Source organism: Dryobates pubescens, chromosome 8 (assembly GCF_014839835.1).
Source record: "Dryobates pubescens isolate bDryPub1 chromosome 8, bDryPub1.pri, whole genome shotgun sequence".
NCBI lineage: Eukaryota > Metazoa > Chordata > Aves > Piciformes > Picidae > Dryobates > Dryobates pubescens.
In genome coordinates, this window is record NC_071619.1 from 17,747,184 (window position 1) to 17,891,063 (window position 143,880).

The 143,880-nt window shown below is 41.8% G+C and overlaps 2 protein-coding genes across 8 annotated transcripts; both read left to right on the forward strand.

The window, feature by feature from the left end:
- The first annotated feature begins 2,613 nt into the window (after positions 1–2,613).
- MARCHF8 (membrane associated ring-CH-type finger 8) lies at positions 2,614–87,410 on the forward strand. 5 transcript variants are annotated; one of them, XM_054163433.1, is made up of 8 exons: positions 2,614–2,806; positions 24,459–24,637; positions 66,757–66,807; positions 76,586–76,665; positions 76,945–77,790; positions 79,785–79,965; positions 83,687–83,834; positions 86,063–87,410. In XM_054163433.1, the coding sequence occupies exons 2-8, from the start codon at positions 24,542–24,544 to the stop codon at positions 86,365–86,367; spliced, it is 1,707 nt and encodes a 568-aa protein (XP_054019408.1). In that variant the 5' UTR covers positions 2,614–2,806; positions 24,459–24,541; the 3' UTR covers positions 86,368–87,410. The 5 variants fall into 5 exon arrangements, with proteins under 5 accessions (XP_054019408.1, XP_054019413.1, XP_054019410.1 ...); XM_054163434.1 differs by lacking the exon at positions 2,614–2,806 and adding an exon at positions 20,962–20,982; XM_054163438.1 differs by lacking the exon at positions 76,945–77,790.
- Positions 87,411–96,978: 9,568 nt separating this feature from the next.
- Positions 96,979–127,269, forward strand: ALOX5 (arachidonate 5-lipoxygenase). 3 transcript variants are annotated; one of them, XM_054163432.1, is made up of 15 exons: positions 97,155–97,168; positions 103,895–104,046; positions 104,585–104,783; positions 107,555–107,636; positions 109,134–109,256; positions 111,681–111,787; positions 114,768–114,940; positions 115,624–115,770; positions 115,869–116,072; positions 116,294–116,380; positions 118,299–118,477; positions 121,075–121,196; positions 123,105–123,205; positions 125,245–125,415; positions 126,619–127,269. In XM_054163432.1, the coding sequence occupies exons 3-15, from the start codon at positions 104,708–104,710 to the stop codon at positions 126,796–126,798; spliced, it is 1,752 nt and encodes a 583-aa protein (XP_054019407.1). In that variant the 5' UTR covers positions 97,155–97,168; positions 103,895–104,046; positions 104,585–104,707; the 3' UTR covers positions 126,799–127,269. The 3 variants fall into 3 exon arrangements, with proteins under 3 accessions (XP_009895991.2, XP_054019407.1, XP_054019406.1); XM_009897689.2 differs by lacking the exon at positions 103,895–104,046 and having other exon boundaries at positions 96,979–97,168; XM_054163431.1 differs by lacking the exon at positions 97,155–97,168 and having other exon boundaries at positions 103,689–104,046.
- The last annotated feature ends 16,611 nt before the right edge of the window (positions 127,270–143,880 follow it).

Consider the following 143,880-nt stretch of genomic DNA (forward strand, 5'->3'; position numbering starts at 1 on the left):
TACATGGTTTTGTACAAAAAGCTGCAAGGAAGTGTTGCATTTTCTTAGGTCAGTAACATGGCAAACTGGTGGAATTCTAAAGTAATCCCCTGAAGTACTGTGGAGTTGCTATGAAAATAGGCAGGGGCTCAGACTTACATTGTAGAATAAAATGATGATTTATAATTATCTGAGGGGAAAAAAAGTCTGCTTTTCCACATTCCTACTGTATGTGTTGCCATAACTAAAAAAAACCACCAAAAACAACAACAAAAAACCCCACAAAACCCAAAAAACAGTTTTACAGGAGATTTTACTATTCAGGGTTTCTGCCTCACAACACTTTTCAGGTCTTCCTGCAAAAAGGAGTAAAAGTATTCCTGAAAAACAGAAATGAGTTTTTTGTAAGAAATAATCTTGGAGTTATTTAAGACTGTGCTAAATCCCTGCTGCCTTTAGAGAGAACCAGAATCTCCTGAGCACAGAGGTACTTGATACTGTGATACTTCTATTGTGACTTTAAACAAATCAAATTTATTGTTGATGGCAAGTATTTAAGATGACCACGTGTATGCCCACAGTCTAGATCCTGTGTGGAGACTGTCAATATCTTCACCTGTGAAGCTAGTTTTCCCTCAACTTTGAGCCAGAGGTATCCAGCTAGCAAATTGGAGATGTTCTGTTCCCATAATTTAAAAAAAACTTTTGTATTTCCTACTCAGATTATGAACAGCAATGCTAGTTAGAATTTAAGGTTTCCATTTGATTAAAGGCCCTTAGCTTAAGTTTGTTCTTCCCTATTTTATAAATTAGCTGCAAATTTGAGGGAGGAGGATTTGCAAAGACTTAGGTTTGCATTTCTTACTGAGGGTTGTAAGAAGGCATGCAAGGAGGATGTTCCATAGTAGTGCTTGCTCTTTAGCATTGAGGCTTTAGTCTAGCTCTGCGGTTCTGTGTTTGGGAGGTTGCTGCTGAGACTTCTAACTCCAGAACAGCAATGTGTGTTACATTACTAGATGGGCTTTCTGGGGAAACAGAGACTTTGGAGTAATAACTATGAAACACATGGAAGGCAAAGGCATTTTTTGCTCCCCCTGAGAATTAAAGGTGTTGTAGTGGTGGCCTACTGTAGCTTCTTTCATTTGAAGCCTAATCATTAGTTATTCTAGTCTGCCAGGAAGATCTGCGCAGCTGTTTTTCTATATAGTTTAACTTATATACCAGTTTTGTCTACAGGCCCTGTTCCTGCTCTGGCACACAGTACTGGGTGGCGAGTTACACTGTTGCCACAGTGGAATACAATCCTAGCCTGAAAAGTAATTTTTAAAAACCCAAACACAATAAAACAGAGTATGAAGGAAGAAAATAGCCTCTGAGCTATCCCTGTGGCCTCAAGGTAAGCTATCAATACAGTTTAGGATGGAAACTGATTCTCTTTACACACCAGCATTATGATGCACTGCCTATCAAGATTATCATCACACTACCTCTCATGATTATCATCACATATTTATTTACCATGCCCTATCTTCATAAGGAGATACAATCTAAGCATCTGTGTTCTAACTTCAGTCTACATATGACTCAATAGGAGTTGTAGACACACCTTCCTCTTTCCTGGAAGACACACTGGGTGCTCTCTGTGTGGTGATTCTCCCACTTTCACTGCATGAGTGTGCTGGGCCCAAACTCTGAAAGGTGACGACCAAATTTCAGCACAGCTTCTCTGTGCTCTGAGAGCCTATTGTAACATCATTTTTCTGTAGGAGGTGGTTGTACTCTGCATCAAAAGGAGTTACCTTACTCATGTTATACTCTTCTCACTGTTCTTTACAGGACTCCAGGGAGATTACATTTACCCTTAAATTATTGATGTGAAAAGGTGCAGACTCAGGAGACAAAAAACTATGAGTAGGCTTAGTGAATGAACTTGGATGTCAAGGCAGGAGCTTTCCTTGTTTTCTGTCTTTTTCTCTTAATAGTATCTGTTTTCTTGTCTGTGCTGCACTGACAAGAGTTCAGTGAGGCTGCCTCTCTTCCTGTTCTTTTTCACTTATTCCCTAGGGGGATAGATACTACATCTGGACAGAGGAAATCTCTCCCTTTGGATTTTTCCTGTATAATTCACCTCAGCTTATCTCAGAGGATTCCTGAGGAGATTCCTCTTTGGGAAGAAATTACTAAACTATGCTACTTGCAAAAGGGTAGCGTGAAATAGCAACAGACTGTGTGGCACCCAAACATAGCTACGGGGCCAACGTATTAGCATCCTTTTGGTACTCGAACTTTTTTGTTTACGTGGTCTTCCACTGATAAATCAATACATGCAGGTGAACAACTTCTACAAAACACCTTCTGACGATGGCTACGGACCCTCATCAGGCTAAAAAGCAAGCCCTCGGCTGTGACATTAGGATCACTCTTTGTACTGCCGATTTTCATCTCACGTTTCCCGGTAAACCCGCGTCTGGCGTCGGCCCCAGCAGCTCCCCTACCCTGGGCAGCCCGCAGGGCCACCCTCTCCGCCGGAGGGCGCTGCGTGCGCGGCGCACTGCTGCCGCCTCGCTTCCCCGTCCTCCTCCGGGCCAAAGCGACGGGGGCGGGCCGGGGCGGGGCGGCGCGTTGACAGGCAGCCCAGCCGGCGGCCGGTCCGCGGTAAACAGGAGACGGGCGAGAGACCCGGGGGGTGCCCCGGCCCGCAGGAGCCTCGCAGGCCCTGGCTCCGTCGGCGTTCCGGCCCGCCACGTTCCGGCCTCGGGTATGGGCAGCAGCAGCCGCCGCAGCCGGAGGAGGAGCCGCCGGCCCGGGCCCTGTGCGGGGCACCAAGGTAGGCTTGGCCGCCGCCCTGGCTGTGGTGAGCTGCCGCCGCGGGGCCGAGCCGAGTCCGGCGCGGGGGAGGCCAGGGCCGCGGGGGAGCGAGGCTGGGCCGCGGGAGTGGCCCGGGGCGGGTTTCCTGCGGTGCCGCTCGGCCGGCACAGGGACCGCCTGCCCGGGGGGGTGCTGTTATCCCGCAGCAGCTGCTCCGCTCGTCCTGCTCCCACGAACACCGTCTCGCCTCTCCGGTGGGACCGATCGCCACCAGGTGAGGCGGCTGCGGGAAGTCGGTTGGTGCCGGTGGCAAGCAACAGGCAGCTGTGCGGGGGCGGTGTGGCTCAGCCCGAGGCTGCCCCCCGTGGGACCGGCCGCTGTGTCGTGTCGGCCGGGACAGACGGGAGCGTGGCATGGCCGCGAAGGTCGCCTCCGCCGGCCTGTGTGGCGGGAGCTGCGGCGGACCCTACCGTCATTGGCCGATGCGGAGACTCCGCTCGGAGAGTTGAGGGCTGCTTCTCTGTCGGAGCTGAGGAAGCGGCACCGAAATCGCTGGTAAGAGGCTTTTCCACCTCCGTCGTCTTTGTCTGCCCAGCCTCAGCGCGTCTGTGTGCGCATTGGCGCCGGCAGGAGTAGTGCCGCTCGGGAGAGACCGAGGTGGGATCAGCCGGGTGGGAAGGAAGCTGTGTTTACAGTGGGGCTCCGATTTGGAGGAGGACCCGAATTTGCATTTGGTTAGTGATGTGCAACGAAGATACACCAAAGAGAAAGCTTTACGCAAGATATACTGGTCACAGCGTGTTTGTAATGAAGTGTGAAGTTTCATGGCAGACTGAGAAATAGTCAGAATTCCTTCATGCCTCCTAGAACTAGTTTGAAGATAGAGCAATGCTCGGATTGCTCTAAACTGTAACACTTTAACTTTTCCTCGTTTCGGTGGCTGGTAGCGCAAGCAAAACTGTTACGATAAGATGCCAATGCAAAATCGTTTTGAAACAAACTGCAGGGCAAGAGGGCACACAGCTCAGGCTCTGCAGTTGGCAAAGGACTTGTACAATTCTGAGCATGGCAAATTTATGAAATAACCCAGCAGTGTGAACAGAGAAGGGACAGTTTAGGTAGATCTTGAGCAGGGATGGAAAGAGATCTTGGAAGGAAAATGAAGGTGGAAAAGTCTGACACGAACAGTTCAGCTGAAACAGGAGCACCCTTTGTACACTTGTGAAATTAGTTCTGGAGTAGTGTCAGATGAGGCTGAGGTTGATCCTGCAGTCACCCTGGTCAAAATTTTTATACATAACACTGATCATTTTTCATTGAGGGAGACTGCCTCTGGACCATGATTACTAGAAACATCTGGGGTCCTGGCCAAAGGGTACACCCCGGCACCCAGCACCCCGGCACCTGCTAAGTGGAGTTTGCAGCTTCTCAGCTGTGTCCCAAACCCTTTGGTGCCAGACTTCCCTGAGCATCCTGGTAGCTGCCTGGGAAAAGTGAGAAATTCCCAGAATTTTATTCTGCTACAGTTGCTGAAAGTCTGAACAGCTGCCACTTTGCTGGGAACTTTGTGTGACTTAGTGGACTTAAAAATTTCACAATCCACTGACTATTTCTTGTTATGGCGTTGGAGTTTTTTGTTATCATTTTGGGTTTTCCACTTGGTTTTCAGCTAGACTTAGCCACCAGCTTTGCTTATAGAGGTAAATTAATTGAAAAGAACCAATTTTTCTTGTTTGGGTTTCCCATTGGAAGAAAGGCTGCAACCCTTTTCATGCTTCAGTGTATGGATATGTGGCCAGAATTGGTGGAGGTGTCCAGATGAGAGTGAAAATCCACCTGTTGCCTGGATGCATTTGCCCAGTTTTGAGGTCTAACTTTCTGGACAAGCAACTGTCCCAGGCTCAGGGGTGAAAGGGCTCAGTCTTCCCAGATGCTGAGGCTGTCACATGTGCTTTGGGCAATGTACCAATGTCTTTTCTCTGCCAGTCTGATCTCCTTATTGCCCTTCTAAACACTCATATTAGTGGGAGAGGCAAATCACTGCAGGAACGTGGCACCTCCCAGTAGTAATGCTGCTCAAGGAGAGAGTTCTTACAAGTCCTGTATTCATTCTGCTGCCAAGAAAAAGCAGTCTCCTACTATGGGTCTTTCCTGCCATATACCTCAGAAGCAGTTAGTCCTAATGTGACTGAAAGCCAGCTCCAGAAGGAATGAAGAATTGAGCAAGGATGATCATTTTTAAGGAAAAATTAAACAGGTATGAAGTGTCCTCTTATATTTATTCATTTACTTTGTTTTATTTTGCTCTAGTCCTGCCCTTCCTCCCTCCCCAGAAAAACCAAGGAACTCTTGGTCTTGTAGAAATGGCTAACTTGTATTCCATAAGAGGATGTATTTGGGCTACTTTAAAAAACTAAAAGGCTTTGAAGGAAGGAGCTTGCAAAAAGTGGATCTCATTGTCCTTCAACCAGTTCTGTGTGTAGCAGGAAAACAGTGAATGGCAAAGCTGTAGAAGGCTGTAAAGAACAAGCAACTTAAAGTCTGGGGAAAACTGCACTTCCAAGGTGTAAGGTGTTAAGTGAGAAATCTTCCTGGGGAACAAACTATCCAGCTACTGTCTGCTCCTCTTCTTTTTCTGGAGCATCTAGTGCTAGCTGCTGCAGGAACTGAGTGAACCATGTAAACCACACATCTAATTCGCTGTGTTAATTTCCACAGTGAAAATTCATGTAGCGTTTACTATGAGTTTCTGTTTTGCTGATTTGTATGTTGACTGCAAAAATTTGGTGGCAGCTTGCTTTTGGCATAGCAGAATGGGCCTTAAACTTGCTGTGTGGGCTTTGTTCATTGTGAAATTACTCAGCTCCAAGTGCTTGAAACTGCTTCACTAAGTTAGGGCCATCTATACTAGCTCTGTGGCCTGACTTTTGTTGGCAATTGTCCAAAGGACTCACCATTTCCAGAACTGATTCTTTTTCACTGTTTCCCACAATGTTTTTGAGGTATCTAATGATATTCATGTGAAGCATGAAAAGACCACAAATAACAGATTACATTATTCTTATTGATTCTGGGGCAGGTAAATGGACAAGAGCCTTGAAAGTACAGTCTTTTTTGAAATTAAATGTACACTTTAAGTGCTGTGTTATTCTTAAATGTAACATCAGTACACAGGCAAGACAGTTCACAAACAGCAAGAGATATCTCAGGCATCAGCAGTTTCTAATGCTTGCGGTTTCTTTCCTCAGGGACTAGGGGCAAGGTTGGCCTTTATAATGTACTTAGCTGGTTATCAGGTTTGCTACCTCACTGGAGCTCAGTTTTGATACCTGCAGGCAAGGAGGGGAGCTCGGTGTTACATGTTGAATTTAACCAGAGGTCTTCAGAATGTCGTGGTTAATTGAATTCAACTGAAAACAGTGTTGGCAATTTTGATGCCCAGTGTATATCTAATTAGTGGGAAATACTTAAAGATTCTAGAAATGGTGGCTGAGATTTTTCCATAGTTGTTTGATACAGAGTCAACTAATAGACGAGCACTTTATCCTTGGAGACTCATTTAAGGATTCCAGTTGTAAACCTTGCAGAATATGTATCTATAATCAATATAGAATATATTTGTCATATATTTTGGGGTAGGCAAATCCTGTGTGTCAGTTAAGTATGCTTCGATATGTGCCCCTTGAGTTTCTATGTGTCCTTCAAAAAGCATCGGAAGTGCACAATGCATGTCACCAGTCCAATCTGCAGATGAGACTGGTTGTGAACAACTGTGCCAGAGTTTTTATTTGGAAAACAGCTACTGGATTTAGGAATGTCATTTAAGAGGCGGCTGAAAACCACCAGTCCCCCAGTTTGGCCATGACTTTGGTAAGATCATGTGTTTGTAGACCATCAAGGGTAAGAGGTTCATTACAAGGAATAAAAAAAGGTTCCCAACTGTTCTTGCCTGAGTGGGTAGCTTGACTGCTGTCATGTCCTGGACATAGGTCAAGAAACACTTTTCTTTTGAATTAAAGGGTCAGTTGAATTATACAGAAGGAAGGAAAGATGGAAGTATCTAGGGTGACAGGCAAACAAACAAACCAAAACAAAACGGTGCAAGGTTACAAAGTTGCTGGTTGGTTTTTTTTCAAAGCATGCAAATCCTTGGTGCCTCCCTTCCTTCCAAATACTTTGTTTTCTTAAAAGCCTGTTTGTTCCTCTTTATTGTGTGTCCTGAGCATGTAAGGAAAGGTATCTATAGGGAAAAAAATCCACAATCTTTCTTAATAAACAGATAGGCTTTGTCTGGGTCTGATCTGCTGGTTCTAATGACCAGAATAATTTGTCACTCAGACTTGCTTCTAATAACTCTGTGCCATCAGTGCAGCTTGAGGAGGGGGGAATGCACTTATGTGCTTGTCACCAGAGTTGTGTTTCAAGTTCTGCTTTCTAGACACGGGTGAATTTTGGCTTTGGAGGATCATTTGAGTAATATTAACTGAACTGGAAGCAACAGACTCACTGTATACAAACTGTCCTATAGCACCAATTAAATATTGATGAAGTATTCAGTCAGATCTTGCTACTTTAAGAGCTCCTTATGGCAGCAGGGCTGAACCTGGCCTTTACCTTCCTAGGAGAGGGAAGGTGATGTCACAGGGATTATTGGTGGGAGCTCCTCCTCACCCAGTTACTGCAGGCTTTACAAAAAATAATAACTTTTGTTTAATTTTATTTGAAATAACCTTTAAGGCATTTCTTGGTGGAAGAGTCTCCTTCAGAACCAAAGGGGGCTGTAGTAAGACAAAGTGCCTTTTCTGCATATTTATACTTGCTTTCACTGTCACTGGTTCTTCGTGTCATCCAGGACAGAGGATTAATCTCTCTGATCCCTCTATTTCTAGTTGTAAAAGCACAGTGTGCTATTGAGGGTGATTCACTACTAGGCCAATCCCCGTTATAATCTCTTGTAACTACAAATTCATCAGAAGAGGAAGGCTAATGGAAAAATGTGGCCTATTTCTGTATGTATGTGTATATTTATGTATTTATTTTCTGTGCATATATATTTTTATGGGAATGTGAAATTGAGTTTATGGGAATGTGAATTGAAATGCAGAGAGTGGTGCAATACAGGACTCTGCCATGCTTTCATAACATGGGCCACATTATAGCCAGAAATTCTTCCAAATGCCTCCTATTGCCCTATCTTGAGTGTGGTTTTGTCCCGTTCTTTCCTGTTTCCCATGACCTCCTTCAGCAAACAGCTCTTAAGGGGCTTGTAGCAGAGTTCTTCGTACTGTTAAGTGCAATAGATGAAAGTGAAAGTTGGAGGTGGATTTTCTGTTCATAATAAGTCTGGTGAAGTCTGACATACAAGAGCAATGAGAAGAGCACTAGGTAATAGTTTGCTATAGGTAATGACAGAGAGGAAAATACACACAGGAGCAGTCTGGCTCTCTCTGAAGTTAACAGTAGGCTTTGCTTTTCCTTCCTTTCTGGTAAACGAAGTGAGTTTCCCCTGTAGTTCAAAATGTAGTTCCCCTGCATCCAAAACGGTTTCTGTTTAAATGTGATTATTGTCATCACAGCTTTCAGAGTCATTTTCATCTAGTGTTTTTTTCTCTAGTGCTGTCTGTGACCAGTCTGTGACATTGAAGCTACTCCTATAAAATGTGTGTATAAGTGCATGCATGTAATATATGTATAAAAAACCCCAAGTAGATGGAAGACTTATAAAGGAGTTGCTACTCTTTGACAAGGCAAATGATCTCTAGGTGAGAGGATTTTCTTATACCAAACAACATAAATACATACTAAACTAAATTGTGACCTGTGGCAAAGAAGGGAAAAAAAAAATCTTCTTAGCTCTGAAAAGAAGAGGAAGTTCATTTGCAGCTAAAGACTTCTTGTAAGAGACAGGAAATCTGAATCTTGTTCCTGCTTCTGGCCTTTATTTCCCGGCTTCAGTTACTTCACCTATGTGTACTTTAGTTTCCTGCAACCTAGTTGTTACCTCTGTCCTGGTTTTATTAAGGTTCTTAGAGTGTGGAGGATTTAATTTTTTTATTATTATTGCTTAGCCTGCTGTGCACAGGGAAGTGGGCTTATCCAGTCACACTTCAAGTAACTCCTGAACCTGTTGGCTAAATGCCAGTTATTTGCTGGAACTTTAGATGTTGCAGGAAGGGAATCTAAATTGCAGTGTCACAACCTAGAGCTGCAGCCTCACCTTGCACCTGTGGAGATAGCACTTTTTTAGCCTCAAGATGGTTCATGTGGTTGAGTGGCCTATATGGAGCATGCAGCTACAGAATACCAAACTCTAGGATGTCAGACTGTGCTAATCCTTCTGCCCATGGGATGGCCTTCTTCCATTGCAAGATCTTCTGGGAGCCTAAGAAAAATGGTTAAGTATTGTTATTACATTAGAGCTGGCACGGTGCAGCAACCTTCACAGAACTGATGCTTGATAACATAAGGGGGTGGAGGGAGGAGAAATTCTATTATAAAATTACAGGAGTCATGTCAGGCTGACTTGCTCTTGGGAGTTAACAAAAAAAGAAGTAGTATGTTTGATTAAAAGATGGATGGAGATTTTTAGCTTTGCTCTTGGCATAACAAAGCAGAAGCAAATAAAAATGAGATCAATATTTTAGCCTTCTAAATGCATTAGTGTTCTTAGGAAGCATTTTAACACTGTAGCTTTGAAATATCTCATTGCTTATGGGCATGGAAACTCTATGTTGCCTTTTAGCAGTTGCTTTTCATGAGATGTGTATTTTTGGTTCTGTGATTTTCCTGACAGTGATGTTCAGCTCTTTGGTATCGTTCATGCTAGAATCAGGCCTGACAGGGGAGGAAAACCTCTGACTGAGACACTAGAGTTAAGTCTTTCAAATGCTGCAGAAATATTCACCAAGTTACTTTCATTACAAAATTGCAAGGCTTCAAAGGACTCCATGTTTTTCTGTACAAGCTGCTACATGCTTTGGCAGGTGTGTGAGAGAGTTCTGCTCTAGTACACCTGCAGAGCTCTGCAGCTCCCAAGGTCTTTTAGAGATGAGATTATGTGCCCTCCTGGGAGTGTCGGAAAACTGCACAATTATGTTTTCCAGGCAAATCACTGAGGTGTGGTTTGCAACTCTGTTGTATTTTCCAAATAGGAAGAGGTTCAAAATTATTCCTTTTTGACCTTTCCTGATGTATCTGATTACATTCTTAAATGAAATGTTTGGCTTGTTCCTAGAGAGGCCATATGAAAGTGATAATTAGAACTACAGCCTCAAAGCTGTTTGTTCAAAGCAGCAGGAGATGGCCCTGCCAAAACGCTGTGCCTTGCACCAGGGCTGCCTTGCTTTTTACCCTTGCTCAGTAAGGCTGCATCTGAGGTGCACGTAATTAAGTATGGTAGCATCTCCTGTACATATGTAGGTGCCAGAGGCAGTGGTGGGGTAAGTCTGATGTATGCTTTGTAGTCTTTTGGTGGTTTTCTTATTTTCAAGATTGGTCTTCCAGAGTCAGCATTTGGTGTTTTGGAGACCCTGAGGCATCAGGTCTAGGCTTTTACTCACTAATGGTGTTGATATCAACTTCTCTAACCACATTGCAAGTATCCCAGCTCAGTTGCTGTTGAACATGTTTGATTCAAGATAGGATTTCTCACTCACTTTCCTTTGTTAGTGATACCCTGGCAAGAAGTAAGTGTAGCATTTTGTGGTCCAGCTGCCTGAGAGCGAGGAAGCTGGGTCAGGATCAGTTCCTTAAAGAGAAAGGGAATTAAGTACATCATGCATTTTATTCTTGGCTGTGATCTTCCATTGTGTCTGTTAGGCATTTGTTATGTTTGTTTGCTTTTGCTGTATATTTGAGTACTTCTTGTCAGCTGGGGTGTGTGTTCAGTCTCTCTTATCTGTCTTTGAATGCCTATTGGGAAGTTTTTTCAGTCAACATGTTCTCACTGTGCAGTACTACAGGTGCTTTACACAGACTTGGTAGGGTTGTGATGTCCTCAGGGATCCTGCTGTTTAGACTGTTGGCTGGCTGCTTGTCAGCTGCCTTTTCAGGTCCTTCATTGCCGCTGTGTTTAGGCTTTCCGGTTTGTAAAACCTGTGTGAGTTTGGCTTAGCCTGGCTTAACTGGCTGTGCCTGCTGCTGAGGTTGTGTAAGGAAGCTGCAGGGATGGTTCTGCTCCAGGGTGGATACTTTGCTCAGGGAAGGTGTGTTTGCCAGTTGTACCTTAGTGCTTTAGTGTTAACACCCTTTCCACATGACCCCACAAAGCATATACTTATCCCTTGTCACACAATTTGCATTGCAGCTTCTGTGAATAAGGGAAGAGAGACAGACAGCTGATGAGCCAACCTCTAACTGACCTCCTTTGGGCTGTATCATGTGTGGGTCATGGATAGATCTTCACGGTTAGTGTAATACAACTAATGCATATGAGAGACATCTGAGCTAAGAACACAGAATTTAACAAGATGATGAAACTGTTTGGTTTCAAGTCTGAAAGTTATTCTTGTCAGCAGGGAATGGGAATGGAAGCATCTTGACTGTACACAGGGCATCCTACTGAGGCCAGTAACATGGACATACGGCAGCACAGACCTGCTTTTCTGAGATGCTCTTTGTCATCAGTTTCCAGCAACCTCTGCATCAAGCAGAGTGGCAAGTTTCTGTGCCAGGCATTTTTTTTTCCATGGGCTATTTCTTCTTCCTTTATTGGAATGTGTCAAAATAAAAAAGAAAATCACTGTCAGGCTAAGTCATGCTTTAACCTCGTGATCAATAAAACAGTACGGTACACTGTCACTGGGCCTTCTGTGCCCCCTTCTATTAAAAAATGCCATTCCAACATGACAGCTGTCACAGAGGGATGGGTTATTTGAGCTTGTAAATGTCTTCACCACTGGTGTGTGAAGGCAGCTGTGCCTTTTCATACCTTTTCATTTGCCCTTGCCACTTTTTCTAGACTTTGAGTAAGAAACCTGAAGAACCTAAGAAGTCTCTTCTGGGCTGTATGTTATCTGCTTCCTCTTTCCTCTCCTCCTTGCAAAGATGACTGATGGATTATGTTTTTTGAAGAGATACCAAGTGTTGCATTGGAAGTTGATGTGTAAAATGTAGCCTTAGAAAAAGCAGTGACTAATTTACAAGTTACTGCAGGTCCAATTTGGTCAGATGATAGCTAAAAATAATCCAGCCTACATCATCTAATTCTACAGCTGATCTCTAAAGAGAGAAGTATTCTAATTCATAACCTGCTATAGGACAGTATCAGCGACTGAAGCAATACCTCTGGTTTGCCAGTCAGGAAAGTCTGTGCAGAATCAGTGTTTGGGAAGGAAATTTTGGGTTGAGACCAGATGCTTTAAGGTTGATGACACTGACTTTGCACTGGATTCATAGTGAGTCTTTGTCCTGCCCCGGGGTGCAGTTTTGCCAGCAGTGTCTTGTGGTTTGTTTTTTTTGCAGGCAGAGAAGGTGCCTTCCTCGGTTGACATCTTCTTCCTAGAGTGTTGTGGGTTTTTTTTCTTTAAAGGACCATCCTCAAAAAACCCAACCAAACAAAACCCACAAAGCACACAGACAAAAATCCACAAGCACACAAACCGACATGTGGATGTGTGTTATGTTTTTGTTTCCTGCTTGAAGCTGTTAGGTAGCATTGGTTGAGCATTGTAAGACAGCTGCCTGGCTTTGCTGCAAAAGCAGTGCAAGGATGAAGGGTCCTCCTTCAGCTGAGATATTTAATGTTTCCTGAAATTGGAGAATGAATACCTTTTAGTCTCCTTTTTGGTTTTGTTTCTAATTTAGATGGTTAATGCCCTCTGTAATGGAGCAGTGAGAGATCAGCTGGCCTTGCTGAGCTGTGAATCTTACGTTACCTCTGCAGGAAAAGTGCATGGTGTGAGACTGTACCAAATAGCTTCTTCAACAGAGAATGGTAGTGGGAGCTTTTGCCATCACCAGGCAATACCATTCACTAAATAGCACATGTCCATGCAAAACAAGAAGTGTAACTTGCGCTAGGACCAAGGCTTTATTCAGAGAGAGCGTGGCTCTTGAGGACTGTCAGGCATGAGATCACTTGTCACACAGAGTGGACCATGCCTGTTCCTAAGTACAATACTGCTTCTTTTAGCACCCAGAGACTGAAAGGAATGGTTGGTTTCTCCAAGGAGAAAGCAGCAGTGTTTGGTCACTGATGGATTCCTGTTCACTTCAAAAACAGCAGAATTCATATCCTTTGTTTTTAAATACTTTGACCATCTTGAAGTTGCTGTACAGCCCTTGTGTGGGAACCTGTGCCAAAGATGGGACTGTCTCTGGAGTGGAACATGCCAACTGTTTTAGGTGAACAGAAAACTGGAGATTTTTGTCTTGACTGTCTAACATCTGTTCATTTGGAATAGTGAGTAGTCTTTTCAATTAAAAAAAAGAATTGCCATTTTAAAAAGTTAATAAATAAATATGTCCTTATCTCTCCATTAGCCTCATTCAGTAGGCATTCAAATTATTTGCCTGTAATATTTTTACTTTATCTACCCCTTGGTAGAGCATTAAATCTCTTGAATATTATTGTAACTACTTAGAGAAGAAAACCACATGGTCAGCAGGTATGGGTCCTGGAAAACATGAAGGATAGTAGGGTAGGGTCAGGTGGATTTATCTCACTGCACCTTTGAATACAGTTGATGTAAAAATTCTGATGTGGCCTCAAGGGATTCAATGCTCCCCTGATTTCAGCAGTGTTTTCCTCCAGGACTGATGAGATTTTGGCTTACAAATAAAAAGTTGTTTAAGCAGCAGATCCTCAGAGCACTGCTAGTCAGCCTCTTCTACAACTACCTGAAGGGTGGTTGTAGCCAGGAGGGGGTTGGTCTCTTCTCCCAGGCAACCCGCACCAGAACAAGAGGACACAGTCTCAAGCTGCACCAGGGGAAGTTTAGGTTTGAGGTGAAGAGAAAGTTCTTCACAGATAGAGTTGTTAGCCATTGGAATGAGCTGCCCAGGGAGGTGGTGGAGTCACCATCCCTGGAGGTGTTCAAGAGGGGATTGGATGTGACACTAGGTGCCATGGTCTAGTAGTCGTGAGGTCTTGGGTGACAGGTTGGACTTGATGATCTTTGAGGTGTTTTCCAACACTGTTGATTCTATGTTTCTAGGAAGAAACAGACCTGTGCAGTTCTCGGGGTTTCTCATGAATAGGCACAATTTCTCTGTATTTCACTTTCTTTGAGCAGCCTTTCGCAGCTGGCTGGGGTTGACTGGCAGTGAGCAGCTAGCGGATGACAGACTGCAGAAATACTGCTATAGTGAAAGCTGTGATGGATTTGATTTTATACAGATCTTGCAAGTGCATGGGAATGGATTGGTGAGGGTTTGTGCTGTTTCTCTAAACTTCTCATATAATCCCTAAACTTCTAAATATTTTTAGAAATTAACTGATACTGGAGGGGACAGAAAGAGTCAACACTTGATTATTGAACTGAGAATGAGCACAATGGGTGAGGATACAACTGCTGGGCTCTGGTTTCTTTTCTGTGTAGGAAGGCACTGGTTTAAATGAATCCACAGTTGTGTATTCATCTCATGATTGCATCCAGTGGCTATTTTAGGTACGGTGGAGATGAATGGCCCTTTATAGACAGTGGTAAGGAGTGCCTTGTCTGTGGGGTTCAGTAATGCCAGTGCCTTCTTTTTGGGTGGCACAGAGTACTGTTGTGGGGGAGGATGGGCAGAACCAACATACACGTGCCAGCACACTCGCATGAAATAACACCCTAATGAAGGGAAACTATGCTGATGCTTCTCTACTGCCAGTGTATCTGTGCTGGTGTGGGTAGCCAGGATGAAGGAAGCCAGGCTGTTTTTCAGGCTTCTGAAATCAGTTGCTTGGCCTTAAAACTACGGACACTTTTGATAAGAGCATGTGCAGCCTTTTTAAACACACAACATATCCCATGATAAGATTGCAGCTGGAAGAGGCTGTTCTGGCACTGGAGGGGAATTAATTTTGTTCACAGACCTGGATTCTGTCTGTAGGCTTTACATAGCTTTACTTTTTAATGATAATGCTGTGACACAGAGGTTCTTAAACGCTTCATAGGATAGTATTCACGTTGAAACTGATGAGAAATAATATCATGTTCACCTGTCTGGCAACCATCTAAAATCAAGATCTGGCAATTTTTGGTGAGGATGCAGATGTGTAACTGAAGGATTGGCTCAGATGTGTACCACTCCTATTGCTTATCTTACTGTAGCACTTCAGTCTGTACTTTTGGTTGTGCTAGGTACTGTACACTGCCATGTTAAGGAACAATACCACCCCCACAGAAGCTATCTGTACAGCTGAGACAGACTGGAGAGCAAAAATGCTGTTATCTTTCCATAGCACAGAAGTGACTGAACTGAAGAACTTAAATGATTTGCCTTCCTGAACCACAACCAGCAGGCATGCCTTTGTATTGGTAATATTTGAAGTAAAGTTAAAGACAGACATTTATGTCTATAGGACTGTGGGCCCCCCTAAGCTGAGCACAAGTTCTCAGAAGCTCAAAGAGCTGGTCCTTCCTGTGTTGCCCTCTGGAGAGGGGGTTCTTGTTGGATGTTGTCAAAGGTATCAACATAGAAAAAGATGGAAACAAAAAACCATAAAGTAGGCATGCTGTGCCTGAATGTACTTCCCAATAAAACCACGCTCCAAAATCTGTTATATTTTATTGACTTGTAGTACTTTGCTGTATTTAAAATTGATTTAAAATTTAATACTTCTTACTTCAGGGGAATAGCAAATGATTTCTGGTAGCTAGTTTTGCACCAGCAGTTCAGATTGCTTTAAAATGTGGGAAATTTTGGTTGAAGACAGAACTTCTTGATGCGATGCATGTTAATGGAAGAATTGGGTACAGGGTACTTGGTACATTGCCCTTTTTACTGTACACTTGACATTTTGAAGACACTGGAGCTGGGATTGTTTAGCCTGGAGAAGAGGAGGCTCAGGGGAGACCTCATTGCTCTCTACAACTACCTGAAGGGTGGTTGAAGCCAGAAAGGGGTTGGTCTCTTCTCTCTAGCAACTAGCATGAGAACAAGAGGACACAGTCTCAAGTTGCACCAGGGGAAGTTTAGGCTCGAGGTGAGGAGAAAGTTCTTCACTGAGAGAGTTGTTATCCATTGGAATGGGCTGCCCAGGGAGGTGGTGGAGTTACCATCCCTGGAGGTGTTCAAGAGGGAGCTGGACATGGCACTTGGTGCCATGGTTTAGTCATGAGGTCTGTGGTGACAAGTTGGACTGGATGATCTTTGAGATCTCTTCCAGCCTTGTGATATTGGATTTGGGCTCTCCAGTTTCGTTGTGCAAGTCCTAAAGAATGTGCTTTACAGCTGTTTCCCCAGAGTTTAAAGGTTCATCATAATGATTCAGAAATCTGGACTTCTAGAGAAAAGTTATGTTGTAACTTAAAACTTTAAGTAAAGAGTTAACTGGCATTTAACTCATCACTCCAGAAATACATTCTTACATGCACCACTTCAGAAATTTATTTACCCAGAGACAAAGAAGGAACAATTTCATACTTCTTCAGAACACAGAATCATGTAGTCAATAGTATTCTTTTTACTCTGTCTTAAGAGGAATGTTTTGCCTGGTAGTAGTTAAACAATAATAAAGAAATGCTGCTTAGGCACTTGTTCAACTGTTAGCCTCTGATGTAATGGAAAATAAGTGATGTAGCACAGGGCTTTCCTAAAAATGCATGATTGTTATCTGTGTACAATACAGACTGTGAGCAATGTCCTCACTGAACATTGATGAGATTGTTTTGTTTCAGTGCTATCTTGCATTGTAAATATTTACACTATTTGAGCAGCACAGGCTTTCATTGTTTTCAGTGTAAATTTATGCAGTTGTGTTTAGTAATGGTTATTAATTTTGAAGATAAAAATACAGAGTGATTTCCCCCACCCACTTGCTGGATTTCAGAACTGATTTAGTGTGTCATGAACCCCAAAAGGAATTTGGTAGAGAATGGAAATGATCATGAATTATGCATTTTAACATGTGGACTTGTGTACTAGGGTAGAAATTTGCTTGCAAATATATGTTGGTGCAGATCTCTCTCAGTGGTCTGTGTGTGGTTTAGTATGTCCCTCTTTCCGTTTCTTTTAAAAATCATTGATCATACGTAGTGCTTTGACAAACCATAGTGATCATGTGGGCATTTTTCCCAATAGATTTGCTATTATTCTGGAGGTCTAGGGTGTTGCCTTGTCTTTGACATCAGCTATGGTCATTCCTGGCATATGCTAGTTTCGTGGAGTTTGGATGTTTCCCGTGGAGTTGGGTGTGTTTTGTATCTGGTGGATGTACTGTGGACTCTCCTGTGCTGATTGCAAGGTGATCTGCAATTGCAGGGGACTAACACTAGCAATCTTAGTGGACCATTCCTAAACCTGTGTTCATATTAACCTGACATGTTTTGTATTCCTTTAACTTAAGAATTTCAAATTGTATGAAACCTTACCTCTGGTCTCTCTAGCTATTTCTGTGGGTTAGTAAGGAATCAGTGCATCAGTGTGCACACTGTGATGGAATCCAGGTAGGTTACTGCTGTGCTATGCTTTTGGATGTGTAGTATCAAAAGGAAAATAGCTTTTGATAAAACCTGTAGCACTAGGCATGGTACTGCAGCGTGTTGTTATCTGATAATGAATGTTATGAAGAAGCCAGTCATCATCCATACTGTTAAGAAAAATTTCATTTAACCCTTGTGATTAAGACAATCTAATTTTTGCTCTGGAGGGTGGCTTCAGTGCCAAGTTGGAGGGAAGTCTGCCTCTTCTGAAGAGGGGCATTAATGTCTCAGGAAGCCATTCTCTACTCATTGTGGGAGTTGATGGGATCATGGCTAAGATGATCACAAGGCAAGTCCTGTACATGCTGTGGTATTGCATCCTGCTTGCAGCAAAGCTGTAAAGACTCACAGGTTGAGGTGTGATTCACGTGGTAGACTTACTCTGTTTGGAAGCACCTCAGGGCAGGAAGATGTGTTTAATGTGAAGGAGTGAGGTGAAATGGTGATTATGTAGGCGAAAATATGAGTAGCACTCCCTTATGCAAATGGACTTGGAATTTCAGTGGAGCAAGTAGAGCAACTTCTGGCTGAGAAAACAGCAGCCCTGGCTGTTGACCTCTGCCGGGCCCCCACTGTTAGGGCTTCCCATGAAACTTCTGCTTTACATCTGTGCCTTGTTGCTTATTTTAGAGACTGTCATAGGGATTATTGCTGACATTATTATGGACTGTTTCATCAACAAATATACAAGGAGAGTACTTTAAAATGTATATTACCTAGCAGAGCAGTGATGCAGTTAAAGAAGTTTCGCCACTGTAGCAGGACCTGACTGCCCACGTGTCTGAAGAGTGCCTGGCACTTTCTTCTTTCCACTGGACATCAGGAATGATCACTGATGCTTCTGATGCAGTTAAATTGCTATTAGTAGCATAAGCAGACATCATTTTCCTCAAGGGACTGCAGTGACTAGTATTTTGTTATCAGAGCAGGGGGAAGTGAGATTTGTTTCCTTCTGAATGCTAGCAAGCTAATTCATAATTGCACTTAGTAGGTGATTTGATTTCAAGGGGACATTACAAAGAATCTGTTTTTCAGAGGTGCAGATCCTGCTCATCTTCCATTGAAATCAAGGGAGGGGATTGCTAAGAGCTCTAGGACTATTATTTATTGATGCTGTAGTTTAACAGCTTGTCTAGTTGTATAATGTTTGTAAATGCAGTTATTATTTTGAGAGGAGTCAGCCAGAGCTGGCAGATACTTCTATTTGTGTGTAGCGTACAGTTATATATAACTGTACATTAAGAAACTTTCAAAGGCAACACAGGTAACATGCAGAAAGACCCCTTGTGTTCTTTCCAAGCCTGTCTTTTAATTTTAGTTATGTAATATGGGTGATGGTGGTGTTTCAATTATTATAAGAAAAATGTTTTTAAGTCTTGAAGCAGATTATTTTTAGGGCACTAGCAGGTGGAGAAAAGGAAGAACTGAGACAATAAAGGGAGAAGTTGCAGCTGAGCTGGTAAACAATGCAAGATATATGGACAGAGGCACAGCTGTAAATAGCAGTAATCCAGAGCTGTATCTGCCTGGTCTGAGCACAAGTGTTCTTTTCACTTACAACGTTGTATTAGCTCTAAAATGTGAGACACTGAAGGAAAGGTGCTAGTTTCTCTCTCTCAGGCTGCCTTGATTAGATTTGTTTGTCAAGTTAACAAATGCATATGAAGTGCATGAGGCTCAATAACATCTCCTAAATAATGCTGTTAACACAGTACTGATTAAGCTACAGCAAAACAAAATGAAATGAGGAGGCAAGATCCTCTTTTTTGAAAATGCACATCTGTCATCTCTAGAATGGGATTATGTAAGCTACATTAGTAGGGGAGGAGTCCAGACAAGCTCAAAATAAAATAAATAAAAGCTTCAAACTAGAGCCAGCACAAGCTAATAGGATTGAAAATATTTGCAGGTATGGAAAATGTAGTGAACAGAAAGTAGGCATTAGATATATCTAGCTGAAATGCAAGGGGAGGTAAGGAAAGTTAAGATGCATACGTGGATTTGCTAGTCACTGGATGAGGGCTTCTGTGACCTTCAGAGCAGTAATAACAAATCAAAGCACAAAATCACAAAGACTTCTTTTTATCCTTTTTTTTTTTTTTAGTGGGGATTTCAGATTTCATATCAAAACCTCTAGCAGAAAAACAGATTCCAAATCTGCATTAACAGATTATTGCAAGACTCACTAGGAGAAAGTAGCTGATGAAGATGTTACACCACCTCGCCACAGACAGAGGTTTCTTCAGAGGGTTTCCATTCCTGTTTAGGTTGGTCAAGTTTCATGTTGCATACAAGGGAAGTTTCAGAAGAAGTGCATAGTGGTGATCCCCAAAGCTTCAGGGTAGCACTTTCCAGTGTGCATCTGACAGGTCCTCTCAAGTCCACAGACTGCATCCATGCCATGGCAGGATTTCCATGGCAATACACAGGACTGCAGCGTCTGGATTATCTGGACAGCAGCAGTCTTGCTTTATTTTTAATCCACCTACCCTGCAACAAATTATCAGACAATTGACCTATGTGATACAACTCACTGTCATTAACACCAGCTAGGGGAGTTGAAGAACAGTATAAGAAGCCTTGGGGCAAACCAAAATGAGTCATAGGTGAAATTCCTTCCAATTCCCTTCCTTTAGGGACTATCCTCTCGCTACTACCGCAGGTTCCAGGGTTTATTCCCGCACATAACGACAGGTTCTTTTATAGTCTGAAATAACTATTGTACTTTAAATAGGAAAACAAGTGACATACTTGAGTGCTGTTTTTTTCCCCCTCCCATGAGTAATGCAAAGCATGTGTACACACCTACACACATCCTCAGAATGCTTTTCTTTTTGTAAAGCCTGTGTACATCTGCAGCCAGTGTCACTACAGCTCCAGAGCTTCTGCTGAATTTCGCCAGCATATGCTGTATACAACAGATGCATGGTGGACTTTGAAGTGTAAGTGTCCTAATAAAATCAACAGTTCTTTCTGCATGGTTTTAGCTTCTGGTAGATACCAAACAACAGACAGGAAACTATAATTTGTGCTTCCTTGCCCCGGTCCATCTGGGAATCTTTGACAAAGAGCAGTTTAGCCTTTGATTTGGAATGTGTAATGGGCAGTGAAACTGGAGTGGGTGGCAGGTGACGGACATGGAATAGCTTCTTTCACTTGAGTTCTTCCAGTGGCTCTTCTCACTTACCAATCCAGCAGTTTACAGACTGTTAGGTTCATCTTATGACTGATCTATGTTCTTATTTTGATAGAAGTGTGGGTTTCAAGTGTCCTCCCACTTGGCTTCTGCTATAGTGAGGTTACCTGTTGGTTTTGGTTGACCTCTTTCCTGTACTTAATGCTGATAACCCATGAGAACCTAATTTTGTGTTTCTGTTGTCAGATGTACTGCTGAGAGGAATGGCCCAGCCACCAGGCTCAAGTCATGTGCATGATTTTCCTTCCTTTTCCCCCCACCCCAGCTGTCTTCTGAGTCTCTTTGTCTCATTTCCTCTGAATCTGACTGTTCTTGCTGAAGCTTCATGGCTTTAGGAACATACTGAGGACGCAGCTGCTGTGGTTCCAGGTATCTGCTGGCATTTGTAGTTACTGTTTTGCTTGCTCTTCAGAAAGAAAAACTCTACTACCTGGCTGGGTGAAATCTTAGATCCACTGAACTAAGATCTCCTGTGGGCTCTGAGGTCAGGATTTTGACCTCTTTTGGCTTTTGAAATTATATCATTTTCTGAAGGCTCTCTACAATGGCAATGTGGCTGAAATCCATTCTGCAGGAGCTGGTGTGGCTATAGATAAGGGGAATGAACAGTAGAGCTTCAGGCTGTCTTGTGTCCTGGCATTCCCATGTGCCCCAGGCAAGTTTGCAGGAAACCTCCCTGGACAGGAGCAATAGTCTGTATTTGTGGTTTATTGGCTGTTGGCAGCAGCAGTAAAGAAATCTCTAAAGGGCCCAACTGTGCAAACAGGTTTCATTTCCATTATATTTTACTGAATGCCCAAACTCCTTAGAGAGGTTTTCTCTAAGTATTTTACTCCAGTCAATGATATGTGAACAGCTGTGGGAGCAAGAGGAGAATAGGATTCTGCTTCCTTCACAGGCAGATGGCCTCCCAGCCTTTGGGACCTGACTAGTGCGTGTATTCCTTCTCTCTCTCTGTCCCACCATATCATGATTACTTCAGCTTTCCAGACAAGAGGATCTGCAAATTCCTTCCTCTGTGAGCAGAACAGCATCTGCTCTGGTGCTTGTGGGGCTTCCTTTGCATGTGTCATTTATGAACCAAATACCACACAAGGGAGGAGGAAGTTGAGTCCTTATCTGCCACCTCCTGGGTGAGTGTACTCAACTGTTGGGTGGATGTCCTGCAGTAATGAGGAATCCTCCCTTTGTGTGAGGGATGGCCTGAACATCTAACTGGAGTCTTGAAGAGAGGGGAGTATAGAGTAGTCCCCTTGCCTTAATATTTTTAACTTGTGGGCCTTTTTGGTGGGCTCCCAGTCTGATGTGCTTGAAGGTTGTATCCCTCATTGCAGGTGCCCAACTCCTAACCCTTGGATCGGGGAACGTGTGATAATTTACCTGTGGAAAATATCCTGAGAAGACCTTGTCATCATTTGCTTTGTGTTGAATGTTACTGCTTTCCTGGTATCTTTTTCTGTACTTAGCACTGCAGATGGTCTGTTGATTCATGTGACTTCATCTTTCAGTTAGCACTATGGAGTTAACGTGCTTCAAGTTGATATGGACAAGCTTTGAGTGTATGTGTCTTTGGGGACCTTCCAGATTGGGAATGCTACACAGTGGAATCTGGATTAAGTTTAGTGCTTTTCCTAAGCCACCCCTGAACAGAGGCTGTCTTTATTAGAGCATCTGCCAGGCTTCTTTATCAGAGGAGGACTGTTTCACATCATCTTTGAATATCTAATTGGATTCTACTTGAGCTCTTTCAAAGAATTCTAAACACATGCTATCCTCTAAGTACCTACAGAAAAACTGGTTTGACATGTTTGTAATCATCAGAGGGGTTTAAGTGTGTTTTCTAATAATTTTCCTTGTTCTCTTTATGGTAATAACATGTCCTTGCCTGTCAGCCCGGAACCGTTTTTGAGTGGGATACAGAGCAGGGTCCATCTCCTTCCTCTTGGCTCATCTGCCACTGGCAGTAGCACAGAACATATTACCTGGCATAGTTTCATTGGAGCTTAGCATTCTCTGGATTTAATTTCCTTATGTTTTCTTGGGAAAATAACTTCCCTTCCTGCTTTGTTTATTGCAGTTTGATATTCCTGTCTCAGACCCCATTTATCTCTTTTCTGTCTCAGTTTCATTAGAAGATGCAGCTAAACAGCTGTGTGGAGGACCAGGGGAGTTTCAAGTGTTTTCTCTTTATGCTGAGATTCAGTAGTGCTGCTAAATCCTATGTTTCCCTCTGTCCTCCTGTAAGCAAGTGTCCTTATTGCTTGTATTTTTTAAATCAGTGATGCCTAGAAGTCACAGAGACATTGCCTTCAAAGCTTTCATGCACACTTTTTGATACACTACCTTAGCATCTAAAGAAGTAATACAAATCCTGACCATGTGACAGTAAGGCTTCTGGATTTGGCTGAACAATCTAATGGCAGATAGCATCAACCAGCAAATGGAGTGTGTGATTGGAAAGCAGCAGGCACTGTCTGCATTTTTGGTTTTGCTTGTGACTTGTTCTGTGACCTTCGGTTAAGTCTTTCCCCCTCAGTGCAAACGGGATACTGAACCACCATTCCCTGTACAAAGTGGCTTGGGATATGTAAATAAATTTCTTTTCCATTTATTCAAAATCAGTTGACAGATTTGGTCCTCTTTTCATTTTACACAACTGCAGTACTTCTGTATAGTCTAATAGGAACTGAACCAGACCAGCGTCTTTTGCAGAATCAAAAACCTAGGAAGCTTGACCTATCTTTAAAAATTCCAAGTAATTAAATATTCAATTTAAAATGTATGCAATATAAGTTAAGGGTATGCACAAAGTATTAGGCTATACTGCTCCCAAATTGTTAGGCAGTGTAGTACGTAGGCCATTTACCTATTCTTTGTTTTCTGGTTTCACAGATTCAAATACAAACAAAGTTGATATTTTATGGAAATAAGAAGAGTGCATCATCTAGTTCCCCTATTTAGTATAGTCCCTGCTGTGTTAATGCCTCTCTAATAGTTTCTTTAAGCACAATTGCTTATCTCTCATTTTGGAATGTAACCTACTGCAATAAACACTCCATGATCCTACATGCTTTTTATTGACTGTAATTTTGCTATTATAATTAAAGGTATGGCTAATTACACCTGCCTTCTGAATTAGTGTTGCAAATTTTGGCTGATTTACATCTATCACTGTCTTACTTATGTGTAATGTCACTGTCTCTCTTATCTGTAATGCTTCCCTGTTGTATTAGTAAAAGGAGGATAAAGTGTGTATAGTCCAGGAGATTCCTAACAAGGGATTTTTATTATAGTATTTTCCAATAACATCAAGCAAGGAGCAGCTCAGGTGATGCATGCTCTTATTGCTAGCTGGTACTTGTTTATGTTAATGGCAGGAGCCAAATGCAGGCCACTGACTTCTTTTTAACTAATGCTACAGCATTTAGCCTGATTCAGGATGATGTCTGAGGCGGTTTGATCTAGTGTGGTGAGGCCAGCAGTTTAGGAAGCTACCTGCATGAGCTCTGCTCTTTGCACCTCCAAGTTGCACGCTCCCACTGCTCAGCTTGGAGAGCTGTTCTTCATCCTCACTGTCTATGCAGACTTGAGTGGGATCCCTGCCTTCTGGCTCTGCTCTCAGACCACTTTCAGAACTGGTTGGTAATTTATTTGTGTGTTTGCATAAATTATGCTCTGTCTAGTTCTAGCTCTTTGAAATTCTTGTGTCTTTTCTCACCCAAACACTCTCCTGTTAAGAATCCAGAGAGAAACTAAGAGGTACATCTTGGTCCAATTGATGGTCTGTCTTTGATTTAGAAATAGTTGCCTTCACCTAATCATCATCTAATGCTTTTATTTTTCAGGTGCAAGGCCTGACAATGGCACCGAATGAGCACTGCTTTCAAGCCCCCTTCCTGTAAACAATAGGACCAAACAAGGCGGTGTGATGAACATGCCACTGCATCAAATCTCTGTCATTCCAGCTCAGGATGTTACCTCTTCTAGAGTCTCCAGGAGCAAGACCAAAGAAAAAGAGGAACAGGTACTGTCAGATATACTTCAGTACTTCACAGGAACTTATCTAAGTATAAAATGACAGAGCTTATCAAATCAGACCTGGTTCTGTTAGAGCCCAAACTCCTTGCAGGACTGCTGGTTTTAGTCAAGATGAATTACTTCTTCCATCTTGTGTTTGCTAGCTGGCTGCAAAGTCACAGAAATTGTTGTTGAGTCACTTCTGCAAAATGCAACCTATGACCATCTATTTTGCATCAGAATTCAAGGCAGATTTGGGGTGATGGCTCTGGTACCATTGTCACAGAAGCTCTTACAGGTGTGTTTTACCTTTCTAAAGGAAATACAATATGCGATGTGTCATGCATCATATTTTCCTATGCAGTATCTAGCAGCTGTGTTGTGCTTTCTGTTGAATGGAATACCTGGAAAAACACAATTGTACACCCATCTGTATACTTACTGTGTTCTTCCCTGGAGATATGTTTTGGTATTCTTAACTTGGGAGCATGTGTGTGAATGGAATTGTCTTGTGGTACTAATGAGACCTGGAATGCAAAAATACCTAACAGTCATAGGTCTAATGGAATCCAATTTATAACCTATTTAACAATTTTAAATAGCCTACTGTGTCTAGTATTCATGTGTCAACCCTGTTTGCCCTGGACAGTGTTTTCAATTCATCCCAAAGACCTTAGTGTGCATCATACTTTAGTGTACACTGCAATGCATTGAATTTTACATTATCTACACAGAAATCTCTTTGTGGTTCTTTATTCTTGCTTAACATAAAGTTGGGTCAAGAGAACTTTTTTTTCCCCCGAAAAAAACTGCTCAGCAGTGGTTAATTCTGAGGAGATCTAGGGTGATAGTGATTACAGGGTGGGTAAGAAGTGTATGGGACTACAAGGACACCTTCATGCTTCAGAAAGAGATTCACTAAGACTAACTTTGGGTAGGATTAAAGCAGTTGCTTTTGATGTGCTTGGATCATCTGTGCTGAATATGCTTCTTACCTGTCAGCTGTCCAGATTGCACCTACCAAAGTCACTGCTGAGTCAGTAAAAATAAATTGTCCCATTGTTGTGGGGTGTTTTTTGAGTCTTCTCCTTAGTAACATTCTTAAATGAATTCTAGCCCTTCACATTTTAAACCAGTAATTAATTAGGCTGGAACACTGGTGGTTTTGGTTCCTAGGACTTGGCAAGAAGTTATTTTCACAGGTGAGATGCTCTAAATCTATAAAGAACCTTGTCTCAGGTATCTGCTGGAATCTCTCACTTCCCAACTGTTACATATAGCCACTGTCTCGAGAGTGGTCTAGGTAAGAGGGCTCAGCTGTTTCTTCCCTTTCCATGTGAAACTGTATATGTTGGAAGAGAGTGAAACAGCCCTTCTGCCAAGTGCAGGGCAGTGCTGTGAATTAACTCTGCATCCCTGGGATGATGGGGATTAGGGGCCTGATAAGATCAGCAGTAACTCAGACTACGAAATTAGCTCAGAAGTGGGAGTCTTATGTCTCTTAAACCTGTTCTTCACTTCTGACGTAGCAACTTCAGTGTTAACAAAGCTCACCTATGTTTACTTAAGGGTAACTAGCTGAAATTTTGATTTGTTTCCCCTGCCAGGCTGCTGTTGTAGTTTCATGTCTTGGGCATTTAAAACAGAACAGAATATTCAAATGAATATGTGCAGTACTGCAGAGGAAATAATGGGTACTCAGACTACACAAGCAATAGATTAAGCTAACCTGGAAACACGTCATGTTTCCCAAGTTTTGTTCTTCCTGTTTCTGTCATCATATTTACTTATCCCCCAGGTGTCATGTATTCTGCCACAGCTGGAATAGCTGGAGTGCTGGGTGAACTGCCTCCTGTCCTTGATGCACAGCTGTACTGATACTGCAGCTGCTCCTGTGCATGCAAGCCCTTCTATACTCTTCCTCACTCTCGCAAACTCATTGCTTCTAGTGTTAACCTTTAATGCTGGATCTAAGAAACAAGCTGGAGGGCAGTCAAGCTGTTAATGTTTTGACTTTGACCAATCCAGTAAAATTTTTGTACTGAATCACTGAAGGACATTGAGGGCTACTTGGTAGTCAGTCCCTGTCAACTCTTGGGTCCAGTCAGGACCCACTAACCATGACTGTGAGTTTTGCTCATACTTGAAGTATGCAAGCAACAGAAATTGTAGATTATCAGTGACATATTAAAATCACTTCAAATTGCCTGTGTTATGTTTGAGATAGAAACCACTGCTAGGTAAAGAGAAGCATGTGGAGCAAACATGATCATTATCCTGTGTTGTGCAAGTCTGTTGAGCAGTTCAAGAAGATTTTGTGCCTTAGGTAACATCCGTTGTACAAGAGGACGCTAGGTAAAGCTGAGAAGGCATTTGCACTTCAGTTTTGTAACTTCAGCACAAAGTCAATGTAACTTCTGTACTTTCATGCTTCAGTTGTGTAACTTTCCTTTGTGTAACACAGCTCAGTTACTTCTTCATATTGTGGATGGCCCTGGACAAAGTTCTCATGGATTTCTGCAAAAACATGCAGTAGTTTTTCAGAAGCAAGTGCAACATTTTGCAGTTGGATTCAAGTGCTGTGATTCATAGATTCATAGCATGGTTTGGGTTGGAAGTGACCTTAAAGATCATCTAGTTCCAGCCCCTGTGCCATGGGCAGGGACAACTTCCACTGAACCAGATTGTTCAAGGCCTCATCCAACCTGCCTTACCTGTACTATGTAATAGAAACACTCCTCACCTTTTCTGTGTTGGAACAACAGTACACACCTCAAATGTGTGCACTGCAGTGTTAAATTGGTTTCAGTTATGAAAAGCCGCTTGCCAGTCTGAACAAAATCAAACAGACCCCAAACCACAATCAAAACCAATATCACTACTTCAAAGATATTTATCTTAGTGAAAAAACTATATAGGTTTACTTTATAATACCAGACTATTTTCTTTGCCCAAGCACACTGCCTGGTGTGTGCTTTGTAGTATGAGACAACTTCTACCTATCTCCCCTGGTCATTACCAGGCTCTGGCTAAAGTCAAGGTACATAAGTGAAGATTTACCTTGTTTTTTATTCTTTCTTTCTTTCTCAAACTAGAGCTTTGGCTTGTACCTGCACCATAAGAAGTACTTCACAGGTAAAGCTCAAGAAGCATAGTAACAGAAAATGAAATACCAATGTGTCTGGAGAGAGAACTTCACTAGTCTGTGAAAAATTGGTGTTTGTCCTATCCACCAGAAGGAAGATGCTTTTTACCATCTTCTGTCATCTGCTGTGATTTTGTGTGTGTTTAATTATGCACATTTCTAGTAGGGGTACAGAGGAAAAATATGTAAGTTGTACCGGTCAGATCTCTTAGTATGTCTTCTTTTTCATGCTTCTGCTCAGGATGCAGCTCTTGACTGGCTTGACTGGTTTTAGTAATAGTTTTCTTTGCTATAAGAGCAAGATTTCTGGGCTAATGATTTGTGACTAACAGTGAAGAACAGCAAAAAAATTCCTACCACCTTTATCACTACAATCCGGTTTCTCAAACTAGGTGATCTGTAGTCCCTGGGCATGCCTCATAGCAGATTAACATACAGATTCAATACTTGCAGAAGTCAGGGGCAAGAATTCTACTGAATCTGAAGAGGTGATAAAACACAAAACTCTTGCCTACCATTTCTGTTTTAATTCCTCAGTGATATAGATTCTGATTCAGGTTAGTGTAATGTTCAAGGTTTAAAATAGTTGAAACCTGGTTAAAGCAGTCTTTCATGAAACTTTGTCCATTTGCCCAGTAAAAAGAGGAAAGGTCATAAAGGGATTATTACTCTTGCAATTAATTCAGATGGACTGTTAGCTTTAAGTGCTATTAATAACCATCATTAGCTTCTTACGTATCCTTCACTAGGAATAGCTTCATACTTACCTGATTTAAGGTAGAGTCTATTGTTTGAGAGATGCTGCAACCCACCTCTGTCCCTTTCTGGTGGGTAACATGCTGGCACTGATGTTTCCTAACATATCCAGAAGCTATCAGCTCTCAGGATTTGGATTGGAAATCCAAAGTGATGCCAGCATGTGGCTGAGGTGTTGCTCTTGTTTTGTTCTGTTACACCATTGCCTCTTTGAGGACTTTGTGCCTCACTTACTGAAGCAGACTGCTGTCTACCACGTTCTAAGTAAACATTGCTGTGAGTAAAGCTCCCTGAGCTTTTATGTTGCTCTTCTAAAAATTTGTGACTTCCTAACTATAGCTTCCTGTGCTATGATCTCTGAAGATCTCATAAGCAGATCAGGGATGGACAGAATCAGTGTCTGAGTGAGAGGTCATGAGATGTTGGTGCAAGTCCTTTTGGGTGTGCAGTACTCTTTCTTCTTAGTGGCCTGGACCTGGGAAGCAATACTGAAGTGTCGACAAAGATCACATAGCATTTATCACAGAAGCAGATTCATATTCTAGTCAAATTTAAACTTGCTAGTTCCACTTAATCAACCAAAACTTTCTTCCATCCTCTGTTCTAGAGGAAGACAAAAAGGTAGTTCCAAGTGCTGTGTAGTATTACTGGCTGCTATGTGCTCAGCATAGATGATCACAAACATCTTCAGGCTTTTCTCAAAGCTGTCATCTTGGAGATACTATGACTGTCTAATTTACCTGGATGAAATTACAGCAAGAGAAGTATGTTGTGCTGCATCTTGCTAAATTTCTTATGACTTCTTAATTGTTATGTCCCACATCTTTTAGCAGGAAAAACACTATGGCCTGTTGATTCAAATAAGCCATGGCTTACTGGAAAAGCAGGGCTCACTTGTAGAAGAAAAAAAAACCCAACAGATGCATTTGCAAGAATTTTTTAATCCTAGATCAGTAGAGCAGTATAAGAGTGCATGCTTTGTGTCGTTGAAGACATTGTGACACGTTAGAAGCTATTTTCAGGTACATCAGCACTCTGTGACCTTTTCCATTCACTTTTTGGACTTTGAGCTGTGAATGTGGGCTCTGACTGGCTGAATTTGATCCAAATACTCAAGCATTTGTAAGGCTCTGTGTGTGTATTTGTGTTTGGTTTTGTTTGCCATTCAACCAAATCATTCATTAAGCAGCCATGCTGCAAATCCGTTGAGAATTTCACCCCTTAGTACTTTTATACTGATTTGTTTGTGTGTAGCTGTGTCATATATTAACACTGGACCTGACATCTTCTTTTTTAAAATCTGCTTTGTATAGAAACTGGTTAACTATGGAAGAATTTTTGTCTGAGTATCCTCAAACTTTTACATGGTAAACAGAATGTGTCTCTTGTTGTACTGCTTATGGGCTTAGCCTCAGAGTGGGAGTTGCAGGGTCCCTTCCTCACAATTCAAACCTGTTTTTCAATGGATAATAAAGCATTTCTCAGAAGAAGCTGATCTCCCCTTTCCCACTTTTTAAAACAGCTAGTTTTTTGACACAGCATGCAAGCTGTGACAGGGCACTCTGTAAGAGCTGCCGTTAAAATGCTCTTATTTCTGAAGTCTAGAAGCCAGTAAAAATATTTCCTAGACCTTGCCATTTGAGAATACATCAGGTGACTGAGGCAATTGCAACATCCTTTCAAGCTGTATCCCTGCAGAAATGATGTCATGCTGGGAGCGTGGTATTTCCATGGGTGATTTCTGTGCTAAAAGATGTTCTGGTACATGTCCGTGTAGGAGCAGGTGCCTGAATGTACTCACACTCAGATTTACCTTTAGCAAGTAAACAGTCTAGTCAGAAGCACTAAGCAAATAGGGAAATTGTTTCACACCAAATGCCTCTCTTTTCCCCACAAGTGCACTTGTCATGCTTGAACACCACCCCGCTTGTCAAGGCAACTTAGTTGCATCAAACCCATTCTGGGCATAATACTTTGCAGTTGCTGTAAGGTGTCCCTGCAAACCTGCTCTCAAAGAGCATTGCCTGTTTCTTTATGCCAGTGAACCTTTTGGGGTCTGGCAGTGGTATGAGTGTCTGAGGTGGGAGGGAGCTGCTCCCGCTTGAACAGTCCTAACAACAAAAAAGTCAAACCATGCCATTTGATTTTTCATTGTGTTTGTCTTGGAGTGCGTACAGCATGTGTGAGGAAAGGCGCAGATGGCTTCTGAGTGGAGATGAATTACAAAAGGCAAACTGAGAAGTGGTTTCTGAAAGGGATTTGAAGGAAAAGAGGAAAAAAACCTTTCTTTTTAAAAGTCAGCAAACATTTTTAAAACTAACAGAAATTAATACATTGCCACAGTTTTATTTTATATACTGATGCTTCAGGAAAGGAACTTTGGAAGTTTCAGGTTTTGTTGTTTGCTTATAATTAGACTCATTTACATACAATCTCTGCTTTGAATTTTTCTCCTTATTGTATGTGAACTCCTTGTTTTGGTGTCTCTAGACCAGAAAGTTAATTATTATGATCTGTAGCTCTTGTATTAACCTAAATTTTTAAACCACCACTCTGATATTAGCACAATCTCTATCTAGTTTACACTAGCAGCTCACTTGAACCAGCTGAGACTCATTCTTTGAAAAATGTGATTTTCTAGAACAAGTGCCAGTGCTGTTGAAGATAGCCAAGCATGCTTTGGTGGTGACGTTTTGGAGTTCTGTTTCTGGTGTACGTTAATGTGCAACAGCTTGCCATAAAGGGACCCCTGGGTCTGAGACTGTCATTTTAGAGTTTATCTGTTTTTTCCTTCCCTGACAGAGGCACGCTTGCTTGTTTGCCTACTAATGAGCTGCGTGTGTCAAACATGATCCTACGCTGAGCTATGTGTGCATATAAATATCCATTAGCGCAGCTCTCTTCAGGCAAGATCGCCTGTGCAAGATATCCACAACTTTGACAGACATTTTGATCTTTTCACAAAGGAAACGGATTTATGTGGCACCTTAGCGAATTTTTATCATCATTGCTATATTTATGTAGGGCTGTTCATAACAGTACTGTGTTTACCCTTTGTCCCAACCTTTTCAGACAAGCTTTGGTATGCCCAGTAAGTGAGGCAGCAGTGTATAACTACATTAATTAAGTGCTGTCACCTACATGGACACATTCAACTTATCCGAGAGGTTGTCTACCACTCCAGGATGTAGCAAATTTTTTTGCTAACCTAGAGGTTAAGACTTCTGGTATGATGTTAGAGTGTACATGATGCCTACCTGCAAGCTGAGACTACCTGTGTAAGGTATTTCCCAGCACCCTTGATCATGACACTGAGGGAGAGTCCCTGTCTTCCTCCAAGACCATCATCCAGCTGTGTGAGAGCTGCTCAACATTCTCCAGCTTTGGTTCTCCAGCTCATGTGCTAGCAGTCACTGCTTTACTTCATGCTTCAGTTCCTTAGTCTACACAGTTGTAGTTGATCTTTCTTCTGCGACAGAGCCATTTAATTGCTTGGTTTTCTGAGAGCTGTCAAAAATGGATGTTAAAATGTGCCCATGTTATGCTGCAAATCCGTGCGGAGGCAGGTTATTCTCTGACCAAAGATTTTCTGAGTCAGTATTCTATCCTTTCTTCTGTACTTTGTCACTAGGAAAACAATAAATGAGTTAGAAGAGTGGCATCCCATGCTGTTCCTTCTTATTTTTATGCTATTTCAGGACAGCTTTTCAGCCAGTACCAGGACTCATTTCAGAGGTGGCCAAAGTCTGAGCTATTGTGAAGCATCTCTCATGCTGGATTTTTTGCGAGGAAATGTTACCCTTTCTTAGAGAAAATATTGCTTACTAGGATCAAGAGGCAGATCTCTCTGAATCCACTGGAGTTTTGGGGAGTGGTTGTATATAATAGAAAGTTGTAGTTCCATAGTTCAGTGCTGGTTTTTCAGGGCAGATAAAATTAGGCACATCTGTAAGTCATCAGAGGCACTACAGGGATAGATGGCACACAAGAGAATTGTGTCCTATCACCTCTGCAGTGCATGTTGATGCCAGACTGTACCATACAGCCTGTGGAAGGGACTAGTCTGCAATACTTTTTTTTTTTTCTCCTTTTCCCCCTTTGTTTTCTTTCTTCTTTAGCTTTTATTTTCTGCTCATATACTGTATTTTAAATCTCACAACCACATATTGATCAGAATGTTGATTGGCATCAATTTCTTAAAATAAGTATGAGATTACACTTTTTGTAGGATGTAGAGAAAGAAGGCTAAAGAAGTTGTTGGAGTTGCATCTACCTTTTTTGAATACCAGCTAAGACACTGGTTTCTACTTTGCCTTTAAAGTAGTCAAGCAACAGCCTCGTAATACATATCAGTAGCTTTTCCTGAATGGAAAGTTTCAGAAGAGGAAATGTTTTAGTCAGCTCTGACTGGATGCACAAACTCCAGGTCAGTTGTAAAGTGTTTGGTTTGGGTTTTTTTGGGGGGGATTTTTTGGTTTGTTTGTTTCTTTCTTTCTTTGTTTTCTCTTGCAATCAGCTGCCTGCCCAGTACCTATTCCCAAGCAGCAGATGACAGAAGAGGTGGTTTCTGGATTGTTCAGTTTGAAGCATTCACTACATTTCCCTTAGGAAGTGGCTTACATGATGTTTTTTAGCTTCAGTTTCTATGCGTAACAAGGCTGAAAACATTTGATTGATCCCAGAGAACAGGAAAGAGTTTGGTTTGGATTTTTTCCCCCTTTCAGTCTCTAGTTATGTTTACTGTAATGCAGATGGCTGAAAGCACATTATTTGGGTAGGGGACACAGTCTCAAGCTGCGCCAGGGGAGGTTTAGACTCGAAGCGAGGAGAAAGTTCTTCACTGAGCGAGTCATTCGTCATTGGAATGGGCTGCCCAGGGAGGTGGTGGAGTCACTGTCCTTGGAGGTGTTCAAGAGGAGATTGGATGTGGCACTTGGTGCCATGGTCTAGTCGTGAGGTCTGTCAAGACAGGTTGGACTTGATGATCCTTGGAGTCTCTTCCAACCTTAGCGATACAGTGATACTGTAAAGATTGGAAAGCAGGCTCGTTCAACCCAGTGAAATTTTACATCTTAATTTCTCTGAGTTGGTTAATGTAACAGCAGTTAACATCTTCATTTCACATGAAATGCTGCAGTGTGACTTCCCCTTTGGCTGCTGACAAGCATCAGGTATTGGAGAGATGGTGGAGTTACTGGAACACCCACAGGCAGAAATGTGGAAATGACCCTTAAATAGGACGGTTCTGTTTTCAGAGAGCAAGGTTGGGACATTTGGGGAAAGGGAAGAACAGCTGCTCTGTACCTGCAAACTTCAAACTATAACTGTTTCAAGTTGAACTCTTACAAGGGAAACACTAGCATAGTTAATAGAGACATTTGCAAATTAGGGCCAGTAGGTACTGCCAGTGCTAATTTGTGCTTAAATTAATGTAAGATGTCTTCTCCTGTTACAGCCTGGAATAGAACCGAACTGATTCTCTTCTGTGATTAGTACAAAAGCCTTGACTATTTGACTTACTGCTCTAAACTGCCAAGTAAAAAAATCTGTATCATCATACAATGATGAAGTTCATAAGGAAGAGAGAAAGACATGTTGGATTACAGATTAATTTTTATTTTTTTTAAAGCATCTGTTTTCTCTGTAACCTTAAAAAAACCCACCAGGCATCCATTTTAGATGTAACTTTTTAATATACAAATCAGAACCCAGGTATTGAAAATAAATATATATTAATATTTTTCTAGGCACTGGGCCTGATTGTGCTGGTTCCTAAATGAAGTCAGCAGCGTAAAAGCAGCACCTCCCACCCCCAAACCCTTTCCCACCAGTCTGGCTGAGAATGGCTTGTTTTATTTTAATGACTCTTTTGAAGCTTGTGATGTTGAAGGCCAGCAAGGAAGACCACATCTGACTTGTAACGACCTGTGTTAGAGGGGTGAGTAAATCCAATGTACATTGAACCCTTAACTCATGGTATTTAGAGGTAGCATTTTAGCTTCCAGCCGCGACTTGAAGATGAAGGGTAAATCTTCTGTTTTATTTGGTAGTAAGATGTTCGCCAGCATCACACTTCAAAGAAATCACACCCAACTCTTTTTTTTTTAATTCTGATTTTTTCTGGCTTCAGGTCCCAGCTGCTGGTCATTGGTGACTCTCCATCGGTTGAAACAAGCTCTCACGTTGTGCTTTTGGACCTATCAGTGCATTACAAACAAGTTAGGTCATCCAGTTTTTAGATAAACTTGCAGATAAAATTATTGAATCTCTTCCAGTGGGGTGTTTCCTACAGCACTGAAATGGTTTGCAGGGAGGGAGGGTTGGAATGAAATGCAAGTGTCTTAATTGCAAGGCAAGTTGTGCTGCTCTTGCTATTAGGCATTTGGTGTTGTTCCAGTTGTCATCCTTCAGTTCTCCACCACCTACCTTGGCAGGGCTAGACTTCAGAAGGAAAACTGTTCTCTACTTGCTGTAGGGGTGAATGGCACTGATCCTGTCCTCAAACCCCGTTGAGGTTTTCATCTCACTTCACTGCTACTTTCTGAATCTATTTACTATACTCCTGTTTTATAGGCTGAAGCCTATGTAACTTGCAGGTACAGCCCATGTTACTTTGATTTGGTGAAAATAAAATGTAGTTTGAGTGCAGGTGGGTTTCCTCCAAAGCAGTTTCAGATGCTCAGTGTCTGAAATGGCTATGCAACTCATCATTTTTACCACCCTGCTAAGTTTGCACCCTGTCACCTGTAAATGTAACTAGCAGCAACTTCCCTATGCTGTTTGATCTTTATTTTTTGTTTTTAATACTTTCCAGATGGTTAGTGAAAATATTGACTAATGCCTGGCTAAGCAACAATCACCAGGAACATCTTCATTCGATTCCTTGTTGACAAGGCAAGCTTCAGGTCTATTAGGAGTCGGGTCTTCACCATTTAATGTGTTTTCTATAGGTAAATTTTTGTTCCTTTCTAAGGTGGAAACATTTGGGCAAAGAAATAGATAGAAGGGAGTGCTCCACAATATCAGACATAGGAAAGATGGGAATTTTGGTGAGCTAAACCAGACTACTAGGGAAATGCTAGTAGGTGACAATAGGCTGGGTTGGAGGGGAAAACCAAAGCCCACACCCTCCCACAAAAAGCCTGAAACAAATGGGAAGAGCATTTCTGTAGCAAGACGACACCTTCTCTCAGTGACATCCTGAGCTCAGCTGGTGAGAGAGATGTTTCTTCTGCAAGAGTTAGCAGGGAGGGTTGCAGAAACAGGTACCATGCCCAGGTATTACAGCCTTCTCTTACACTGTTGATTCTGTGTGTTTTGGAGCCTAAGTAAATAATTCTGTTTTGAATGCTTTCTAATGGTTGCTAGAATGAATAAAGTATAAAAGCCTGCAGTTTCCGTGGGAAGCTAGACCTTTCCTGTGAATGAAGCTAGGGAGGAAGAGAGACAACCTTCATGTCTGTGCTGTATTGTTCTTCCACTCAGTTTTGGTTCCTGCTGTATCATGTCCATGCCACTCTGTTTTGCTCTTTGTTCCCTCCCCCCTCTCCCCTTATCTATAAACCTCTGTTTCCTTTTGAATGTAGATACAGTGGAGAACATTGCTGTTGCTCCCAAGTTTATGGACATTTTGAACTCCCCTTAGTACAGCCAGTCTTACACTGGGTAGGACTGTAGGCAGCTACTTGCCTCCTGAAAGTGTTTTCAGTTTCAGTCTCTGCCCAGCCGCACTGCTCTGCCTCCAAACTTTTCTTTTCATTTGTTTTGTTTGTTTGAGGAACTTCTGAGGAAGCTCTTAAGAGTTCCTCTTTATAACAAAGTTCCATTTTTAATCTTTTTTTTTTTTTTCCCTTAGATTTCTCAAATGTTAGAGAAATGTTGTCACTAGTTCCTGCATATGCAGTTTTGGTGGGGGCAACTTCCGTGCAATCCACTATTCTGAACTCAGCAATATCTTTCTGAGTGAAAATGAACAAACAGAACAGAGGGCCAAGATGTGATGGGAAATCAAACCATTTGGGAAGCTGAGTGTGTTCCTTAGTTGCTTGGCCTTTTCATGTCATAGACTCTTAGAATCACAGAATGGTTTAGGTTGGAAAAGACCTTTAGGATCATCAGGTTCAGCCATTCGATCACTCAGTTTTCTCTATTCTGAAGTGCTTTTTGAGGGTTTGGCTTGATTCCACCCCCCCCTGCAATCAATCTTTTAATGCTTTTTGAAAAATACTCTTCAAGCCATATTGTTATTCCTCGCTCTAGCTTTCTCAGTACGGTAGTGACACCCACAGTACTTGGGTAAGCACCACGATATCGCTTTGCAGCATTGTGAATATACTGTTGCAGTGACAAGTGTTTGAATTGGGCACATGCAGCGACCGAAAGTCAGCTCCTATCCACAAGTACTGCTGTCTGTCTGCCTATCCCATGGAAGCGTGGGATGTTATGTGCTATTTGTTACTGCTTGTTGCAGAGTTTCAGTGCTGATGCTAATTTCATTAAAAGAAGGTATGAAATCTTCATTGTGAAATTTGCATAGGCTTAGAGAAACATCTGCTGGCTCAAAGTCTGTTAGCTCCTTCAGTATATTCCTGATTGCTGAAATGTCCTCCAGCCTTGTTTATTTGGAAAATGTCTGGTGTGACATTGGTCTGTGCAGCCTGCAGTGTTTCACAAGCCAGAAAGCAGCAGTGCAGTGCTTGCACAAGCATGGTTATGTGCATACACAGACAGGAAACACTCCTTGGTATTCAGCATCTCATTCAGTCTTTCCTGGTTTTGCTTTTGTCATCCAAATTGGTTCTTTTCTTTCCCCCACCCTTCTTTGGGGTTAAACCTGGGAAATGTCCATTAGTTGTTCTCGGGCAGTACCAAATTAGTCAAAAAAAGGTGTTTTGGTGCACAGAAACTTGGGAGAGAATACAATAAGCTTAAAATGTGACATGAACTCTCCCTGGACTGTGACCACCCTTTTCTAACTTGTGGTCAGGAAGGACCGTAAGTGTTCGTCCCACTAGGGGTGTATCTGCTGCTTGAGCTGCGCTGCAGAGAAATTGTCTCCTTTGCTACTGTCATTTTGCCAGTCTGGGGATAACTAATCTTTTGTACTGCAGTTTTCAGTTCAGAACAGTTGTGGGGTTTTTTTCACCCAGACATCAAAGAAGTTCTGATTGGCAGCTTGGAAATTTGCGTAAGGTCTGAAAGGAGGATTTATAGGAAATGAGCAGATGGTCTACTAGAGAATTTCCCCAGGAGGCTGCAGTTATTTAAAAATGGGAGAAACTAAATAGACTGTACAAAATTTGACTGTAAAATCAACTGCCCAGCCAGTAGCTAAATACTTAACCAAAATGATTCAGCTTGGCCCCTAGCATAGGTTCCACCTAATAAATGTGCATGAATGAAGGGATTTTGCCATGCACAGTTCTTGCTGTGGTGAGGCCGCTCCTGCATCTCTTCCTTTCACAGTGCAAATGTGATTGTTCAGGCATGCAGGAGAATGCTATAAAATGCTGCTCATTTTAAATGAAACATAAAGCTGTTCAGTGGAATGCCTTTGATTTTTAAACTGCTCTTTTTAGCCTCATAAAATTAAGAAACAATATTTTGGTTACATTCTAATATTTAATCAAACAATCAAATATTCAGTATTTTGGAGGGGGGGGGGGAGGCAGAAGGGAAAGCTTTATTTTGGGAATCCAAGAGTCTAGTGTATGTTAACCTTAAGTGGTCAAATATCATGTCCCTTAAAAAAAAAATTCCATGAAGTCATATCTCTTTGAAGTTGTTTGCTAAGTGGCTTTGGACTTGGAATATCTCTGTTTCTAGTGTTGTGGGTTTTTTTTCTTGAAGCTATGATACATAGAAATTGGGAGATTTGTGTACAGGTGGATGTTCTTAAACGGACAAACTGGGTTTTAGTGTAAATCCCATCATTTAAAATGCTAAGATTTTAAAAAACACAAAAAGTTAGGAAAAACTTTTTTATTATTATTTATTTAAATCCCTGTCCTTCATTTTCTCACATTATGTTTTAAAATGCATACCCAACAGAGAGAATTGTCTGAAATAATGAAAAGCATTTAATTACTGTCATGTTCATCTGCTTGTGTTTTGGTTTACATCTCCCAGAAACATACTCATAACACCTGGGAGTAGTCCCGTGGGCCATTTGTAGACATCGTTCTCCTGAGAGTCCATTAACATAACATGGGTGCAGAATGTAATTAAACTGAATTTGTCTTCCAGCATTCTTCCTACTGATACTAAACCACTTATTGAATTTAGAAAATAGCTTTCATAACCTTTGACCTAACCTCCTGAAGTACTAAGAGGACAAGGGTAAATATCCAAAGGGCTATATGAAATTCTTAACTGAGCTTCAATATGCAGTTCCCTCTGTATAAAGCCTTACAAATAAGTGCTTGTTCTCCCTCCTCTCCAGTGATTCATTTCCATTAGTCTCAGAGTAAGAATCTTTGGTGAAAAATATTCTCAGAATTCAGCATTGTATTGCAGATATTTAAGGTACTAAAGAAAATATCTGGAGAGTGAATTCATAGCAGTGCAGTTGCTCAGGTGAAGCTAAGGCAGAAACTTTGATTGCAAAGTGCTTATTAACACAAGTCCCATGTGAACCCAAGCCAGCCACTGCTCTGAGGTTGTGTAAGAATCTGTAAGGCTGACACAGAGAGGGAAGAGTATTCTGTTGTTCAACCAAAGTTTATATGGTATGGAAATGCCAAGATGAGTTTTGAACCCTGACATTGATAAAGCTAATCTTGCAGTTCAGTGTTTGCTGTGATTTCTGAGATTGTCAGTTGCATAAAAATGAATATAACATATCCTGTTTCAAAACTCTTAAATGGTTTATTCCAGATGTTTAATCTGTTACTATTTGTTTATAATGTTGAATTTGACTATGCCATATGATTGTGTTTCTTCTAACACAGTGTAGTCCTTTTGGCTCTCTGTGCAGAAACATATCTCTCTATGAATCATAGAACTGTTGAGGCTGGAAGCAACTTTTGAGATCATCATGTCCAAGTGCTCCCCCAGAGCACATAATCCCACAACTACTGATAAATCACTGCCTCTAATCTATGTCCCTAAGTACCACATCCACATATCTTTATATACCTCCAGGGGTGATGACTCCACCACCTCCCTGGACAGCCTGTTCCAATGCCTGATAACACTTTCTGTGAAGAAATTTTGTCTAATATACAGCCTTCTTGCACAAGTTGAGGCCATTTCCTCTTGTCCTGTCACTTGTACATGACAAGAGACAGACCTGCCCACTTTACTTCCAACTTCCTTTGAGATAGTTTTAGAGGGCAATGAGGTCTTGTCTCAGCCTTCTCTTCTGAAGACTAAACAACCCCAGCTCCCTTAGCCATTCCTCATAATGAAGTACTCCTCCTGGCATCTGTTAGGTTCAGCCTGACTGCTTTCCTGGTAGTTCATGATTCAGGGGTGCCCTGCTCTGGAAGCTTCTTGGTTCCCATTTTTAAAATCATGATGGACCTGCTGAAGGAAGACATTAAGGCCTTTTTTTAAAAATATGGATAGTTTCATAGCCTTTGTAATGAATCTGATAATGTTTGTGTGGATTTGATTTTGTTGTAGTTTTCCTTTTTTAAAAGGACATTCAGTCCGAGGGAGGAATAGACAGCAAGTTAGGCTGAGTGCTCAAGGATATGGCACTAACTGTGGTGGATGAGACAAATGGTCCATCTAGCTCAGGTTGTTGTCCTCAACTGTGAGAGAGAGAATATGAGAAAGAAAGTATGTACAGAGTGGTTCTGACTGCAATTCTGTGTAAGGGAATTTTGAATGGGGTACAGCCATCTGAAAATCTCAGTTTAAAAGTGGTTGTGGCAGGGAATCAATGAGGGTGAGACAATGGAGTTTGTCTGGAAAGAAGTTCAGTTGAAGCCAAAGGAAATCCTCTCCTCTGTCTTGTCATGTGTACAGCATTCCCAGAGTCAGAAGATAACCCAAAGAGAGCGTGACAATAACTGCAACTGTGTAGGTAATATCATCTGGTGAGTCCTAAGGTTAGCTTTGATCCTTGCAGAAGGATCATCTTTAGCAGAGGTGAAAGAGGAGTCCCTAGAAAGCAACAACCAGTCATGACTGAGATAGGTGCCTGTAATGTACTAAATGTCCCTTTCTTTTTGGCGTCTCACCATCGTCTTCACCTTTTCTTTCTAATTTTCTGTTGGTCACCTGAGGCAGGCGTAGAAAGCAGGGACTGTCTCTGAAATTTGATGTCATCTGAGAAGTGTGGCCTCAGATATCCAGAGAGGTTATGTGCCCAAACTGAAGAGCTACAGCTCCGATTTTAGGAGGCTGTACACATTCTTTCACTGGAAATGACACATTAAAGCCCCATTTCCTTTACAGGAAACTTAATGGATTGTGAGAGCCTCATCAGCTGTGTTTGGACAGCTATGTCACTTGGATTGCAGCACGCAACTGATAAAGAGATGCCAAATAATTTGTTGTGTATCTAACAACAAAATCAAAGCGAAACAATTCTGAGAAAGAGAACTGAATCCACAAGTGGCATGTATTGACATTTGCCTATGGCAGTAATTGCACCTGCAAATGAAGTACTTGCAAATGGGTCCTGTGTTCATTCTTTGGAAGAATATCTGAAAATGAGTTATGTAGTTAGCTTACAAAATTGTGCTGACATAGTGCAATTTGCTGCTTCAAGAGAAGAAGCATGTGCATTTATCCCCCATATTCTTCCACCCACTAAGTTCTCCTAAGCAATCTCTTTTCTCTGTAAACAGTCGTCTGAACTTGCCAGCTACAGCAAGCATTTTATTCTCTACTTTTTTTGCGCTGTAGTATTTTCAGGTCTGTCACATTTTTTTCTCTGTCCTCAGAGTGCATCTTTATGCAGCTTGTCTTGCATCACAGCCATTAAGAATAATTTAAAAAATTAATTACTAAGCAACTGAATTTACTAGTATTGTATAGTCCAGAGATGTGGTTCTGCTCTTACCATGCTTTCTTTGAGTTCTAGCTGCATTGGGTTTTATCTTATAAGTAAATAAATAAATAACTTGCCAGATCCGTTGATTTGCTAATGAGTAGAGGAAAGAAAATGGATTTGGGAGGGGCATCCGTCTTATTCTTTGAATATTGGGAGAATTTTGTGCTTCATAGCACAAAATTACTAGGGATTGCTTTTCAGAAACGGGGAGAGATGGACATCAGCTGCTGCAAAGAAGGGAGCTTTCATGCATTATTCATCACAAGCTCTTTTCACTGGGATCAGCTGGAGGAAGTAGTTAGTCTAGTTTGCGCTGCACTAGTATTATATTTAGGGGGCTTAAACAAGCCCAGGCAAGTACAGCACCAACTCTTCCTCGTCATCTGCAGGCAAATGTAGGGCAGTCAGCAGCTCTGCTTACACAGCTCCCTCCCTCTAGTCTGGATAACAGGAGTCATGCAACCAGGGAAGGCTACACTGAGGATACACACATGCATTCATGCTGGAAAATGAAGCTTCAGGTAGGAGAATGCCTTGTCAGCAGAGTATCTTGGCTTCACAGTTTGTTATAGAGATGCTATTAAGCCCTGCAAAATAAATACGTTCGTCAGGACAGCCTGTCAAGAGAGGCTGCTGTAGAGGCTCCTCATTACAGTGCTACATGAACAAACCCTTTTGCTGTGATTACTTTGTTCAGTTCTAATTGTGAAGCTACTGAGATTTTTTTAAAGAACCTTTACTTCATTCATGCAAACATTCTTCTGAAGGTGCTGGGAATTAAAAACAGAGAGATAACTTGCTGGTTTTAGGCATTTTTGGGAGTTGTTTTTATTTAATCTGGCTTTTTAATTATATTGGTACTAGCACTTTTATTTGGGGTGAGGTAACCATAAGAGATTCTTTTAAAACACAGCTGGGTGTGATAAGCCTTGAACTCGAATTGTGTCCTTTTAGAGTGTCTGCCTTTGAATGGCTGCAGTATTTACTACTTTTTTGCATTTTCTGAATAAAGATGCTTGTAAATTGGGGCATCAGTTCACGAAAGCTTGTCTGTATTTTCCAATGTTATCAATTGTTCTAAAAGAAATCTGTTATTTTTTTTCTCTGTACAAGCTTTGCGCATTTAGATCATCAGGGCTTGAGCAACACTATTAGTTCTGTTTTAGACAAAGAAGGGGATTTTGCAAAACCTTATGGAACAATAACAAAGGGTCTTTGTTCTGGTCTGTGAGCATTATTTGCTGTGTAATGTGTGGGTTTATGCATGTGTGAGAGAGGGAGGTATACAAACATATAATCTCATTTGGCAAGAATGTTCAAATGTTATTTGCTTTGTGTGTCTGAAGTATGTATGCTGCTTCTGGCTGCTAACTGCACTGGCGTGTGTGTGTCCTGCCTGCCTTCCCTGGTTGGGGGTTTGTATAGATTTGGGAAACTATTTATTTATTTATTTGGGTGGGCTGCTAAAACCTCCAAACTTGAAAGTGCACAAATCAAAAATCTGTTTCTGCCAGACAACTGGGATGAAATAGTGCCTTTCAATGTGGACAAGTTGTTTTCTTTTCTAAACCATAGCTTGAAGTCCAATCCAGGGTTTAGTAAATAAGCATTACTGGTGGAAGCAGAAATTGTCAGCTTTATGTGAAATCCCCCAGGAGGAGATTAACTATCACATGTTTTTGGTGAAGCTTAAATGTACACTGCCTGACAGTATGTTGTCTTCCAAGATGACTTGATCACCAAGATAGAGTTTGCTTGTACACAAGAATATGATATTTAGTGACATTTCTTTTTTCCTTTTGTTAACAATTAGGAGTGACAATATTCTGTCATATCAGCCTGTGGCTTTGAGAGTGGGAGGGTATATCAGTATTTTAGGAGTCCTAAATAACTGGAAATGTTGAGTTAAATTAAAAAGCTCCTTTTGACTTCACATGATAAAGTTCTTGAAATTTATATGCACTACACGCAGCGAGAATTGATTTGCTACTTGAATTTTGCAGATATTAGTCATGAGATAGGTGACAGTCTAATACTCTTTTGCAACAGATTGTATGACCTCTCAATGCATAAAATCCTTGTGCATTAAAGCTTGCTAGCAGGATTCTTTATGTGATTTTATTAGACTTGTGAGGGTCCCATTCATTCAGTTATTTGATTGAAGTCATTGGAATTAAGAGATGGATTGGGCATTATGTGATTTAAAGTTTAAGATTGTTTATATATTTCTTTCATTTTTCTACGTTGCTTTTGTAATATTAAAGTGTGTTTTATGGCTTTACTAATTAGTTACACCTGAAGCAGATTGTTGTGTTGTTTAGTCACTGTATAGGGAAAGGTATAAGGAAGGAAGAGCTATTTCTGCACTTACATGTTTAGTATATTGGGTTGATGTGGTGTTAGTTTAGAATGAAGGTTTCTGAAAGCATCTCTGTATTGCTTTTTTTCAGCTACCCACACTGAGATTTTGCCTGTACTCAGCTCCCCTATCACCAGCCCATTTTTCAATAGTCAATTCAGTTTTGTGCTATCACTGTAGCACCAAAAGGCAATTACAGCCTTATTGGCACAGACAGGACTCAAGCATACTCACCTCTGACTTAAACCTGTTTGGGCCCAGATTACAAGTCCTTATTTGATGTGCAAGCTGAAAGTGTTTGGTTTTATGTCCGTGCTTCAGAAATTCTTCACAATCATCATGCAGATGAAATATGAAGTACCTGGATGTACTGTGACACCATACATCATATAATCTCACATTTGGGGAGAGGAGCTTTATTTTGCTGTTTACAATTTTTAATATTTTTTTTTACTCAGAGAGTACTGCTTTTTTTTTTAAGGCAACTTTCATATGTTCTGGGTCAAAGTATCTACAAAATTTACTAAAGATTTGTTCTATCATCTAAGAGTGAGGAAAATATTTTACTGAACAAAACACTTCATTACTTAGAGCACTACATACAGATTCAGGAAGGTGGTGAGAGTTTGCACTGAACAAAAAAAAAAGGGGGGGGAGAGCAGGCACAAGTCTAATTTTTGGTTATTTTTCTGTAGATAACTGTGAAGAGCTGGTGTTAAACAAGGACAGGAAACATGATACTCTGTATTCAGTCTGTGACAGACTGTGGCAGGGAGCAGAACTGAGACTTGATAAAACTCCTTACTAGTATTATCTCTTATTTGGTGTCTCTTTGTAAAAGAAAATAAAGGTTCCTAATGATAGAGTCAGAAATAGGATTAAAATTTTCAGTGTTTGGCAGCAGTAATGAATGACACAAACCGAAGAGTATACTTTTGTTGTTATTAAAGAAGTGAATGAAAGAGCAGTTACTGGCTAGTTCCAGGATACAAAGGCAGCACCGTATTGTAACAACATTTAAATGAAATGCTTGCACCTGTGATGTCTGAAAAAAAGTCATAAAAGATAGGAAAGGCTATGCATGGTCACTTCTATAGGATCTATCAATCAGTGGAGAATCTTTGGAGTGCAGTCCTCTCCGTGTGCTCAACACCATAATGGATTTGGCCATTTTATCATGGGCATGTCTTGGCCAATGGTGACAAGAGAGGGTCAGTAAGAGGAAAGATACAACTGCAGGACAGGCAGATACACAAAACTTCCAGTAGGGATATGACCCTGTGTAAGATTTGGTGGAGGCAAAGGACTGTCAGGCAACCATATGCATCTCCATGGGCTGACTGAAAATCATGTAACTCAGGGCTTGGCTGTCAATACCAACAAGCCCAATGCAAAATCTGTGTGAATTCATGAGCACAGAGATGTGCCATACTGCCTCTGAGCCAGTCTCAGCCGTAGGGCTCATCTTGGCTATACAGCTCTGGTTTGACCTGATTTATCTATGTATTTGTATTGAAGTAAGTGCAAATGAACGAGCTGGAGGTAAAGTAGCATTTTGATGTTTTGCAAGGTTTTGTGTATAATAAATGGTAGTGTGGACTACAATGGTGCTTTGGAGCTCTCCAGTCGTATTTGCCTTTCAGCAATGTTTAGAGAACAATCTTGAAGTGAGATGACTGTGGACAAACACAGCATCCGAGCTTAAAGCTAATAGGACATTTCAACACCGTTTGGAAATTCTGGCAGACAGATGCTTATGACCTTGGGCTTAGATACAAAATCATGAATACTGATAGGCCAGTTGGAGAGATCTAAGTCAGACCACCTATGTGTTGGAGTCTACAGAGACTGTTAGCCATTGTGCCTTTCCTGTGCTTCTGGAGGAGTTTGTGTGAAGCTAGTGAAGGCTGGCAGCTTGAAAGCAGTGAGCAAATTGAGGTCAGGAGGGAACTGACAGCAACTGTTGCAGTCTGGGATTGGGGAAATAAGTTTTTGTTTTGTCGTCTTGTAGAGGAGACCATAGCCCTCTTAATCAGGTCATCTTAGGGCAGTTCCATCTGACTGCATACCTGCACTATGGGTATTTGAGATGCTGGTGGCATCTTTTTTTTTTTTTTTTTTTCCCCTCCTGACTATTCCCTTCCTTTCCTGTCATGCATCACTGCTTTTCTAGTCTATTTTATTTTATTTTTATTATTAAGGTTTAAATTCAATTTCTGGAAAGAATCATCTCATAAGGGAGTATGAAATAGTGTTTCCTTGAAGCCTTCAGCACTAAATGCATATCTCATGAACTAACTAACTAACTCAAAGACTCATACAGTCCCTCATGCTCATAGTAACAGATCATAGCTAGAATTGAGAACGTAAGATTTGCTGTACCAGGTTGGACCAAAGCACTTTGTGGAAGTGAGCAACAGGCGATGCTTAGGGAGTGATGTAAAAAGAGGCATGTAATTATGTAATATGTCTAAAAGCAGGCATATCAGCAACCATTCAGTAATGCTTCTCCAGAAGCATAAATCAGCCTTCACTGATTTATAGCTCAAGGACTCTTCCGCTAATCTCTCTTTTCTGAACCCAAATGAGCATCCAGAACCACCTGAGGCAGAGTCCCACCATTAACTACATATTGTGCAAAAAATAGTGTATTTTTCTTCTGTATTGCTCATTTCACTGGATGTTCCATGTTTCTTTTACTGGAGAGGCTGAAGATTCTTTGTTAGTTATTTCTCTGTCACTATTGGGATTCTGTTTTCTTTGTTTCATAATTTCTTGCATGGAAACCAATAATACATTCAGTCACCCTGTTAGCCTTTTCATATCCTTTTCAGTTTTACTCACTCTTGTTTGATTTCTATGGGATGAACACTGTGCATAGTATTAAAAATCACATTTCTTTGTTTATAGAAGATGATGGTTTCCTGATTTGTTTTCTGTCCTTTCCTTAATTGCAGACTCTTAGGGGGTTTAATTCCACAATCAACCTCTGAGCTGATGTTTCTGTAAAATTACTTTTATAACCTGAAGACTGTATTCCTATGTACATGGACTGCAGCCTTGACTATGTACAATTCAGATTGCCATTTGACATTTGTCCAGCCTGCTTGCCATCTGCTAGTTTACTGATCAATAAAATTAGGTGTTTCTGCACCTTGCCTTGACTAATGACAGGAAGCCGTACAAGAGGAAAATTTTGACACCTCATTATTAATCTTGCTTCTCAGGCTGTTTTGTATTAATTCTTTCCCTGTGACACTTCACTAGTGGCTTTATTCTGCTGTGAAAACTGCTCTTAATGTAATAACAAACAAACAACAACAAAAATATTCAAAACAAAATCCCAACCCCAAATCCCCACTCCTAATCCTTTAGTCAGGTATTTACCATATGATAGCCTTTCCTTCTGCCTGTAGTAGTTTAGAAAACACAGAACTAATCAGCCTATGTTACCAAGTTTACAAAAGAAATTAGATAAAATCCAATCCCAAAGTATCTTAGAGTCTATGTACTTATTGATGCTTCTAGGGGAAGAGGGGGAAAATCCCAAACGGTTTAATTTGTGAAGTACCTTTCCTTTACAAAAGCTGCAATGTGAAAGATTCATTGGACTGATAGTGAATGATGCACTAAACTTGTCCAGCATAGAGGTTGGCCTTCTTGCTCTGTAGTTCCCTGAATATTTCCTGGCACTTTTACTCCACAGTGATTAGTTGCCTGGGACCAGGCTGCTTTTAGAGTGATCTTGATACTAGAAATGTTTTGCTTGCTCTGTTTTGCCCTTGAAGAACTGAAGTATAAATTGAAGTGGCTTGTCCAAGGAGTGTGCAAAAACAACAATCAAGGCATAAGCGCACAGCTCCGTGATGCAAAGATCAGTGGTGTATCTTTGACCCCTTTCTTCTCTAGAACTGCTGTTGAGCTATTCTCTTCTGAGGCCTAAATTGTCTTTCAGCAGAGGTACTAGGAGTAGCTGGAAATACAGAGAAAAAGCTTGCCTCCAAGTTTGCCCATGTTCCTCTTGTTTAAGCTTCCTGTTAAATAATCATATGTGATTGCTGTAGTTCTCAAAGCTTTGATGTGTTGATTTCCAAGTCGTATCCCTGGATTTTAACTGCACTGTTAAAGGCAGCCTGGCACTAACTAGCAACAGTGATTCTGATTAGCACAATTCATCATCTCTTTGATGAAAATAACTCAACTCTGCTGTTGTCTAGCCACACTTTTCTTCTTTCAAGAGATAAATGTGCCCCCATGGCTTTCAGTAAGGGTGTCTAGTAGTAGCTGATGTAAATTGCTAAAGCTTTTGCAGTAAGGGTGGTGTAACAGAATTGTCTCTCTGTCACATGCTGCACAGCAACAAGTGATACAGCTATCAAGCCATACCTTCTCTATTTGTTAATAATGTTTCACATGCCACATAGTCTCCTTCAAGCTGAACCATGTCAAAGCACTACAAAAGTTTTGGAAGAGCAAGAATCCTCTCAGCAGCAATAGAAATAAGTCAACATTAGTGGGGAAACCCTACCACTGCATTACTATGGTAGAAAAGGGTTTGGTAAAGGGCAAAAATAGGCAATTATCATTTGACAATTCAGTCACAGCTACAGAACAGAGATGAACTTTGCTAATTTACTATTACAATAACTTGCTGAGGAACACAAGGGAAAAAAAAAAGAAACCTTTTCTGTCTGGATCTCTAATAGTCATAAATCTGTAAAGAACAGAGAGAATTTCAGATTATGCTGTTCTTCCCACCTCGTCTCCTTTTTGATGTCTCTTTGTGGCTGGCTTTTCTTTCCTTTCATGTCTTTCCTTTATGTGTTTTTGACATAAGGATTTAATTTTTGTTAAATGTTTCTTCTGGGTATGTTGTTTTTGCTTACAGATTCTTTGCACTTGCTGCAAAAGCCATGCTCTTCTTTCTTATGGTCACATTTGCTAAAAGTACTCTTTTGTAGAAAGTCTTGGAATCCATACATTAGCAACATCATGCTATATTCTATCCATGCTATACAGAGATGAAAGGCAAAGATCATGACTAAAGGCTTTTTTGGCATTACTTTATTACCTTCACTTCAAGCTCTCTAAATAAACAGTGCTGTTAAATGTATTTCCTTGCTGGCTGTTATAGGTGTGTGGGAATCTTCTGTGGCTTAAACTGAGATGATAAAGAACATCCAGGTAATCAATACCTTTGCCTAGCATCTCAGAAACAAGACTCCAGAGGGTCAGATTGGCTGAAGAAAAGTAGGTCTTTGAAGAACTGCATTGTACGATTCCTCTGCCTCTCTTAGAAGCAAAATCTGTGAGCTCCATGTCTCCTTTTACCCTCACTGATGTGATTTACCTGGGTCCTGCACTTGGGTCACACAAACCCCAAGCAATGCTGCAGGCTTGGGGCATCTGAACATAAGCCAGCAATGTGCTCACAGTTGGTCAAGTTGGCCAACAGCATCCTGGCCTGTATCAGAATAGTGTGGACGTGATGATGCCCATATACTCAGCACTAGTGAGGCCACACCTCAGATATGGTGTTCAGTTTTGGGTGCCTCATTATAAAAAAGATACTGAATTACTGGAGCATGTCCATAGTCACAAAACTGGGGAAGGGTCTACAGAATAAGTTTTACAAGGAACAGCTAAGGGAACTGGGATTGCTTAGTATGGAGAAGCAGAGGCTGAGGGGAGATCTCATTGCTCTCTACTACCTGAAAGGAGGCTTTAGTGAGGTAGGGGCTGGTTTCTTCTCTCTAGTATCAGGTGATAGGACAAGAGGAAATGGCCTGAAAATGTGCTGAGAGAGGTTGAGATTGGATAGTAAGAAAAATTTCTTTACTGAAAGAGTAGTTAAGCATTAGAATAGGTTACCCAGGGAGATGGTAGAGTCACTGTCCCTGGAGGTGTTCAAGAAACATGTGGACATGGCACTTTGGGGTGTAGTTTAATGGCCATGGTGGTGTTAGGTCATTGGTTACACTCAAGGATCTTAGAGGTCTTTTCCAACCAAAACAGCTCTATGACTCTATCTCAAGCCTTTCATCATACAGCTGGACAGAGCATATCCACAGATGCTGTTTCTTCCAAGTTCTTACTTTCTTGTTCTCTGCAGACACCAGAAGGGTACTATAAAGCTGTCCAGAAGTGCCTAAAGACATAGGATGTGCTCCAAAGAGCTTATTGTCTCAAGAAGGTGAGGTAATATTGAAGAGCACTGTGAGAGAGTGATTTGTTGGATGGTTTGGCTTGGTTTTTTTTTTTCCTTTTTTCATTGCTTTGGTTAAGCAGCTCAGGGCTAAAAGACTAGATTATCCCCAGTCCCCTTCCCTCCCTTCCCCCCCATTCCACACACCCTGTCTCACCCCTTGTTTCTCCATTTTGCCTTGTGGCAAAAGACAAAAGTGCTTCTACAATCTGTGATATTGGCTAAGTGATAACCTCTGACAGTCTTGCTGTGAATGGCAGTCTCATTTGGTGAAAAAACCCAGAACAAAACAACCCTGAATTTCAGTCCTAGTAAAGAAAACAAAACAAAACCAACCAACAAAAAAAATTCTACATCACCATCCTCACTCCTCAGCCAGTGAAAACAACAATAACTAATAAACCCACCCAAAAGGCATACTGTTGGGGGCTTATTTGTATTTTTTTTCCCCTGAGATACAACAGTTTCAAAAGCAAAATCTAAGTACTAGTATTGAAATAATGATCTTGTTATTTTGAAAGAAATGGTAATGATGTGATCTCTGGGTGAAGGTAGAGATTAGTAATTTTTTGGTTTTTTTCAATCTTGATTGGTTTTAATACTTGAAATGTGTATTTTTACAATTTTATTTCTGCCTCTTGCATTTACTAGGCAGAGTTGCTGACTTATTTTTATCATGTGAGTTTCAGTACTCTTGGCCTCTGGGACCGGGGACATCTGCACTTGTTTTATGAATTTTAAGCTAATTTCATGATTTTTGAAACTTGAGTCTTTTCTCTTTTGGTATACTGGAGGTTAACAAGACTGAACTGTACTTAAACTGTACTTACTTAAAAAGTGGAAAGCCGTTTGGATTCTGAGTACTAGAGCCAGTAGTTCTTCAGTGGCAGTCTGGTGACTTGAATTGTCGTATTTCCAGACAAACCTTATACCAAGTCCTAGTGTAGAGAGTCCTGGCTTCACTCTTTCACTCTCTTCTCTCTCTAGCACTCCAGTGATAGAAACTGGCAATTCAGAAGAAAAGGAAGCATTGAGATTGCAGAAGAGTGTTGAGAAGAGGAATGAATGTCTAATATGTTCCTCCAGGGCCTGGTTTCTGCACCTTCTGTTGGGCAGAAGGTCTGTTGTCCACATGGGGTTTTGTGTTTCTCTAGTTCAGGGATCATTTTTCTCTTTCTTCCTAATTTAACATCAAGTTCTCAGCTTAGCTTCATGTAATATGAAGCAGTCTTGAACCTAAGCAATTTAAGATCCCTTATGTTGACCTTGATGGTTGGTTGGTCTCCATATTGAGATTTTTTGTGGTTGCTATACAGTGTTAGTTCTTGCTCTTAATATTAAGCTAATAGTTTTCTTTGAATAGTTCTTGCCATTCCATCTGGTTTCTGTTAACAGCTAATTTTGTTGTTATTTCTTGTAATCAGTTTCTCTCTTGCTGTCTAATGGAAAATCAGTGCTTTATGACTCATTGGGGTGCTTGTTTTATCTTGATTGACAGTCAGTGGTTAACTTTAGGACTTTGAAATGTAACAACGCTCTTCCCCAAGGAAGTATTTGTCTATCTCAAAGGGGTCAAATTAGTTTGAAGAACCAGATGTAATACCTTAGGCTATTTGAAGCACCAGCTTTGCTTTCAAATCCAGACTAGGCCATGGTGTTTAGAGTAATAATCCCTGTGTTTTCTCTGCTTTCTTCAGGAACTATGCATTTGCTAAATTTTTATTTTATTTTATCTTTTAACACTCTCCTCTCCAATAATTGTGACCCCACACCCACTTTGGTCTTCATGACCATGCACCGTTCTCTCTAAAAATATCTCTCGTTTCAAGTAAAATCAGTCTCCTGACTTCTGTTGGCTTCCCATTTCTCAGGTTACAACCAAGGACCAGGGTGGGAGCTGCCTTTGTGATTGTGTGCCGTGTAGTCTGTTGCAGTTATTACAGTTGGGCAAAAGCTCTTAAATTGAGAAATTATGATCTTAGCTGTAATCATCATCCCCAAAATGGCTTTTTGTGGGGGAAAACTTGGGAGCCACTGCTTTCAAAGGGCCAGTGGTTTATAACTGTCCCTGTTGTTCTTCATCAACTTTAAAGTAATTAATTTTGTTTACAAGGTATTGTTACTATATTCCATCATTGCCACACCAGCATTTCAACTGAATGGCATACTCCTGCTTGACCAATGTTTCAAACTGCCTGTGCATTTCAAATGAAAGTATTTTCACAATGAAAAGAGTTTTCATCACTTTTTTTTCCTATGGCTATAAATGTAAGAGAGAGAAAAACCCGAGTGGTACTTTGAAGGCTCATGATTTACCACAATACCTGTACTCAAATGGCAAACACAGTGTAGACAGGCAGAATTAAAACTACAAGAAATAGCTGTCCATAAAGCTTTCCTCGGAATCCTGGCTGTGCAAGGCACAAAGTTTTGTGTGGCTATAGATTGATTTTTGCACCATGGTTTTTCATGGTATGCCTGTGACATTTAAGCAAATTACATCCCTGTCCAAGATCTTAATTATTCATTGTGCATTTTCTCTTCCACCAACAAATGCTGTGTTAATGTAGAGGGGAATTGAAAAGTAATGCCAGGACCAAGACAATCCCTAACTAAGGGTAACCTTAACCTCACTATGTGAGGTTTAAAAATAAAAGGACATCAGTCCTCCTAATAAACTGTAAGTACCAGTGTTACAGATAATGAGATTTCTGGCTCATTATAAGCTGAATACACCAATTTTATACACCATAATTTTCCTTCTGTGCTGCTATAATGGAGCATAACCCTTGGAGAAGTCAGAGTGAGATTACATCCCATTTACCTAGCATACAAGGTTGCAAGCTGCCCTGGGTGGAGAGGAACAGATGTAAAGCAATGTATGTGATAATTCAAGAAATAGAACAAAGGTAGTCTTTTCAAAAAAAGAACAGAACAGAGGCCAAATTCATATATATGGCCACAGAAAAAATTAAGATTGGTAAATGCAGTGATAATCTCACATCAAGGCAGATTTTTGTCTCTTTTTTTGGAATAAATGACATTTTAATATATTTTAAGAACCTCTGCATAGTCTATAAACTCACTATAATATTATGGCAGATGACAACTGAAGGTGGAAGGAGCTGAGGTTCTTTTGTCAAAGCATTTATGAGAGGCAAAAGCTACAGGATCTATGTCAACAGTCTCATTTCTGAACCCCATGGTCTTCAAAGTGGGCAAGGTAGAACAAGGACATTTCATGGGTGGGTATGGTTGGAAAGGGAGTTTCTCATTCTTTGATGCTAGATATTCTCCCCCAGCCCATGAAGCCACATGTGGAGCAGGCCCTTCAACCCACTTTTTCATGATGATTCACACTACTAAAGGTTTCTGCAAATTGTCTCTCATCAGAAGACATACATTTCTCAACCCAAATTCAACAAAGAAATTTAAGAGTTGTCTTGATGTTTTAAACAATAAAATAAATAAGTTAGGAGAGGAGGATTGGTTGCAGGTTGTGTTGCTTTTTACTTGTTCAGTCCTCTTTTCCTCTTTTACCTCTTCTGCTTTTTATTTAAAAGAATTTTCACTTCTGCCATGCCATGTAGCAGCTGCTTTTGATTAGTGGAAGCATAAGCAGAAGCTTTCTCACATGTCTGACTCTGGGCAAGATGTTAACATGCTTTCCACTGGAAGGAAAAAGAGGTATCTATATATATTTGAAATTAAAACAAAGCATCTGCAATATCAAGAAGTGTGAATTTAACAAGGAGGAAACATGAGCTGAACAGCAGTGTATGAGCATTTTTACAAGTTGTCCTCTTCTTTACCACTTGCAGAGATGAACCATTTTTACCTGTTAGCGCTTTTCAGAGGTGAGCTCTGACTTTCTGTCCCCCGTGTTTTTGTTGGGTTTTGGGATTTTTTTAGCTGAGCTTTGGGAAGGTTTAGTATTCAAGACCATAAAGGTCTGACTGCAGAAAGTGTATCTCCTGGTTCCCCAGGCCTGGCTCAGCGGTCATCCTAAGCTTTTCTTTTCTTCTTTGATGCTGTCTGTGATACAAACAAAATCAACTATCTCATCATTCAAATTCAGATTGTGTGCAGGACTTCTCTTTTGAAAGAGTTTCTTTGTCTTGGTTTACTGTAGCCCTTAGTTTACTGGCCATGATTAGTGCAGATTATTTCCATTAAATGAAACAAAAATGTAGTTGGTCGGGTTTCTTAAAGAATATGTATGTATGTGTGTGTATTGTAATGCATTTGACATATATATGCCTGGAAGCTTTTTTACTCCAGACACCGGTATTCATCCCTCTTAGTATCTGTTGTCAGGTTGCTGTAGACATTCTTAATTATTTTTTTTTTTCATATTGGATTTTAAGCATTCTGAAGCGATTCCAGCCTTTTGCCACATGTTATACTGCCTAGCACCACACAGTGCTCCTGAATGCTCTTCTTTCTTGAAAGCATCAGCTGAATTTGGCATCGTTTTCTTATTTCTAAATGGCATCCAGATAGGATGTTCCACTTGTGTTAGGCCCTCTGGCATTTGCAACTTGTGTTAGTAAGTTTGATTCCATATCTTTCAGGAAGTAAACCCACTGCTTCTGTAAGCGTTTGTTAGAAGGGCATATTGAACTGGAAGCTAAAACTAATTCTCCACCTTTGAGGAGTGTTAGCTAGCAGAAAAATAAAATCCTCCTGGATTTAAAAAGTTGTTGCAGTCCTTTTTGCTAAAGCTTTACTAAAGTACCCAGGATTAGATCTTTGGAAAATGGCTATATTCCTAGCCATTCTAGTTTTTTGATACAGAAACTACCCTCCTTTATTTAGTATCCCAACATTCTTTCCTTGCATTGATTTTAAAAAGTATATCCAAATTGTCTTCCACTGATGTGGATTGATACTGAGAAAGACAACATAGATAATAATAGAAAGACATGAGAAAAGGGCTGGTTTCTGTGGGAAGAGCAGCAGCTAAGAAGAAACAAGGCTAATAAAAGGGACAAGGAAACAGAAAATGCAGGTATGACGTGAGTTAAGATGGTGCTGGGGACAGCAGAAGTGGCTGAAGATGCAGTTGATTTGTTCACTTGCTGTTGCTTGTTCACAGGCAATATTTACATGTGGGCTTTGCTGGTTTTCATCCTGTCAACTCTGGGAAGCAGCTCCTATCTTTTAATCCCCTTAAGCCTCTAGTCTCACACCAAAACATGTCCCTCCTGAAATGTAATCCTCTTACTTCAGTTCCACTGCTATGCTCCAGTCATGCCCATGCTTGGGAGCACAGACAGCAGGGTTTCAGCACATGCCAGAAGTTGAAAAAAATGTAAGTATCAAAGTACCTAAATAAGGAGTCTCCACACAACTACTGTCCAAAATAGTGTTTCTTGATCTGAAATCCCAACAATTCCCAAAGTCCTGGGTCAATTTTTTTTTTTTCAAAACGTCTGTAGATCCCTTAGGCTGTGGTGCCTCACCACACACACACAAGTAGCCAAAAAAGTCAAGCATCTTTGAGCATTAATTTGTTCTTTGTATTAGCTTCAATTTGCTTGCTTACATGCATGGAAATGAGGGTGTTGTGGAACGCCTTCTGCATTATCATGGACCATGATGCTTAGAGATCTGAAGGCCATTGTACAGCCAGGGAAATGCAAGGAAAATCTAGGATCACATTTACAAGAAACATTGCAGGGGGAAGGCTGTTTGGGTGAATGAAGCTGTTCTTCTGATGTGGAGAAAGCACTTAAAGTGTAGTTACTGCTTTGCCAGGCATCAGGTTCGGATCCCAAAGTCTGATACTCCATGTGAAAAACAATGCCCTGACAGGATCCAGTTTGGAGGCTTACATTCTATGGCCAAGAAGAATGGAAGGCAGTGATCTCAATCACGTTCTCCTTGCTTTGACATGGCTTCACTGTACATAAATTCATTCTGTGCAAACAATACACAGGACACAGCTGCTAACTGTGACACTGAGCAACATTGCATATAAGCATAGAACAAATAGGGCCACGTTTCGCTCAGGGCAGGATAATTTCACTGTGCCTCAGGTTTCTCCTCTGCCAAGTGACCAACACATTTGCCTGCTTCAGGATTCTGATGTCAGACTCTAGGAGTGTATTGTGCTAGAGGTTGTAAAAGGCAAAGTGGCCTCATCACCTGCCTCTTACAGTTTCCCTGTTATGTTCAGCTCTTACTTTGAGCTGCTCCCTAGTGCTGTTTAGTACTTAACAGCTGCATTATTTCCTTTTGTAGAGGGAATACTGTTTTGGAGGAGAAGTGTTATACAAGAAGCACATTCAAGATTTGTCACCATGGTACAGACTTCTATTCCATTATGATTAGGGTGTTACCTCAATGCGTGTTTATATTCAAAGAGGTTCTTCCAGTTCTACATCCTCTTTTTGATGTTATGCATTCTGTCCTCCAGGATACTAGGAGCAGATGGTATTAAGGAATCTGGGTTTCTGAGTATGTTCATAGAGAGCTGGTCCCTTGTCCCTTTGAACCCTTACTGTTGTAATTTACGTTTCAGCTGTGCAACTTTGCTGCAGGATAAGACTGCCTGTTTTACTGCTTTGAGTTTTTAGAGCTTTGAGGTTTAAGTGACTTGAAGAAATTTGTCCAGCTGCTTTTCACTAGAGGGGAGATGTTTTCTTCCATTCCACATGTTGAACAAAAGGTTGCAAGGGAAGCTTGCTTACAGCCTACATGGAGCACATCCAAGGAATCACAGGCTTTTTCCAGACCTGATATTTAATTATCCCCATCTCCCTGTTTTGAGTATTATTAAAAATTAATCTGTAAGATTAATAGGTAGCTGTCATAACTCTGGGATTAACCTTACCTTTTGATCAGTTTTTAAGTGCTTAAGCTTTCCAAGAGCCAGTCCTTCCTTCACTTTCCTTTGGGTTGGTTCCCGTAGTTTATGATGCGTGTTTTATTGCAGGTCTTGCCTGACCTAACAAATTATTTAATCCCATTGATTAATTTCTTCCTGAATGCCTGTGAAACCACAGAAACATTTGAAATTTCCACAAAACACTGCTGTGTAGAATGGTGACAGGATAGCAAGGAGTTAAAATGCAAAAGATGTGATGTAAGCCCTATCAAGCCCTTAGCTTATCCTTGCAAATTTACATTGGTCTTGCTCACCTGTAGGTAAATGTCTTTATTGAAACTCAAATTTTTGAATCTCTGGTATGAGAGGGTGTGAATGTGGACCAGAGTGTTTTGGTTTGAGTCTTCATGTTTTAAGTCTCTTTATTTCAGAGCACAATCTAGTTAACCTTTCAGGTTGCATCCTTATCCTGTTCTACTGTTTTGTCAGTCTTACTGCCTCTACTGCAATTTACAGCTCAGCAGCATCTAATCCTTCCCCCTACACTTTTGCCTTGCCCCAGAATGTTTATCTGGCCAAATAGTGTATTTCACCTTTTAGAGAATGCCTCTGTTTCTTTCTTCTTTTTTTTTTTTTTCAAATTCTTTTTGTAATTTGTTATTTTACTTTTTCGAGATGCCTTCTGAAAGACCTTTTAAAAACTAAAATCTCAGGGAGAATTTTGCCATTTTTACTGTCCAGCCAGGCAATATTGCTTGCCTGGGGTTTGGCCTTTAAGAAAAATAGATTTCCAAAGTAGCAGTTACTTATTCTTCAATCTCTTGGAACATGCTTCAGTGATCCTTTCAAACTGAGATGATAATACATGCTTTTCTTTTTTTTTTTTTTTTTTTTTTAATTAAAAGGAATCAGAAAATAGGTTTGAGGGAGAGGGTGCATAGACTGGGAAGTTCCTAGAACCCTTTGTAATGGGATCAGCAAATGTTGTCAGCGTTATGCATCCGACATAAAAGCTTGCACACTGAGGATCCTGCCCTGTAGGTGAATCCTCTCTGCTGGATTCTGCATCCCATGGTGAACCCTTTTTTTACAGTTTCAGCTTCTCACTCAATTATAAGCATAGAGCCTAGGAAGAAAATGGCACTTCTGGTAGTCTGTATTTTCAGAAGGTGTGCAGAAATGTCTTTGATCACAGGATGTTAGGGGTTGGAAGGGACCTCGTTTAATGGTTCTTTGTGCCTTTAAAAAAGTTAGTTTAAATATAATTCTTTTTTTAAATGCATTTAAGTAAAATGTCTTATCTCCTAAAAGATTTCATAGGTGTCCAGTCTGATTTCTGCAGATAATGAATCTGTAGAGCAATGAGGGTAGAGTAGATTGAAACTGAGCTTTTAAAATCTTGTTTGGTGGGGGTCAGTTTAAAGGAGGTTTTTATGAAAGCAAATCATAGAAGCTAATACATTTTTTCTGAAAACTTTGATGCAATTTCCTGTGACAAAAAAAAAAAAAAAAAGTGCCTTCACTCAAAGCTTTAGGGAGTGAAAGACAGGAGATTTACTGTAAATATGAGACTTATTTATAGCCCTTTCCCCTTGGGAAATAAACTTTAGAAAATGCTATGTCAGCATGTGTGCAGGAATGCAGTACAGTCCCCTGTAGGTCTCTGCCAAGCACTCTGACAGCTGCAGTTCATTTTCTGTTTCATAGAAATAAATGCAAGAGGAAGAGGAACTAAGTGAATTGTTTAGTAGTACTCACATAATATTGGTGCTTTTGAGCTGATGGGTGTGTTTTTCCTTAAAAAAACTTCTGAAACTCAAGCAGGAGTTTGGTGGAACTGGAGCATGAGAGCTGTGGAAAGAGAATGAGTAAATGTCTTCAGTTAAGTGGAAAAGCTTCTATTCCAATAGGGTAATGGCCCAGAGATTTTATTTAAGCAGACAATGCAAGTGTTCCTGGGACTGTGGTGGTAAATTAAGTTATTACGCAGCTGCTGGCATTCAGCTCATTCAGACACACAAAAACCTCAATGTTCCTTATTGGACAGTGACTGCACTGAAGTTTCCCAAGTAGGTGAAGAGCAGTGCTCTTCTCGGTAGCTTCTTCTCTTCAGCTGATGGGTTCAGTTAGTTACCTATCTGATAGCCTTCTATCTGATTTCCTTCTTTTTTTTCCTTCTTCTTTTTTTCCTCCTTCTTCTTTTTTGTCCCCTTCTTTTTTGTCCCCTTCTTTTTTGTCCCCTTCTTTTTTGTCCCCTTCTTTTTTGTCCCCTTCTTTTTTGTCCCCTTCTTTTTTGTCCCCTTCTTTTTTGTCCTTTTTTTCTTCTTTCTTCTGTTTTCTTCTTTTTCCCCTTCTTCTTTTTCCCCTTCTTCTTTTTCCCCTTCTTCTTTTTCCCCTTCTTCTTTTTCCCCTTCTTCTTTTTCCCCTTCTTCTTTTTCCCCTTCTTCTTTTTCCCCTTCTTCTTTTTCCCCTTCTTCTTTTTCCCCTTCTTCTTTTTCCCCTTCTTCTTTTTCCCCTTCTTCTTTTTCCCCTTCATCTTTTTCCCCTTCATCTTTTTCCCCTTCATCTTTTTCCCCTTCATCTTTTTCCCCTTCATCTTTTTCCCCTTCATCTTTTTCCCCTTCATCTTTTTCCCCTTCATCTTTTTCCCCTTCTTCTTTTTCCCCTTCTTCTTTTTCCCCTTCTTCTTTTTCCCCTTCTTCTTTTTCCCCTTCTTCTTTTTCCCCTTCTTCTTTTTCCCCTTCTTCTTTTTCCCCTTCTTCTTTTTCCCCTTCTTCTTTTTCCCCTTCTTCTTTTTCCCCTTCTTCTTTTTCCCCTTCTTCTTTTTCCCCTTCTTCTTTTTCCCCTTCTTCTTTTTCCCCTTCTTCTTTTTCCCCTTCTTCTTTTTCCCCTTCTTCTTTTTCCCCTTCTTCTTTTTCCCCTTCTTCTTTTTCCCCTTCTTCTTTTTCCCCTTCTTCTTTTTCCCCTTCTTCTTTTTCCCCTTCTTCTTTTTCCCCTTCTTCTTTTTCCCCTTCTTCTTTTTCCCCTTCTTCTTTTTCCCCTTCTTCTTTTTCCCCTTCTTCTTTTTCCCCTTCTTCTTTTTCCCCTTCTTCTTTTTCCCCTTCTTCTTTTTCCCCTTCTTCTTTTTCCCCTTCTTCTTTTTCCCCTTCTTCTTCTCTCTTTTTTAACTTTAATTTTTGTTGGTCTTCTGGTTGACCACCCAACAGTGCTGGATCACTGGGCTCATCCCTGATTTCTTTAGCTCGCTCAGCTCTATTGCCTTTGGTGTTGTTCAATGTTAGCACTTCACCACCCTCTTTTCCTGCAGAGGAGTTGTTTTAGAAGTGCTTCTGCTTCTCCCTGCTGAACATGAAGTAAAAGTAGATTTCCATGTGTGAAGGCAAACACATGTTTTTGTAGCTGACGCTTATTGCAATTTCTTCCCCTCTGCTTCTCATGCTTTAAGGCAAAGTATTTTTAAATCTACTTTATGTTCCAATCTGCTAAAGTGTGCCTACTACCAGTTGCAGTTACTGAAATACATGGATTAATTTTTTTTTATCAGGATGTTGATAGTGGCTCAGTCTGAGTCTTCCTGAGACCACAGGCATTTCTTGTTGGTTTTGGTGGGACCACTATGTCCACATGAAGTGCTAGTTTATTGCTTCCTTCAGGAAATAATTCATCCAAGTGTATGTGTCTTAGCCTGCAATAGCTGCTTCCTGGTGTTCTTCTGAAGATTCAGGACACAACTGTGAAGTTTTGTTACTTAGCTATATGTCTTTTCCTCACTGCACCTTCTTTATTTACTTTTAATAATCTATTGCTTCACCCCTCTTCATATAAAGACTTGTCTTATTCTTGACCACCACCTATATCAGGGGCTCATTTAGCAAATGGTATACAGTATCACAGAGTGGTAGGGGTTGGAAAGGACCTCCAAAGATCATCTAGTCCAACCCTTCTGCTAAAGCAGACTCACCTAGATCAGGTTGCACAGGAACACATCCTGCTGGGTTTTGAAAGTCTTCAGAGGAGGCTCCCCATCCTCTCTCGACAGCCTGTTCCAGTGCTCCGTTACCCTCAGAAAGACTAATGGAGCACATTACAATTCTATTTCTGTCCTTTATTTTCCCTTTTCTTTTCCTCTTGATGTCTGTGATGTATGGTGTATTTCCCCTGTTCCAGCTGTATGATTGGCAGGAGTAACCAGAATCAGCAATACTTTCTTCTGTGAGTAACAGGTCCTAAGTATCCAGTGAATGAGGAAGTGACAGAGTACTGCTTGTGACAGTTGACACCTAAATTTTCTGAATAATTATCCAGGAACTCAGAACAGTCACTTACTATAATATTTTTTTAGCAGATTTATGCTTGAAGAAATTTTTGTTCCACATTTTAGATGCACTACCCTTTAAATGAAAACTCCCTTTTAATTTAGCAGTGAATAATCTTTGTTCTCTCAGAGCAGTGTTTTCATTAAGCAGTTTTTGATTTATTTCTGTAAGGGTAGTGTTGTTCTGAATGTGTGGTTCTTCTCAGATACTATTCTTTGTGTATTCTCTGACTTAACATCTCTTACCACAATTTTTTGCAGTGTGCTTAGAGGTCTCCAGAACTGCACAGGTTAGAGTTTTACAAGGATTTCCCTGTAAGTAACAAAGTAACTTGAATGGGATCTGGACAGCCTAGTTCATAACTTACCTAAATTTGTGAGCCTTCTTAACTGGGCAAAGGCAGTGATCCAGCTGTATGCATTGGTTCTAAGCTGCACATGATGTGCAAACCACACAGCCACCTGCCTCCCTGCCTGAGGAGCACGTGCTAGCACACAGCCTGGTCCTGCAGCAAGCAACTGAACCTGTGAAATTGTGTGTAAAGAAGGCCAGCTTTTGGAATAGTTTCATGTAGGCTGCAGGCTTCCTATTTTTCTTGGCAGATTGAGAAATTCCAAATAGCCAGTCATTTAGAGTGTTTTTTTTAACCTGTGAATGTTTAAAATAGTCAATTGCTTTGGCATGCTGACACATGCAGTGTATCATGAGAATCCCAGCAGTTGCATTAAATGCAATTACTTCACAAATGATAGAAAGTTATTCCTTTTAATTTATTTAGAATTGCTGGCTTCCTCAGTGTTTGCATCTCTCTCTCTCTCTCACTCTCTGCCGTTAAATGCATTAAATTGTTTGACAGCATTTTCACTCTCACATAGATAAGCTTAGTGCGTACTGCTTCTATTATCAAGAAAGGTGTATATTTTTGGATAATGTCTTTTGTAGTTCACAAATGTATTCCCTGAGGGAAAGATTCATTTTTGTGTGTTGCATCACATAAAGGCATGCATCCATTTTAGGCAGAGTGTCTGGCGCAGCAAGGTAAGAACATCCATAAAACATGCTGGATGTCATACGTTGCAGTCTACTTTCTTTGATAGAAATTGGGCATGTGGCATATGAATATAGTATGTGTGCAAATGAAGGTAATTTTAGTGAAGTGCACCAGACTGGTCTTGTGCAAAAATTTTCAAATGCTCTTCTAGGTGAAGCAGCCTCAGCTCAGCAAGCGGAAGGCTTTTTCTGTCTTCTTCTAGCTTAAACACTTAAAGAGGGGAAATGGAGATCAGACGTCTATTTTGAAATGGCAGCTGGAGATGCAGGTTAACTGTAACCAGATGCACTTTGTGGAGCCTTCAGGCTCCTGAAGGGTGGCTGTAGCCAGGAGGGGGCTGGTCTCTTCTCCCAGGCAATCAGCACCAGAACGAGAGGACCAGTCTCAATCTGTGCCAGGGGAAGTTTAGGCTAGAGGTGAGGAGAAAGTTCTTCACTGAGAGTGTTGTTAGCCATTGGAATGTGCTGCCCAGGGAGGTGGTGAAGTCACCATCCCTGGAGGTGTTCAAGAGGGGATTGGATGGTACCATAGTGTAATGGGTTGGGGCAGACCCCTTCCCCACCACACGCAGAAATAACGACGCAGACAAACTGATTGCAAAAGTAGTGGAGAGTTTAAATAGAGAACAGTGAATGTGTACAAAAAAGGAAGCATAGTGACAAGAAAGAAACCAAAATAAACCCGGAAAGACCCCAACCCCACCTGAGGGTGCACCCAAAACCCCCTAGGGCTCCTCCTTCCCCCCCCTACTGCTAGGCTAGTCTCAGATGGCCAGATCTGAGACTGCCCATCCCCCCGTGGCCTTGAGCCTAAACAGGTCCATGGCCGGGAGATCTCTCCCCCAGTTACCAAGTCTCGGAGAGGAAAGGAAAGAGGAAGTGCCAGACCCCGCCGCAAAATTTATAGTGGTGCAAGGGATTATGGTAGAAATACATAATTTCCTGTGTCCACCCACTGGGCTGGACTTCTGGACACAGGAAACACCCCTGTAGCAAAGGGCACCCAGCCCAAACTACGACACATGGTCTAGTAGGCATGAGATCTTGGATGACAGGTTAGACTTGATGATCTTTGAGGTCTTTTCCAACCTTGTTGATTCTATGATTCTAAAGCAAAGCACTTCATAAAACCAGAAAAATGGTGTATCAAGAGAAGTGGAGAACAAAGCCATGGAGAAAAGAACCTTTTTGAAAACAGTGTTCTCCTTGTCTTAGCCAGTATATGGCTGGACTCAAGAATGGATGCAAGCATTGTATCCCATGTACTCCTAGGACCACACTGGCAAGGCTGAGCACACAGCAATACACAATAAGTAAGGGTTTATATACAGGTGGGCCGTATCTGGGGCATGTAGGTGCCTGCATGTCTGTCAGGTTTGCACAGTATGTCACATCCATGCAAGCACAAAGAGCAGACTGGAGATGAAGTGCATGGTACTTCTGGCCAGACTTCAGTGCAGACATAGGAAAGAGATTCTTATTTAACTTTAACATTCTGATGTGTTAGCCGTGTTCTTTCAATGTCTCTTATTTGTATTTCTTGTTTGTGACCTGTTAGCCAAGAGGCCTGTTCTTTGAATTCCTTGAAATCTGCCATTAAGGTCATCCTTTTGTTAGTCTCTCTTTTCTGTTAAAGGCATAGGATCTTGTGATTTTATTTCTGTTGCTGATATTTTCAGGCACAGCTGTAAGCTCATCACCTGGAATAAAGTTTCCTAATTCTCCTATGTTTTACTTCTAGCCTTGGGATATTTTTTGCCTTCAGGTTGTTTTTCAGAGTTTGTATCTCACTATGTAAAGTGACTTGATGTGAACATTAATGAGCAAGTTAACCAGCTGAGTAACCCATAGTGGATTTGCTGTAGATTTTCCACTGTCACAGAAGATCTGAAATCCTGTATTTGGTTTCTGCACTTATTCACGAATTGCTGGTTGCAGAGGATCAAGTGGTATCATCCCAGAACAGAAGCTACTGAACTAGATGTACAGGGCAGATTGTTTGGATTCCTGTTTCAATATTTATACTGGGTGTCCAGTATAAATATTGCCAGGAAGGCAAAAACATAGGTGGCATAATTTCCATCACTTCTCTCAGTTTTCAGTGTCCAGAGGCAAATGCTGCACAAGAGCAGAGATGCAAGGAATAGATGCTGTTATTTGTCCTTTTGTTACAGGTTCTAGCTGAATGCAAAAATCATTGGTGAACCTTGATGATATTTCATTGTATTTTATAGACAAAAATTTGAAATGAGCAAGGTTTAAGAAGTTTGCCATACACTGTCTTCATAAACTGTGCTGAATATGGAAGATGGAGGTAAAAGGGAGGATGGAGGACAGATGTCAGCTTCTAGATCACTGAATTGAGGAGAGGGAGGTTGTTTATCTGTGCTGAGCCCAACATATTTTAAAGCTTGCATGTATGTAAACTGTGAGGCTTGGAGCAGCTGTTTCAAAATATGTCCCTGATTAGAAAGCAGGCTAAGATGGGGTGAATTGGGGCCCAAGGGATGAAGCATTTTTACATGAGTGATGGGGCTACTTGGTAGCTGACAGGCCCACCAGACTAGCAAATGTTCTTAGTTGCAAGTCTGTGTTGGATCTGGAAGTGGCTCTTGGGTTATTTTACTCCTTGAAAATATGGCTGAGTTGGTGCTTCTCCTCCTTGTCAGTGTAGGTAGCTCTGTAGAGTGCAGATTTTGGCCAACCTGGGCTAAGGCTTTAGTGAATTTTCTCCTGGCTTTATGAATGTAAAGCTCTATATGGTAAAGGATCTGAGATTTGAAAGAATACTTGCATGGCCAGGAGTCCTTTAGAAATGTTACAAATACTGAAATACATGTGTGCATACTTTTAAGGGAATAATTTGCAGAGGCTGCTTTTTTGTTTAAAAATGATTGTTTTTCAATAACAAGACCAAACAGTTTGCAGTCACCAGCTGACTAAAATCTCTGATAGGTATGTTTCCAACAGTGGATCAATAAAGATAATTTGAGCATCTGTCTCTTAGAGGCTTCTGAAACCAATCAGATAGAATAATTTCTGGGAGCAGAGGAAGAAAGGCTAGCTTCCATGGCATAGCTAAGTGTATGTTTGCTCTGCATCATTTATTGTGTTGTGTAAATATAGGTCTTGTCCTCCAGCCTGTTCATGCTTATTGAATTTTAATACGTCTTTTTCAGCACAGGTGCCTAAGTTCAATCATGCTCTCATGCAGGCAGCTTTTTCAGCTAGGCAGCAGTATTTGGAGACATGACATGAAGAAACCGCCGCTCTGTTTAATTTTGTCTGTAGGAATTTCACCCAGAAGCCTTTGACATCTAGGGATGGATTTGAAACTGTCACCTCTGTGTAGCTGCGTGTTGCTTCAGGCAGACTTCATGGCCTTGGATCCCACTCTTTACTATCAGTTTCCCTTGTTCTCCATTAGACTTTCATTGTTTATCTCCCTGCTATCCCCAGCACTTCACACATATGGAGCACCCAAGTCTTTGTGCTTGCTAGCTTGTGTTGGTCTCTTCATCATAGCTTGAGAACATGTTCCTTCTCCCTTTTTCCCTCCTCCAGTCTTCTCTAGCTTCAATGAACTTTTTTTTTTCTTTTCTGTTGCTATAGTTACACTGCCTTCAGTGAAATCAGCTAAGTCCTTCTTTTACAGTTGGAGTCAATTCTTAGCTGTAGTGGTTCTGGCAGTAGTCCCATCTGATGTTAGTCTCCATATAAGCATCACTTCTGTATTTTGGGGGGGTCTTTATGGGTTTACTTCTGTTCCAGGAATACCGTTACCTGTATAACACAAGCTCATAGTCATCTTAAATATCAAACAGCCTTGCACCATGCAAATCTGGCATTCAAGTCCATGGTAGTTTACCATAAACTGATCCTTTCTGATTATCAGTTTGGCCATCAGTCAAAACTGACTCATCAAAGCTTCTGCATTTCCATCTTGCATGATATTTCCAGTTTAATTCTCAGTTCTATGTTAAATAGGAAGTTCCTCAGCAATTCTACTTTGTCTTCTGGAATGACATGAATGTGGTTAGTTGCAATTGTTTCCAGAGATAGATCACTGTAATACTTTTATTTTTCTTTAAGCAAGAGCTTTCAGTTTTAGTGGTTGGATGTATGCCTTTAGAAGTAAATGAAGCAGGGCTGAGAAATACCCCTTCCAGAATAGATGCCACCTGAGAAAAGGGCTTTTCAGTGTTCATAGAAAATAAAGAATAAAACTGGAGCTCTAGTATTCCTCAGCTTGTACTGCTCTTGTCTGTGTCTACAAGGTAGTATCTTGCAAACAAAGCAATTTAGTGATTATCATAGATCAGGCTGATGTTAATAGAAACAGCATCCTTAAAAGCCACAGCTGTAAGACTTTCTTCATGCAATTTTAAAGCACCAGCTTTAAAATATCCTCATAACTGCCATTTGTTACTGCAATGATCCTGTTCTTCCTCTTTCAGAATGAAAAGGCTTTGGGGCATTCTATGAGCCGTTCCAGTAACATCTCAAAGGTATGTTCCTTGATATAACTTAGTCTTTGGTAAACTTGGGGATACTGGAATTTCTTTCATTTCAAAACTGCGGTGATATGCATGACAATGACTGTGACAGTGACTTGCAAAAAATGCCTTGTATACCTGTCTGTCATTGATAGTTAGTCCTGAAACATTAGAACTCTGTGTCTGGTGTTTTGCAGACTCTTTTTACAGGTCAAATGAAGTAGAAGCTACAGTAGGTATTCTCTTTCACACTGTTAGCCTCCTTAGCTTAGTATGAACAAGGTAGATGACAGGTGCCTGAGATCTTACCTTGGGGGGTGGGGGGGGAACCAGTCCAAAAATGTCAGTCAGATATGTTCTTTTGTCCCTTAAGTTATCTGATATAATGTTCTCTATAAGATGTGTATAGCCATGTATCCCCTAATGTGTATTGGATATGTGGTTAATAACTTAGTATTCAAGTGACAATAAAATTATTTAGTACCATGAAATGCACTGTTTTCAGGCCCTGATCTCATAAGGAAATCACATTGTTCTACACATTCTAGTCACACTTCAGTATAGCCAATGGACATGTCAGAAACACAGTTGCTTTGCTGTGTTATTAGGAAAAAGCTATCTTCTTATTACAATACATACCCTACTCCTACTTCTGCATTACAAATAGGATTTTTAATTAGCTGGAAGCCTGACAACTTTTTGTTTACACAAATAAGATTGCTTAAGCCTGCATACAAGCAAGGCTTGCTGGTTGACCAGTATTTTTCATGGGATGCATAAGCCTCAACCATTTGTTGCCATAGTTGATGTTGCTGGTAATAGTGACTTTTAATGAGAGACTGAGTCATTATGGCTGTGACAAGGTGAAGTCCCCCTTTTTCTATTCTGGGTACTTCAGGATATAGGAATCTATTCATGCCTATCTCCAGCAGAGGAAACTGGCTGCACTTAATTTACGATTTATGTGGGCACAGACAGCTTTCACTTCGGAGCAGGAAGGCAAGATTATTGGGTGTCTTAAATAAATAGCAGGGCAACTGTCCAGTGCACAGCTATTGAACAAGCTGAAGGTGTTGCTATCATGGAGTGATGCAGGATTGTAGTTTGTGTTTGGCATCAGAAAATAGGCATTCACAGAAAGGGGTTTGAAGTAAATACCATGTGGGTATAACTACTCATCTGTGCTTTTCTAAAATGAGAGGGTGCCTGATCTTCCTGTCTCTGGCTCTTCTGGTGTTTTTAGGGATCCTTAATGGAATTTTCAGGTGTTGTTAAGCAGAGATAGGAATTTTTGTCATTAAATGTCACTGGGCTTTTCCCAAAGTGTCTGAAATTCAGCACAAGAAGCCTTCTGGCAGCAGCCGTTTAGTATCCGTAGAAAGCTGCACACTTCATTCTTACTTCTTTGGTAACTGATAGTGTGGCAGTGCAATGAAAAGAGCCTTGTGTTCTGGATGAGGTTTCCCCGAGAGTTCTTGCAAGTGAGACATCAATATTTGCATTCATCTTGAAACACTGAAACATTCAACATGATTGCTGTGTGTTGCAAAAGCTAAATTTCTCCATGGGAGTAAAAGTCAGCTTTGCCAGTTGAATGAGGGAGACTTTTTGGTTGCAAATCTGAGCTACCCAGAACTACTATGGTCTCACTAGTCCTCTGTCACCTATGTGTCTAATCCATTTCATGCACCTATTCCACTTTGGAGATAGCTTCTAACAAGGGCAAGAGTTAGAGTTCCCACCCATGAAATCAGTCCCTGATTTGCCTCATACATCCAAACACTGACTTGCATATCCAGGCAGTTCAGTGCTAAGCTGCAGCAATTTATTTTGCAATCTACAGGTGGGTTGGCTGTTGCAAGCAATTTGTAAGACAAAACAGGAATGATTATAGTAGTGGGATGAAAAATAGAAGCTTGAGTACACAGAAAATTTTTCATTAGTTCTGAGGATTAATAAGAAAGTGCCTTTTCTTTTTGTTTGGAGTAGTGTAACAACCTGGCCACCAAGGCAGATTGAATACATGGAAAATTTAAAGTATGGAAATGCTTGGCTGCCTGTATAGCCCTTTCTGAAATCCACAGAGCTTACTGATAATGCATTGTACTTAACCAAAACTGAGTTTAATCAATTAGATAATGCATTCCCAGATATGTTGATGTGTGTGCATACATCCAGAAAGAATTGTCATATTTCCTGCAAGTTTCAGCTGTTATTTTTCCACCCAAATCTAGTTTACAGCTTAGCAATGTAGCAAATCTGCTACAAATGCTTGGCACTGATGCTTGATTCAAAGCCTTTCTGGTGCTGGTATGTCATTATGAACCTGCTGTGATTATTACTGTGTATCTTTCCACTGCTTTCAGTTTCACAGTGCAATGTGAGTGGGAAGGTCTGAGTCAGAACTCAGCCTCTAGCCAAGAGAGGATGCTGTGTCAGTCCTTGTGAACAAGGAAAGCAATGCTGTAGGGCTAAAAGTGATCAAGGAGGGATGCAGACAGATGGTGCCACTGAAAATGAGATTGGCTGGTAGTGGTAGCACGACCACTCTAGACCCCAAGTGTTCAGGCCAGATGGAGTCATCCCTTGAGAGGAAGGGGCAAAAAGGCAGTTCTCCAAGAGACAGATGCTAAGAGAACCTAAAGAGATGTAGTACATGTGGCCAGGCCAAGAAAAAACAATCACCTGAATACTTGGCTAGGGATGGAAGCCAGAAGCAGCAGAAAACGGAACAGGGAGCAAGATGTAGGAGGATCATCATGTGGTGCCATTAGGTTTTGTGCAGTCTGTTGCTCACTGGGGGATGTGGCATTCCTCCAGGTCCTTCTTTGATTTTTATTTTTTTTTTTATGTGTATATTTCAAATACTTTTTTTTCAATCTACTCTGCATGAAATGTTTGAATTTCTATAATAATTTCTACATTTATTTTGAACTTATTTTTTAAAAAAATCAGTGTTGAAGGCAGGTTGAATTGATTTAGTCATGGGACTTGGACGTGGCTCAGTTCCCAGCTTGCCCTGTTCAAGCACAGTGATGCTGATTGAAGCTCCCCCAGTGGGCGCAGGAGTATACAGCCACATCTCAACTGTTTACCCTAAGCCAGTATTTTTGCCAAGAAACCACTGTTCACTAGTAAATGCTTTTGTCATACAAGCCATACAGAGCAATAATAAAGCTTGTTAGGAGCTGTGTCCTCTAAATATAGTTGAAGTTGACCCTAAACACAGATAGTTATTAATAACAGTTAAAAAAGGGATTTTTCACAGTGGTGGTCATTCATGCCCTCTGCTCTTAGATAAAGGAATTGTGCTTACAGGCAGACTAAGCTAGATCACTAACAAAGCAGTTATCCTCAAATTAGTGTTATTATTTAGCTTTAAAGTGTTTGATATATCCTGAAACTGATGAAGTGATGTATGGAACTATCTTCAGGATTTCTGTGTACTGTTCCTGACATCTGGTTGCTCTGAGGGGCTGATTTTAGTGTAGTGGGGAAGCACTCTGTAGTCCTATATTCATGGCCCTCTAAGGGGTAACTGAAAATGCTAATACTGGGACCACAGCAATGAAATCAAAAGGTCAGTCCTAAACAACTTACATGTTTTGTCTTTTCTGAAGGCCTGTACAGTTTTATCTTTTGAGCAGAAGCACACTGCAAAGCATTAAATTATTATTGGGCTGAATGTCAGCCAGTGCAGGCGCAAAGTAGTAGCCTAAGCTTGCTATGAAATTTAAAACCCACTTAGGCTATTCATCAGCTTGGAACAGATTTAGAAAAGCATATGAATACACACATCCACTATTGCCTGAAGCTTTGATGGATTCAGTGAACATTCATCCATGGAAAAACAGTCCAGGTTTTTCAGTCACAGAGCTAAGATATCTTGTAGTCTATCAGATGACCAAGGCTTACTGAAAAGAACCGCTCGAAGGTGTTCTGTTCAGGTACAGGAGCTTGAGGGTAGGAAAAGGGAAGTTGTTTGAAACAATGAGGTACTCTTACTGAGCTATTGAGGAGAGGAAAAGACAGGAAATATTATATAGTATGAAGATTAAGGTATGATCTTCTGCCCACCCACAGGAAAAATTGTATAGTGTGAAGATTAAGGTATGATCTTTTCCCTACCCACAAGAACAAGTAATCTCATGCTGGGGCACAGTGCAGTTGTGTTTGCAAGGAGTGCAGCAGTCTCCCTGTGCTGCAGTAAATCCCCTCTCCTGGGGCTGGATTCTTACTACACATAGGTATGAGGGCACTCTGTGAAGGAAGAATCTGCGGGAGTTTCCTTTCCTTTCTTGTTCCCTCAGTTCATTCAAGGTATTTTGAGGAAGATTTTGAAGTCAAAGGGCTTTTTTCCCTCCCCTTTATTTTTTCTCTTCATGTGTTTGTTTGTTTGTTTGCTTGGTTTTGTTAGGTATTTTGTTTTGTCTTAATCTTCTCCCTGCAGAACCTATGCAGTTGTTACTGGATTTAGTTAGCATTAATTGACTGAATTACACTTGGGGAGATTTTTGAAAGGATAGATAGCCTTCTTGCTCTAATGCCTTCAGCTCTGATGTCTCTCTCTAGAAATTTCTTGCCACAATCCTTCTTTAGATTTCTTTAGGAAGAATGAGAGGAAGCTGACTTCAGCTTCACCCCTAGATTCCTAGACATAATCTTAATCATAAAGTATGGAGGCAAGTTCTTCAGGAGTTGATTGCTGGTTCTTGTCAAACTGTTCCCAAATAATATGGTGACAATGATCATCCTGAATATTTTAGATGCCTCTTTCCCATATCATCTTTTTTTTTTCCCTCACTTTTTTTTTCCTCTCCATTGTAATAATGCATCTTATCCCAGCTAAAGATGCGTGATGTTATTATGCACTGGATGTCAAAATGACACAAATCACATAGAGAGAATCACTGTGGTTTTCTTCCCTAGATCACTGTCTACAGCTAGATCATGGCAAAGGAATAGGTATGGAGTGGGTGGTCTTGATTTCTGTGATGTAGACTAAGGTGGGGAGCAGAGCCTGGGGTTTCACTGTCTCTGGAGATGTACCATGCAAGGTAAGTCCCTGCCACATCCCTGTCTAGCAGCAGCCTTGCCTTCTAAATACACATTTAAATGTGATCTGTGTGAGAGAGATAAAATGGCTCTTTGGCAATGAGTTCTTCTGAAACACAGGGTGTGATAACTGGCCCTCTGGTTCTGCCTTTCCCTTGAGCTTCTGCCACAATCATCATTGTGATGAGTCTTTACCAAGAGACAAATCTGATTCAAATAAAACTCTCAGTAGCCCATTGGAGCACCATGATCTCAGTGCTGAAAAAGCATCACGGTGCAGGGCATTGTTTGGGGTGGTCTGGTGGTGGGTGTTAAAAGCAGTGAGCCTTGATCACTGCTTGTGCTTGGGACAGGACAACGCTGGGGCAGGGGTGGAAGATGTCTCCATTTAGCCCAATACCTGCTGTGATTAACTGTGGGTTTTTTAATCCCCAGTGGGACTGATGGTAGTTGGATTTGGCTCAGTGGAGAAGACCACTGCTGTGCTCCTGTTTTTCTTACGGGGAGCAGAGGCAGACAGAAACTGCTGCAATGGTCTAGTTGCACTTGAGATATCTTTTAGCATCATTTTTTTTGACAGCAGTTGTAGTTGCCTTCCTGATGGCTACCTTCCAGAGAACAGTAGGCTTCCAAGAATTGCTGCTTTCCAAGCCACTGTGATTATCTAACCCTTGGTGCAGAAGGCCACGCTGTGATCTCACTGAATTGCATTGGATAGGAATGTCAATATACACAATTACCTAACTATTGGCCTTTAGTCTTGATCTATTTTAAGCAACCAGTTGGGCTGTACAGAGCACACAGTGGTATTCCTGGTATTCCTCCATGCAAAAGGCATGAATGTCCACAGAGATTCAGCATGTGATTTGGGGGTTAAAAAGACCGAACTCAGACTGTCAAAGCTTAGCCTACCTGTCATGTAATAAGCATGGCAGAAACCTCTGATGACAAGAAGTCCTTTAAAATCTACTACTGCTGTAGTAGGTGAAGCTACTTGGGAGGCTGCTGCCAGGGCATTAAGGATGGTGTGTGCGCCACAAGCTACAGAGTGGTGAAGGCTTGATTGCTTATCGTCAGAGCTGAGCAATATCAGAGCTCCGAGCCGGTTGGATCTACTTCTCTGTTGCGTTCACCCACCACATTGCCTTTTCTCTGCCCTGTTCTGGCACAAGGCTGTCAGTGTGTCTTCTTTTCTGCAGTACCTCTCTGCCTGACAGCTGCTGTATCTGAGTCAGCAAACCCAGGTGAGCTGTGTGGACTGACCAGTGCCAGCTGCATGCACCTCAGTTTCTAACACTGGCAGAAATTGCCTCTTGGGCTTTTGGCAGCAGCTTGCATTTTACTATGCTCTTCTCTTGTCAGTGAGTTAGGATGTTGTTCCAGCAGCTGAAATGACTTCCACTAGACAAGCTCAGTAAAAGAGGTGGTTAGTTTTACCTCACCTCACTATCCTAATCTGATTGCAGGTTTTACATGTGTAAATAGTTTCATGAGGAAAAATAGGGCAGACTGAAGGACTGGAGGCTTATTGAACCATGGTATTTGATGGTAGCAACAGCTTACTGTAGCTTAAACCAAGGGTGAGGTATAACTTTCTCCAGTGTTTTCTCGTTCTACCACTTGGTGCATTACCAAGTGTGTCAACATCTGCTCATATTTTGGTTGGAGCAAAGGACCTTCTGTTTTGAAGCAGGAAGAGAAATGAGCCTCAGATGTGGGATTTTTGCAAACTGTCCTGAACAGTGCTGGCATCCATAAGCAGAACAGTAAGCTTGAAATGCAAATAAAATTCCACCATTTCTTGTTTGTCCTAGCTGTTTAATTTCCCAAGTGGTGAGACTTTGACACTATCTTGATGCCAGGCAGCTGGATCAAGGAGCCAGTAGCACAATTTTGGAAGGGAAATTTTGGATCATTGTTTAGTCATCTGCTATAAGGCTGTCACATCATGTATGCCACTGTTCTTCTTTTTTTTTTCCTTTTCTTTTTCTTTCTTCTTTTTTTTAAGATTCATTGCTAAAGTGAAGGAGTAAAGAGGTTAGATTAATTCTGAGCAGGTTACATTCTGGAGCACAAGCCCCATGAGGAGAAGCTGATGGGGCTGGGGTTGCTTAGCCTGGAGAAGAGGAGGCTCAGAGGAGACCTTCTTGCTGTCTACAACTACCTGAAGGGAGGTTGTAGCCAGGTGGGGGTTGGTCTCTTCTCCCAGGCGGCCAGCACCAGAACAAGAGGACACAGTCTCAAGCTGTGCCAGGGGAGGTTTAGGCTGGATGTTAGGAAGGGGTTCTTCACAGAAAGAGTGATTGGCCATTGGAATGTGCTGCCCAGTGAGGTGGTGGAGTCACCGTCACTGGAGGTGCTTAAGAGGAGACTGGATGGGGTGCTTGGTGCCATGGTTTAGTTGATTGGGTGATAGGTTAGACTCGATGATCTCAAAGGTCTTTTCCAACCTGGTTTATTCTATTCTATTCTAAGTCAAAACCTGAGGCAGATTTTATTTATTGATATGCAGCTTCAGTTGCAACAACCTAGGCCTCTGTTCCCACAGCAGACTGCAACATGCTGTTTTGCTGCTTCAAGAGTTTGTTTTTAGAAGACTGGTAAATATATATTTTAAGATAATTATTATTTAATAATTATTTGTCTTACTGATTTTCATTTGTGTAATTATTGCAGCAGATTACAGTGTGCCAGGTCTTTAACTAACTTGTCAGTCTTTTTTTAAAAAAGAGTAATTACTGGACAATCTGTTTTTAGAAGACAGAATTTCAAGTCAGAGGTATACCTGAGGAGAATTGAAGCATCAAATGGCAAATTTCCAAGTAGTAATAATATTTACATCGCTGTATAATCAGCATCATATATCATTAGTATGTGCAAGTGGTGTAAAATTTCAAGAACCATAGTTTCTAGGATAAAGTCAATAATTGATCTTTAACTCTTAATTTATTTTGTAGCAGTTCAGTTTGCTTTCTGGCCCAAGGTTTTTCTCTTTGTTTTTATTCTACACATGTAGCTATCTGAGTAGGATGGAAAATGAGTTACAGTTCAAGAGGTGTGTGTTTGAGACATGCCCTCTACTCTTGCAGATCCAGCTGTAAATGGATACCTTTTTTTTCAGGCTCAGTGCACCTGAGACATCCCAATATGAGCCCAGATACATTGCTCTCTGTAGCACTGTTGGCTAGAGACACAAAACATTAAATGATGAGTCCTGTAACATGGAAAATGATGTTTGTATCTGTATTTTTTAAGTAGCATGTGTATCCTGGTATACCCATCTTCTTGCACAGGGAAAAACAAGTACATTGTGTGACAAGGAGCCTTGCTTTTGCCATGAGAGAGTAAAAGCCTGCAGCAGCCTTGTTTAAACATACCATAGGGGCTTTTAATAAATTAAGCATAAACTTAAGAGTCCTGAGACAGATGGGGGGGGGGGGGGGGGGGGGGTGTGTTGCACCATGGCCAGAGATCATCAAAACAGTGACAAATGAGCTAACTCTGGCATCTCAAGCTGAGGTACACGGCTGGGCACAGCATGCTTTTGTGGCAACACACCTTTAACAACGTGAGGTCTCTCCGAGGCTGACCTTGTGCACTTTCCTGGCCCAGGTCCCTGCTGTCTGTGCTGGATTTTGTGCAGCCTGGTGTGATGTTGACACTCCTGTTGTCACACTGATTGCATTGTTTCCTGAATTTCAGGCTTTGCTTTGCAGATCAAAACAGCTGTAAACTTTTGTTTGAGTTTTGAGATGCAAGCAATGTTGTGGAGCAGTGAATGAGCGGCACAGCATATCCAGCAGCTGTGGAACACTGAAGAACCGGTTTTAAATATTCTCTATTATAAGGTTATCAGCTCAGGTCTCCTCTAGGAAGAGTTGAGAATGAATTGAGTTCTGTTGGCAACTCACAGAACATAGTGGCAGAAAGGGCCTATAATAATAGCCCATGGAGTCCCAACTCTGATACAATGTTTGTTTTTACCGTATTTATTTTAGAGGCTTGTCTAGCTTAATTGTTTTGAGTTAATTACACTGAATTCTTCTGTTATTTTGTTTCTCACTGTGCTCTCCTTGGTCTTGACATGACTGCTGGCACACCTCTTCTCCAAGTAGGTGGAAGACTTTGTCAGAGAAGGAGCAAGATGAAAAGCCTGACAAAGTACAAAGAATATTTCAGGGAATGGTCTGGTTTGGCAGATGGTACTCGTGCATATGCTAGTATGAAAAAAAGAGTCCCTAAATAGTGTCCTGAATTACTGATAGTTCTGTCCTGTGAAGAAAGAAAAATAATTAAAAACAAAACAAACCCCACCCAAGCCTCTAATCTCTTGTTAGAATTATAAATGGAAGGATTAGCTATTATGTGATAGCTAAGTTCTGGCTAGTCTGTACACACACCTCCATCTAATTATTCTCATTACAGTAGCATTGCTCATTTCCCGAGCTATTGTTCTATGTGGTGTTTGACAGCTGGCAGGTTCCACTCCAGAGATAGCTGCATTTAACCTTGGGGGAAAATGTTTCTGTTCTGATTACTATTTTTCCAAGGACAATGCTGATTGACTTCCCTTTCCAGCATTTGATGGTAAAGCCACTTTCTTGCATCTAGCCCTTGAATACCTGATATAGAATGGTATCTGATTCCACGTGCTGTGTTTAACTCTGAAGGCGATTGCTGTGCATACCAAACGCTTCTGACTTGCCTGTGTTCGTTTGTTTTAATTTCACTGCAGGCTGGAAGTCCAACCTCTGTCTCTGCCCCTCATAGCTTTTCTCGGACTTCTGTTACGCCATCCAACCAGGACATCTGCAGGTAAAGTGTGGTGAGGTGTATGTGAGGTTCAAATTAAGAAAAAAACCAAAACTGAAAAGCACAAGTAAGCAATGTGGGCTTCCTCTATGAAGCATCCCGTTTGTTTGACTCGATTGCTATCTAACACGGCTTTGTTGATTCTCACTGACTGCTTGGTCCCACTATGTTTGCCATTCCCACACTAGCTGTAATTCTCATTTCTTCACTTTTAATTATATGTGTTCTCTTTTGTAATTGTTTTTTACTTTCTGTGCTTTTATCCCACTGTTCTGCATGCAGTTCCAGTGCAGTGTTTTCTGAGTGTTGTCATCACAGTCCAGTGCAGTCTGCTGTTGTCTTGAAAAATCCTCACTGCCAGAGCCCTCTGACACAAGGGGTCACTGTGACAGTAATCTGTCAAGATACATTACATGCAGCAAAGAGAAACTCCCGTGGGCAAGATCGGGGCCAGGCACTCAGGTCTGCTAAGAATGTAAAGCCCACCCGCACTCTGAAATTCTCCAAGTCCCTCAATGACGTGGACCAGAAGGCACAGAGCACCAGTGAGTGCTTTGACTATGTGGAGCGGACACGCTCAGAAGGCAAATTGACCCCGACTCAAGAGCAGTGTTTAAGGATTAACAAATTTCATCTTAAAGAGAGGAAACCGCTGAATCTCAGGCCTCTTTCTTTCAGCAGTTCTAAGCACTCCTATATCCCTTCCCTTTCCAACTATTCGAATGCATCGGGAGGAGCAGAGAACCACAGTGCTGTACATATCCCCTTGCTGGAGGACAAAGTGGACCATGACACCTCAAGAAGCAAAAAACTGTTGCGTTATCTTTTTTCCTTCTCCCACACCTCCAGCACCAGCAGCCTGCATAAGTTCCATGAACTAGAGAGCTATTCCAGTCACTTCCAAGCTGAGAAATCCTCTGATATACTGGTGGAAAGCACGGACTTCTGCTCTGATGATATGGGAGATGATGACGTCTTTGAGGACAGCACCTCAGTGAAATTCAAAACAAAAGAGCAGCGGGCACCGCTCTGTTCAGTTGAGAAGGACAGTGACCTTGACTGTCCTTCCCCCCCCTCAGAAAAATTCCCCCCTCTCTCCCCTGTTTCCACATCGGGGGATACCTGCAGGTTGGTTTACCAAAGCCCTCCCATGTGCAGTGGAGACCATTCTGCTTTTCCCTGCCTTTGTGCTGTTTTCTGTCTTTTCTTTCACCCTATCACCTTGCTTTAATATGGGCAATTTGAAGCATGCAGCCTTCTCTCTGCTGACCTGCACTTAACAAGGCTACTAAGCAAAAGAATTTCCTTTGGAGTCAAATAAATTCTCTTGCAATTGGCTTCGAGTTTGGGGTTCTGAGATGATCATTTTTTCTGAACAATGCCCAAACTGGGAATATCATGAGAGAATCAGCTACCCATATTGAAGGCCAAGCTGAACATGTCTTAGCTTTTAATGAGCAGTGTCTCCTTGCAGTCACTGCTGGTTTGATTAGGGGATGGGCAGTCAGGAAAAAACAGATTGTTTGAAAATTGCTTCTAAGATCAGGTCAATATGGCTTAAGTTTTTTGGTGCGGTTTCTTTTTTGGTGGTTTGTGTTTGTTTGTTTTGGGGTGTTGGTTTCGTTGTTGCTTTTTTGGTTTTTTGGGTCATCTTTTTCTCACAGCTTGGCTCTCACTACACTCTTTTATTTATAAAGGGCTTTATGCGTGCATTAGTGGAAAGAAGTATCAGAACACTGGGTGTTAGTGGTGGGCCTCTGTAATATCCAGAATGCGAGGTCCAAAAAACGATGGATGTCCTTGTTCAAGCTACAGAGAATTGATGATTTGCACAGGTGGTGGGATTGGCCAGCTTAGGCTTGTCTTCTTGGTGACCTGTCTGCAGATCTTCCCTACCCCAGCTCAAAAATACAGCTGAGGAGCAGGAGTTACCAAGTCCAGGGGCAAATGTCTGATCCCTCTACCTAGCATTTTACTATCCTAAACTGTCTCCCCCCCGCCAGCACTTAAGCTGGCTTTGCTAGTACTTGTCAGTATTGTTTGATTTCCCCCTTTATTACCAGCAAAATGTAGCTCCATACTGGCTTGTCAGCAACAAGACGCTGTTGCAATCCACCCACTCCTTCATTTCCACTTGCCAGCTATCAGCAAGGTTTCAAGAGACAAGATGCTACACATCAATAAGAGACTTCAGTAACAGACAGGGATGGCAGGATGCCAGGATGTACTACATATATGCTTAGTAACTTAAATTAATTCCCTGAGTCCCTTAGCATCCCCCTTTCAATTCATGACCTCTTCTACATGGTTAGGAGGACTTAGTGATTGTTGATGTAGGAGGACTTAATGATTAGTGATGTTTGATTGAATTCAACCCACGTATAAATTGAAGCTAGAAATCAAACACCAGCACTTGGTAGTAACACTATATCAGGTGTCCTTGCTGTTTGCACAGGTAGGCTGTGAGAGATATGGGGAATTTTGCAGAGCTGATCCTTCCTTCGCAGCTCTTGCAAAGTAAGAATTAGAGAGTAAAACCAATAGTCTGTTTAGAGTAGGTGTATTTGCAGTGTGCTTTGCAGTGTGAATTTGTCTCTTAGCAATTGGCACTAGAAATAATCACCTGTGCTAAATCCAGGCTGTCTAAATGAACTCTGGATGATACTGGGGTGGGCCATTTCATGATTGGTTTAGGAATTTTGTTTTACCTTCTGTTTCTGATCGTAATCCATGAGTAGCTGTACCTCTCTGTGCATATTTTGTCTTGGGAAGTGCTGTCTGATCTGTTGTAATGCTGTTTTAAGTGCTACTGTTCTAGATGAAGAGTTGTTATTTCTTAGCTGCTTTTTTTTTCTTTTGGATACTGCACTTCTGTCAGGCTCTGTGTGCTTGCCTCACCTGTTAGAAAGCAGCAGTTAGCAGTGTCTGTGCTCAATTATTTTGTGCTTGTGTATGTGCTTGTACAACAGTGGAGTTGTTTTAGCTCCTTTATGGAACACATTCCTTTGATATGTGTGTCTCAGGATCCTCAGTGGACAGCCGTGTGTGATCACAGATATGACATGCCTCTTCCACATCCTTTCTTCTTCCTCTTCTAATGAGCAGCTTTGCTTCTGATTCAGGATATGTCACTGTGAAGGAGACGATGAGAGCCCTTTGATTACCCCCTGTCACTGCACAGGAAGTCTTCATTTTGTGCACCAAGCCTGCCTGCAGCAGTGGATCAAGAGTTCAGATACACGATGCTGTGAGCTGTGCAAGTATGAGTTCATCATGGAGACAAAGCTGAAGCCTTTGCGAAAGGTAGGCACAAGACCCACTTCCCTAAGGGGATGCTTTTGCAAACACAGATCCACTCCAAAAAGAGACTACCCATGCCCATGAGCCCTCAGCAACCCCCACAGTTGTAATGTTTCTGTAGCTCCTTAGTACTTCTGGTCAGTTCTGTACAGGTGCAAAAGGATTTGAATTAACACAGCCTGGCAAAATCAACATCAGTGGACTCCAACTCTGAGTTAGCTGTTGTAGCCCAGCAGCTCTCTATGTATAAATGTATGTATGTGCACACACAAATACACATATGTGCCTGCAGCAACCTGATTTTCTTCTTTACTGTTACATTTTAGAGCTGATGCATGAAGTTAATTGTTTTGCAGTTACCCACTTTTTTAATATGGAGGTTTACATTACTGTGATCTGCTTTAGTTTGCAGGTCAGAGATCCATATGGCTTTTAAGTTCTCTTGAAAATACAAGGATGTCAGTTTTAACTTACTTTAAATCATAATTTCTAAATCCAATCTGGATAAAATTTGTAGTTTTGGGTTGTTTTTTCTTTCCAAAAGGGCAAACCTACTTTAGTGAAAATATTACAGTGTAAGTAGAAGGTTCATTAATAAATGTGTTTACATTTTTCTTTGTTCTTAGACTTTAGCACTTCAGGTTAGTATAGCCTGTATTTTTGTTTTATATAAAAGTACCTTTCATAAATTCCTTGAATTAAATTTTAGGTACTTAAAAGCCACTTGTATTCTAAGGCCAGTTTTACACTTGTATCCTTTTTGTTCTTCCATATCCTCTGGACTTTTAGTTTCAATTGGTTCTTACCACCTGGATTTTGCGACGAAGTCATTGGTATTCTTAGCACAGACAAATCTTGCCACATCTATCAAAGTGGAAGAGGTTAATAACAATAACCTTAGTCTGGAACTAGAATAAATGAGAAACATTAAATTCAATTGTGATGGGCCTAAACCATGTAAGGCAGGAAACCCGGAATGTAGTCATCTGAAAGTTGTTTATGAGACTTGTCCAATTCCTGAAAGGGACTCCTAACAGAAAATAGAGCAGGTTTCAAACAGCTCTTATTTTGTCTGGTTGGTAGGATGACCTCTGCTTATGAGTGTGATGAATCATTGCCTTCTGAAAACTGCAGTATTTTTCTTCAGTAGCCCTTTGGCACATAGTGTAGCACCTCTGAGCTGCAATATTGGCCATGATAGCCTCTTACTTGCACAGACAATACTTTACATGGCCCAGCCATAGAATATTAAAGATATTACTCCAGAGAATCCCAGCTAAAAGGAGTTGCTATAGTTTGCAATTAGTGGTGGTTTTTTTCTGTGCTTTATCTGCCTGCAGTGGGAGGAAAACTTTTTCTGAATATTTATATGAAGAAGCTGTTGGGCACCTTCAGAAGTGGGTCACTCAGCATCAGTAGTTACATCTAAGCAGGTAATCTGTAGGAAAGAGACCAAATGTCAGAAGGTAGGGGTGAAGCCATAAGCAGAAAGAGGGAAAGGAGTTTACCTCCTAAATATATCTAAAGAGTCTTTTTAGAGGTTCAGCTGCAAACAGAAGATAAGCCTTTATAGTATCCTGTCAGTCAGGAGAAAATAGTCTGAAACTGGTGATTATGAACAGGATGGGGCAAATAATAGGGTTTCTGCTTGTCTGTAGGGTAGCAATGGAATTAAACTTCCTCAGCATCTTAAGATTGTAGCACAGCATTGGGCTGTTTGCACTCTAAGTAGCTAAGGGAAGAAGATGAGAAACAAAACGTGTCATGGTTCCAGTGAAGATGAGGGCAGTCAAGAGAAGGATGCTCTATTTTAACATTTCAATGGAAAAATAAACAAGAGGACATTAAATTTTCAGCTGAGTTTTCTGTTTAAACAACATCTAAAAGACTCAGAACTGCTAACTGTTTTAACTAGGAAATGTCACATGCTGCATCATCAGAATAATGCAGCAGGGACCTACAGATTCTAGTTTCCTGTCTGGGCTAGTGCATATTTTGCAGAATATCTACTTTTTTTGTTGTGCAATCATAGATCTTGAAGAGATGTGTCAGTTGGTTTGGTGGCTGTCAAGCCAGCAGTTCACAGTAGACATTGTACAGTCAAGGAGCTCAAGCTGTGAGACAGAAAAGAGGAATATCAATTAGTCAAAATGTAAGTCCTTAGTTTTTGACAGAATTAATTAATTTGTACTGTCTATCAAAAGTAAATGTCTTTGTTTAGATGCAAAAGAAATTTTCTGTTTAAAACAGAACATGCAAAGGGAATGTTTTCTCCAGCCTTTTCCAAAGAAGATAGTTTTCCAGCATGACGTGAGTCTAGGATGTCATTACTGGGCAACTTCAGTTGTTGTGCCACAATGAGGTTTAGACGCCCACAGAACTGGAGATGTCTCTTGGACTTGCCGAAGACCTTATTTGTTGTCAAGATAGAGAGGATCACGGAGTCTCTGTTCCATGTTTCAACCATTTTTGTATTTATAGGGGTAGAAAAAAATAATTCAAGAGAATGGGTGATCTCAGTCAGACCAGTCAGGTGATCCTCACTCTCTTCCACATTATTCCTACTTTTCAAAGTCCTCTCTTCCTACAAATTATTCTAGGAGAAATCAAGTGCACCTCTCTAGAAAAACATAGGTGTCTATGAGAAGCTTGTGTGTCTCAGCATATGTTTTGTAAAAGTGGGAGAAAAGCCCATCTTAACTCTGTTCCGAGCAGGTGTGCTGACGGACATGTATCCCACATGTAAAACCAAAATTCATCATAACATAAGGGACATAACAAAAAGGGAAAAAAAAAGAATTTAAAAGAAGTTTTTCTCTCACTTAGGTTAAAAAAAAATAAAAATAAAAGAAATTAAAAAAGCTAGTTTTGAACAATTCCTTCCACATTAGAAGCATAAAAGCATCTACAATAACTAATTTCTTTGCATGTTTCCTAAATTACAGCAACATGAGTTTGTGGTTTCTATTTGGGTTATATAAACATTATTGATAGATGCAGGCCTGGGCATTTAATCTTGCTGCCTCCTCTCACTTAGAGTAGCTGTCATCTTATTCCTACTGTATATTCTTAGGGCATGTTTATTTAAATATACTAGAAACACTGAAAACAAAATATGGGTATCACTACTGTAAGCAGTGGTAAATAGATGTGAAGACTAAATGAAACCCTAGAGGTAGGAGGTGAGAACTAAATAACCTTGAGCTGAGAGCTGAACAGCCTTGCTGTGCACTAAGGGATTCTAAGAGAGCTCAACATGAGATGGCTTATGCACAGTGGTCAATTGGATCATGTACCATTTTTATTACAGTATCTTATTGAATGGTTTCTTGAGCCAGAGCATTTCTGATGCCTAGTTGTGACTGTAAGTACCCACTGTTGAGTGGGGAACACGTGTAGGAGCAGCTTTGCTTGCACCGCTCAAGGCCTCTTTGCTGGAGTTGCCCCTGGGTGGGTACGGAGGGTATGATGACTTGTGCCAAGGCTCTGGACAGGAGCTGAGCACTGGAGGTCCCCTCTGGTGCCAGTATGGCTCCCATCACAGCAGGCCAAGCTGCTAGCTGTTGCACACATCAGAGCAATAATACTCTCTGACTTTCAAAATCTGTATAAGGAGGAAATCGGTCTGCTGCCTGGTTTTTGTTCTTATCAGTATTCTCTTTTCACTCTCCAGTAACTACAGTAAACACCTAATCTCTTGCTCTACTTCTGGGTTTCTTGCCAGTGGGAGAAGCTGCAGATGACAGCCAGTGAGAGGAGGAAGATCATGTGCTCTGTAACATTCCATATCATTGCCATCACCTGCGTTGTGTGGTCGCTCTATGTCCTGATAGACAGGACTGCTGAAGAGATTAAACAGGGACAGGCTACTGGTATGTTACTTGCTTGCCTTCCTACTTACTCTCTTGCAATAGATATTTAGTCTGAATGCAGAGAGGATGTGGAGCATGAGTGTGTTTATACTTAGACGATTCAGCCTTAGCCTGAGGTTAGGTTGGTTTAAAAGCAGTTCTAAAACTTTTTAGTTAAGTCGGTGTAAATTCATTTGTGTGTGCTTTTTAAGACTATTTCAAGTCAATTTAGCCTGCACTTGTGAAAGAGCTAATCTACTGTAGCCAGGCACAAAATTGCATTGCCTTAGCTAATTTAGCTTTGAATTGGAACACTGAGCAGATAAGAATGTAAGCATTCATTTGCTGCTATGGCTACCTTTTAACTGGCCAAAACCAGAAGAATTTCTAAAAAGAGAAGATGTAAGAGGAACTAAATCCAAATCTTTGAGGTAAATCAGTAGGGTTTTCTTTCTGTTCTGTCATCTGTGGAGTGGGTTAGCACAGGTTTCCTGTGACAGCTGTGTTACGCTGGAAACATTTTTATGAAAGCTTATGCCTGAAGCAGAAGAAATTCAGAATGATTCTTAGGACTCCCGCTCACACAGCTGGTACAAGGTGTGCTGGAATACATGTAGTGCCTGCCACCCCACTGCAGGGATGTCTTGCCTTCTGGAATAGTAGGTTTTCTTTAGTCTGCCAGATGTAATCTTACCAAGCTGAAATCTCTTTACCTGGGTATGGTGGACTACAAATTTGCAGAACCATCTCTCAGGCAGCTGAGTTGTCCTTGAAGGAGGGTATAGAAGGAATGGGGTATCCATCAGGGCTGGGAGCCTCTAGAAAGCAAACTGTCATTGCTTACAGAGCATCGCAAGCTAAGTGGGCATGCAGGTGAAAGATGTTTTGCTGGTGACTGAAGTGCATTCTCTGGGGAGTTGACTGAGCATCAATAAACCTCTGCATCCACAGAATTGTACTTTGGATAGACTTGTTGTAATTTCTCATTTGGGCTGTAGCTTGATTTTTTTGGTTGGTTGGGTTGGGTTTTTTTGTTTATTTGGTGACTTCAGTTCAGAAGCTACTTTGAAATCTTTTAGTTTCTGTTCCATCAAACTCCATTTCTTCCAGATACAGTGAAAACTGTTAGCATTTTAGTGTAAGATTTCCATATGGTGATGAAAAGCACATATTTGCAAAGGTTTGTCATCTCCAGGATATTTTAGCCAGTAGATGGTATCAGATAGCTCACCTGTGAATCAGGTTCAGATATTAGGCACAGGTGGGATTTCATCAGTAGTCATCCTGCAGTGCCCTTTTCATTTTGGGACTAAAATACTTTTCATTCCTCTCATTCTGCTGCACGTTTCCAGAACACTGGCCTGCAGCTTGGTAAAAACTTTAAAAAGCTCAGAAAGCAATGGATTTATTCTCTGAGAAACCTCATAGTGGGTAGTTTGACATGGTTTCATAGCCTTCTTGTCATGCCACTTACCTTTAAAGAGGGGAGAGGCCAGTTGGGTACAGGACCTATGTAAGCATTTAAAGTAGTTGATAGAGATGTAACAAGATCCATTGTCTAAAAGTTCAAGCTAAACAAGTTCAGGAAATTAACAGTAGGCATTTTTAATGACAGAGGGTAAGGTTGCCAGAATGCTTCAGCACTTCCAGCACCTGCAGTTTTGCATCAGAAGATGCTCTAGTTCTACTACCAGTTACTGTGTCTGATGCAAATAAAATTGCCTGGTCTGCATAACAAACACATCAGGCTAGATGGAGACAATCGTTCCATTTGGAGTGTAAAGACTATGATTCCACATACTGGGTGATCACAAAGGGTCTTTTGACTTCTTCAGTTACTGAGTTGAGTCTCCAGCTATGAAGAGGAAACCATGCCTCAGAATCTCTCTCATAATCTGATCCAATTTTTATTTCAAAACTGATGCAAAAGGACCAAAGTGTGTTACTGGCTGCTGCCTTGACTCTGGGATTGTACTGCACAAGTGGTCAGACAGAGAATCAATTGTTTGTTTGGTTTTTTTCCTCTAGTGAGTGAGAATGTGTGATGTAGAAGTCTGCATGTGTCTGACTTGAATTGGGGGGCGGGGCAGGGAATAAGGAGCAGGGGGAGGCGGGCTGGTTGTGGAAAGAATAGTTTGCCTGGACCAAGCTTTGTGACAGTTTCTTTACAGGATGTTTTGGGGGCATCCAGTGTAGTTCAGCCAATATTGACCCAATGTTTATTTTTTTTTAAATTTTCTTTCTTCTAGGGATTCTAGAGTGGCCATTTTGGACTAAACTGGTGGTTGTGGCTATTGGTTTCACTGGAGGACTTCTGTTCATGTACGTACAATGCAAAGTGTACGTACAACTGTGGAAGAGACTTAAAGCTTATAACCGAGTAATATATGTACAAAACTGTCCAGAGACTAGCAAGAAGAATATTTTTGAAAAACCTGCACTAATGGAGCCGAACTTTGAAAGCAAAGAAATGCTTGGAGTTCACCATTCAGACACAAACTCTTCTCATTACACAGAGCCAGAAGACTGCGCTGCAGAAATCCTTCACGTCTGATTGCTGGGTGGGAGGGGTGTTTCTCTATGTCATTGTTTACTGCAAACTGCTCTACCTTTTTAAAACTGGCTAACAGCTGCGAGCTGGTGGATGAAATTTTGTACTTTTTTGTTTTTAATCTCTTTGACATATCTGGCAACGTCATCATGGTTACATACCTCTCAACATTTTGTCCCTCATACCAGCTGAACAAAAAGCTGCAGGATATTTGGTAGAATGGGACTTGGCTTTAGAATCAAGCAAGCCACTAGTGAACTGTCATCAGCTTCAAGTGGAGTCTGTTACTTTCGAAGACGACTCTAAATGATTATGGAATATGGGTAGAGTGGGGTTTGTTTATTTGATTTTCAAGTGCGATGAAGGAGGTTGTCCCTGACATGGAGGAAAGTGGAAGAGCTAGAGTCTAATCTACCGCTAACACTGCCACTAACATTTTGTCTTAGGCAGCAGGTGTAATATTTTGCTTTACATATTGTGATAAGACTTACAAAGCATATAGCACTTTTTAAAATCTTTATTTTGTAATACATATGTCAAATGAGAATGAAACTTGAAAGAATGTGTCATTTTCAAAACATTTCTTCACTCTTTACCCCATTTACTCTTCTGGAACGTAAACCTCTTGCCTTATAAAGAAGCAAAGCAAACGAGAGAAAAATTCCAACCTATGATTTCCAACACATGCTCCACATTATCCTACTAAACATAACACTAAAAGCTTCTGCCTCTTTGGGTTTCCTTTAAGGAGCAATTTTTTTGAAAGAATATTGCACTTGTGATTTGTGTGTGGGGAGCAGTGGGATGTGTACAGTGTTCGTTTTCAATGCATAATGGCTTCAGTGCTGTGTTTTGGGGGGATGGGGTTTGTCTCTTTCTTCTTTTCTTTTTCCTGTTTTTATTTTTTTGTCTTTTTTTCCTCCCCCAACAGGTCAGACCGTCAATACACCTGCACATGAATACCTGATGTAACATTTATTCCAAACCATTGGCAAAGGGTTTATTCCTCTATTGGCAAAAATGTGAGCTGTTATAGAAAAAAGATACTTAAGCTAAAACTGGTTTTCCCTCTTAGTTCTGTGTCATGTGTGAATTACCCCACATTTGACACTGTCAGGGGAGATTCTAAGATCAAAGTGTAGGAAGTAAACATTGCATTAAGTCAATGAGTTTAAAAATACCTGCCTGGTTTTAGTCCTGATGTGATGCATTACGTGGTCAGAGAATAGTTTTGACTGTGCTTACAAATTTGGGACTGGCTTTTTAATAAGTCAGCCTTAATGAAAGAGGGGCAGATATAAAATGTTTGCAGGGCTTTAGACAGAGTTGCCTAAAGCCTGAGGTGTCTGCTGTTTATTTACTTGACCAATCTGTCTCAGTGAACCACTTCAAGCCCTCATATAACCAAAGTCTCAGTGTGACTGGAGCAAAACCAAACACCCACAAAAAGTCAGCACACAATGCCTCTGCGTTTGAAAGCTGACTTTCCCTACCCGATACATTTTTAAATCTCTGTAGAGTCAATGATTGTCTCCTGGCTGGTCTGAGTAGGAGTTTCCTGGACTTCTCAGTCAGGTAAAAGCATCTGTTTATTGGTTGAGATACTGAACTAAATCCTCAGCTCCAGTTCAGGTTTTAATTAGTCTTTTTCAGTAACAACTTTCATTGGGCAAATTCTTTTCATATTCAAAGCAATTGATTTAATACTTCCCAAAGAATAACAGTAAGAAAATGGTGATTTACTTTTCCCTTAAAATGTAATATTAATTTATTTCTAAATTAGTATTTTAAAAGAAAGCAGAGGAGGGACTATGGCAAAAGAACACGTATCAATTGTTTCTAAGAGCTGTTAGAAAATAATAGTGTGTGGGGGGAGCGTGCCTCTGCTTGACGCTTGCTGGCTGTGATCCTCATGAACAACGTGGTGTCTTGTTCTTGAGATGTATTTGAACACCCAGACCTCTAGGCAGTCCTAGCAAAGCTGCACTGACATGGGTTTGTATACTGTACTAGATGTCAGGATATCCCATGCTTAGGTGATAAAGGCAGACAAACCCTGCATACTCTGCTACATCAGGGCAGTAGTCTTCATGACCATATGCATGTAGAGTTTGTTGCCTATGCCTGCCATTATTTGAAGTGCAATTACTCAGGCCCTTCCTTGAACTCTGCTGTGGGTAATCTTCTTCTCTTATGAGAACCCAGATAATATGCTGTCTTGTTTTTTTTATTTTGTTCTGTGAAAATATTTACTCAGTTAAACTCAGGTGGGTTAAATGCCAGGTCTTGCACACCTTCATCTTGTTCTTCTGAAATGCCCAAGTGCACAAGGCTTACACTTCTGCGAGATCCTCACATTACAGCTGCAGCATGTACAGAATCAGCTGCTGACTGATGCTGTGCACTGTCTCATCCTTTCTGTGGCCAGTAGGCAAAATGAAAATGGATTAAGTTCTGGTATGAAATCTGCTTGTTCTTCAGCTCACACCGGAGAGGCACTGGTGTCTGATCCGTATTCTGACAAGTGGCAGTACGGCATACGGTAGCATGCGGGTCCTCTGTCAGTCGTACGTGACTCTTGGTGAAACGTTGTAAAATCTCCTTTGCTGTTTTGGAAGCTCTATGTGGCACACGCAAGGTAGTGTGTTCAGGATACTGAAGGTTTTAGCTGTGCCCCTGTGTATCTTAACTGGGGAAGAAAAATCGTCTCCAGCAAAATCATCTAGGGAAAAATACTTGTGGATGAAACTGCTTTAGCCAGTGTTGCTGCTAACCATTCCCTCTCCCAGCAAGTCTTTTCTGAATGAAAATTAAGGCCTAATATTTAAACTCTTTGTACTGCTTAGGAGTGCTCATACCTGGAAGGCCTGTAGTAGAGATCCATCCATCAGGGGTTTTCATTTATGCTGGTCACACTTCTCGTGCTCAATACTGTTTGATGTTGACAGTGGGCTTCTGGAGCTGCAGTCCTCTGCTTCTGCATGGTCCCATCAAATGGTGTGAGAAGGCTGAATGGTGCTTTTTCTTTCTTTCTCCTCAAGGAGATACTGTTGACTTGTTTTCATCTTCCAGCTGCAAGGCACTGATGCTAGCTCAGGTGAGCTCTGTCCTTCCCACCTAGATGTCAGTACAGGGAATGACCACTCCCTGTCAGGTCAGGCTTTCTATCACTTCTGGCAGCTTTTGAAACAGCTGAAATAGAAGTCTTGACTTTTACTGTCCTCATTCCCTGGGCAAAGTTAGTTTGGCTTACCTGGGACTTTCCTGAGACCAGAATTCTAGTAGGAGGGAATATAGGCTTAATTCCACCTGCCACTGTCCCTTCACTAGATTGCCAGAGCATTTGCCCACACCCTGGGCATCTGACCAGACTCCTATTGCATTAAATCCTGTCCAAGAAAGCACCAGCTGTGCCAACCAAATTTCCCTGCTGTGTCATATTTGGTACATCTGCCATGCATTAGGTCAGAAATACAGGTGTGTGCTGCAGAAGGTTGATCCCATTTAAGAGATTGTGAGATATTAAACTCCTATGAATTCTCAGGACCTTCTTCAACTGTAATCCTGTAATTTGGGAGCAGGGGTGGTGTTTAAAATGTTGCCCTGTGTTCTGAAGAGATGGCCAGACCTGAGGACCGCTTCCTCCGGTTGAATGTGATTGAGATTGCTTTGCTTCAGGAGGAGGGATTCAAAGAAGGACACACTTTAAGGGGTTAGAGAAGTGCTGGGTCTCAGTGCTGTACCTGGGAAATCCTGACAAGCAATAGTAACTCCCTGTCCAGGCCCGCTTCTGCCAATACCCTGTGCTGACCAGAGCATCACTCCCAGTTGTAGCAATGCTATAAAGAGGGAGTCTGCTTGGTGTGTGCTGCTCTTCAGAAACCTTTGAAAGGCCACTCATGGGTGCTGGTTCCTTCTGCCCTGTGTTTGGCTGGGTAAGTATTATTACAAACTGGGACCCAGGTCCAAACTTCTCCTGAAGCTGAAGTGTGTTAAGATACAGATTTGGTGTAGTCTGACATAGAGATTGCGGCCAGCAATAAAAGGGAGGTTGGCGACTCTGGATTGGGCCCTTCTCAAACATGGTTGAAAAAGATAGTGCTGGCTGGATTTTCACAGCGGTGTATTAGATATGCAAAGCAAACTTCTAAGCAGGATCTTTTGGTTTTGTGATTATGATTTTTTTTTAGTTTCAAGATATTGCAGTGTCTGTATATCCTGATGAAGTACTGAAAGCTCTTGTCTTTGTATAGAAGATAACTGTGGGAAAATTGCAGCTAATCTTTGTAATTGGGTACAACGTTTGTAGATAGGTAATTGTATAACGTTAAGCAACTTTACACTGGCATGTGTTGTATAGTTTATACAAGACACTTCACACTTCTGCAGAGTTTTTTTTAGTTAGTAAATTTCTAGTAACTTAAATGTATAGTTTTGTATCCTTTCCTGTATGTTCATTTCCTCGGTATTACCACTTGCAGAATTATTTTTAGTTTCTTAAACTGTAATTGGTTCTTTGTGTGTGATACACAGGGTTGTTGACTGCAGCAATAAAGTGTTTCTATTTAAAAGAAAAAAAAAAAAAAGAAAAAAGACCAAACCAAAACCATTATAGTATCCATTTTGTTTGAAAGAAGCATTGGAGGCCCGCAGGAGAGAAAAATTGATCTCTCCAATAGTAAAATGATGATTCAAATGAGTCATGTTCACTGGAGTAAACGTGGAACTTGATGGCTCTTCAGTGAAGCTTTCCAACACAGAGTAGCACCACATGGTGTTGTGATGTTAAAATGATTCAGAATGATAAAGGCATAGGTAAGTGTAAGTGGACGATGCCGTTCGTGCTGTGAGAGGATATGACTGTGCAAGCGCTTTGGGCTCAGACGAAGGAATCATGGGGGGAACGTTCTGGCTTGTGCTATGCAGGAAGTGAGGAGAAAGAATCTCTGTGGGCCTTAAAATCAGGAGCTTTTGGAATTGATGCTGTGTTGCTGTGAATGTTTCAAATCTGCATTCTCACACACATCAGTTTCTAGACAGAGGTGCAGAGCAGAAGATGCTCATTACTATGACTCTCCCTTAAGAAGAAAAAATACTTTGTGTAAGTGTGGAGTGGCTGCATTTGTTCTTCACTGATGATGGCATGAGCATGAGTGCAGTGCTATGTGAGTTTTCATGCCAGGACTGAGCCACAGAACAGGAACATACATTTCTGTCACCAGTAGGTCAAGGAAAACAACTGTCTGCTGCTGTGAGAAAGCTTGTAACAGAAGCATAAAGGCTAAAGAACAAATCAGAAGTGGAAGTGTGTCTGTAATGTACACAAGAGTGCACATACATTATCTTTTAATTTATATTTGTTTTCAAGGAGTGATTAAATTTTAATTTTCTTCCAGGTAAGAAAGGGGAGGAAACCTTAATATGGCAAACCCTTAGCAAAACTAAAGGTTCTGACCTCTATTTTCTTAGTGAAGCAAATCTGGGTGTAGTAAATTAAGTTACATACAGTTTGCAAACCAGCAATACCTCTATACAAAAGTTCCCTACTGGAGGCGTGACATGAAAATTTTCAGGACTGAAGCTGTCTGAAGGGATGAAAAGCTTATAGTTTAAGGTAAAGAGCCTGTAGAAGCATCTGGCGGCTTCTCATCTTGAGTTCAGGCACCTCAGCTAATTATAAAAGAACTCCTCCCCTCTCATTAACCTCATGTCATCTGAAAGCATGTTAATGGCACTGTGTGAAGTGTGTCCATCTTCAAGGTGGAGCAGAACAGTGACTTGGTGGCACATGGTGCAGCTGTGACCCCAGGAACAGGATTTTTCAGCTGGTTGCCTGGAACTGGAGCTGTCTGGTGAGTAGATACTGATACCTGGTGGCAGGACCAGCATGATTTGCCTCTCAGAGCAGGACAAAGAGAGGCTGTCGGAAGGCAGGAGCAGCAGCAGGGGTTGGCAGTATCCCCATGAGTGCCCTTTGGAAGCTACAGAGGTGTCAAAAGGTGTGTATCTCCAGCTGCTGACACTGGAAACCAAGCCATGAGAGTCTCGAGAGACTTGTGCTTGTACTGCTGCTCAGCCCATCTTGCAGGGATTGTACATTATCCTCTAATCCTTCACTTTCCACAGCTGCTCTCTGGACCAGTCTCCTGCAATCCACCCCTTCCATTTCAGACTTCCCTGTCCCTAGCATCTTCACTCCTATCATGCTGGGTTTGTCCCTTTCCATTCATTTTACTTGTGCAACCCAAATTTTCTTCTTCCCACCTTCCACTTTCACCACTGTCATTATTTCTCAGTCACTCATCTTGCCTCTGGGCAAGGCAGAGCAGAGAGGGTTGTGCCAGGCCGAACCAAATTTGAATCGACATGACTCATAGGGATGATGATGGAAATACCCAAAAGTATAAATAAAGCTCAATGTCCGCAAGCAGTCCTGGGTTTTTTCTTCCTGTAAATCCTCTAAACTGCAGTCTCTGTTGTGTGGGATGTTCTCTAACACTTGGGGATTGCATTGTGTTACCACAACACAGTCAGAAGAGGATGCTTTTTCACAATGCTGGGATGGATGGCATCAGAAGATCAGGGAAGAATGTCTCATTAGAGAACAAGAACTGAACAGAGGGAAAAAATAATTCATTCTGGCTAAACAGAAAGGGGAATATACTTGAGAAAATAGGTAAGAGGGGGGTGGGGTTTTTTAGGTTTAGGGAAACAGGGAGCAAGTTCACTACATTACACGGGGTAGAATAATTGTAATATTGCTCAAACAGGGTTGAGTGATGGCAAACTTTAAGGATACTCTAGTAGAGTGTATTCTAGGGAAAAGGCAAGATGGGTGACAGACTAACTGAAAGCTGAAAACAGAGAGAAGACCTTGCTTGAGAGTGTTAAGGAGATGAATGGGGTAGTCTCAAAGGCTTTAACATCAGAGGAGGGTTTGAATACTGCACAGAACAGAGGGTTTAGATCAACACTCAGGGTATGCTCATTAAATCCCAAAGCTTCAAGGATTCAGGCCTGGAATTCCTAGCATTCTGAGACTTCACTGAAATGAACCTGCTAGTCATTTCTGCTGGGAGCTCCTTGCTGGGTTGGTTTGTTCTGGTACTTTTTGTCTCAAAGGCCACCTGCAGACAAGGAAGATCTTAGGAGAATTCATCACTGTTATAGTCATGGGATCTGGTGCTGGAGACAGCAGGTTCCTTTGTCAAGGGAAACATATCCTTGTGATAGAGAGTATGAAATGTTTTGGCCTGATGACTTGATCCCATTTGAGAAAGTGCAGCCATCTTAGTATATGTAGTACTTCACGTGTGCTTTACCCTTGAGCATAACTCACAAAGTACCATTTTTCCCTTCCTGTGGATCTCTAGTCTGGCTTGCCACTTGTCCTGCTCTCATTTTTAACTTCTTGCTTTTGAAATTGCTGTGTTAAAAGAGACTGATTCTGGTCAAGGGATTAGCTATGCTAGTGTTTCTCATGCCAGCAAAGATGATGGTTTATTTTATCTTAAAACTACACTTTTGGGACATATGTCATTCATGGCCTTGCCTAAGCAGTTGATGTACACCAGAGAAGTCAGTCTGAAATCAAATCAAACCATTCCATTCAGCAGCATTCTTGCAGCCCTGGACCAAATTAAGCTGTGGTAGGTTAAGGGTATTGTTTCAGGGAATTTGGACCTGCCTGACATCAGATTTGAGCTGTTACTGCACAAGCCTCTGTCAGGACTCTACCTTTGCTGATGTGGCTTAGGACTTTTGCATCTGTCCTCAGTCTCCCACTGTTGTTCTAGTTTTGAAGTTCTCAAATGTGTGCAAGACCAAATCATATTAAAAATTAAACAATAATGTTGCTCTATCCCTTGTTCTTGCTTTGTCCATGACTTACCTGTCCCATCCTCTGCCATCTCCTCATCTTTAGCAGTGTTACCTGCACAGCCTCTCAGCACTGGTTTGAAGAAGGAAAGCCTGAAAGCAGGCTGCCTTCTCTCTGTCGCCCTCCTCTCCTCCTTCTGCAGTGTTCCAGAGTAGTGCAGCTACATTTGCAGAGCTGCTGCCACTTTGGCTGATCCTTTGCACAAAAGCTATAAAGATATTGTAGTAAGCATTGATGTGGCACCCTCACTGAGGGTTTGTGAGATTCAGCTGGTATCAGAATTGCCACTACCTTATAGCAGCCTTCTGGTACCTAAAGGGGACCTAGAAGAACACTGGAAAGCAACTTTTTGCAAGAGCTTGTAGTGACAGGGTGAGAGGGAATGGCCCATGGCAGATGGGTTGGAAGTAGATGGTCTTCAAGGTCCCTTCCAACCTAAACTATTCTATGAATCTGTGAATAGGACAGGGTTCAAATGTGTTGGAACAGAAACACAAAGAAACTTGGGGACTCTCTGAGCAAAGTTTGAACACCACTTTGCTCCATATTTGAAGCAAAAATGAAGGTGCCCAGAAGGTGGCCTTGTGTCTGACAAAAGCTGGTTCTGAAGCCCCTTTCATGTTAAGGCGGCTTCAGATATATCTTTCAATGAAGCTTGTAAAGCTAAGATTAGAAACTTCAGGATTGACAGCTCTCTTGCAAAAAGGAAACCAAAATATGACTTCCTTGGAATCTTTGTAAAAGAAAGTGATAACCACAGGAGAACTTAGAAATTTATGGTACAATTCTACAGGGGCCGTGCAGCAGGAAGGATTCCTTGCTGGTTAAACCTCAGAAGAAGTGATCAGACATTTGGGCTGGGAATCTGCAGCTGCCTCAGATGTGCCATGTGACAGCTGGCAATCTCACACTTCTGGGTGTTATTTTAAAAGTAGCATGAGACCAGACAATTTTTATATGCCTGTATGTTAATATGTACCTTCAACATGGGAGAACCATGAAATCTGAGTCACAACATGTAGCAAATGCTTGAGTCTCTATGTGTACAGAATAGATCTTCCCTGACTTGTCTGGGTGAGTGTATCCCAGTAGTATCATGCTCCTATGGAAGAAGACCAGGGACGTTTCCAGGGCATCTCAGGCTGTCCCCATTGCTGCATGGCCACCACTGGCCTGGTGTGCAAGTAAGACAGGCCACAAAGCATCTCGGGTAGCCTCAATTTTAGAAGCTGAAGCAGAAACTTTGTAAGCATGCCTTGTGGTCTCACTCAGCAGCCCAAGATGCAGCTGGAGTGAAGCACAAAGCACTTTGCAACTAAGCTTGCCAGAGCAGAAGCACACAGAGCCAGCACTAACTTCCAGCTACTGATTTTAATTGTTCTTCTCTGTAGTTGAAGGTTGGTGGCTGATAATGCCCACCCAGCCTCACCTGTGGACAGAGCCCTGGTAGAAAGGCACTGGGATCTGTGAAAGCCACAAGCTGGCTCATTTCCCCACAGTGAAATGGAACAGCTGCTGGCAGTAGCATGAAGGAAGAGCAGTGAGGCATCTGAGGGTGACAGTATGTGGTATTTTGTTGCCTGATGAGAAAGCAGAATAACATCAGTAGTCTTGGTGCCAAGTGGGCAGCATCACTCTGTGACCCTGTTTTCTGCTGAGTAGCTGGACTGTGGAAGGGGCACAGCTCACACTTCTGCTATTGTAATGACAGTATCTTAATGACAGCAGATACTTGATTCTTGGTACTGTCAAAGTCTGTGAAATTGTGGGATTTTTAGAGCACTTTGTGGTGAAGGGGTGTTGGTTGTGTTTGTATAATCCTACAGCTCTGCAGTAGGCAGTCTGACAGTTAATGTTATACATGGCTGTGCAAAGATAACGTAGCATTTGAGAAGCTTAGAGGAATGCAGGGAGTAAAGCATGCCAGCAATAGTGCAGATGGGGATCTAGACCTGAGAAAATGGTGAGTTGTGCATGGATTTACAGATTTGGTGTATACTATGAGGGTGCTGTATGGCGTGAGTACAGAGTAACTAGACAGTGAAGGGAATGGGATACATGAAGTGTTCATAGAGGGGTAGATCATGGTAATGTGGTATCAGGGTAGCACGTATGTAAGGTCTGCTCACAGAACAGTGTGTATGCCTACAGAATAGGGTGATCAGTAGGTGAGGTTACAGAATGCAGAACAGTTTGAGGGTGCATGGCTGAAATCCTGTAGTTGTAGAGGTGGTGAGAACACCAAGCTGTGCAGAGGTGTGCCTGGCAGAAGCAGGATTGCTCCCTCTGCACAGCAGCATGCTGTGTGCCAAGAGCTCTGGGTGCCAGGCTGGATTAGGCAGCTGTGGAAGGATATGGAAAAGAAAGTGCACTGCATGGAACTGTGTGAAGCATGCTACTGTGGAGCTGAAGAGGGGAAAGGCAGGTGCACTATGAGGGCTATGTGCAGGGTGTGGGATAGCTGTGCCAGGATATGGGTGCAGTGCAGGACAGCTGTACCGGGACAGGGATGCAGTGCAGGATCGTTGGGCCGGGACAGGGGTGCAGTGCAGGACGCGGACAGCACAGGCTGCCCGGAGTGCTGTGCTGAGTACCGGAGTATGTGTTCTGAGCGCTGGCAAAGGGTGGGTAGGGCCGAGCCCGGGCGTGCGGTGGTGGAAGAGGAGGCGGCGCTGGGCAGCGTTCAGGCTTAGGAAGGAGCGCGACTCAGCAGCTGCCGATCAGGTCGGGTCGGTGGGACCGTGCTGAGGCCAGCCGCGTCGCACTGGTGGGATCATGCCGTCCTACACTGTCACAGTGGCCACGGGCAGCCAGTGGTTCGCGGGCACAGACGACTACGTGTACCTGAGCCTGGAGGGCACAGCAGGCTGCAGCGAGAGGCACCTCCTGGACAAACCATTCTACAACGACTTCGAACGCGGCGCGGTAAGTCTCGACGGGCAGGGGCTGCCCAGTCTCGCCCCAGCACTGCCCGCTGCCCGCTCCCCCCTCTTCGTGGTGCTTCGGGCCGGACTCGCACACCGGGGACAGTAGAGCCGCCTATGCCACTTCGCCCGCTCCCTGGCCCGGTGCCCAGAGGTACTGCGGCAGAGCTATGCTTTTTTAAGCTCTCGTCCCGGTGTGCCGGTGCTCCGAAGCGGGACCTGTGGATCGAAGAGTCTGCGGTGCCATCCCCGGCCACTCGTCGTTCACATCCCTGTCCTAAGGGGTTAGCCCTGGCTGTGGTCAGTCAGTTTTGGGGAAAGATGAAGCAATTTGGTTCTGGCTTAAAACGGGCTTTCAGATTTTCTCATATTTTCTTTTACAAACGCTAAGAAAAACTTCTACGCTTCTTGTTAGCGGGGTCAGTATTTGCAAGTAGTCAGAGCCCTGAAATCTTCAAGAAATTAAACAGAGGTAAGAGCTCCCGGTGGGCATTACAATGCCTGCCAAGAGAAATGTGTAAGGCAACTTTAATTAAAGCTGGACAACAGCATGAATGTGCAGGTGTGAGAATGAAGTTGAGACTGGGCTATCGTCAATGCTGCTCTTTCAAACCCTGATTTCTGTCTTGTGTTGTGCAGTTCTGTGCAGTCTTCTGTGGTCTTATCACAATATCCAGCATACCCATCTGTAACCTCTTCTACTCTGAGTACTGCTTTAGAATGACATTTCTTTATTTGCTTACTGTCCACTGTAGAAATAATGTTCAATTAGGGTCTTTTTTTCTACCTTTCAAAATGTGTATTTTATTTGGAAACCTCATTCAGAGTTTCCAGAAGGTCTGTTAAGATGCAACAAAACATTCACAAGTAATTTTGGAAGTGCTGTCTATGCAAGTGAGACTTCACTGTGATGGTGCTACTTTGCCTTTAGGTGTGGCTTTTTACCATGGGGTTACCAGCCTGAGTTAGGCATTTGGTTAGATATTCAGTTATCTGTGTGTGAGAAGCATCACAGGCATGGTTAAGAGAAGTCAGAATTTTGAATCTGATGATGGCATCTGGAGATATGGTTCACAGATATTTATAGCTGATGTTTTGAAGCGTTGTGAATGTTACAGCACAAGATGTGTACACCTAAAACCAGGAAGGCTTTAAGGTACATTTCAAAGTATTTGCATGAGCCCTAGCATTTTGTATAGAATGTGTTGTTAGCTAAGTAAGCTTTCTGAGGCAAGGGACCATCTGGGTCCTTTTTTTTTTTGTCAGACTTATTTCCAGGTGCAAAGGTCCTTGACTAAATCTAGATTAGAACTTTTTTCCTATCCAAATTACTTATTTCTGATATTTGTTGTGTTTGACACTACAAATATGCATCTGGGTTGGTGGTTTTTTTCAGCATGTGTTTGTTGTGGAGAATGAGAATAACAGTGTGATCCATTAAGTGTCTGGCTTACATGACACTGTGCTAAGTTTTGTTGTGTGTGCATCATGTTTCTGTAAGCACCTATTCAGGCAACACCGTGCCCAAACCACTATCACTCTTACTAATAGAAGATTGCTAATAGAATGCAAAGAAAGAAGGAAAGAAAGGGAAAATACCAATAATGGACAAAACCCACCCCAAACTGAAGCCGGCCAAAAGACTTTCAGGTGGATCAGTTTGTAAAACGTAGCAACTGAATTCACAGTTCAAACTTTAGTGTTTCTTTCAATAACATCTCTGTATTTATTTTTCTCCCTGCAAAGTAATCAAATTCTGGAAGGAAAAACAAAACCAAACACACCAAACAAACAAAAATAAAAACCCCAGAACGAACAAACAAAAACCCATAGCAAACCAAACCCAACCAACCAACCACTTCTTCAGCAGATAACCAGAATGTTACAGTGTTATCTTGCACTCCTTTGCCTACTTTCCAGCTCCTTTTCTAAATCACAGAATCAAGGTTGGAAGAGACCTCAAAGATCATCAAGTCCAACCTGCCACCACAGACCCCATGAATAAACCATGGCACCAAGTGCTACATCCAATCCCCTCTTGAACACCTCCAGGGATGGTGACTCCACTGTCTCCCTGGGCAGCCTATTCCAATGGTGAATGACTCTCTCAGTGAAGAACTTTCTCCTCACCTTGAGCCTAAACTTCCCCTGGCACAGCTTGAGACTGTGTCCCCTTGTTCTGGTGCTGGTTGCTTGAGAGAAGAGACCAACTCCCTCCTGGCTACAACCACCCTTCAGGTAGTTGTAGACAGCAATGAGGTCACCCCTGAGCCTCCTCTTCTCCAGGCTAAACAATCCCAGCTCCTTCATCCTCTCCTCATAGGGCTTGTGCTCAAGGCCTGTCCCCAGCCTTGTTGCCCTCCTCTGGACACGTTCAAGTGTCTCGATGTCCTTCTTAAACTGAGGGGCCCAGAACTGGACACGGTACTAAAGGTTGAGCTAGGCTCAGTAATTCCATTATCCTCCTAGTATCTTCATTTGAATGAATGCAAAATGTTCTTCTTAACATTACCAGTTAAGAAGAATGAGGGCTCGGGCCAGTTCTGAGTAGAAAATTTACATGACAAATGTTGATTGAGGGAAAGGGATGTGGAAAAACCTGAAGGGTTTTATACCAATAATAGCTCAGTTGTAGTTTTTGTATGTGACTTACTCCAAATACTGGACACAGGTGATGTTAGAAAGTCATGGCTGCTTTTCTTTGTCTTTTGTGTAAGTTCATGTTGATGCTGCATGATTTCAAAGCAAGTGTTATGGTGTCACTCAGTTCTCTGTTTTCTTCCTGTTAGGCATTGTGCTGGCTTTGGATGGAGTTGTGGTAGTTTTAGGCTATGCCTTTTAAACTTGGCTGGAGATTTCGAGCAGAAAAGTAGAAAAATGTAAATAAATCACTAGCTAGTATGGGGTTCTATATTAATGCTGGAAACAGTGTTCTTATACAGGGGTGTTTTAATTACTGCAGAGCAGTGCTACAGAGTCAAAGCCTTTTCTGCTTCTCACCCCACCAGTGACTAGGCTGGGGTTGCACAGGAGGCTGGGAGGGGACACAGCCAGCACAATTGACCCTAACAGACCAAAGGGATAGTCTATACCCTATGATGTCATGCTCAGCATAGAAAGCTAGGGGGGGGAAGGGGGAATGGGGTCATGTTCGGCATGATGGCGTTTTGTCTTTCCAAGTTAACCACCTGCCACTGGGAAGCAGTGAATGAATTCTTTAATTTGCTTTGCTTTTGCTCTACTTAGCAAACTGCCTTTATCTCAGCTCAAGTTTTTCACTTTTACTCTCCTAATTATCTCCCCCATCCCACTGTAGGGAAGTGAGCAGCCATGTTTAGTTGCTAGCCAGGGCTGAATCATGACACCTCTTCATCTGCTTTTTGCTTTTGTGGAAAGAAATGCACTGACAAGTATTTCCAGAAAGACAATACAGTTCTTCCAACTTAGAGCTTTATGCTTATAGAAAGAAGGATCATCTGTGTCATCTTTTTTTGCAATATTAGACTAGACAATAGAAAAATTGAACTTAGGTTTTGTGAGAGGTTAAATTGCTTAAATAGTGTAAGCTAAAAGGTAAAACTATACAGTAGTATAAATTACATGAGTTTGGACAGTCCGGTAGTCTCTGTTAATTCTGTTCTCTCTCTCTGTATTCAAAATGTGTAAAAACTCCCAGCATCTCTGGCTCATTGTGTAGTTATCAGAAGAACCTGTACCACCAGAAGAACTCATACCAAAAGCAACACCATAGAAACTTTGAGCATCCAACTGTCAGATCTTATCTGGAACTTGTACCATCTTTGTCACTTGATATACCTTTACTGGCATCACTGGACAGCAAAAGTTGGGTGAGGCATCAGGAGGGACCTCTCGCTTCCAGAAGTGCCATTACAATGGTCACAAAAAGACTAAAGCCATTCAGGCTAATTGAATGCCCTTTTTTGCATTACATAAAGAGTGACTTGTGCAACTGTTTTAGGGCTCTTGGGATGTAGTAGAGAGATTGGAAGAAACTCATTCCTTCGGTGTCAAAGACTGGCTCTTAATATAACATTTCCACCAGTAATTTGGAACTGATTCACATTGCTCCTTAATGTAAATCTTAGACGTGTATATACCTATAGATGTGACATTTAAAGAATTATAGGGGGGGGGAAAATCAAACCCAAACCAGACTATAAATGAGAATGTTTAAAAAATCAAATTGCTGACCAAACCTTCAAAGGAGATGAATTTATGAAAAGAATGGTCAGGAAGCTTGGGCAGCAAGGAGTTGATTAGAAAATAAGACTCATTTCAGACTTTCTGTGCCATACATATTACTTGACAGCAATGTTTTTGTGAGGACTTGAGCTAAAAATAATGCAGTACATTTCCCCTATCCAGACAGTGTCTTTGTCACGTTACTCTTCCTCTGTATGTGATTAGCCCTGGAACTGGAAATGAGCGAGAAGACGGAGTATAAAAATACCAAAGAGCTGAATACAAAATGAATGTGATCCAGATACAGTCCGTTGTTTGCTTCTGTAGGTTACTGCATTAGCCTTTACAAGTTTAAATTCCCCTTATAGCAATGAGCAAAAATAGGTAATAACTCATGTAGATGTATGGATTTGTTTGGACTGTGCCTCTGCAAGGAGGCTGCTTCTGACTGCCAAATGTCACAAGATCATGGTAAAATTGAAAGAGAGGATTAATTTTGCGTTGTAATTGCATAACATGGTGCACAAGCAGGAAGTGAGTGAGTTTTAGCTACGTGGTGTGATAGCCTGTGAAGAGGGACTCTTCTGCAAAGTGCCATCTGGTCCTGGAAAGAGATAGAAAATTGCAGAAGTACTGACTCAGTGCAAAACCCAAGCGCTGTAAAGAGTTTGTTTACTCTGGTTTTGCTGCCAGGACTTGCAGGGAAGTGAATATGAAATAGAAATGGTTCAAGCACTGTTTATGTCTGGAAAGATGATTTGAAGAATGGGAAGCATGTTATCTACATTTTTTGAGCCATCATGCCAAATTCTTTGTGCTGATTGACAAGTGTGAAGCCAAGAATATTGGTGATAGGCAAAGATCAGGGTGGTGGTTGAAACTAGCATTGTGTGAGGGAGGAATCTGCACTCACTTGGCCAGGAGCACAGGGTTATGTTCTACAGTCACTGACTGTCGAAGTTGTAGCTCAAGTTACTATTAATGTGATTTCTGAGAAAAGCCACTCAACATTTTTCAGTCTCCACAGTTGTTTCAAAATCAGTGGAAGGAATTTGCCTTTACAGATCAGCCTTGTAGTTGTTCTGAGATAGTGGAAGAGATGGAGTGAGTTAAAGAGTCAGCAGCATAAACTTTCAAAAAATGTTTAAAAATAGTATACTTACAGCCTCTACAAAAAGAACTCATTTCTTTTCTGCTGTGGAGATGCAAGGAAAAGTGACAAGCACCATTTAAATATGTTGGTTAAAATCTCAGCTCTGTGATTTTTGTCTCTCAACTCACATCTAGCACACAGATGCTGTCATCCCAAGTTTGCCAAGAACTCCCATGCTGTTTTTGAAGCAGTTTGTTACCACCTGGTGTGTGTGAGTGTGCCATTGACATAAACATTGCAATTTTACATTTAAGATATGATAGGCTTCTTATTTTTTAAAAAATAAATAGTTCAATGTCTTTTGTTTTAATAGGCTTAGGAATAATATAGCCTAAATCAAGATTAATTTGTTAAGTCTTAGCAAATCAACATAAGCACCATCCATGCCCATTTTAAGTCACAGAATCACAGAATCACCAAGGTTGGAAGGGACCTCATCAAGTCCAACCTGTCACCACAGACCCCATGACTAGACCATGGCACCAAGTGCCACGTCCAGTCCCCTCTTGAACACCTCCAGGGATGGGGACTCCACCGTCTCCCTGGGCAGCCCATTCCAATGACAAATGACTCTCAGTGAAGAACTTTCTCCTCACCTTGAGCCTAAACTTCCCCTGGTACAGCTTGAGTCTGTGTTCTCTTGTTCTGGTGCTGGTTGCTTGAGAGAAGAGACCAACTCCCTCCTGGCTACAACTACCTAAAATTAAATTAGACTGCATGTTAGAAGAAATCCCAACATCCTTGGTAGTATGAAACAACCGTGAGGCTGCAGTGTAACAATCATGGCCTGACAGCTTCAAGTTCATTCAAGAACATCTCTGGGGAAAGTCAAGCAAGGATAAGATTTTATTGTCTGTAGGGTGGACTTAAAGCCTAAAGGGGGTTGGGTGTTGTTGTTTTTCTCTCTGACTTCTATGAGTCAATTAGATGTGACAAATTTTATGAAAACTGGAATTTTTATGTAATGGGTTGCGTGGCTCTGAGCAACCTGATCTAGTGTGAGGGGTCCCTGCCCATGGCAGGGGGGTTGGAACTAGATGATCCTTCAGGTCCCTTCCAACCCTAACAATTCTATGATTCTGTGATAATCAACTCATGTCTGTTATCCAAAACTTTGGTGGACAGATAAATGTCTTCATCCCAAAATGAATCAATAATGTGGGAAACTTGGGTTAAAGAAGGAGAGGAAAGGACACCAGGAGGAATCCTTCTTATGTGTGCTCTTCCAGGCACATGGATGCATGTTGCTACAAATCTTTCTTTCATAACAGTTGAAAGGCAAGTGCCACCTGGAGGCATTTAGATGCTACATTTTGTTTTTTCCTCCTTTCTCCTCTCTGGAATTTAATCTTCCTTCACTTTTTGGTTTAGGTCATTATGTGAATTAGCCTTTGCCTAGCAAGTAAGACAGTAACAATGGGCATATACCAAATGCCTGAAGAAGGCAAGAAAATTCTCCTGTAAAGAACAGTTAGAGTGTGGTGTCTAGGCCAGGAGCCAAATGACAAAGTTCACAAAGGCAGGTGAGTCTCTACAGGCACTGCATGTAGTTAAATCCTTTTGATAGCAGCAGCTGGTTTATGTGTAAAATTCTTGACTGTGTTGAGGTGAGGTGATCTGAATACTGCCCTTTGAAGGATGCATGACTAATACACACAGTTCTTTAGATTCCTAGACCAATGTGTTACTTGTGTGATCATCTTTCCACTCAAGTTGTGTAAACAGATTTATTCTAGCAATTCCCCTTCAGCTCTTGCTAAGAGATGTGGTTTCATGATCTGCATGTTTTTCTCAGACTGGCAAACATTTTAAGAAGTAATGTCATTTTTAAGCTGCATATGAAAATGTTTCTCCATTTCTGGAGAGCTTTGCATGTCTTTGTTCATTTATTCATCTTCCTGTTACATTGCAGTCAAACAATAGTCTTCCTTTTCTTGCCAGCCAGAAGCTGGAAAGTTCCATTGTACCCATGCTGTATCAGGAAAGGTCATGTAAATTTGTGTAGTGCTGGTTGCACTTCCTGCATGTGCAGTGAATTATTGCCTGTACTCTACTCTCTAGGTTGACTCCTATGATGTGACTGTGGAAGAAGACCTTGGAGAAATTCAGCTAATAAAAATTGAGAAACGAAAATATTGGTACCAGGATGATTGGTACCTTAAATATATTACTGTAAAAACACCAATGGGCGACTATTTGGAATTCCCATGTTACCGTTGGATTACAGATGAAAAAGAGATTGTCCTTCGAGATGGAAGAGGTGAGAGCCGTAAGAAGCCTGCTTCCTGCAGAACATCCAGTATTCTACCTCCTCTCTTTCCCCTTCCCCAATGTATGTCCCAGTCTTCTCTCACATGGAACCCACTGCTATTCCCCTCCTGCATCCTCGGGGATGGGCTTTCCCTGCTCCCCAGGACTGCTTTCTGAGCAGTTTGTTAGGATGGGAACGGTCAGTTGAATTGCACATTCTGGGAAACACATGCAAAGAAGAATCCTAATCCTGGCTTGTTACGCTGGTCTTGAATTTCAAGGCTGAACTTAATGGCAAATTTTTGTGTGCTCCACATCTCCATTGCTGGAAGCCCTTTAAACGTAGTTAGAATGAGTCTCCCAACTTTGTCTAATATTAAGTCTGGAAATAGCCCACAATTAATTTCCTGTAAATTGTCTCATTTTCTTGAGAGTGAAATAAAATGCCAAAGTAGGCTGCTTAGCAGGTGCAAGGACTGACTTAAACCAACAGCTTCACTTTTCAATCCTTCTGTTTGCATGCTCTCAAGTCCAGGAGAAGGCCAAGTGATATGGATATGACTGCTGTAAGTAATGATCATCATCTGAGAAAAGTGTTACTGCACTTTTGTGCTCTGTTTCAAGTGGCTTGTCGGACCTGAAACTTGACTTTTAACTGTCTCTATCTACCTACTTGCTGTGATCTGAGGGGAAAAAGGGGGAAAATAGGGCGGGGGAAGGACTTTCAGGGTGTCAGGTAATGATAGAACTAGGGGAAATGGAAAAAAAAATAGAAATGGATAGATTCAGATTGGACATTAGGAAGAAATTCTTCCCCATGAGGGTGGTGATACACCGGAACAGGTTGCCCAGGGAGGTGGTAGAAGCCTCATCCCTGGGATTTTTTTAAGGCCAGACTGGATGTGGCTCTGAGCAGCCTGATCTAGTATGAGGCATCCCTGCCCATTGCAGGGCATTTGGAACTAGATGCTCCTTGAGGTCCCCTCCAACCCAAACAATTCTATGATTCTAAAACAATTTTGCAGTTTATGCTGGATGTTAGGAAGAAATTCTTCCCAGAAAGAGAGATTGGCCATTGGAATGGGCTGCCCAGGGAGGTGATGGAGTCGCCATCCCTGGAAGCATTTAAAATAAGACTGGATGAGGCACTTAGTGCCATGGTTTAGTTAATTAGATGATGTTGGGTGATATGTTAGAATACATAGAATATACATAGAATAAACCAGGTTGGAAGAGACCTTCAAAATCATCGCGTCCAACCCATCAACCAATCCAACACCACCCAAACAACTAACCCACAGCACCAAGCACCCCATCAAGTCTCCTCCTGAAAACCTCCAATGATGGCGACTCCACCACCTCCCCAGGCAGCCCATTCCAATGTGCAATCACTCTTTCTGTATAGAACTTTTTCCTAACATCTAGCCTGAACCTCCCCTGGCACAGCCTGAGACTGTGTCCTCTTGTTCTGGTACTGGCCGCCTGGGAGAAGAGACCAACATCCATCCGTCTACAACCTCCCTTCAGGTAGTTGTAGAGAGTAATAAGGTCACCCCTGAGTCTCCTCTTCTCCAGGCTGTTGGACTTGATAATCTTGAAGGTCTTTTCCAACCTGGTTAATTCTGTGATTCTGTGTGATCAGGGTTGAGGCAGGCATTTGTCCCTGATATCCTCTGTGCTTTCTAGGGTATGTTGGCTGCTGTAATGGTGTGCAGCATGAGTGCTTGAAAACAGCTGAAACAATATATGAGATGGTAGCTAAATAAATGTTTATCTTCCCATTAAGGCTTTTGGCTACTCCTTGCTGAGGAATTTTGCATTATAATCATTTTTCCCTCAAATTACAACTATGTGTCAGTCCATTTTTGGTCTCCAGAGGGATGTTTTATTTTTCATAATTTGATTTATAACAATGATAACACTTTCATGGGTAGCAGCTTTGCGTGGCTGTCAGAGTATGGGGAAGTAAAGGATAAAAACAAGTGAAAATCTGTTGGTAACTTGAACGCAACTGGCTGGAAACGTTTAGCCTCATAAATTATCAGTTGTATTAATGCTGATATTTCCAGCTCTAAACCTCTTATCCTCAAATGACTATTTCCATGAAGCTCCTGCTGGCTTTATCTGTCTCCCCATTGGTGTATAAGAAGTCAGTCATGTACCTTGCCCTCTCTCTGATCACTAAAGAAATTTCTGTTGTATTAAATGATAGAGTGAATATGTGGTCGGAAAAGTAAGCTGTCTGGAAATGAAGCCTCACTGTTTTTTCTGTCTGTTTTCCTGATAAGAAGATATGATTATTGCCCCAGGCTGACAGGGGGGAGCAGACCTCAAGGAGAAGAGAATAGGAGATGTTTTCTGAAGATGTCTTTTAGCAGAGATCAGGTGGAACAATATTGTGGTTTTTCCTATTGATGAAAATTCCCTTAGATACTGAAATGTAACTTTAATTCCCATGACCCTATTCAGACCGTTTATCACCAGGTATGTACAGTTAATGCCTACACTAGGAATCCAGGATTTATATACAGAGACAGATGTTCTTATCTTGAGCTAATTGTCCCTCAGAGGCACCAAGTTAGCAGCTTATCTTCTTCCTCAGATTGTCTAGGTACATGTGTTTCTACTCGAGGTACTGAATTGGATAGCGTAAGCATTTCAACAGAAACTTGGTAAAGATGTATCTCAGAAATGTGAACGACTGGAAACTTTGCTGCCTTTCTCAAGACATGGGCAGTGACGGTAGAGGAATCTCATAATGCTTTTCCCCTTGTTTCACAGCAAAGCTTCCCCGGGATGACAAGACCCAGATTCTCAAGCAGCACAGACGCAAAGAGCTCGAGACTCGTCAAAAAACATACCGGTGAGTTTCCCCCAGAAGGTCCGAGGCCTCTTCTCTCCAGGTCAGAGTTTGGCAGAGTATGTTCAGGTTCTCATATTGCTCTAGTTACTGGACTGATGGATAAAGAAAGCTTAAGTTACCATGTTGACCATACACATATTTACTGAGATAGGATTTACTGTAAGTGATGATCATCCTAGTGCCCATGGCATTATGAAATATTTTAACCCCAGATAAGCCTATCTGGAAGGCTTAAGTGGGAATTCAGAGGTACAGTATGGTGCTTTCAAGGAAGCTTTGAAGGCAGATTTAATTTGCCTTTTACAAGCAGCACTCCAGTTTTGGAACATGGTCTGTACATGTCAGCTCTTACTGCAGCTTTTTGGCTCAAGAAAGCTAGTTTTAGTTCTTTCCTTCACCAGGGCACAGTGGAAGATCTGGCCCTGTTTGAATGGCCTGGAATGTGCTGTCAGAACACAGTTGTGATACTCATCTTTACACTGTCATAGATAATTTTTCTTAATCAAGATCATAATGGGAAAATGCCTTTTTTTTTTTTTTTAATCAGATTTTTTTCTTATTTTATCAGAATTCCAGAAGATATTAGATATTTCCTTTTTCTAGAGACATAATTTTCCTTAAAATAACAAAAGTTTCTTACACCTTCGTGTCCTTCTCAGTGGAGCAAGGATCAGAAGGACAGAGAATCCATTCAGAATTGAGGGATTGAGGCTTGGTGTGTGTTGTTGATATAATTTGACTAAGAAAGGATCTTCTAAATTATGGGAAATAGAGCAGAGGAAAATGTAGTTCAGAAAGAGATGTGGCACAACATTTTATTTATGTATGCAAAAAGGAAGGCAAACCCATTTTTAATTCCAGGGAAATAGCTATTTACAATTCAGATGTGTAATTGATAATACACAATGCAGTCTCTGTGTGGCAGGCAGTTTGGAAATACTATTGAAATGGGATTCTTTGCAAATCACCTTCTTTCATTTTGAAGGAGCACAGTGCAAGAACATGGCAGAGAACGTGTGCCATAACTGGTAGGTAGTAGGGCTGTTCTGAGGAAGTGAATCAACATAATCTGTGTCTCTTGGAGAGCTGTTTTTTGGAGGAACCCAAATTTTTAGCTGCTGTATCTCAATTCTGACAAAATGTAGCCCCAGGAATGAGTGTCTATTGGGCAGCTGTCTGTCCCTCTGTCCCCTCTCCTCTCCATACTTTTGGAGCTACTGCCAATTTTGGCTAAATGCAACAAGTATTTGGGAGTATCACAGATACTAAGTTACTTCAAGGTTCATGAAGGTGGATGCCCAAGTGGATGCCTTCAATTGTACTTCAAGATTCTGTAGGGTACTGGTAGGTAGTGATGTTGTAGAAGTCACTCTTTTTGGCCCAAATGAATATGCTCCAATTTTACTTTGCAGAGTCACAGCAGTGTAGTTAAAGGAACGACACAGCTCTTATGCTGGCAAGATTATATGGCTAATCCAGCCTGGTTTATTTTCTCAGATGGAAGGAGTGGCATCCAGGCTTTCCCCTGAGCATCGATGCCCGTTCTCACAGTGATCTGCCTCGTGACATCCAGTTTGACAATGAGAAAGGAATTGACTTCATCCTGAACTACTCTAAAGCGTAAGTGTCTGTGGAATCTTGAGAGTTTTGCAAAATCTCTTTTGGGGCAGACTAAGGATTTGATCACCTTTTATGGTTCATTTCAATCTCAGAATTGGATTATCCTTCTCAGATGGGTCTTCAACCAATCAAAATAAGCAAAGAATTGAAGGGATTGATTTATTGATTTAAATATTAGTATTTTAAGCTTTTCACACCAGGAACTGACTGAGCCCCTGCATTCTCATTTGACACTGGTTTGGATGTAGACAGATGGAAGAGGCAGTGGTAAAAAGCACAGGAAGAAGAACTGTTGGCACCTGATGCCTTAGGCTTTTGACCTAGTTCTCAGAGTCTCCCCCTGGGTATGCTTCTCTCCCCTGACTTCACCTAGTTGAGCCTTTCAGTTGCAGATCAAAAGAAGGTGGTATCAATGCCCCCCTGAGACTGCTGAAGAAGAGGTGTTCTGAGCAGCTCAGCAGTTAACTATATCTGAGTGTAATCTGCTTGGGCTAACAAAATTACTGTCCACCCACTTGCATATATCATGTCATGGAAAACAAACCAAAGTCCTGGTGATTGAATGAACTTGAATAATCAGTCCTGCAGAAATCTCTGAAATAGTACAGGGTTAACAAGTCAAACAGAACCTCTCTAACCCATGAGTCCCATTCAGAGTTGTCTTGCACCAACAGGTCTCATACTATCTCAGTCATCCCACCATGCTATAAGATGGTGGGAGAGTCTAAGGTGAGACAAGCCTGGCCCAAGATCATCTGCAATTTCTACATTTGTGATTCTGTTAATAGGCTTGACTCTTCATATTTTGGAAAGATGTTCTTCCCCTTAGTTAAGTGATCAGATGAAGATTGCATCATGGGAAGTTTAGGCTTGAGGTGAGGAGAAAGTTCTTCACAGAGGGAGTTGTTAGCCATTGGAATGTGCTGCCCAGGGAGGTGGTGGAGTCACCATCCCTGGAGGTGTTCAAAAAGGGATTGGACGTGGCACTTGAAGCCATGGTTTAGGAGTCTTTAGGAGTCATGAGGTCTTGGGTGACAAGTTGGACTTTATGATCTCTGAGGTCTTTTCCAACCTAATTGATTCTATGAAGTGTGGGTTGGTAAGAACTAGGAAGCTTAATAGCCATACTGAGAAACTTGCAGCTTATAATAAGAGTGAATACTTGGTTGTCTGAGTCCCTCTGGAGAACTGATGATGGCTGAAACCTTACATGTCACAGAATTCTTGGGTTTACATTTATGCAGCTGAATTTTACTACCAAAACACAGTCAAACTGCATGGCTTGTTCCAAGAGACTACGTGCTTGTTTTCTAATTTGGAAAACTGGAAACTTCAAAGAACATGCTTTTTCTGGCTGTATTTTTAGCTCTTCCTTCCTTCTCTCCCTCTCATGCTAGGATCTGTTTTTCACAGTGAAATAATTCTTTGTAACATGAACAAATATTTTTTCTTTTTTTTACTATTTTTCCTCAGTGTAATTCTACCTATTTACTTATATCTCCACCCTCTTGGGATTCTTCCTCTCTCAAAATCTGTTTGGGAGGATTTCTTGTAACACTGTGACTTATCTTTACCTGGTTTTCTGCCCTGTTTATCTTTGTGTGATGTGTGTGGCTTTTTTGTGTGCATTTGAACTGCTGGTGGAAAGCTAACATTCATTTTCAAATGTATTATTTGCTTTCTAGTCAAAGTATTTCTATTGAAATAACAGTTTAGCATTTTTTTATGTAGCAATCTAAGACTTGTCATCTCATGTGAGGTGAACTTGCTTGACTGTGCTGTAGGCAGAACACTTTGCTGAAGTAGCATTTTAAGTCAGATGTTTCCTGCTCCCAGCCCCTCATATTCATGTGACTTTGGTTCCTGAGGTAAGAGGTTAGTGTCAAGTTAAACCAGCAGCTCAAACAAACACAAAGCTCTCAAAAACTTAGGCCTCACCATGTAGGGAGCTTGAGTCACATCGATACAGGAGCTGTTCTCTGATTTGGACTGCTGGCTGGACTGATTCTGTCTTGTGTTTTTTCTGTGTGCAAATCACTGGATCTCTGCGTGTCACTATGCTCCTTTGGGAACTGATGCTAATAATTACCTTAGCCCTCTCCAGCTACTACAACTACTGATGATGTGTGAAGCACTAGTTTTCCTAACTACAGTTTTTAAATTACATAGGTCTTAAAGCATTGCTGCCAAGAACAGCTCTAGAATGGAGTTCAGTAATAGCAGGAACTGAGTCCTTGAGATACCTTTCAGGTCTTGGGGTAAAGCTACAACCAGCAAACTTTCTAGAGGCTGATCAAGTGCACATTCCACCACTAAGAATTTTATCATGTGTGGTTATGTAAAAGGGTGGAAAAGAATGGAGAAGGGTATTGAGGAAACTGTGCCTTTTCTTTTCAGTGATGTTTTGGTTTGTTTTGGTTTTAGTATGGAGAATCTGTATATCAACCGTTTCATGCACATGTTCCAGTCCTCCTGGAGTGATTTTGCAGATTTTGAGAGGATCTTTGTCAGAATCAGCAACACAATCTCTGGTAGGTTTATCAACATTTGCTCACATTTGCTTTGTAGAACAACTGATAAATTGTCTTGTCTGTGTCTGGTCAGACTGGAAGTGGCTGAAGCACACGTCTGCTCTCCCATGGTTTTTCATGAATAAATGGTAATCTCAGGCTACTGACCATACCCCCAGAAGCTGTAATCTCACACAAACTAGAGCTACTGCATATAGCTAAGTGATGTTCTCTATCCTGAGCTATACTGAAGGTCAGGCCATTCAGGCTTCACAGTCCTGTTTGACTTTTAGGAATATATCTTTTCAGATATGTGCATGTCCCATAGGACAAATTTTCAAAAGCATTTTGCATCTAAACCTAGATATAACTTAGTGGGATTGTTTTTCAGGGCATGTTAGCTGTTAAGGGCATTTTTGAAAGTTTGATGATGTATGTCCCACTTCAGTTATCTAAATACGTGGAAAACTTGCAAAGAGGAATGTTTGGAAAGGTTCTCCCCTACAGATAAGTACAAGGGTGACCCCCACTTCCTCTTTTGCAGATCAGATCAAAGGCTGCTACCTAATGTCCCAACTGTATGCTCAGTCCTGGCTGCATAGCTGGTAATAGTGCTGGCTTCTCAACCCTGTCCCAATATCAGCAGGGTTCCTCTGCCTCAATTCTGCTGTCATAACCTTACTTGTAGCTCCCCTCAGTCAGTTCTCGTGGGCTATTTGTGCCGGTTTCAGCAGCTCAAACGCTTTTTGGTGGCAAATTTTCCCCATTGGGCCATTTTGAAGGAACTTGCTTCAGGCATGCAAGCCCTTGCTGTTAGGCCAACAGATCTGCTGATGAGTTGCAAAGAGCTGGGAGCTGGAACTTTTTCACCTTTTTCTGCTGCAGCTAGGACAGGCCGTCAGACCACAGCCCCAAGAACAGCGGGTCTTACTGGAAATGTGTGCAAACTAGGCCTGAAAATGCTTGTGGCATCTATACAAAATGTCATCTCCTTTTAAAAATGTGCCAGAATTAGCTGCACATACTTTATGAAATGTCCTGCTGTGCTTGCTGCTTCACACTCACATCTTCTTACTAGAAAACAAAAATCCCGCTCTATGAGCGTGAGTTTCATCTTTGCTTTCAGGATCATTCAGTTTCTGCAGTGACTTCATACCGTTAAAAACTCCATTTATGTAGTGTTAACATATCCAATACAAAACACTTCTTTTATTTATCTCTTTCAGTGTGGAAATTTTAGTAGTTACTTGAAAACCCAGTTAAAAAAAACCATTGGAGACAAACATGGGTTTTAAATGTCATGGTGTCATTTCTGTAAAGCAGGACTGGGAAGGCCAAAGGCTTTCTGAGCTAGACCCAGCCTTCTACTCTCACCCACAGTTACACTATTTCACTTTGGTTTTTTCCTGTACTATTGGATATAACAGATACAGAGATATTATAAGTTGGTTAGCATGTGGCTTCTCAAATATCCCACTCAGACTCTGCAAAGGAAAATTCTTTTTCCTCCTGCTCTGAAGTTTTTCTCCTCTTTGGGCTGCCTAAGACCAGTTAACAGAAACAAGAGTAATTTCTGCTATCTCAGTTATAAAATAAAGTGCCAAAGGTGGCCAGAGCTATTTAAAACTAATTACAGCTATTTGTTGCATTTAAGAAGATTTCTTCCTTCCTAAAGTACTTTTAACAAGAATTAGAAATTATCTACAATTTTTTTTTTGCCACTAATAACATTTTTGTTATTAATTAATGCCATTGATAACATTTCCATACTCGTGAAGAAAGCTTCAACTCTATGAGTTTTAAACATCAGTTATCTCTCTCTCAGTTATCTTAGTATCTCAGTTATGTTAGTGCAATTCTGATTTGTTTATTTGCAAGCCTTGGCAGAAACAGGGCTAATGGAGAGGGTGGATCAAGCTTTTTTTTATTCACACATTTTCTGTCCAAGGTGATGAGTTATTTTTAGCTTGAAGTAGACTTCAGATACAGCTTTGGACTCATTAAGCAACTGACAGAGATGTTGTAAATGTCAGTTTAAGGAAACCTAACGTTTTTTCCACTCTGTTAGAAAACATTATGAATTTTGAGACTTTCTTTTTAATTATCACTGCATTCCTTGAGGCTTGGCTTTTTCATCCTTTCACCCTTTGTAGAAAAATTAATTGCTTGCAGAAAAAGTTCTCCCTCATTTGAAAACAGGAAACAGTGGAAAACTTAATTTGCTTCATTATTCCCTTAAGGATGCCAATGGGAGTTTTCATTTTTATCAGGTTTTTTTCTGTCTCTGAATTTGTAGGCTGAAGTGAACATGATGACAGTATGAAACAGAACACTGCAATTGTGAAAAACATCCAGTAGTACTACATATGTAATAGTAAAGAGATGGAGTACCCAAAGCTAGCATTTCACTAAGAAAAGATGAAAAGTAAACAGAGGAAAAAATAAGTCACAACAAGCAAAAGTACAAATGAGTAGTTCTACTGAGTCCACGTACAAAGCCATCCCCAGATGCCCCTCACCCAGCTCCAGCTAAGAGAACTGCTCCAACCACTGCTGCTCTTTCCCTACCTATATTGTTGTATTATTTCCCTTCTGCTGCCTCGTGTCATTGTCTTTGGACTCATCCCCCCATACAGCATGCCTTGAGAATTTGAAGAGTGGGATTTAAAAATATTATGGAAGTCCTGAGAAGGTGGTCTGCAGATGGAGAGAGCATTTTTCACAGGAGTGGAATATTTCAGTCATCATTGATTCTGTATCTAATAAATAAATAAATAGAATTCTTCTCAAAGTGAAAGGCAAAGATTCCATTGTCCATTGGATTTAAATGGTTTGTCTTTAAATTATATGGCATCTCTTGAATCCTTTTCTTGCTATCTTTAGTCAAAGTTGCATGGCAGCGTAACAAAAGTTGAGGAGGAAAGAAGGAATGCTACAATGCAGTAGGACATTAATGCAATGCAGTGTAGATACTGATGCTACAGGCTTCATTTTCCTTTAGAATATGTGATGCAGCACTGGAAGGAAGATTTTATGTTTGGCTACCAGTTCCTGAATGGATGCAATCCTGTGCTGATCCGGAGATGCACAGAGATACCCAAGAAGTTGCCTGTCACTATGGATATGGTAGAATGCAGTCTGGAGAGGAATCTGACCCTAGAGGAGGAAGTGAAGGTACAGCTCTGAGTCAGGTTGGACTCCATCTGTTCCTTCTTATGTCTTCTAACCTCCAAACCCCTTTCTAATTGCTTTCAGCCTCCTCTCTTCAGGCTGTATGAGTGGTCATGGCAAAGCTTGTTATCTCTGCAGGATGGCAACACTTCTGTCGACTGTTTTCTCCTGTTCTGGAGCTGCAGGCTGTGCCTTTCTCCAGGTGCAGTTAAGGAGATGAAGGGTCCTTTTCCAGTGGTTTCCTCTGAAAGGTTAGGGATTGACCAACTTCATCTGAAGGGAAAAGTGCCTCTCTCTTTCTTAGCAGAGTCTACCCTGCTGCCACCTGCAGAGTGGAACACACTGAAGAAGGGTTGGCAAGGGTGGTGCCTTTCTTTTGCTTTTATGATGAGCACAGAGTTCTCTTCAGCTGGCAGCAGGAAACTTGTCACTGCATGAATAGCAAATACATAGCTGCTTGTTTCTGATAGGCTCACTGTCAGACTCAGCAGACACAGGTCCAGGTGGTTTGTGTAAAGCTGCTTTCTGCCTCAATGGCATTATCCCTGAGCCACCATGAGCAGTGGCAGCTCATAACTACAGGGCACAAGCCAGCCTCTAAGACTTCCCACCCTTTGTTCTGAGCTCTACTGCTTGCACTCTGTTAAAACACATCAAGCTTTTGTTGTTGTTTTTTTTCCCCCCAGCAAGGAAACATTTTCATTGTGGACTATGAACTGCTGGATGGTGTGGATGCTAACAAAACAGACCCGTGCACAATCCAGTACTTGGCCGCACCCATCTGTCTGCTGTACAAGAATCTGGAGAATAAAATTGTACCCATTGCAATCCAGGTGGGCTTGCTGTCAGGGTCTTTAAAGGGACACCTCATTTGTTGCCTCACCTTGATTGTGAATGACTTGCTGTTTCCTATTCTTTTTATATCTTTCAGCTTAGTCAAAAGCCTGGGCCAGACAATCCCATATTCCTTCCCTCAGATGACACATATGATTGGCTGCTAGCTAAAATTTGGGTTCGCTCATCTGATTTCCACATTCACCAAACGGTGACTCATCTCTTACGGACACACTTGGTCTCGGAGGTGTTCAGCATAGCTATGTTCCGGCAGCTGCCTGCTGTACATCCCCTCTTCAAGGTAGGTTCTTGCATGAAGGGATGCCAATGGGTTAGGAAGATGATCACATGGGTTTGACAAACTGAAAGGAAGTCCTGGTTATAGCTCAGCTGAGATAGTTTTTCTGGCTGCTAACATACAGCTCAACCTCCAGAACTTCAATGACTTCAAACTTAACACCTGGTTGCTGTGGAATTAAGTCAGTTAATTTGTCTTCTTTTGTTGTTTGTCCCATTTCACAGCTCTTGGTGCCACACATGCGGTTCACAATAGCCATCAATACCAAAGCCCGAGAACAGCTTATCTGTGAATGTGGCCTTTTTGATAAGGTAAGTGATCCCTTTGGGAATCTTGATTATTCTTCTTGGTTCCTTATGTGGTTTTATCCTTCAACCATCACATATTGCCTTGTTTTTTTGCCATTTCTTCTAAAGTACAAACAAAACTAATATCACCTGAGTAACCTGGATCATGGAACTGATGCCTTTTTGTGCTAAAGGTGTTATAGTTTACCCCTAATTTGCCAATTCATAGAATCATAGAATGGTCCAGGCCAGAAGGGACCACCAAAAGTCATCTAGTCTGACCTCCCTGCAGTCAGCAGGGACATCCCCAACTAGACCAGGTTGCCCAGAGCCTTGTTGAGCCTCACCTTGAATATTTCCAGGGAAGGAGCCTCAACCACCTGCCTGGGCAACCTGTTCCAGTGTTCCACCACCCTCATAGTAAAGAATTTCTTCCTGATATCTAGTCTAAATCTGCCCTTCTCTATTTGAAGCCAAATTCAGAACTGGCCAATGTCAATAATGAGTCAGTATCTCACTTACATGTAGCTGATGTGGCTATGGCGTACGAGTGTAGGAGTGCAAGGTAATACAGTAAGCACATACATCCCTGCATCTGTTGCACACAGTTAAGTCAACAATTTATTTTAAGTACTTATAATTATTCATCTTGGGGCAAGGTAGCAAGCAATAGAATTTATGATTGCAAGAGGAAATATGCATCAGAGAAAGATGTGTAGGTCAGATATATTTCTAAGCCACAAATAGTGGGTGTAGATTCCAGCCTGTCATCTTAAATTGCCATAAGCAGCAGATCTGCAGGATTAAAGTTCAGCTTCTTCTGAGTCAGTGAATCATAACTGTGTATCACGGTCTGCAGTGTAGCTCTTAGCTCTAAATCTGATTGCACTGATATTTAACATGTACCCAGCTCTTCCTCCCTTGGGTCTCCCAGAAATGGCATGCTGCCTCGGGGAACTGCAACAGGTTGGCATGCAGCAGTCTCTGTCGCAACATGCTAGTAGTAAATGAGAAGTAAGGGGAGGTCTCAGAAGTCCTTCTGAAAAGGGAGCTTGTGTTTCTGGACAGCTTGGTCCCTCCTATGCCTCTGTTACCAGACCAAAAATAGCTTCCATGCTATAGAGATTTTTACCCAAGTAGAAGAGAGGTTAAATCCAGACACATTCCTGGTACTCACATGCCTTTTAACAGAAGCATAAGGTCCATACCCTGTGCATGTGGGATGAATGTGTGGCTGAGACCCACCAGTGAGGATCCTGGCGTTTCAGAATTTGTTGGTTCCAATGTAGATGAACAACCAGCCAGAGTACAACAATTATAGGCTGACTACTGCTACATCACTAGCATCACATGCTAGAAAAACATTTGGAAGGTTTTGTGCAGTAATTATCTAAAGAGTTTTGTAGTGCTGTTGACACACTGTTTTCCAAATGTAGCTGAATATATAATGTATTATTTATTGTATCTTATATATTGAAACCCTGGCCAGTCTTTACCAGTAACCACCCAGTGGATTCATTCTCCTGGCTTAAATATATGTGTACTAAACACTTTCTCTTACAAGACTCAGTAGCAGGAGTAGTGGTCTAGTAAAAGCCCTGTTCTACCATACTCCTGCCTGCCTGCCTTCATGAACATGCCAGCTCTGGAACACCAAGCTGTCAGAAAGTGCTTTGTGTTTGATAATTGGGTATTGCTGGGCTGGTACTGCACCTATGGAGGAAATGTGGATTTTAACAGTGATTCATGGGAGAGGTATGAAATCTCTGAAGGCAAAATGCACATTTGCATCAGACCTCTTTGTTCAGTAGATGTTTGTGTGGAGATATGGTTTTCTCCTTGAAAGGTTCACCAATATTTTGAATATCATCTCCTGCACATTTGGAAAGCCAGTCTTGGAGCATAATCTCCTACTATTCCTCTCTTGCCATTCTTCCCCTAGGCAAATGCTACAGGTGGAGGAGGACATGTACAAATGGTGCAGAAAGCAATGAAGGATCTGACTTATAGCTCCCTCTGCTTCCCTGAGGAGATCAAAGCTAAAGGGATGGACAGCAAAGAGGATATCCCTTACTATTATTACCGGGATGATGGCATTAAAGTCTGGGAGGCTATAAAGAGGTAAGAGACCTTAGTTCTAGAAATGGCTAGTAAAGTCACTGTCACAGAGGCATGACTCTGTGTCTTTGCCCTTCACAGCTCTGTGAACAGAACCTGACCTGTTTAGTCATATGGTACCTTTTCCATCCAACATATCTCATCTGAGGAAGAATATATAGTCAAACACACCCCCTTGGAAGACTCTTAATTACTGCTTTTTTCAGGCCTGCTTTCTTGCATTCTGTATTTCAGAGGCCCCTTTATATGTATATACTCTTCCACAGGATTTCACAGAGTTAAAAGAATTGGAATTTAGCCCTGCAAAGGGAGGTTATTTAGCTGCTTTTTCTTTTTCAGCTATATACAAACCAAGAAAGAAGTCAGTTCTGAGCCAGCCACATAACCTCATCAAGGTTCTTGTGAGGCAGAAATGTAAGCTTGGATTGTACAAGAGCTGTGTTTTGAAGCTTTGATCAATTAGACATCAACTGATTTGAGCCAAACATTTCTTAAAATGCCTTAAAATTGCAAGACCCAGGTCTGGTGAGGAAGGGCAGCACTTCTGAGTCAGGAGAGGTACTACAAGGCTGCTCAACCACACAAGTGACTTCTCTTCACACGTGAAACACTGCCTCAGAATAGGATGATTCATGGTTTTTATTCCATTTAACAAACAATGTTTTTTTGCATGGCATCAATTCCTTGCTAACTATACAGCTGTTTCTGGTCACATGGCTTTTGAAAAGCGTGTTCATTAAAAATCAGATCTTTTGTGTGCACAGAGCAGGGGATTTATAAAGCAAGCACAATGTTTCAAGCGTTGGGTACATCTTTGTCTGCTGTGTTATGTGTGTGTTTTGGCAAGAGATTATCTTGCAATATTTCCTGCAATTGTTAGTGCCCATTTGAGAGAAAAGGAAGGTATAACCTCTGTGGTTAATGTCTTGATGTAGTCCAGGTTTTGTCCACCTCCTTTTTCCTGTGTTTTCTTTGCTGATCAAGATATACCTCTTCAAATATCAGATAGTACATAGTCAACTCAATTTAGTTTGACTGTTTATGAGTGTTAACCTAGCTGGAGGAAGATGGCATGGGCACCCTTTTGAGTGTGTGATATTCTGACCCATGGACCATAGTCATACATGTGTCTAGTCACCATAAATGTCACTGCAGGGGTGTCAGTCTCCACTCCTTTGATGACGTAAGTTCTATCCTCAGCATTGTTGCACATGTGGTAGATGGCCTGGACTTAAGAAAGTTGATGAGGTTGTCACTGTAGAAACAATGTAGCTCAACTTATTTAAACCATTTCCCTACTACTCAGCTTTCTATTTCTGATCTAAATGCAAATGGATATTCCAACCCAAAAGACCTCATCCATACTTTGTATACTAATCTATATTTGATTGGAAAGGGCTGGAAAATACTGCTGTTGTGTAAGAGAAGGATTACCTTCTGCATTTGGCAGGCGGTGGAGGCAGAGTTCACATAGGGCAGCTTTATCTCTGCATGTTGAAGGATTTTTCTTTTCCTTTGGCTTCCTCTGGAAGCCAAAGTTACTTAAACTTTTACTGTTTATGCAGTTGTTTGCCTCAACAACAACTCTTAACTTGATTGGAGACGTTTACAAATCCATCAATGTGGTTTCTCTTAGCCAAACTGCAAGATGCTTATCTCTTATGAGGGAGGAATCTGCGTTGGATAACAATTCTTAATCCCATCAGTCTGCTTCCACAGGCAAATGTTTCACCCAAGAGGTCATTGTGAAAATATTTAGCAAGAGATTATAGGTACCTGCAGAGCTAGTAGAATGTAATAGCTCTGTTCATCAGTCATTCAATCATGAAATCCAAACCTTCAGGAAATCAAGCTTACCTATTTTTACTGCTTTCAGGACTATTTCTGTTATCTTACTGTTCTGCCAGCTATTCTTTCTGGGGTGACTTAGTCTAGGAAGCTTTTATGGAAAGAGACTTTGAGAAGAGGACCTGAAGAGGGTGAAGATGTCTGTTGTGTACAGTGGATGGAAGAAAAAGCTCTTGACCTCTTTAGGGGAAGATTTCTGTGCCACCCCCACTTTGGAGTATGCCACCTGGGTTTTGTGAAAAAGATCTGCAGTAGGAGGGGATCAACTATTCACAGAGTCACAGATTGCCGTGGGTTGGAAGGGACCCTCAAAGGTCAGAAGCAGCTTTGGAGTATCCCACATACAGGGTATCACAATTTGGGAATCCTTGTTCTTAGTGTGCAGGCAATGTGGATTTACCAGCAGGAGTCTGTATTAAGGGGAAAAAAAGGTGTAGGTGTGATGACAAATGTTCAGCCAGGAGCAAAGACTCAAATAAGCACTCATTATCTTTCAGGGGATGCAGTGTGGTCCAGTATCATTTTGTGGGGGGAGAAGTGATGCTGCAGTCATAAATGAATCAAAGTTACCTCTGTGCATTCCCACTGCTTGTGGGAAGGAGGTAGGAGGGTGTTCAGACCTGCTTTCACCCTTCTCTCTTTCCCTATGCATCATCTGAGTCATCTGCAAGGTCTGTAGAAGGTCTGCAGGGAATGGCAGTCTAGCTTTCTCCTTCTCATTTTGTCTTGTTCATTTGTTCCTGTGTCTGCAGTTTTGCAGCGGATGTGATTCACATCTACTATGAGAATGATGAAGTGGTGTGTGAGGATGTGGAGCTCCAGGCCTTTGTCAAAGACATTTATGTCTATGGGATGAGGGGCGTGAAGGCCTCAGGTAAGGTATGATTGCCCAGCCAGGTCTGTAGCTTGTCAAGTCCCTGCTGACAGCAGTGCTGCATGCTCAGCATGCCTTGAACTGTTGGAGACCCTCTTCCTTCTTGGTCCAAAGATGCTCAGTTTTATGGGTGACACTCTGGATCGGGATCTGCCTCCCCCAGGAGGCACCATATTCCTTTGTCACAGATTCTGACCCTTACTTTGTTTCCCCTCACTGCCTGCCATTCCCTGCAAACTATTACTTGCCCATGACAGCTTTCACCCATAACACAGCTCAATTCTCCCACTTGAGTTAAGGCTCTCCTGTCTTTCCCTAAGCATGTTTTCTTCTGCTGCTCACATTATTTTCAAGGAGCTTTTCAAGAATTTATGCACATAGGTGGGGATTCTTCATACTGTCTTGACTGATTTACATCTGGGAACACCTGTTGGCCAGTGATCTGGGGCAGATGACTTTGGCATTGCATGCCTGCATATTTTTCTGTGAGACCTCCAGGCAAAGCTGTGATGTTTCCACTCATTACCAGTATACAATAGCATGTAATAGGGCTCTACCTGCTTGGACAAGCAAAGGATTGGGGAACACCTAGTTGCCATCATTTTTGTTTCTCTAGTTATTTTCTAGGAAAGGCTTAGAAATGACTTGCTAACAGGAACTTCATGCTTTGACCTAAGTATCTTCATATGGGACAAGTATTGAGCCTTTCCAAGGCTCTGGCTGGGGTGACATTTTGCAAGCACCACTGGTGGCAGGTCTGCTACTACAGATGGGAAACCTGTTGGGTCTTCAGCATCCCTGTCTGCACTGCTGCTACTCTAAGGGCTGGGGCACAGAGCAGGAGCACTTACCTGAGTCTGTAAAGAATGGAAGGAGGATAAGCAGTGGAGACTGTTGCACTCAGGGCTCTCTCTCCATTTGCCATTCCTGCCCTAGGAGGGCTGCTCTGACTGGGAGTATGCCAAGCCCCTTTAAGATGAGCATAGTGTGCTTAGGATAGCAGGACATAGGAAGGGATGGTGCATCCTATCCTCCTTAGGCTTTGTGGGTGGCCAGAGCTACCATGTGCTTCATCCCTCTCTCAGGTTGAGTTTGCATCTACCATCAGGTTGATGGTAGAAATGTGAAGCAGCCTGAGCAGCAGTAGGTCATCTCTGTATGCTGACAGGTCTCTAGGTATGCTGGGACCAGTGGTCTTATTGTACTGGGACAGGGAATGCAGCACAGCACTGTGATGTTATGGAGACAGAAGAGATTCATGGTTGGGGTCATTTAGTATTTTCCTAGTCCCTGATTATTCCCTCCTTTATTTGTATGGCTCCATGGATTATTCCCCTTCAAAGACAGCCTGATGCAACTATTTCTGTTCCTCATTCCTCACTTTGCATTTCAGCAAATAAGCTCTCCCTGCACTCTTTCTCACAGTGCAATTGGTTGCTGAGACTTGGACCTTTATAAATACAAGCACATGGTCATTTGCTCCTTGGCATGAAACTTCCCTGCTTACACTGCAGACTGAAGAAAAAGGGAGCATCTGAGGCCCCTGCCCTGTGGACTTTCTGAGTTTCTTGCTGCAGGGTATGTAGGGTGAGAGGAGAGGGATACAGCATGTTTTAAAGGTATAATTACATTTTGCCTTTCCCTTAAGGACCATCACATACTTTGCAGTGGTGATACCTCAGAAATCTGTATGAGGTGAAGCAGGATCACTCTGTTTTTTCTGATGAACAGCCAAGACACAGAGAGGTTGAGTAGCTGCTGTTAGACCACACAGCAAGATACAGAAAGAGAATGCTTTGCTCTTCAGTGGCTGCTACATGGTCCTCTAACTCATGCCTTTTCAGTAGTTGATTACTACTGGGTTACATCATAACTGGGTTACTCATGCTTTTCTTTTCCCTCAATTAGGATTTCCCAAGACAATCAGGACACGAGAGAAGCTAGCAGAATATCTCACAGTGATAATATTCACCACATCAGCCCAGCATGCAGCTGTGAATTTTGGTCAGGTAGGAATTTCTGGGAAGACTTCTTTCTGGGTTGGGAGGTGCATCTAACAGGGCAAGGTCTGAAAAATGATCTTCAGTAGATGTACAAACATTGCATTTTTCTTTCTGGTCCAAATAACTGCAGAGCCATCTGCAAGTCTCCATGAGGCCTGTTGAAACTTGAAGTATTTTGGAAGCTGAGAGAGGCATTTGGAGTCCTAAATACGCACCAATGCTCAAATGCTTTTTTAAAGGGTTCTGACTTACATATTTTAATTTTAATTATTGCATTATGGGGAACTACTTTCTAAAGCATTTAAACAGGTTTTCAAGACCTCTTTCAGAAATATTGAAGGGTTCAGGTGCACAGTTTAGCTGCTGTGCTTTCCACTCATCACCTGGACTGCCTGGTTTGGATATGTGCTGGTTGTCTGTGGCATGTTTTGCAGTTAAATGCAATGAGTTATGCTAAGGGCTTTACCTCACATCTGCAGTGAGTGCATGTGTGAGTGACTACCACGGGTTGTTCCTGTAAACTGCACTAATTTGGCAGCATGCCTGTGCCAGAGAAGTATACATCCCGTTTTCAGATGTGGCTTAGGAGCCAGGTGCCATCTTGTCTATGAGCTGGTGCAGCTGACTATTTCCAGCAGCTCTGTCCCAGCAGTACATTGATCTAGCTGGTCTAATGGACTATTTACCAAGGGTCCTGAGTTAAGCAGTTGAAAACTGCCTTGCACATCTGCAGGACCTCCATTTCTCTCTCTAGCAGCACAGACAAGCCTCTACAAAGTAAAATCTCATTGAAGTCAGTGGGAGAAGAGTCCACATTTTCAGTGATACCCAAATACAGAGACATTTGAAGCAGTACATCTGTGAGGATCTAGGCTTTGGTCATAGAATCATAGAATTGTTTCGGTTGGAAAAGAGCTCTAAGATCATCATGTCCAACCACTATCCAACTCTAACAAATCTGGTGCTAACCACATCTATAGGTCTTTTAAACACCTCTAGGGATGGTGATTCAGACACCTCCCTGGGGAGCCTATTCCAGTGAAAGTGAACATTTTTCTTCTAATATTCAATCTAAACCTCTCCTGGCACAACTTGAGGCCTTTTCCTCTCATTCTGTCACTTGTCCCTAGGGAGAAGGGACCCACATCCACCTCAATCCAATATCCCTTCAGGCGGTTGTAGAAAGCAATAACGTCTCCCCTCAGCCTCCTTTTCTCCAGACTAAACAATCCCAGTTCCCTCAGCCACTCTTCATAAGAAGGTAGAGGATAGGAAGAGAAGGCTACACATTGAAGAGAACAGAATGAGCAGTGTAAGAATGACACACAACTGAAATGGGACTCTCAGGCAGGGCAAGGGATATATATGAAGGTAAAGAAAAAGTACTTGGGGAAGGAAGAGTTATGGCAAGTGCAACACCTCATATGGCAGCAAAACTTGGTGTTGTACCTGAGGTAAAATCCCACAATACTTAAGCAAGCAAGACATGATTCTGAGTTCCCAATCTAGTGCTCATTGTGGCCACATTCACCTGCCATATTCCATGATCCAGCAGTATCCTTTGCCTCTCTTACTTCCTTACCACAGTACCGTAGGCATGTGCTTAGAGAAAATTCTGCAGGTAAAAGCAACTGGTGAAAAGGGGATTTCATTAATTATTGTTTTTTTTTATCAATGGTTGCCTCAGATTATTAAGTAAGAATCTCAACCTGGTCTATACTATACTATACTATACTATACTATACTATACTATACTATACTATTCTTCTGATAAAATAGCTAAGTCCTTAGCCTGGCTGGTAAATCTGGGCTGTGTGGCATATGCCTGTGGCTAGCAGAATAATTACTTCCATTTTGACAAGCCAACTCTTTCCCTTGTAAGGACAGTAGGGATTTCCTTGGTTCCTTCAGTCCCTCTCTACAGCATGTCTCTGTTCTTCTCTTTCTGAGAGGCTCATGTTAGAGAAGCAAACTCCCTTTTTCTTTGCAATGTTCTTAATACCAGCCCCTGTAGTTTTTCACTGTTCTTTTGCTTTGTTGTGCAGTATGACTGGTGTTCCTGGATTCCCAATGCCCCACCAACAATGCGCTGCCCTCCTCCAACACAAAAGGGGACAGTCACCATAGAGCAAATTGTGGAGACTCTACCAGACAGGGGACGTTCATGTTGGCATCTTGGAGCTGTCTGGGCCTTGAGCCAGTTTCAGGACAATGAAGTAAGTCAACCTCCCTTCTCTAGGTGATGGAGATGTAGGCAGGACTACAAGGGCTGTAGCAAGACCACGTGGGCTCATGAGATTGCAGCGCTGCTTTGCCTTTCTGTGGAGATATATCAGTGGTGTGGGTTTGGCCTCATTCTGCCAGCAAACCAGCTCTGAGCAAGAAGTTGTATTTTTATTCCTAGGCTCAACCAAAATGAAAGCTTCTAAACTCAAGCATAACATTGTTGAGTATGGATGATGGTGTGGAAGGAAGGAGGTTTTCTCCACTCCTTGACACAGTAGCGCTGATGGAGAAGCTATAGCACCTCTGTGTTCCCTTGTCCTGTCTCTTTGGAAAATCTGTGCCACTACCATGTGCACTACAGTTGTGGCTTGTGGCTGGCTGGTGTGGAGTGCAAACACAAGCAGCCTACAGGAGGCTCTGCAAGCACCGCCTATAGCCATTTCCCTCATGTAAAATGAGGTTGTAGGTTCTCGATTGTCTCACCCAAAGACTGTGTCTGGAGGATCTGGTTTGGATCTTTAAATGGAAGATGATGGACAGACAGTACTTCAAATGAAGTTCCTCTTGAAGAAAGTAACAGATTTCAGCTGAGAATCTAGTAGCATGGCCAGTATTTTGGGGAATGGTTATATGAAGCAGGTAACATGCCAGTATACATAATGACAATACAGTATTCAGGGCACCCTTAGAGTCCAAGGTGACTGAAGCAACTGTGATGCTGAACTGTGAAGTACAGTTTTAAGTCAACAGACACTTTCACTGACAGAAGAATTTCTCTTCCGCTTTCATCCCTGGCTGTTCATTCTGCTCCCATGCTGTACTTTTCTCTAGCAGCACAAATGTTTGAGTGGATATGTAAAGATCTGGCTTGGGAAGCTGATCTGGCTGACCACTGACCTGAATAACACTGCTGATTTTTCAGTGGAACAACTCCCTGCAGGTGGAGGAAGTGCCACATAGACACCAGACTCACCACTATCAAAAGATGCAGGGGTGGAAAGAAGCAGCCAGTGGTGGAGGCGGCACAGCACCTTTCCTTGGCAGTGCCAGTGTATGCCAGCTTAGATATTGACAGTACTGTTGTAACAGGAGCATTTGTGAAGCTCTGGGTGTTATTCTGAGGGACGACACAATGCTGAAACAGAATGGCCTCTGCTTTCTCAAAGCATGATTTCTGTGTGTTTTTCCACTAGCTGTTTCTGGGCATGTACCCAGACGAGCACTTCGTGGAGAAGCCGGTGAAAGAGGCCATGGCAAAGTTCCGCAGGAACCTGGACGAGATCGTCAGCGCCATCACAGAGCGCAACAAGAATAAAAAGCTTCCTTACTACTACCTTTCCCCCGATCGCATTCCCAACAGTGTTGCTGTTTGAGCAGCTACCCAGGAAAGTTTGAAGGCATGTAAAGTTAGTGACGCTTTCCAGTGACACGTGCTTCTTTTCAACGAACTTTCAGTCCTGGATAAAATAAGAAAGCCACCAAGTCCATCAAAACTGACCCACAGCCCACTCGGGCTTTCAAAACAAGTTTGATTAGGACTGATCTTGCAGATAAAGTCCAGGTGTCAGCCTTCTGGGTCAAATTTGTTGCAAGTTTTATTTTTCCATGCTTTTTAAATTAGTCTTGGAATCAATGCTCGTGTTTCTGTTACCTTTTCCTCTCCTGGTCAAAACAATATCATCACAGATTAACATATTTTACTCAGTGAAAATACTATCACAAGCAATAAGCAAGTCACATCTTTACAATCCTCCTTATTTTGAATAGGTGACACTGGTGAGATTAAGATGTAATCTTTAAAGCTGATGCATAGTTTTGAGTCCGATTCAAACAAACATTCAGTATTTTCATCACGACTGAGAATGCCCGAATCAGGATGAAGGTAGAAGCAGGACATGTTCTTAATGTAACAGATGGGGGTTTATTACTTTCTTACTGAGTTCACATGAAATGAGATAGCCTGATTCATAGGAGGTGAAAATTTTATGTCAACATAAACCTATGTATTTTCTACATACAACTAGGAAGGTTTGGTTTAGCCTTTGCCAGCAGAGCTTGAGTATGAGTATGTACAAATGAGTATTTCATGAGTATGTACAAATCTTTTGCTTAGCACAACAGCAACAAGGACAGACCCAGCAGTGCTTACTCTCAATTTCTGTTTCATGGCTGAAACTGCTGGGTTTTGTAGATAGTTTCTTCTGTTTTGTGGAGGATTGAGATTACTCTGTGTAATGATAAAAGTTGTGGAGGAGGGTTAATTGGCAGGTTCTATGAGGCCTATTTAGATTTGGCCATCTGAGCATAATGACATGTTTAGAAACAACTGAGTTTCATCTGTTTTGTTTAGAGCTCATTAGGTTCAAGTACTTGGGCTTCAGTTAAAGTTCACAGAATCACTGAGATAATGAAACTAAAATGAGGTTTGGAAAAATTGAGAGTTGTGGTTTTGTTAATAACAAGTTTTGCTTATTTTTCCCGGAATTTGTTCCTTGTGCTAGCTTCACCAACCTGTAATGTGTTTTCTCAATAGATAATAAAGCTTCTCATGCTAGTGAAACAAAACTGAACATGAACATCTAGCTTTTTATTTCTTAATATCTAATGTCTTGAAAACATGGCCATGGTTTAGTAGTCATGAGGTCTTGGGTGACAGGTTGGACTTGAGGATCTTTGAGGTCTTTTCCAACCTTATTGGTTCTATGATTCCTATGCCTATGAATAAGGGCACTGTGCTGTGTACAAGCATGAAGCTCTTGAACTTAGCATTCATGTGTGATTTGGAAAGTGTGCTAGTAACATATATGACCTTCCTGTTTCATATGGAGCAGGCATAGAAACTCATTTTAGCCTCTTTGCAGCAGACTGGTTCACTTTTTCTACCTCCCCCCAACCCCAGCTAAAGAGTTTCAGCAAAAATGTGAAAGGTAAGACCAGTTCCTGTTGTTGGGGTAGTACATTTAAGACTTGTGCATCTTCCTTTTACTGCAATCCATGAGAAGTGGTGGCTGTAGGAGCCAAGGCACACAATTGTGTATCAACACTGGAATAGGACCATCAGAGACCATACCGTATGAGTCACAAAAAACCCCAAACCCTAAACAAACCAAACAAAACACACACACACCCCAACCCACAAACCCCCCACAAACATACAAAAAACACCCAGAAAAAAAGAGCACAACTTAAAGACAAAAAATGCAATGATATGATGCAATATATCCAACAGGCCAGGTCCAAGTTTTCCGTAGCATGAATGTCCTCTTGCTTCAGCTTTCATATGATAAAGATCTTCATAGTCAAGTGTCTGTCTAAACAAAACATGGGATGAGAGGCTGATGGCTGTTCTCTTGCATCTGTTCCCTCTGCTTTAGCCTGTGACCTGGGATACAAGCAGGGTTGATGGGAGTTTTGGGGAATTAAGTGCGCAGCTTTGAAGGCCAGTATTACCAGTCTGATTCAACTGCAGTAGTGACTGTGGGTGAAGGTAAGGAGGGTAGAAGTAACACTGGCACCAGAGATGCCTGGTCCTGCACTCTAGTCACAACCACCCCGAGCAATGCTACAGGCTCGGGCCAGTGTCTTGGAAGCTGCCTGGCAGAAAAAGACCTGGGGGTGCTGGTTGACAGCTGTCTGAATGTGAGCCAGCAATGTGCTCAGGTCATCAAGATGGCCTGTATCAGAAATAGCATGGCCAGCAGGGGTAGGAAAGTGATCATCTACACAGCAGTGATGACATCAGACCTTGAGCACTGTGTTTCAGTTTTGGGTCCCTCACAAGAAAGACATTGAGTTGTTGGAGCATGTCCAGAGAAGGGTAACAAAGCTGGTGAAGGGTCTAGGGAACAGGCCTTATGAGGAGCAACTGAGAAAACTGGAATTGTTCAGTCTGCAGAAGAGGAGGCTGAGGGGAGATCTTTTTGCTCTCTACAACTGCCTAAAAGGAGATTGTAGTGGAGTGGGGGTCAGCTTCTTTTTCCATGTAACTAGCAATAGGATGAGAAGAAATGGCTTCAAGCTGAAGCAGGGGGCATTTAGATTGGATAGTAGGAAAAAGTTCATTACTTGAAGAGTGGTCAGAAATTGGAACAGGCTGCCCAGGGAGCTGGTGGAGTCACCATCCCTGGAGGTGTTTAACAAATGCGTAGACATGGTGCTTTGGAGCATGGTATAGTGGGCATGATGGTGTTTGGTTGTCAGTTGGACTTGATGATCTTAGAGGTCTTATCCAATCTTAATGATTCTATGAAATAATGAAGTGCTTATTCTTCCAGGGAGGTCTAGGTACACATGTCGCTATCCACTCCCTGCTTCCTTTTCAACCAGTCACCATTCACCAGAAAATCATGTTCCTATCCATGGGACATGGGTTCCTTCCCTGCATCTTTATCCATGACTTGCACAGAGATATCTCCTAAGTCACAGTACTAAGGTACGGTGCCCACTTACAAGATCACTCCCAGGTGAAAATGAAAGGATCAGCTCCTTCCAAAGTGGGTCATGCACTCGGCTTTGTGACAGGTGTAGCAGTTTGATGAGCATTGTCCCACATCTAATGGGATTTTACAGCCAATAGCATGGGTTTGGGCTGGATGGCTGTTGCTGCTGGCAACTCCAAGGGAATTTAATCTCTCTTCAATTGGAATGTCCTTGCTGTCTTTTCCAGTTGCAGTGACTCTCAATCAGATAGAAGATTGAACTGGAAGATGTCCATGTCAGAAAGTCCTACCAGTAATCCAGGGGTCTCTGGCATCTCAGTCCTTCCTCTGAGTGTGTGGTCACAGGAGAGGACACTCAGCTGTAAAACACCATTAGTGTTAGGGAGAAATTAACTGGGAAGGGTTTTCCTAAAGGGCTGTCACAAACAGAGGAGAAAGCCTAATCTTTTCTCCCCAAGCAGATTTTAAAAAGCCTCTCTTTAAGAAGAAAAGCAGGCCTCGAGACAGAGCCCATTAATGAGAGGACAGGGCAGGAATTTCCCTGCTGAAGTCTCTGACTCTTTGGACTCATCAGTGACAGTGAAGATTTATTCCTCTGCAGCCAGCCTAGCTCTCATCACTGACCTTACATGGTTTTCTCTTTTTGTAAGGTGAGTTTACCCCTGTAAACTTCTTTTTGGAACATTCTCTTTCCCAGCACCCAAGCATCCCTTTCAAATAATATCATGATTCTCACTGGCCCTGGAAACAAAGTGCATGTCCTTCACAGTCATCCCATGTGAAGTAAGCTACAAATTTATCAGGTTTTTTTTGCAGTCAATCCCCAGGGAAGTGGAACAAGGACAAAGAAATGCAGCAGATCAGCTCTGATTTAAGCTAATTTATAGAGATTGTGAGAAAGGTGTTTACCTGCAGCATGCTAATTTTAACCTTCTAGAGATCAACTTGTCCACTCAGAATTATTTGCTTTGTTGCATGTAGAGCAGAACAGGAGCAGACCCCTGCAGACCTGTTCCTAACTTGCAAGTTTCAGTCAGGAACTATGCCTTTCCTGCTACAGTAGTAGCTACTTGGTATGGTAACTAGGAAGCAACTGCACATACTTAGATAGTAGCACAGAGTGCTTGGTTTGCTTTATTTGTACTATAAACAGGAATAAACATTGCACAATCACACACGGCTGCTAAGCTTAGAGGTTAACTGAGACATGAAACTTTATGGCCAAAAGATGTGGCTTTGATTACTTAGATTGATGCCAGTATGGCACAGGTCTTTAGATTTCCCTGAAGCACTTAGCTCTCTAAGTTCAATACAGAGGTGCTTGATCTGGGAAACTGTCTTCTGTGAAAGCATCCATTAATGACTTACCCAAATACATGCTTCACTCTGAGTCAGTTGCCTCACTGGTGAATCTCTCTTGCTGTGAAAGATGTGCTGTGTTCCTAATTCTGTGTGCATTCAGGTTTTGCTTCTTGCAAACATCAACTTCTTGCAGGGACTTTGTATGACCAAAGATCCTCCTCTGACCAGTTCCCTGCTACATCCTTCCCCTTTCTTTTGGTAAACTGAATAGATATATTTCCTGAAGCCTTTTGCTGTAAGACTTTCTTTAAACATCTTACCCATTAGCACTGTGTGGACAGTATGTAGGCAGTGGACAACACCCATGATTCAATGGCTATATCAGTCATTATTTCAAGCTGCATTTCTGCCTGTTTGCAACTATGTGTCTGCAGTTTGTATGTGGAGTTAGGTACTTGTAAAATCAAAACAACAGGTTGTGTGCTTGCAACCAGCAGCTCAAGAGATCCAGACCTGGATCCCGGTGGCCCAGCCTTACTAGTTCCAGGCACTATTGTGTTTCTATGGTTTATCTTCAACCTTTTCTTTACACCAGCTTTGGCATTCAAATTCAGCTGCTGTTGCCTCCTCAAGTCTGTAACCTCTGCTATGCAGATGGCAGGGGATCAAGTCTGAACACTGAAAAGAAGGAAGGGGAAGAAGGTATGGGGAAGCAGAGTGTGTGCATCAAGGAAGCCTCATCTCCAGGGTCCTGCGGAAGCAGAGACACATGCACTGACACACGTGCTGCCATCACTGCTGCGGCCAGCATGCAGGGGAAGGGAGGCACTGGCTGCTCACCAGCTTATCTTAATTCACATGCATACAAGCACACACACAGAGACATAAATACATTGTAAGGAAGATGACATGAATGTGCTAGTGGACATCACAGCATTTATGACAACTATGCACACAGGGAGCAGTTATACCCTATAGAGATTTGTCCATAACCACTCAGAAAATTAGAGGGTATCAAGTGAGTGATCTGACCACAAGGCCTGAATTTGCTTCCCTTACTGCTAGAGTTTCCTTGCAAAGCAAAAGCTAATGTTGTGAATGTCCAGAGGAAGGGACAAAACAATGGACAAGATGCTGATTATGTTCAGCAGTGGCAGGGGAGAGGAGCTTTATCTGTTGAAGAATTAAATTCCAGTCTGAATATACCTTGTTCTTGCAAACACTGGAAAAGTTAATTGCCTTATGCTCTGAGATGAGGATACTGAGGAAAGTGTCGCTGCTTCTGACACGTCTCCCCAGAGAATGGAAATGTACAGCTTTTGGTTTTGTGAGGTAAGTTCTAACACAATAATTTTTTATTCTTTTTTTTTTTTTAATTTAATAGGTACACAATAAATTTATTTTGAATGGGGAGGAGGGTGGGTAGCCTTTCAGCTGCTTCTCACAGACCACTGCTATCACTTTTAAGATCAGAAGCAGCAGAGTGTCTTCCTCAGAGTTGGTTCATTTGTTTGTTTGTAGGATGTGGGGGGGTTGTTTGTCTGTTTCTTTTTTCTTTCTTCTTCCCCCCCCCCCCAAAGTAAGTATGAGTACAGATTATTTTTGCACATAGTTTATTTTAATGAGCCTTCTTTAGCCACAGAAAAGGCCCAGCAAGGGCAGAGGTGAATAGAGCATATTTTGGAGATGATGAGGAATGTTCTGAGTGCTGGCCTCAAGTCATCAAGGCCAGAAGATAATTTAGTCTCTGTGATATATTAAGGAGCCCCTGTCAGTTTCAGTGTCAAGCAGCTGTAGTTACTGTGGATTATTGGCCATTGCCACCTTATCTTCAGCAACTACCAGTCTCTTCATGAAAGCATTTTCCTCAGGATGTGGTAAAGGGAAGGCAGAAGATCTGTTTGCTGGTAGTTTGTTGATTCTGGACACAAAAATGGATAAAATTCCAGGGGTGCCCTGAACAGACATAGCTAATTCGAAATAATTGGTGGCCATATAGATCTATACCTCCTCAGAGTTGTCTTTAAATTTTGCCTTTTTAGATATTGCTGATTATTTTGATCCTTTCTTGTTTCATTCCTGGAAATTACATGCTTCCCTTGCCTGCTTAAGCGGTGGGTTTCTGGCTGGTAATTGCGTGCAGATCCTTTTCCGAAGCACTAGAGGGCAGCAAAATTATAGTAAAATAAATTTCCTCCCTTGGACAGTGCCGGGACCAACAGGGCGAGTCCGGGTTCCCCCACAGAGCTGGTGATCTTGTTCAATCACAATTGTGATTCCTAGGGCAAACAACGTATCACTGTTGGGGGTTTTTTCATTTATTTTTCTTTGACGAGTCCTCATTCCTCCTTTGCAATACTAAGGCAGACTTTAACCATGTCAAATCTCTCACATGGACATGCTGTTCTCTAGCACCCCATGCCTCTAGCACTCTGTGCCTCTGCCTTGGCATTAGACTTTGTTGGTTAAATACGGGTTTAGATGGAAAACCATGAAGGAGCTCCCTCTGTGCTCAAGTTGCTTTGCAGAGATCTGCTCATCTGAGGCTGCCTCCCTCTTCCTGCTGGCCACCTTCTCACACATGGTCTCTCCTAGCAGCACTGGTAGAAGACAACCCTTACTGATACTGAGCAAGAATGTCATAACCAGGCTGCTGTCACCTATTTGGAAATTTTAGATATGGCTATTGCCCTGATATGTGTGAGGCAGAAAAGCAATTCTGAACAGTGTTCCTAAGTAGTGAACACTAGTGTCTGCTGGACAGCAGAGGTGGATTTGGCCAGCTAATGTGCCTGTGCTCCATGTTTGTATGATGGCCCCTTTCAGACTGTACTGGAGACATCACCACACCTCTTCCTTCAGCAACTCATTCCTGCAGTACAGTGTGCTTCCCCACAGGGGAACTGCTCATGTACACTTTTAGCTCCCTGGCTGAGTTTTTCTCTTTTATTGCAGAAGCTATTTAATAAGAGACTCCTCAGGTTATGACTGTGAATTCCAACTTGACAGAATAGCCAGAAGGAGTCCTATAGACATAGAGACATGAGGCCCTCTCCCTGCTTATGGTCCAATTCCCTGGTTACAGTGCACCCTGATGGATAAATCCATTCACATAGCTGGAAATGTTTTTGAGCCTCCTGTTCAAAGTGAAACTTATTGGTCTTTGAAGGGGCCTAGACATTTCCATTTCCTGTCATTATTCACAGTGCTCACTCAGCATGGGAACATGCCTATGGTGGTTTCTGCTGCTAGAGCCCCTTGATTCAGGAGTTGTAGGACATTTTAATCAACACGTGTTAACCTCTGATGCTAGAATATTAAACCTTTAATTAACTTAAATAGGGCTCACTCTAAAGTCAATTCAGGCTTTTGGCTGCCTGCATATACCAGTATACAGAAGAAAGTTCTGGGAGGTCTGGCCAGCCAGTTCAGCACAGATATAGCAGAGAAACACTTTACACTCAATGTAACTACTACAGTTTGTGTGAGTGGTGGGAACTAGTGTGAGAATATGCTTTTATATGGGTCACTGAAGAGTCATTTCTTTCCCAACTTGATGCTTGTCTATAGAGCTTTTTATTCACTTTAAAGTACCTTGTCTGAGCATCTTCCTCACATGCATTAAGTGACACACATCACATGCAAACTACTGGCTGTCATACATTCCTTATTGCCTCTTTGGGATCCATTTCAGGAGATGTCCTTGTAGGCAACTGTTACATTGGTCTTCCTGAAGACTTGGCAGCAAATTCTCTGAGTCCTTTTACCCGTGTTGGAAGCACAGCAATTGAATAGCCACTGTATCTGGGGCCGGTGAAGCATATGGATCTTACCTCCCTTAAATGACTGTTAGATACTTAATATATAACACACTGTTCTTATCTACCTTCAATGACTGTTAGGTACTTTACCTTTAGCACAGTGTTCTTCGGTTGCAGACTGCAGTTCTAAAGCAGCTTTTTTGTTTCAGTTCAGCAGAACCATGTCATTTGCCTCAGAGATAGTGCAGCCATGACAGCAGAGGCAACTCTAATTTCTGCCCTGAGGACTTTGGTGGTATCAAATTCAAACTCCAATCTTTTTTCTCTTTCCTAGGATCTGTTCAGGAAAAGCTACATGACATAATGAGCCAGTTCTCTCCCATCTGTGAGGAAGATATTGTGAGGGTAATTGTCAAAGCTGCATAGTAAGTTTTTCAGATCTGCCAATGTTGTAAATATCCTTTTTGTGTGCTCTATAGCAGTGGTGTCTATGGCACTGGCTGCTGCCACTTACACTATATCCACTAATGGTTAGTAGTAATCACTGTTACTGAATAATCAACATTAAACATTATCTTAATAATGTCAGGATCATCTCTATCCAGAGGGCATGTTGAAAACCACATATGCATGCTGAGAAATCCAGTCTGATCCTCTGATGATCAGGTCTCACAAAGTGTGTAAATCTTTGAACAGTCTGGATTTGTCTACCTCTTGTCTGGTCAGTGATGAACTTCAAATGGTAAGAAAGCTGTGTTTGGTCAGATATAAACCAAGCAGATTCAATCTCTGTGGCCCTGTGGAAACAAAAGGTCAGAAGCAGCCTTGCTGTTCCCATATGTTTATAGGAAGTATGTAAGTACTACCTTATTTTTACTTGGCAGAACATGCTGTGCTGGAAATGGAAACCCTGCAGAGGGGAGAAGAGAGCATGGTCTTCTGTTGTGATGTTTTTCTGAACAAGTTCCTCTCCTGGTGAGTCATTTTTTTGCAAGAGTGTGCTGGTGAAGTGACTGGCTCAGCCACGATGGAGAGTTAAACACACTTTATAAGTCTGAGGACTGATACAGACCTTCCTTTGATAAGAATAAATTAGAAGCAACTTTTCAGACATGCATGCCAGTATGTCAACAGCCAACTGGTATACATGTGAGAAATAATAAGCTTCCTTGTATTTTTGCCTTGTTTCTGCAGGCCTCTACAAGAAGAGGGAGTCACTCAAAATACCACTAGTGTGAAGACACTGTTGAGCAAAAGGTAGTACTTTAGTTTCACAGTATCACAGTATCACTAAGGTTGGAAGAGACCTCAAAGATCATTGAGTCCAACCTGTCACCACAGACCTCATGACTAGACCATGGCACCAAGTGCTACGTCCAATCCCCTCTTGAACACCTCCAGGGACGGTGACTCCACCACCTCCCTGGGCAGCCCATTCCAATGACAAATGACTCACTCAGTGAAGAACTTTCTCCTCATCTCGAGCCTAAACTTACCCTGGTGCAGCTTGAGACTATGTCCCCTTGTTCTGGTGCTGGTTGCCTGGGAGAAGAGACCAACCCCTTCCTGGCTACAACCACCTTTCAGGTAGCTGTAGAGAGCAATGAAGTCACCCCTGAGCCTCCTCTTCTCCAGGCTAAACAAGTTTCTTTGTTATCACTTTGTCTCTTCTAAAACTTTATCAATAGAAATACTTAAACCTTGCAGTCAAAATCACATCAAAAGCCAGTAGCTAGAGATAGAAAAAAAAAATCAGATAAGAAATAGGACTGGTGGTAGATTCATCATCACTGGCAATTTTTGAACTCAGCCTGGGTGAATCTTCAAAGGTTGCTGGCAGTCTAACAAGAAAAAAAATAAACTCTTTGTCTGTACTGCAGAGACAGTCAAGTCAAATTGCATTTGTTTTTAAGACTTCATCATTTATAAATGCACACTTTAACAGGGGAAGCCAATTAATGAGGATTCAAAGGAATAAGGCAAAATCCTTGGACAACTGAAAAAGAAATCTGACGGGGGAAGCTACATATCTGTGGCCTTTCTGTGATACTTCTTTATTCCTTTTGGTATAGTTTTACCTTTCAAAAGTCCCGGAGACAGATAAGATGACTTTTTTCACTTTGAGTACATTCCCTGGCAAAACCCCCAAAAGTGCATGTAAAGCTGGATTTCCTATAAGTAACAAGTTTTGTATGAGTAATAAATGGTATTTTCACACCAAATCATGTTAGGCCAATAGCCTTTCAGAATACATTTTGGATGTGCATTTTTAGTTTTCCAAATTTTGGAGCATTTTAAGATAGAAAATTTCTCTTGCTTCTTCCTAATGTAAAGGTAAATAATCATGCTGTTCTTTTACTCCTCAGACATTCAAGAAGCTAATTAAATTGATAGGAGCAGTAAATGCAACTTTTTTCTGTTACAAAGACTGTAATTCTCTAGTCATTCCTTAAAAGTCAGTTGGGTTTCACTGAAATTGCTGAAGGCAGATTTTGGCTCTTTGTTGCCATAACTGTAAGATTCAAATTCTGTCCCTTTCTCCATAAGGATGGTGAAATCTTCCTGCTGCTGGTAGTTGATTTTCAGGCTCTCTTACAGCATGACTGCTTGTGTGAGCTGGTATTATTCAGAATGAACTGTATGAGCAAGACAGCCTTTCACACACTACAGCATGAAGACGTACTCCTGGTAGAAGAAATAACAGTCTGCTTGCCCGTGACCTCTACACTGGTGAGTGTAACAGGAATTATTTGGGTGAGCTTTGCCAGGGCTGTGTCACCAAGTGAGCAATGTCTGTGGCTGCTTCCCACATATAGAGTGCTAGTGCACATTCAGACCTGCAAAGGGCAAGTGGGATGCAGCTGTAGAAAGGTTTTTATCTTTTGAGGGTCTGGGTGTGAGTCATTGGAGAAAACCAGAGAAAAATATCTGATATTGCTATGATGTGAGTTCTCATATGAATCTTACTCCTTTGATACTTTGTCTTCCACGGGTTGTCACCACTTTTCTCTTGCATTCCCAAAACTCTGCTTGTTTCAGGTGGATGATTTGGAAGCAGTTTTGTGACTGTATTAGATAGTTCGCTGTGTTTTGGGAGAGCATCAGGAAGGCTATGAAAAATAAACTCTTTATAGAAAAGTTATGAGATTAGAGTTCTCTAGAGTGTCTTACTATAAATTTATGAAATGAGAGTCACAGTGACCATGACCTGTCAAACTCCAGATGAGGGTCATTGCAGAGTATAGGAAGGAGTGATGGAAGTCCTGGAGTGGGGATTGTGGGGCAGGGAGATCTCCAGGGAGATCTCACATGGTGTGGGGCAGGCAGGGAGATGCACCTGCGATGGAGCTCATTCCATCTGGGGCAGTGGCACTTGAAGCAAGGAGGGGAAGGTGCTGAGGGGGCTCAGAGGACAAGCTGTGAGGGTGGGAATGGCCATGAAGTGGGCAAGAATCACCAAGGGAGGAGGTGGGGTAAATATTCTGAGAGAAGAGTGTAACTGAGCAGGACTCTATGCTGAGCCACCAGAGAAGTGAAACAACCTGGTAGAGATGCAAAGGGGAGTCCTAGAGAACTGCCTGAGGCTCCAGGGAACCTTGGGCAGTGGAGGGAACTGGCTTGGATAAGGTTATTCTTAGCTCTAAGAAAGGCAGATGTTGTGACTGGTGCCCTCTGCTGCTGCTAGATCACCTCGGTCACATCAAGCATTTTTGAAGAAACAGTTCTTATCCTTTGTCAACCCAGTGAGTCTTTCCTGCCTGGTGAAAGGGAATGCACTGCTATCTTGCTACAGTATTTCTAAGAAAGTATCTGTAAGTATGTGGATAGAATTTCCCTCTTTGATACAGTTTTATTGCTGACAGCACTGAGACCTTCATTCTTTACATCTCAGCAAGTCATGGGGTTGTCCCTTATGATCCCTGCTGGTATGGTTTTCCTTGCAATTACCTTCGAGCTCAGATTCAGAGCTTCCAAGAGCTTGTGGTTTTGCCTAGACCTGTCTGACATTCCCCTGGTACTGTGATTTTTCCGGTTATAATCACACAGACATCACTTTACGCATCTACCACTGACATCATCTCTCACCCAGTGGTTATCAGTATAAAAGCACTGAGCTGATTTGTGTAGACACCATTCCCATGCTTTGGGTAGGTACAGCTTTTTTTTTTTGCCTTCTTTTTTTTTTTTTTTTCTTTTTCTTCCTTGATGAAACCCGTTGACTCCTCATTATCTGAGATCATGACATAATACATTGATGACATCTGTTGAAGTTGTCCCTATCACTTCCTCCACACGGAAGACTCTCTTCCTTTCTCAGCCACAGCAGAAACATCAAAGCAGTCACTTCTGAAGTGAGTTACCTTGAGGAGACCCCCAGAAGTGATGATAACAAGAGTCCCGTGGCAGCAGGGATGTGACCATAAGGTACAGCAACCAGTGCAGGGCCTCCAGGTCTGTCCCAGTTTCTTGTGACTACAAGAATACTCTCAGGCACATCATGTCAGCAGTCGGTCCCTAAGCTCTGTCTTTACACACATCTCTAACATTTTGCAGTTGCAAGCTTCTGCCACTTTCTTTGTGTGAATTTTGATAGTGACAAGTGTGCATGTTAGTATAGTATGTTTTAGCATGTGTTTTCTAAGGTATGGTTATCAAACAGTCCTGCAGAGCTGCCTGTTTGAGGAAGCATTTAACCTAATGGACAGCTAACAATGATTTTTACTTGTCTCTATCTGTGCTTTTCATGGGAAATGCCTCCTCAAATCTGAGCACAGGGTACAGAAAACAAACACAGGGACTAAAAATAGAAGCCCTTAATTAAAAGACAGTGTGTAAGGCTGCTGCAATGATCACAGGGTGTTAGGGATTGGAAAGGACCCATGGAGAGCATCAAGTCCAACCCCCCTGCCAGAGCAGGACCATATAATCTGGTGCAGGTTGCACAGGAACATATCCAGATGGGTCTTGGAAGTCTCCAGAGAAGGAGGCTCCACAACCTCTCTGGGGAGCCTGTTCCAGTGCTCCGTGGTCCTTACAGTAAAGTAGTTCTTCCTCATGTTGAGGTGGAACCTCCTGTGCTGTAACTTACATCCATGGCCATCGCCCTATCACAGGGCACAAACAAGAAGAGACTGCCCCTTCCTTCTTGACACCCAGCCCTCATATATTTATAAACATTTATTAAAGCCCCTCTCAGTCTTCTCCAGACTGAAAAGCCCCAGGTCACTCAGGCTTTCCTCATAACACAGTGCTCCAGTCCCTCTATAATCCTGGTAGCCCCCCACTGGACTCCCTCCAGCAGATCCCTGTCTCTCTTGAACTGGGAAGCCCAGAACTGGATGCTATATTCCATGTGAGGTCTCACCAGGGCATAGTAGAGGGAGAGAAGAACCTTCCTTGATCTGCTGGACACACTTCTCTTGATATACCCCAGGATCCCATTGGCCTTATTGGCCACAAGGGCACATTGCTGTCCCATGGATAACTTGCTGTCCACCAGGACTCCCTGGTCCTTCTCCACAGGGCTGGTCTCCAGCAGATCACCTCCCAGCCTGTACTGGTGCAGTTTATTATTCCTTCCCAGATGCAGGACTCTGCACTTATCCTTGTTGAACCTCATTAGGTTCCTCCTTGCCTGGCTCTCCAGTCTGTCCAAGTCTCGCTTGAATGGCTGCACAGCCTTCAGGTGTATCAGCCGAGCCTCCCAGTTTGGTATCATCAGCAAACTTGTGGGGAAGACACCTACCCTGTGTGGTGTGTGACACTAACTGTCAGCCCAGCAGCTTGCTGCCTCTGCAACAGCACTGAGGCAGTACGAGGCACACTCTAGTGGCGGGGCATCCCATGGCTTTCCACACTGAAGGAAATTGATGTGGTGCTTGGTGCTAAGAGCAGGTAGATGATAGTTTCTGATGCTGAGTGATACAGAATACAGAATTAACCAGGTTGGAAAAGACCTTAGAGATCATTGAGCCCAACTTATCACCCAACACCATCTAATCAACTAAACCATGGCACTAAGTGCCAGTCTCTTCTTAAACACTTCCAGTGATGGTGACTCCACCACCTCCCTGGGCAGCACAATCCAATGACCAATCACTCTTTCTGTGATTGGTCTAACATCCAGCCTAAGTGTTTCTGAATAACGATGTGAGCCGACCATGAATCCAGCAGAGAGGTAACTCCCTGGGACAATGGGGCCAGCGCTTGGCCAGCTCACACCCCAGCAGCAGGATGTGGGTGTCACTTTTTCTCTTCTCTCTCCAAAGGGAATTGGAGGCTGCCAGCCTTGCATCGGTGCCTTCTGGTGCTGCAATGCAGAACTATAACTGTTTACTTCGCAAGCAAAACCCCAGAAGATCCCCTTCAACTATATTTATGACATGGTTCTGGAGTTAGACTCTGATCTCCCACAGAGTGCAGGCAACTTGTGGGCAATTATCCCAAAGTCCAGCTATTAGAAGTTATTGATCTTTATTTCTCCAAGCAAGACAAATGGGGGGAGATGGTCTGTGAGTCACCTTACACAATTGCCGGTGGGACTGAACTGCAGAAGGACGTCCTCTCTACTGCATCCTCCCATTCTGATCAGAAATTATTAACAAACCAGCCAAGCAGCAGAGGTTGTTCATTTCTCAAAATAACACAGTGCTGGTTAACACAGAGGATTCATGCAGTGACAAGAGTTTTGTTTGGGTTGGTTTTTTTTGCCACAAGCCACCTACCAGCTTTTCAATGGTCTGTTTAATAATGACACTGTTTCCAAACTCTGTTCCATATTATTTCTCCTGTGGCAAGAAGAAAGTATAAGCAGTGAGCAGGAAAACAGCAACCTCCCATAAACTACCTCCATGACTGTACAGCAAGAACTTAGCTTTTGTTTACTTTTTAAAAGCATTTTTAATGTTAACATATGAGTACATGACCTTTGGAAATGCAACTGAGTTATTTCATTTACTGAAACACAGTTGTCCTAACAAGCAGGGTTGCTTGGTCTGTTTTCAAAAAAGCTGGTGGTAGATTTGGATGGAAGCTAGAATACAAAATGTAAATTCATTTCCCACTGGAGAGTTACAGTTCCATCCCTTCACTACATCAGCTCTGTCACTAGATGAATTAAACACACGCCAAATTGTATTGCACACAGCTGGAAATGTGTGCAGAAGGAGAGTAAGAAGAGGCAGCAGTCAAACCTGGCTCAAACCAATGCTCCATCTGTGCCAAAGCCTATCTGGCAGTGGCAGTGGCTGTGAATGTGTCTATGGCACATACTTCTGGCTCAGTATTAACAAAGAGTCAAAACGGTGGAGTTTGAGAGAGAGGACAAGGCTTTCCTCACCCCTTCAGTCCCAGACTTGGGTGGCGATGAGGAGAAGAATAAGCTTGTGTGAGGGACTGTAGCAAGAGTTTCAGTTGCGTAACTCTCAGCGAGATTAATTGTTTAGCTTGTGAGATTGAGAGTAATTCTTAGGCAGAACAGGAGACAGTTGTTTGGCATTAGATGGCAGCACTGGGAACTCAGCCAAAAGATAAATTGCTGTCTGACCTGCTTGTCTCAGGAGCACCATCCTGGATCTTAGGTTTTGGAATATCTGTGTAGGCATCCAGCTTCAACTGGCACAAAATTATTCATCTCTTAGTACAATTACTCTGGCAAGGAGTGTATGATAATTAGCACAAGCATCATACAGGTTTGTCCAAATTTCTGTATCCTTGCTGTACACATTGGGGCATGTACTCCAAAGCTGCAGGTTTCTATATGGTCTCTGTGACCCTACTTTGCTGATGTAACTACATTGCATATGGCTAGTTAGATTGTACAACACATTACCATCATTGGGGCAAATAATGTGTTCAGTCAGAGGCCTAAGAAGAAAGCAGAGCCAGAAATGTCTCAATACTAATCTTGGTGGCTTTAACTTTATAGTCATCAGCAGAGTGATTATAAATTAACATTTATGGGAGTAACCTCACCTTCGATTCAACCCCCCAAAGACATACCTGTCTGACTCCACGAACTCTAGAGGGCACATAGGCAACCATCTAGGATGCAGATACATTGTCTGTGGAGCCTCTTCTTTTAGTTTTTGAGATACAAGAAAAATCTCATATTTTGCTAGTGAAGGATTGAAAAACATGGAAAGAGGTGAGAGGAGAGGCCGGTAGAGAGAGTAACTTGTCTTGCTTTTTTGTGGGACACATGGAAAGTAAAGCAAAGCAAACTATTCTGCCTCCAATCGTGGCACAAATCGCCATGTCATAAGGATGAATCCAATATTGAAGCTAGGGCTTGGGGAAGCTTGGTTCAGACTTTATGATGTAAAAAAGATGATGGAGTCCTTTTTTAAAATTATTTTTCAAGTTTTCCTTTATTAAGTCTGAAATACTTAAAAGGCAGCCCTTCACCCCCAGTTGGTCTACAAGTGCCCTCAAGTACATCTGGATCAAATATCAAATAATAGTCCTTCCTTAACAGCTTTTAGTCTGAAAAGTCAATATGCCTTGCACTGAAAAGTGCAGTGAAAAGGTCATGGTACACTGAAAGGTACACTGAAAAATATCATGGGTGTTCACTCTTTGTTTTCAACTAAAGCTATTTAGAAGTCTGATGTTGGACATTTTCAGCTGTTGCCTGGATTAACGGAGTTCAAGAAACAGTTAACCCACTCATTGGCACTGATTAATCGAATAACCCTCTTGCCAGGTCCTCGTGAAATATCACACAGGGTGTGCAATGTGTCTGATTAGTTTCTTATTTATACTTTGTTCTGCTTCCAGAGGCTTCTTTTTTTTACAGACAGTTTTTCATTGTACACCTCTTAAGTGGGGAAAATAAATCATCGTTTATGTTCTCATCTTCCTCTATTACAAATGAGTTTAAGCCAAAGAATAGGGGACATCTTTCATGTTTGTGAGACAGAATGCATTAGGTATCATAATTTCCAGAGGAAGT

Excerpts from the sequence above, each read along its gene's own strand:
- MARCHF8 (XM_054163433.1), top strand. The coding sequence starts at position 24,542 with ATGAACATGCCACTGCATCAAATCTCTGTCATTCCAGCTCAGGATGTT. Across the intron at positions 66,808-76,585 it reads GTTCCAGTAACATCTCAAAG|GCTGGAAGTCCAACCTCTGT; the intron begins GTATGTTCCTTG and ends ATTTCACTGCAG. Across the intron at positions 76,666-76,944 it reads TCCAACCAGGACATCTGCAG|TTCCAGTGCAGTGTTTTCTG; the intron begins GTAAAGTGTGGT and ends TTCTGCATGCAG.
- ALOX5 (XM_009897689.2), top strand. The coding sequence starts at position 97,019 with ATGCCGTCCTACACTGTCACAGTGGCCACGGGCAGCCAGTGGTTCGCG. Across the intron at positions 109,257-111,680 it reads ATCCTGAACTACTCTAAAGC|TATGGAGAATCTGTATATCA; the intron begins GTAAGTGTCTGT and ends TTTTGGTTTTAG. Across the intron at positions 116,073-116,293 it reads CTGTACATCCCCTCTTCAAG|CTCTTGGTGCCACACATGCG; the intron begins GTAGGTTCTTGC and ends CCCATTTCACAG.